This window comes from Podarcis vaucheri, assembly GCF_965113315.1.
Source record: "Podarcis vaucheri genome assembly, chromosome: 1".
Lineage (NCBI taxonomy): Eukaryota > Metazoa > Chordata > Lepidosauria > Squamata > Lacertidae > Podarcis > Podarcis vaucheri.
Window position 1 is genome coordinate 25,888,789 of NC_138759.1, and position 125,779 is coordinate 26,014,567.

General features: G+C 43.9%; 1 long non-coding RNA gene across 1 annotated transcript; it reads right to left on the reverse strand.

Annotated features, from left to right (window-relative positions):
• Nucleotides 1–69,883: 69,883 nt before the first annotated feature.
• LOC309539053 lies at nucleotides 69,884–117,366 on the reverse strand. Its single transcript, XR_014222620.1, has 2 exons — nucleotides 117,225–117,366; nucleotides 69,884–70,040 (listed from the first exon to the last, which is right to left on the reverse strand). It is a non-coding gene; the product is annotated as an uncharacterized lncRNA (long non-coding RNA).
• Nucleotides 117,367–125,779: the final 8,413 nt, after the last annotated feature.

Genomic DNA, 125,779 nt, shown 5'->3' on the forward strand with positions numbered 1-125,779 from the left:
ACAATGGTACCTCAGTTTAAGAACAGCCCTGTTTATGAACTATTCAGTATACAAACTCTGCTGCTGGGTGACCTTGGGCCAGTCACACTTCTTTGAAGTCTCTCAGCCCCACTCACCTCACAGAGTGTTTGTTGTGGGGGAGGAAGAGAAAGGAGAATGTTAGCCGCTTTGAGACTCCTGAAGGGGAGTGAAAGGCGGGATATCAAATCCAAATCCAAAACCGGAAGTAGTGTTCCGGTTAGCAAACTTTACCTTGGTCTACAAACGGAAGGCGAACAGTGGAAGGGCACGGGCGGCGGGAGGTCTCATTAGGGAAAGCGCACCTCGGTTTAAGAATGGCTTTGGTGTAAGAATGGACTTCCAGAACGGATTAAGTTCGTAAACTGAGGTATCACTGTATTATTATTTATTATCTGTGCACGCAATTAGGTAGAATGAGGTATTTGCCTCAGGTGGTGCATGCTGCTGTCTGTGTATGGGGGCAGTGGGTGCGTACCCTCCAACATTTCTCCAGTGAAAATAGGGAAATCCTATTCCATAATAAGAATTTAACTATTTATCCCCCACCTACTCTGGGCTGCTTCCAGCATATATAAAAACATAATAAAACCTTTAAAAACTTCCCTATATAGGACTGCCTTCATATGGCTCAGAGGGTCAGATAACTCAATACCCTCTAACATTTCTCTCATGAAAATGGGTACATCTTAAGGAGAAGTGAGAGGCTATGGGATCAAATGAGAAATCAGGACAACTTCTGTAAATCTGGGACTGTCCCTGGAAATTAGGGACACTTGGAGGGTCTGTGGGTGATAGCCCCCAGTCATTCCCTCAGAGCCCTCTGGCTTTTCCCTTCATTTGGAGGGCAGTCCTGTGTGTCCATGAGGCCTTCCTTGCACCCCATACTGGAGCTAGCCTGCTACTCTCAGGTGCAGTGAAAGACGTTGTTCTATCACCAGTGTTAAATGATTCAAATGTCAGTCTGATCAGCTTCTCTTGACACTGTGTGGCAACATCTTGTCTTTCGCCTCAGGCAGCAAAACATCGTGGGCTGGCCCTGGTATGGGGTGTGTGATGGGATTGCTGAATCTGTCAAATTTAGTCTCTTTAATTCTTCCAATCTTAAGATCAATTATCCGTATTTCCTGGGTTTTTTTGTTACATATATTTTTTAAAAGCCTCAGGAAAAATAGTCAGCCCTTTAGTGCAAACTCCTAATACACATTGTTGTATGCCATTTTTTTTAAAAATGGCATTTTTGCATGTCATTTTCACAAACATATGCACATTTATATGCACAATTGACCCAACATATGCATTTTTGTGCATAGTACTTTGCTGCAAACTGTATTTTCAAAATTCAGAGAAGTGTGAATTTCAAAGGATGGCTGTGTTCTGGTTCACATATTCTTTTTTTAAAAACGTGGTTTTGGTAAGTTTGCCTTTAAATGTGAACTGAATCAAATTTTTCTCCTCCATCTCTAGGAAGCAACATTGCCTTGAAACATTATGAATGCTTATGAAAAGCTCCAGTACTTCTGCTGCAATGCCGTTCTGCTGTGGTTCCACAGGGGTGCATTTAACCCATCCAGCTGGGAAGAGAATGTGGCAAGACTGCAGCTCCCATGAGCGGATGGGCTTACGTCGACTTAAGGGACATGCAGCTAGCGATTTAAGCTGGCTCCATCCCTTACTGGCCATCTTTATTAGGTAGAATTGCACCTTTTAAGCAGGATGGAATTAGTCAGTTGGGAGTAGGAATTGTTTTAAGGCATTCTTTGATGGGCTGAAGGGATGCGGGTGGTGCTGTGGGTTAAACCACAGAGCCTAGGACTTGCCGATTAGAAGGTCAGCGGTTTGAATCCCAGTGACGGGGTGAGCTCCTGTTGCTTGGTCCCTGCTCCTGCCAACCTAGCAGTTCGAAAGCACATCAAAATGTAGATAAATAGGAAGGTAAACGGTGTTTCCGTGCGCTGCTCTGGTTCACCAGAAGCGGCTTAGTCATGCTGGCCACATGATCAGGAAGCTCCCTTGGCCAATAAAGCGAGATAAGCGCTGCAACCCCAGAGTCGGTCACGACTGGACCTAATGGTCAGGGGTCCCTTTACCTTTACCTTGATTGGCTGAGAGTTCGCCAAATAATTGGCTTGCTGTTGTTGTTGTCACCAATGGCATGTGGCACGGACAGGGATGAGGGGATAGTTTAGCTGTTTTGGCAAGCACTCTAGGCTTCACCTCAGAGTAGGGATATTCACTCAACCTGTACTCCCGATTGCCAACAGGGTAGACAGAGCAGAAACAGGCTTTAGGCACTAGGAGGAACTCTGAACAGCAGAGGAGAGGATATGTCTCTTGGATGCCTCCTTCAGCTCTCATTCAGGATAAGTGGAGAAGGAAAGGCACCAGGCATCTGATCTGGTGCCTAAAGTCAAGATGCTGTCACTCAAGTGAAAGGCAGAATCTTCTAGCACTTTCATCAAGTTAGGAGGCCTAATATCCTTGATATCTATAAAGTTGTGGCCTTAAATCCCCATCCTGGATCATGTCACATGTTCACTCTGGTGTGAGGGAGCAACATTGTCTTCTCCTATGCGGTCAGTTATGGAACCAATCAGCTGCTGTGTGATCCATCAAGCCCCAGCCTCAGTGGGGACACAAACACCCATTCCCAACAGCAGATAATAGCACATTGCCAAGAATTCAAACAAATTAGAGGGCTGTAGAAAGGGAAGGGAGATAAAAGGAATTCATTTTTCATCATGGCCACTGGAGATTGTAAAACTGTCCCACCTGATAAAAAGGTTTGCAAAGTAGCAATTTTCAAGGCATGGTAATGTGTGATCATAAATGTGGGTGCAAATTCAAAAGACCATTTTGCTATTAAAACAAAACCAAACCCAGGGGAATAATCATCTCAATAAAGGCTGTGTGAGTCACCGCTGAGTGTCATTCTTCAAGCTAGTTGCTCCACTGTATCAGGCTCAGGACAGCTCTGCCATACCTTTATGAAATTAATTACAGCTAGATCAATTAACTTTGCAGACAACTGCCTTGACAAGCCCATATCGTGGGCTCCTGTTCTGAGATTGATGCATCCAGAAGAGGAACACAGAGTATGCCTGACCTAGAGAGTGAAAATGTCTCCTTGGAATGCCACTTCTTCCAGTTTCCTTAAGGAGGCTTCTGCAGAAGCAACCCAGTGAGTTTTGCTATCTGTCAAGGTTAATTTGTGCCAGCTTAAAAGCTCTCTCTCTCCCGGAACCCCACCACCAATATATGTATCATTCACAGATTACAAGTGTGCTCATATCAAAAGAGCAGACACTGACAATTGGAAATGACTATGTAAATTTACCCAGGATCCAATTAAAATACATATTTTGGAGGAAGCAATTAAAAAACAACAACCCACCACCCCTTAGTGATTGCTGAAGAAGCGATACCTACGAATCTGCACAATATGCTATAAAAAGCTCATTACACATCCAATCTGTCTTTGTGTCAGCGTTGAATTCTCCACCATAGGCATCGCATAAATTCACACTTATAAAATGCTGCAGAGCAATGGCATGATCTATCTCTTCTCTTCTCTTCTCTTCTCTTCTCTTCTCTTCTCTTCTCTTCTCTTCTCTTCTCTTCTCTTCCCTTCCCTTCCCTTCCCTTCCCTTCCCTTCCCTTTTTCTTTCTTTCTTTTATTTTCATCCTTCCATCTTACTTTCCTTTTCCTTCCTTCTTTCCTTCCTTCCTCCCTGTTTCCCACCTACACATCACTGCCCAATAACCATGAAATTGCCAGTGACGGAGAACTATTGTAGAAATAAGACATAGAGAAGCATTCCTGTCATTTTCTTACTGTACTATTTCCTTCAACTGCCTGTGTGCTTGAACTACTAGCCCCATTCATGAGAAGGGGTCCAGGGCAACTTCCCATGTGGCTCCAATGTGCATTCCTGGACATGATCAGGGTGGAGTTTGCAGAGGAGCAACTAGATAATGCTGAGGTCATGTGATAGCAACAAGCCCAATCTAGGACTTTTTGTTATTCTAGCCTGGAGGCATATCCCCTCTGCCCATAAACACTGGCATGAGTGTGCTGGGGAGTGGATGCAGTGCCGAGTGCATCTCTCCATCAATGATTTCTACTGCTCGATGGGGGTTAAGATTACCCCCCTCTCTAGTGAATCCAGTTGTGGCCTCAATCTATTATGTGGGCCCTTCCTTGTGGTGGAGATGCTTTGGATGTTTTAAGGAAGCTGCAGGAGATGAAGTATAAATGGCTTTGTTCTTCCAGCTCTGGTGTAAAATGGCCAATCTTTTCCCCAATGCTGGATGGAAACATCTTGCCTCTGTCCCCAACAGAGGGGAGACAAAAACCTTGCAGATGATTCACTGGGCCTATTTTTCCTCACTGCGTCCCTTGAATATCCAAAACGGCGCCAAGTCTCAGCATCTCATAAGACTGAGCCATTAAGTTAGCCAGTTGAAAATTCATCACATCTTGAATTTCAAAGAGCAAGTGCTCACACAAATAGCTTGAAAACAGGCAGCAGCCCAAGCATGTTATAGCAAAACATCAGCAATTTATGTTAGCAAATCACTCGAAGAAAAATAAAAGACAATCTGCCCAAGGTTGGGAAGAGACAAAAGCTACTGAATAAATGATAAGTCATGAATTATTTTCCAGACCATATTATCTACCTGCCGTGCAAAGACACAGAGACCTGCTTGATGGTGCACTTTGCCGCTTTTCTTAATTTGGGGGTTAATTTGAGGACTGCATTTACTGAAACAGCAGGCCGGATCTTCTTTGACCACCCAAATGCCACTTAAAAAAGCAGTCAGTTTCAGGATTTATCTTTTACAGTCTGATGACTGCACGGCATAATCCACTACCTGACTTTTATGCTGGTTTCTATATTGAGCATTTGCTTCACTGGGTTTTCACACTCCCTCGCACCCTTTTATGTCCATATTGCAAACGCCTCTGTTTTTTGCTTTAAATACGTCAAAACTCCCTTTATTGCTTCCTTCAATCATTCCTTCTCACAAACATCTTGTCCTTTGCAAATGATGGCTGATTTATGCCGCTCTTACCTTCCTGGTTGCCGCTCATTTTGCAGCTTGTTTTAATCACACCTTCCCTACTGTGCGTGAAGAAACACTTCGGCATTCAGATAAATTGTGTGTGTGTGTTTCAAAACAAGCTACATTTGCACTGCTCAGATTGCTGAAATATCCACAATTAAGAATCATCCTGCTTCTGGGGAAACAAGGATATTGGTGTGTGTGTGTGTGTGTGTGTGAGAGAGAGAGAGAGAGAGAGAGAGAGAGACAGAGAGAGAAAGAACAGACATGAAAAACTTCTGCTGGAAATTTTGTGGGTTTATTCTGCAACATGCTCTTGACACAACAAGACTGAATTAGTGGTGGGTTTATTCTGCTTCATGGGTAGTTCTGCAATGCTGCCATATTAATGCTGTATGGAAGTGCTATATAGCCCAATGAAAGAAGAACAAAGCTCAACCAGAACATTTGTGCTATGAAAAGTTACAGGATTTCAGTGGGATACGCACTGCTTAGAAATGAAGCAGCGTGACTGTCCTGAAACTTTTCCAGGTGCAGAGAGTATTGAAAGTGTGATCACATCTGATTGTCTCAATAGCATCATGAGCACAAATCATAGTGAAGCATTTGAATGGGCAACTGATTACCTTTCTGGAAACCATAGGTGCCAGCTCCTGGGGGGCTGAGGCAATTTGGCCTCCTGGGATGTGTGGTGTTCGGATCCGCTCCCCGGCTCTTTGTGATGTCATGGCGGGCCCCCTCAATCATCTGGAGAAGCTGCCGTCTTTGCTGGGAACCACTCCACAAAAAAGCAGAAATAATGGTTGACAACTCCCTCCCTGTGTGTTGAAAGAACGTGATGGGGGCCTAGGACAACGCATGCTACCCCTTGGCTGACGTGCCCAGTAAAGATGCCCCCAGCACACCACATGTTCAGTCGATGTGTGAAGAGTCTCTCTCTCTCTCCTCTCTGTCCTCTCTCTCTCTCTCTACACACACACACACACACAGAGAGAGAGAGAGAGAGAGAGACAGAGACAGAGACAGAGACAGAGACAGAGACAGAGAGGGAGATTCAGCTCCTTCAGAAGAGTGGAAAGGCAACCAAGAGCCTCATCACATGGAGGAGCTCAACACTTGTACATTGATGTGCACACAAAGTCCTGGCATGCACCAGTTGACTGTGGATGGTGGTTTGCAATGGCTGCCCTGCACATGGAGGTGAGACGGGGGTGGGAAAGACAGCATGTTGTGCAGCCTCATCTCAAACATACTTTCCTTCTGAACCCTGTTCAGGCATTGGTTGTTTGACTTCTCTGCCACATGCATGAGGTCAAATGGAGAAATGCTTCTGTGCCCCATGGTAATTATAACAAACAAACAAATAAACTACTACTACTAATATTAATATTAATAAAATTAGCATACTTCTCTTTCAATATGTAAACGTCATCCAAGACCGTAGTCCTACGCAAGTCTACTCAGAAAGAAAGCCTTTCAGGGCTTAATGCTACATACATGTATATAGAAATACCTCTTTATTCTTAATCTTTGCACATATTATTAAACAAACATGAAGAACAGGAACAAAAAGAACAGTGCATTGAGGGTCCAGTTTCCACCTAGAATCTGAATGTCACCTATTTATTATTGCAGCAATAATAAAAAATTTCTTTGTCACTTAGGTGGAATGTTTGTTTCCTGTGCACACCTTAACTTTTTTATTTACTTAATAGAAATACCTCCATGCTGATTTTCAAGCAAGATTGCCCCTCAAAGCAGTCAGATACAGATATAGCAGTAAAACATTTAAAATATCCAATCCCACCCTGCCACCTGAAATAAGAAACCAGCATAAGACAATGTTGCCTATTTAAAGCTACAGCCTGACAATCGGCTTTCTAAATGGTCATCTCCATATATGAAAGAAAAGCTTTCCATGTACAAGTTCACCTGTGAAGTGCAGCATAAAGGCTTATATTGCAGTCAGCAGCCAGGTATTGAAACCGAGTGGGGAGCCAAACAAAAAAGGATGGGGCTTCTGTCCCATTTCTAATGCTCCTGAATGTGTTTTCTAATATGCTTTGTCTTCATTCATAAAATAGATAAGGGGTGCATCTGAATACTTTGTGACAAATTCTAAGGGGTGAGGCATGAAGTCACAGCCAAATGAATAGATCTCCTTCATATATTTTTAAAGGAAGCATTTTAAAAGCAGAGGGTGAGCTGGGCTCTTTGGAATGGAGCCATAACACGCTTTTCTCCTGTTCCAATTTAGAGATTTGGATCCCCTCTGTCACATACTCATATGGAACAAAAGGAGGGGAGGGAAAGGAGTCTCCTGGCACCTTAAAAAACCACTTCACAACCAGAAAATAAAAATACAATGGAAATGGTTTGAAGATTGTATGTCCAAGTACTGCTCAAAAACCAACATGTTGATATTGTTTGGATTGATGTTTTGTAAAGCTGGTTAAAAAATTAAATAAATAGTAAGTTAAAAGAGTTATGAAATATAAATTTAGATAAAAATTGCAATGTGAAATGTTATAATATATAGGAGGGTGAGGAACGGGTGTTTTTAGTGTTTGTAACCTCAAGTGGTAGTGCAATATGAATTTTATTTTGTGTCTATGTGTTTGTTTGTAAACACAACACACACACACACACACACACACACACACACACAAACCCACTTCACTTGATGCAAAAAAGTGGCTTTCCAAGTGGCTAGCATGTATGATAAATGATGAGACAAATCTGAATTGGAAGCATGCTATGGCTTAAGAGAAAACTGCATGAAAATGTTATATAGATGGTATCTAACCACTTTACTAACCTGCAGTTTTGTAACAATATATAATTAAAGTAGATGAATAAAAGAATAAGTTAAGTTATTTTAGAATATGCAGGAAATGATAAAAACAAATTTATATATATTTTTTTAAAAAAAAATTATTGGGTTTTCACATTTTATATAGACAACAACAAAACACAAAAACAAACACAGAAAACAACAAACATGTATAATTTCCGAAAATCTTATTTTCTAACCCTGGTCCCTGACTTCCCCCCACCCCCTCCCTTGCATCCCTATTCCCAAATTTATGTCAGCAAATTGGCATTTCTCCTCTTATCCATCTTAATATTAGTCCTTTTATAGAAAAAGGCAAAAATATTTTTTTTCTAAGTTGGACCCCAGTTCCCTTCCATCGATTTCCCATTTTGTCTTGAATAATAATCTTATTAACTAAACCCCATGGTCTTGAGTGTTGTTAAAATTAGATCCTTCCCCCCCTCCCATCCCCGATTTGCGTCCCTTCCCGAAACATGTCCAAAATAACAGTTCTTAGCCTGGGTTCCTCACGTCCGAGGCTCTCAAGTCTCTTTCAGTCCCTCTCTGCCGGTCTTGTTGGTAATCCTTTATGTCGGTCATCGAATCTCGAAAGAATTCTTTCACAATCAGTCCATAGTCTCTTCCCATATTTGAAAACAGCTGCTGAAGAATTTCCACAAGGCATAAATCTTGAAGGTAATCAAAGTCAGAGTCTATGTGGAGGCCCCAATTATATTTCTTTATTTTAAATTCCTGGATTTCATAAACTCCCAGGGCCTCCACTTTCGTCTTCTGCATCTTTCGTAGATTTGTAATAGATTTAATCCAATAGTCTCCTTGCTTATATTCCGCAGGTGTCAGCTTCTGGTTAGTGTTTTCCAACTTCACTTTTTCTCTTTCTTGTTTTGTCTCTTCCTCTTCTTTAGTTATCATTTCGGGTTCAGCTGTGGATTCTTTCTCATTCAGGTCCTCATTACATTCAGCAGAACTGCTTGTTTCAGAAGTCAAGGTCATCAATTGTTTGCTCATAGCCGAAGTCTGCTCTTGTAAGATTCCCACCAAATAAAACATCCTTTCGATTTCCCCCAGTATCTTTCCATCCACAGCCATTGTAATTCCACAGAATTCCCCCTAGAGGGAATCTGGTTACTTAGTGTTCTTTTCTCCAACAATCCTCTATCTTATTGTTGTTTCTTTGTTTCCAACAATTTTAGTTCAATTGTAACTCCTTTTAATCCAGAGGAATCTTAAGTAGCAATTTTTCCACTATAAACTGTCTGTTTGACAGCTTTGACAGCTGTCAAACTCTGCACCTCTTACACAAGCTCCAAAACAGGACGCTCCCGGGCCCGGGAGGGAGGGTTGTTTACAGCAAAACAGAAAACTTCCAACACTCCACTCTCCTGCTCAAAATTACTTTTCCAAATCTTGGAAGTTACTGTCTTTTTAAACTCACCCTTTACAGGGTAGGCACTCCAGCTTAGTTCTTATATCGTTGCTCTAGATCGTCTGCAAGGGGGGGGTGCGGACTTCCTTTTAGCACACACCCCGATCGTCTCAAATTCAGAAGGAAAAATTCTTAAAGTCCAATTCCAGTTTACTCACGGGTTCTTCTTTTCAGTCAGAATTTCAAGGAAGGAAGTCAGCGCTCTCCAGGCATGGCTCACGGCTTCACTCAGCGGAGGTAGCGATCGACTCTCAGCGCCACGCCACCCCCTGTATCCTCTCCGTAGCCTTTAAAAAGTCTCTTCGTGAATCAGGGGGGGCGCTTTAGGCGCCCACCGAGTCTTCAGTCCGCAGGCTTCCGCGCCTGCGGTTTTTAAGGGTCCCCGTGTCGCCGGCACGGCAAAGACCCATCCTCCGCTGAGCCGATTCCCTCCGGAACTCGGAGGGAATCCGCCATTTTCAGATCGCGCCAACCCCGGAAGTCTCGATAAAAACAAATTTAAGGAACCGCAGCAAGAGGAGGAAGGAAGTCGAGTTTTGAAATGTTAAAATGACTGTAAAAATATTGAAATGTATATAACTGAAAATCATAAATAATATATTTTTAAAGGAAGTGTTGTTTCTCAGCCACATGCAAACAGACACACCTTAGTCTTCTGCCTCCCAAAAAGCAGTTTGATCCTTATTCTCCGATACTTCCAGAAATAGTTTGCTAATAGTTTGTTTTCCATAAGAAACATTGCATGTGGCCCAGATTAAGTTAGTTAGGTTTTGTTGCCATTGAACTCAGTGCCACTGAAATCAACGGGATAGCTTTTGTCCAATTGCTTTCACTGGGACCTTAGTTCAACTAATTTAGGCTGAAGTCCTCCACAGGCATCCACTATTTAATTCAGTTTAAATTCTTGAGATGCCGAGTATTGGTGGGGACTTTTACATGCCCAGCATGCACACTTTCACAGAGTTATGGCTCCTCTTAGACCACATAGCTTAATAGGAAGGAACAGACATCAGTGGGAGATGCTGCAGGCCTTGGTTCTAAAAAATCTTCTACCAATGGAATCCTACCCCACAGTGACTGTGACCATTTCTTATTTCAGCCATGAAAAACAGCAGGACGTGGATTGCTTCATTGTTACAAATGCGTTCGTCACAGATTTTGTTGCTTTTATGGGTGCTTCCTTGGCTTCTCTGCATAGTGTCCAATGAAAAACCACATCCCCCCAGTAGATGTGTTAGAAATCCTCCGACTTGCTGCATAATCACTGCTCAGTTGAGTTTGTTAGGGGTTGGTGTCATGACTGAAAGCCACCTTCTTGTGACAGCTCCTTTCTGAATCTAATTGCCTCCTTCTAGCCAGTTGAATATTTGAACGTCCCAGCTGCTGTGACAAATATTCTCAAGACATGCTGGCATTCCACAGACATTAGCAATGCATGATTATGTTAGAAGAGATTGACAGTCTCTTTTTTGCCTCTGTATAAAAAAGCTCCTGAAACATGCTTCTCCGGATGGAACCTTAATGGCAAAGTGGCTTGAAATAGCACCACCTTGCATGCATGCCGTATGTCTGGGAAATAAATCACTTTCCTCCCACCTATATGTTCATGTTTAAATGCACTGCAACATCACCACGAGGGAAAGTTTATCTTTTTTAAACGACATCCATCTTTGCTCCCTCTTGTCCTCTCTGCCACTGTGACCTTGGCCCCTCCTAGCTGGGAAGAGTTTCAGGTCTACATGCTTGTTATAATCTCCTCTGTATTTCTGACTGCCACCTTGATTTATCCTTTGCTAACCAATCAGGATGCATGACCAAATGCTGCTTTCCAGTCCAACCTTTGATGGAACGTTTGGCTGCATTGTAAATCATAGCTGGGGTTTAAGCAGAGAGGCTATAGAGAGAAGGAAGACAGACGATAAGAAGATTCAGAATTGGGTTTTGTGCCCACTGCATCCCCAAGTCATGAGATTTCAGGGCAGCCCTTCAACATTCCATCAGAGAGTGGGGTTTATTATGGCATTTTGGTGGAAATTTGATGATAAGCAGGTTGGGAAGGAACAGAACAGAAGCAGCAGTCTGTGCAGGATATGGTAGAATCAGAGCCAATTCACACATGACACTTTAATGAAGTACAACTTCATAACCAAATTCAAATAGCAAAAATGTGTGTATGTGTGTTGTTGTCAATTGTGAAAAGTGTCCATATGCATTTAAAGTCATGGGAGGAATCAACATTTGGGAGAGGATCAAACCAGTGGTAGACTTGTGTACTATGCAACCCTGGATGAGGCCAAAATTTGGTGGGCTCCCAGCCCCCATGCTACCTTCCCGAAGACAGGTAAGGAGACACCCAGCTTTGGGAAGGAGGTATGAGGGCTCTGGCGAGGTCCTAGAGCCCCCCACCTCCTTCCAAAAGCTGGGAATCTGCTCACTAGGCTTTGGAAAGGAGCAGGGAGGACTCTAGGACCCTGTCAGAGCCTCATACTTCCTTCCCAAAGCCCAGCACATTGCTTACTGGGTTTTGAGATGACGCGCCCTCATCTCAGCACCTAAATCCACCTCTGAACACCTCTGTTCAGCCCTAAATCCACCTCTGAACATATTTACAAGGAAAGTCCTATTTGATAAGACCAAAGGCCTATCTAGTCCAGAATCCTGTGTCCAAAAGTGATCAGCCAAATGTTTTGTCCCTTACCTAGGAAACCATCAGGTGTTAAACCCTCACAGAGTTGAATTGAATAAGCATAGATTTCTGTTCTAGAAGTGCCTCCTCAGACCTTGAACCTCTGGGCTGGGAATGAGTGGGAAGCCATCACAGAAAAGCAATACCTTGCTGCAGTTGAACTGTTTACTTTAGGTATCTCCTGTATCAATAACAGGGAGAGATTTATCTGGTTATGCAGAACCTATCTTCCACGAGAGGATCCTCCTTCAACACTGGTGACAGGACAGTGTCCTCCACAACACCCCAGGGCAGCACAAGAGTTTGTGGGATTGCGATGCAGACTAGGCTATGTGGCAGCAGCTCTCTGCCACTCTCAACTCCTGAGCACTTGCTGCCAAAGGCAGCTGCCTCACTCTGCCTAATGGTAGGGATGAGCCCCAGCAAGGATGAAGTTGTCAGTCGCTCCCTGCTTGAATGATTTGCTGAGCTGATGTTCCCCAAAGGCTCCCCCAGATTTGTGACACATCTTAATGGAAATTCAGCCCAATGGTGCACATGTTTCAAGTATTACTGCTCCTCATTAACAGAACAGCTTGTCGTTCCTTCCCATGCCCCCAGTAGACTTCCTTTGCATTTATACCCTGAAGCAATGTAGTAATAGGATGACAAATATGGGAATCAAAGTATCGCCTACCATTAAAATAATTATTTCTGCCCGCAAGCTTGGCATTTCTAGAAAGCGTTCCATCCACATATGTTTGGCTTGGCCCTGACAAATGGAGCTGTGCTCTCCATACTACAGAAAGAACTCTGCTGCCACCCCATCAGATTGCTGTCGAGACACAAATGCCTGCTTTTCACTCTCAATAACCCACTTCTTCATCACAAGCCAATGTTCATCCAAATTAAGGCACGGCAAGTCATTTCTGTGGGAGTGTGTGTGTGGGAATCTTCCAGCTTTTTGCTACCTGATTTATAGTTACAAGACAATATTGGGAACATTAAATTTTAATAACGCTACTGTCGTTTTAATCACAAGGCTCCTGCTGAGCTGCTCAGAAATTCCTTCATTTTTAAAAGGACATTTATGGCACTGTATAGGCAGGTGCGTAATTCCTCATTTTCAAGAAACGGTGGTTTATTTGCCTGGAGAGAAGTCAGAACTTTTTTTGTTGCGGACGTCTTGTATGCTACTTGCACTGAGCAGCGCAGCCAATGTGCAAATGTATAAAGCTGATGTCTGCTGTGGATCTGTCTAAGCTGGCATTGCCTACTCTGAGTGAAAGAAGCTCTCCAAACTCTTGATCAGAGAGGCATTTCACAGCCGTGCTGCTGCCAGAGACTCTTTTAGCTGGAGATGCCACGAACTGGGCCTGAGATGTCCAGCATTCAAAGGATGCATTTCAGCACCTGATGTCAATGGACAGCGACTGAGGCTCCATTACCATTGCAGGACTCACTGCTGTTGCCAGCCCTGGGTTACCGAGCTGCCGGGCGTAGCAGCCATTAAAGTTTCTCACAGTGCCACCAATGCATCATTGTTTGGGGGGCATCTTGGGAGATATAAATAGGGTCATAAGAATGTGAGAAGAGCTCTCCTGGATTAGGTCAGGTGCAGCAGGCAGGGGGAGGGAGAGCAGATGGAGAGGGCACAAGGAAGTGGGTGGGGTAGGGTGGTGGTGAAGTTGAAGTGGTTTGGACACACTGTTGGGAGTGCTAGATAAGCTTCGCCAGTGTACCTCACCTGCCCTGATTTTACTGCCAATGTGCTTCACCACCTCACTGTCCCATTACATGACAGCGATGTTGCTGCCTGGAGGCCAGGTCCATGGTGTAACTCCTCCCCACTTCCTGCATTTGGAGTGAGTTTGGAGTGTCTGTCCCAGAACCCCTGTAATATTAGCATTGGTGTGGCACCAGCTGATGGCACCTTTATGTGAAAAATGTACTTTTTGGGTTGCATGAAAACTTTTTTTTTTTTAAGATTAATAGCTCCAAAATACCAGACCTCAAGGAAATACCTTGCACACTGCTACCATCCTGGTAACTTCATACCCTCCAACATTTCTCCGATGAAAATAGGGGTGCCCTTTTCAACAGCAGCAGCAACAACAACAACATTTCTGCCTTGTCCATCTGCCTGGCGTGCCCCAGTCACTTTTATTATATAAAAACATACTAAAACATTAAACATTTAAAAACTTCCCTACACAGGACAGCCTTCACATGTCTTCTGAAGTTTGTAGAGTTACTTATCTCCTTGGCTTGAGGGTCACATAACTCCATAGCCTCCATTTCTCTGGTGAAAATAGGGATGTCTCAGGAAAGCGGGACATTCTGGGATCAATCAGAAACTGGGATGGTTTCTGTAAATTTGGGACTGTCCCTGGAACATAGAGACACATGGGGGTCTGTAACTTACTTTTTACATCAACAGTGCATTTCTCTACATATCAATGCAGAAGTCAGTCCCTTTGAGTCCAGGTAAATGTGAAGGACTTTAGCCTTTGTATCATACTCATTTTCCTCTGCTAAATGTTGGGAAATGTATGGTTCAATTATTTTGAGCAAATATCAGTGCTATGTGCACATTTGGAATTAAGACTTGTGAGCCTATAGCTCACTGGATCTTTTTAATGGGCTTTGCTCCTATTCTTATTGGAGAAAATAGACTTTTATTGATTTCCTCCAACTTGAATGGAAGTCTTTGCTGAGGATTTTCACTGTGATCTTCTAACAAAGGAAAGAGGTGAGGAGGTCTCACTACCTGATTCAGATTCATTGTCCAATTGCAAGTATTTAGGCTAACAGAGACAGGTTATTTTAAGTTGCAAAAAAGTAGAACTTAAAATTGCTGTTCCCACATTTGGAAGGAAGGTCAGCCTGCTTCAGAGCCTCTCTGCATCACTTTAAAGCCAATTCTAATATCCATTTATCACAATTATATTGCTAAGCATTCTGCTGAAGTCTGAATGAGTGCTGTGCTATTATATACAAAATATAAATGGAAATTATATTACAACAAAAATTCCACTGGGCATATCCAAATCCATATTTGTACCAAAAATACTCTTTGGTTCTAAAATCTTGAAATCTTTGGTTTCAAATCTCTGTTCAAGTCAAAAAGCTTACTGGCTGGCCTTGGACAAGAGATATTATTATTATTATTATTATTATTATTATTATTATTATTATTATTATTCCCCACTCTTCAGTTGCAATGAATACTCAAAGCAGATTTTAAAAGAAACAGAAATCCAATATAAAATATTAAACCAGGGATACAATAATTAAAAGTTGCATTTGTTAACAGCAGTAAAACAAATATTACATTAATTTACAAATCTGTAAGTATCATCACAAAAGAAGAGTGCAACTTGAAACATATACACTTTGCATTGTTAAAGTTTTGTTGATTTGTTATTTCTTGCACCTGCAGGTTTATTTCATCTCATGTTTTGCATCTCTTGCTGGGAGTGCATCTGAGGAATTCTGAGGGAAGCCAAAAGACAGATGACTAGAGAAACTTAAATGGAACTGTATTTCCGGAAGTGCACTCCCAGCAAGAGATGCAAAAGCCAGATAAAATGAAACTAAGCCAGCAGACTGACAAGGAGACTAAACCATTATGCATAAGCATAGCATTCCCAATGATTTTTTTAAAATAATACTTATTTTATCCTTGCATTGCTATTCTACTATTCAAAATCCTCTCCATTTCAGAAGTCTGAAATTTGGCATGTCTGATTCCTTTGAGGAGTAATGGGGTGCTGAAAGTTTTGTGCCAATAGGACTGGAAAACACTGAAGTTTCAGACAGTTGAAGACTGACTGGGCCTCTCACTAAAATCTCTGGGGGAAATTAATTGGTGCGAATTACAGAAATGAATCAACTGGTTCCCACTAAGTAACAAATGAATGCAGTTCTAGAAAATGAGTTACAGAAAGAACGAGATGCTTAACAGTAAAAATTAAAGGAGTGATTAAATGAAAAACATTTTCTTGCACAGTCTGAGGATGTGCACTGGTATCTCAGAAATCCAACTTAAAATAAGAGCAAAGTGTGAGAAAGCTACAGGGCCAAACTCCAAAGGGCTGTTGCGGCTTAAAGGTTCCGTATGCCTCAAAAGTGTCAAAAACAGACTTCGCTGCCCACTTGTCCTTTGTAATAACATCCCATGTTTCACAAGTTAAATGAAAATGCCCCCTCTATTTTGGCTTCAATTTAGCCTGTGGGAATGAAAATGCCTTCCCAATTTCAGGTGAAGCTTGAGAAGTGAGAAGCAGGATGTGATCCCCTCCCATGTGTTAAATGCGATTCCAGAGGAAGGTCACAAATCCTTGTCCTGTTTCTCACAAACACCTGTTAGATGAGTTTCCAAATTAATGGCTCAGGTTTCTGGGTTTTTTTGTTTTTGTTTTTTTGCAGTGGCTGACACCTCCCTCATATCTCACAAGCCAGAGGCTGGGCAGCTGACTTGAAGCTTTTGAAATCATCCATCTGTCATACTGGATATTGATCTTTGTATGCTGTAAGAAGGTTGCCAGCACAAAACATTATTTCAGTTATTGGCCCCAAGCTATACCAACCTGCCACTATTTGTTGTGTGTGTTATTGTAGAATTTTGAAGGTTGATGGACAAGTCATTCGATTATGATTAATTACTATTATGTATTTCCTTTCCACCGGAAAGCGAAACAAAAAATGATGGGGAACACTAATCAATGGCTTGAGAGTTCCAAAACCACACAAACATTATCTCACCCTCTCAGCATTATGCACCCTGGTGATGTATGCTGAAAGTCAGAAAGGGGGCAGAAGGTTTGAAAGACTTTAGGCCCCTAACATGTTGACAGTCGGCACATCAGACAGATGGCACGCCAGCCAACATTTTGCAAAACAGAAATAGGGATGCACTTTAAACTCATTCTCATGGCCAGGCCCACTGCCAAGGCCTCCCTTTCCCTCCTATGCCATTTCACATACCTAAAGGGCCTGTTGCACCATCTGCATTCATAGAACGTTGGAGTTGAAAGGGACTTTTGGTGGGCATCTAGTCCAACTTGCAGCTAAATGCAAGATCTGCAATTTGGATGTAGCTATAGCATTCTTGACCAATCACTATCCAGACTCTGCTTCAGTGCCTCCAGTGAAGGAGAGCCAAACCTGCATATTCCATGGTCAAACAGCTTTTACTGTTAACTTTTTCCTCTCCGAATGTTTAGCTCAGATCTGCTTCCTCATTGGTTCTAGACTGGACCTGCGGAGCAAGAGAATATGCCTACTCCATCTTCTATGTGATGACCCGTCAGATACCTGAAGGCCACAATCAGAATAATTTTAATAATAATAATTTTATTATTCATACCCCACCCATCTGGCTGGGTTTCCCTAGCCACTCTGGGCAGCTGGTCATGTGTTGCCCAAAGGGGCCGCCCAAGACATTTTGACACCTGAGGCGAACCACAAACTGGGGCCTCTCCCCTGCAGAGGAAGAAGGGGTGAGTGAAGTTGTACCTCAGGAACAAGGAAGGAATAAAGATCTGCAATGGGAACAAGTGTGGGAGGAGACCCAGCAGCACCTTCTATTTGCCAAGAGGCAGCATTGGGGTACTGCTGCTGAGGAGATGGCAGTTCTGGCCTCCAAGGAGTGTGCTGCAGCTGTCACTGCCGCGACAGAAGCAGCAGGCAATGCATTTCTTGGAGGCTGTTTCTGCTGCCCCTGTGGATCCTGCCACCTGAGGCAGTCACCTCACCTTTTGTGGTGTTCGTACAGAGCCCCCGGTCGTTTCACGGACTATTGACCTGTACACCACTGCTTTATTCTTCCGCTGCCACCAACCAGGTTTCTTCTGGTGAAATACTGAGTCTCAGTCAGGTTGTAAAGTCAACAACGAAGATTAAACAAACAAGTTTTAAATCTATTCAGAACAGTTTCTCAAATGCGCGCCCTTAACTAGATGTGGCACTATCTCACACTGTCACACTTTTCTCTCTCAGTTCTATCCCTGTCTCTCACTCTAGCTGTCACAACCGTTATGTTCGTCTCACTGGCTCTGTCTGACTCTGGCTCCTCTATCTCTCAATGGTAAAACCCCTGGGCTGAGCCTCAAAACCAGGTAGGTTCCGCCTCTAAGCTTTCTCATTGGTCAATCTACATTAACCATTTCCATCCCCCTGTACAAACAAAAGCAAACGCCACACCTTGCCTCATGCATGGGCTGGCCCTGCTCCCTCAGCCTACCTCTTTAATCTTTTTAAGCTAAACTCACCCAGTGCTTTCCACTATTCCCCACAGGAACCTCACCATCCTCATCAACCTATTCATGATATGTTGAAGAGGCTTGTTCTGTGTGAGGATGGTGCCTGCATGTTTGGAAACTCTGATTCTGCAGGATTCTAGAACATGTGAGGAGGCTCCTTTGGTACAGGAGGTTCCCTGCTGCAGAAGTTCAGTCTTCAAATTGTGGAGAGCTGCTTTGCATGCAAAAGGTCCCCTGTCCAGTCCCTGGCATCTTCAGGTAGGACTGGAACCCTGCCTGAAACCCTGCAGAGCTGCTGGCAGTCAGTGTAGACAACACTGAGCTAGATGGACCCATGAAATGACACAGTATAAGGCAGTTTCCTATGTTCCAATGGTTTACCAGAGGGAGCAGGACTAGCACTTTCAAGTCTAGAGCTAGAGTCTTCCTGTTTGACCACTCAGTTACCCAGGATGCAAGACGAACAAAAAAGGCTCCTTGGCCCACTGCTGAAGCTTCAGTATTTATTCACAAGAATCTAATTCAGACCATTCATTGGGTAAATACCAAAGACTTCGCTTGACTAATGGCAACATGATGAGCCTGATTTACTTAGACTCCTCGATTAATTCATCCAAATGTCTTCACAAATGGGCATCATCTAGCAATCAATTATCCACCGGCTTTTAATATAGATTGCTATGTCTATTTATTTTCCCCCTCCCTGTGTTGTTAGCATTTTAGGAGTTTAAGACGCTGCAATAATGAGTGGAAAATTATATCCATATTTACAGAGATGTAGATATAGTAGAACAAAAAAGGACTAAATTCATTGCTGGTTCAAATAAATGCCAAGGGCTGGCAGATATAATGAAAATATTCCATTTATTCAACCATTAAAACTTAATGATGTGTATAAGTAATAACGTTAATTCATACGTGTGTGTGTGTGTGTTTTAATGCTGACTAGGATTATCTACAACAGCTGGAGACAATGAACATTCCAAGTTACAAGGCAGAGAGAGACCTCTGAGGGAATGAGAGTTAGTCTCGGCTCATTCCAAGAGATTGTGTTGGAAGTTGGAAAGGCCTTGGTTTGAATCCTGCCTCTGCCACAAGCTCATTCAGTGACCTTAGACAAGCCACTCTCTCTCAGCCCCTGTGGCTCCCCTTACATTATGTCACTGAGTGTACCTGACAAATCACAGATATAATACAGTTAAATATCTGACACAGAAACACTCATCTTTTCAATATAGCTTCATCTATTGCCTATATATCTCACGACAGGGGAGATATATGTGTTCTTCCATCAGATACGGCAGAAACAATACGTTGTGGTTTGGCCTTCATGATGTTTGAACCACTCCCAATCCTCAGGCTTCTGGCCTTTATTTAGATGCAAATTTCACTGGATTGAATGAGAACATCGTGTAAGGAATGGATTCCTGGCGCTCTATAGAGTCTTAGGCATCCTAATAATTGCATTACCCATTCATATCCCAGCATGGAGAGGCTACCCAGCAGTTTTACTGTCCGATGCAGAGAAGTTGTAGCCTTTGCAATAAAGTGTGGAAAGTTTCTATCCCTCGGTGGACAGGGGGGTGCTGATGGGAAGAAGCATGCCATCTAATTTTCTCTCCCATCCGCTTCGCTCCTGAGAACAGCACATATTTCCCCTTCAGATTGATTTATCTGTAAAGCAAATAGAGCTTTATTATTCCAATTTTTACAAGTTTGAGTTCATGTCATTGTTTGAGCTGAAATCTTTACCATCTCTGCTCGTTTTGTTTACTCAGCATGAATATCGGGTACACACTGTAATTCAGTTTAGCCTTATCAGACGTGCGGTCCCCTGGTAACAATGGGGGAAATATCTTCATTATTAATAACATTATGAGGATGGCAGCTTGCCCACAGAAGCCGAGTTTGCATATTTGTGGAGTGTGTCGGGTGTTATTATTTGTCCTCTGCTAATTAGAATTTAGCTGACAAAGGGATGAAGTGAACTGGGGAGAAAATTTCATGGCATAGTTGCTGGAGTCCTGGGCCTGTAAGTCCTGGACTGTCAATATCACCAGGTCCAAGGATGATACTGGAAAGGAAAGAAGAAAGTAAATAACCCCTGCTTTTCCTAGATATTTTTTGTTTGTCTGTGCTCTATGCATTTGAATACCACTGAATTTATCATGACTAAATCAAGGAGAAGATTATGGCCAAGTTTGGATCCATAGAATCATAGAGTTGGAATAGACCACAAGGGCCATCGCGTCCAACCCTCTGCCAAGTTGGAAGCCATTTTGAATCAAGATGGCAGGCTGAACTCTTCTTTTCTTTTCTTTTTTAATTTTTTATTTGGTTTTTTAAAATACAGAAAGAAAAAGGAAAAATGCCCGTTACACCTGTACATTACAAAAACAAATAGACTTAGTACAAACCGACACAAAGACACAAATGACTTCCCGTCTACTCCTTAATTCAGGTATACAAACTTGCTGCTGATACAAACTATTATCATCATTTAACTGCATCTTAATTTATCTTAGGTCTCACATCATTCTTAAAGCTACTACTGAAGTTAATCAAATGCTGAACTTTTCAAAACTGCACAGATTTTGACCAAATTTTGTTTGATGGTTCCTGAGATCAAGAAGAAGTCTTTTTGTCTACATTTGGATACAATTGGATGTCATTTTGAATCAAGATGAAACTTTCAAAACTGCGCTAATTTCTTTCTTTCTGAGGTCCTTCTTTATGTGCCACCTCTAAGGGAGGTCCACAATGTCTCCATGAGAGTATAGGCTTTATCTTTAGTAGCACTCTGTTGGTAGAATGCTTTCCTCAGGCAAATGTATCCTGAGAAGCATATTTGATGGCATGGAGAGTTGAAAGACCCCTCTAAGAGCTACAGTTCTCTAAATTCCCTGAAAAAGAGCCATTGATTGTTAAACCACTCTGAGAAGTGAGGCTCTGTGAGGGGAATTGGGTCTCCTAACTACCGCCAGCACTCTTAACAGGCTACAGTTCCCAGGATTCCTGTGAGGGTAGCGATGACTGTTAAAGTGGTATAATAGTAACAGAAATGTGTGGTGTGGATGCAGCCTTTCTTAGGCTGAACAAAAGTGCTATTGGTTCGTACAGTCATACCTCGGGTTACAGATGCTTCAGGTTGCGTGTTTTTGGGTTATGGATGCGCCAAAACCCGGAAGTACCAGAATGGGCTACTTCTGGGTTTCGGCACTCATGCATGCGCAAAAACACTAAATCACGCTTTGCGCATGCACAGAAGCACTGAATCGCAACCCTCAAGTGCGCAGACGCGGCACTGCAGGTTGCGAACGTACCTCCCACACCGATTGTCGAAATCTCCACTGTGACTGAGCTGAAAAGCTCTTCCTCCGATCGAGTCCTCCGGATTCGCCTCGGACGATGATTAACGACCTGAGCCTTTGGTAAGGCTCCAGGCACGTTCCCCATTCAGCAGAGTATCCAAAACAGCAGAAGGATGAGAAATATGAGCTACATTGCTAAGAGTTTTACTTCTAACTACGCAGATAGAAAATACATCCTCTCTCTGTGAAAGAAAGCAACCGGAACACAAAGGAACATGAAACCAGTAATATCACACCTGTCTCCCATCTTCCGTGAGACTTCCAACAGTCTGGAATGTCTGGAATGCAAAACAGAATCTTGTAACTCCAAGCACTATGGCAACACACAGAAACCTAACATGGATCACGTTCGCAACCCGAGCGTCCACTGTATTAGCCTTCATTTTCAAATTGGAAGTTTGGCGCCATTAAACAACGTTGACCTGATGGTGCTATCAATAACTCAAGCTTTCACCTCAGCATGATCCTGCCTAACAAATCCACCTCTGCTTGGATGTGGGAGCCCCATCTGGAAGCGAGGATGCAGCCCAGTAGCTTTCAGCGATTTCGCTGGACTTCTCCACTAAAGAGCAGCTGAGAATGGCTGTGACGTAGCAAAGTAATCGCCAACTCCCAAAGTCACAGTATTAACATCTGTCTTTTTTTCTCTCCAGAAAAATTGAAATATAGTGAGAAGCATATTGCAGCTCCGTACAGCCAATATCATGTTGCTCGAATTGATGAAAGGCTCCCTTTCAGATAACAAGTATTAGTACAGGGGAGCATAAAGGGAGGAGGAGAAAGCCTGCTAAGGAAGCAGAGCAGCATGTCAGTAGAAATAATGCACAAGGACATTTCAAGCGCAATGCTCAGCAGCTTCACAACAAAACAACATTGTTTTGCATTACCCACTCTCAGCAAGGAACGAGAACATATGACAAGCTTTTATTTCCGACAAAACTTCTGTAGCTTTGAGATTCCCATGGACGTGAGCTCCCTGAGGGCTGCTTCACACTTCACACAACAGATAAGTTGTGCTATTTGCCCATTGTGTGACTCCTAATAAAAGCCCCCTAATGTCTGAATGTGGGGGTGGGGAAAAGAGATCTGTATGTGTAAATGCTTGGAGAGATGTGCTACTAAGCTCCACTCAATCCATTGTGCATTCATCGCCACATATTTCCCTTCAACAATCACAATGTTTAGGATATTAATGGACATGAGATAGTGAAAGAGTTCCACCTACTTTTAGCCACACTCAGTGCACAAATGCAGCCCTTGCGGGGCTGGCCAAGAATGAATGCAAGCCTTGGACCAATAAAGTTATCTACCAATAATATAGATATTAAGTGGCTACAGTGTATTGACCACCGGGAAGAGCAACAGTCCTCCAGCATCATCTTCTAGAAAGAGTCATCTAGATAGGGATGGAACCAGTGAAGCGCAGTGCCCTCAGTACCCACCTTGGACATGTTGAAAAAAGGATACCATGGTTGATGTTATCAAAGGCTGCTAAGAGGTCCAGAGAATTTACAGGGTTGTACTCATCCTGTACTTTTCACAGTCAAGCTCATCTGTTAAGAGGATTTCAGACTCAAACTCAATCTGGTTCAAAGCCAGATTGAAGTAGATCTTGATACTCCATGTCATCCAAGGGTGACTTGCCACCACTCGCTCAAGCACCTCGCCCAAGAATAATATATTCCTGATTAGCCAGTAGTTGGAATAATCCTCAGGATTCAGAGCAGCCCTTTCCATCCCCCAGGAGTGGCCTGTCATCCATGTCCATCAAGGTAGCTCTCACTAGGGGATTTATAAGCTCATTCCTAGAGACACGCAGAATATAAATAATAATAAGCCATAGTAAACCATTGAATCAGCACTATGTTGATTTTTGTGGTCGTTGTGAATGAAAATATGCATCATTATAGTGCAACAGAAAAGGGAGAGCAGATTGTCTTTCTCCCTCTTTTTCTTTCTGAACAAGGACAGAAGTGTATCAATGAGCAGCTGGTCTGCAGGGACACCCCCCCCCCAATTTAAAAAGGAGTGAGAATGAGCTGTGCACATGCTTGGGGACAGTCTTTTTTGTGTCTTTCCATGAAGCCCTTGGCAGGACTCATCCATTAGGCTACAATGGGTGTAGCTGAAACAATCCATTTTCCGACTCCAGAAAGGCTGGGAATATCAGGCGCTCTCATATGTCTCAGTGCTCATCCTCTGTGTTTTGAAGATAAAGTAGCTGACTGACATTTGCTTCGGGGGGGGGGGAGGAATAAGATGAAACACTTGGATTTCAGATTTACAATTTTGACACTCCTTTTATCCGCTTAGCACACACATCCTTTCCAATAAGGACATAATCAAGGTATTTTACTGTCAAGCCTCCCCAAGAAACAACCCACACCAGGACAAAGGAAGAGCAGAGTAGTATAAATTAATGCCACTTCTAACAGAGAAAAAACAACTCTGACGGCAATGATCGCCTTATTACTCAGCCGCTGTTCCCGAGACTGACATTAATAAAACAAGATGGATGACTTTTGCAATTACTTTTGGAAATATAATTAATAGCAGTGGTTAACTAATGACTAATTGGTTAATAATTGTAAAAAGAAAGCTGAGATTCTTCCTTAGCCTGCTAGATATTACACCGCAAGACTGTGGCTGGCTGGTGATGATATTAATAGATCAGAAAGACATGCAAAATACTTTCCTGATACAGCTATATTCGGCTTAGCAGCACGCACGCACATGCTTATTATACGGTGTTATTTGCTTTTTAGGTATATAGAATACTTCTATACTGCCATGCATTTATTCCATACCCTCCAACATTTCTCCACTGAAAACAGGGGTGTCCTATTCCATCATCATCATCATTTTATTATTTATATCCCATGCATCTGACTGGGTTGCCCCAGTCACTCCGGGTGGCTTCAGATATCTTCTCAAGGTTGCATAGTTACTTATCTCCTTGGCTTGGGGGTTACCAGAGGCGTCATGAGAGGGGGGCTAGGGAACACAATCGGGTGCCACAGCTGAGGTGCAGCAGCAGGCAGGTTGGTCTAGCGGGCAGGTGGATGGAGGCAGCAAGCGAGGAGCCTGTTGGAGGTGGGCTCTGTTCACTCTCCACATGGGCTTCACATGCACGCCCTGGTGCATGCCCCATCCTATCTGCCCAGTCCAGCAGCAGGGGCACAACACATGCCCTGCCCTGGGCACCGGCAACCCATGCTACGTTGCTGCATAACTCCATACCCTCCAACATTTCTCCAACAAAAATAGGGCATCCTAAGGAAAAGTGAGACATTCCAGGACAAAACACCAGCTCCCTCGGCCTGAAAGCAGAGATGAGTGCCACACCCCATAGTCAAATTTGACTGGACTTAACCATCCAGGGGCCCTTTACCTACCTACGCTATAAGCAGAGCTCTGCTCATGGGAACTTTGGTTCCAAGCCATAGAACAGTCAGTCCAGCTCTGAATCAGGTCTTCTACTTGCTGTTAACAAACGTAAGTGGAAATAATAAGGCCAGATTTTACAGTTGTGAGGTTTCCGCCCACCTTAATCTTCTTTACATTTCTTGGGAGCGCCACACCTTTGTGAAGCAAAAGGTAACAAACAGGAATATTTTCCCACCATGCTATGATATAAATACTTATCAACGTCTCTGGAGGAGACATGAGAAATGTAATAACCAATATTTTAAAAGTGAATTGCAAATTTTAGTGTACAGCAACATTGCATACATAAATATATATTGCAAATCTTCTGAGTGACTACATTGAAGTGATTCATTAAGGGGGGGAAAGATTCATCCTTGTCAGCTGAAGCTGAGCGGGATAAATTGCCTGGGAACAGCCTATTATGACTTTTCTTAGCACTTTTAAAATTACACTTGACATTTATTTCTAATAACTGATAAAGCAATTGGGTGGACAATATTCAGATCCACCATAATGTAGCAAACACCTTCACCTAATTATAATTTCCAGTTTTCTCATACCTTTAATTCAAGGATTTAATAACCTTTAATAAAGTGTTATAACACCTCATGTCAGGAGGTGGGAGTTTGCTTGCAACCCCGGACATAATAGAACATAGGAAATCTGGAAGACTTCAACTAATTTGCAGATTTTAAATGACACGTTAAGACAAATTGCATTAAAATTTACATAAGTAGGAAGTGCACCAGGATGTCACAAATTGAAGTTCTACAGCTCTACAGTCTTTGTACAGTTTAGAAGTGGCATGGCTATTTTGATGTGTTTTGAAAATGGTAATGGATTGAGATCTTGTTTTGCATATATTTTATTTCTACACTGGAAATGTGCTAAGTAATATTGAGGACATCAAAGAGGAGGTGGTCTGCTTCTCCCAAATACTCTTAGACCCTCTGGTACCCTCTAGATTGGTAATTCTTAGCAGTTACTGATAGCCACACATAGGTATAGATGGACCTGCCAGTTTCAGATCCTCTCACTTTCTCGTCTTTCCAGTCTTAAATTAGGTTACCCATATTTCTACAATATCATTTGTGATTATTATGATTTTTTTTAAAAAAATCATGAAACTATATCAGCCTTTTAGTGTAAATTTCTCCTAACACATGTTTTTGTATGTATCTTTGTATGATGTACACATTTTGGGAAGCAAATGATACATTTTAATGTTATTTACACACTTTCTCCATATATATTCATTTTTTGAACACATTATTTGGTTGGAGAACTACATCGGAAAATTCAGAGAACTCTTAATTTTGAAGGATAACTGTGTTGTTGGACTGAAGTTTATCATTAAAATGAAAAAAAAGGCGCCCCCATCCTTTGCTGCAAGGTACCTGGAAGTTCGCTTTCACAAGCTCCACAGACAAAAATGGAAATTGTAGAAGACCTCTTGCACAGCTTCCATTGATTTCACTGGGATTTACAAAGGAAAATACTTTGCTTGGGGCATGTCTCTTTTCACATTCCTGCACCTGGTTGTGTCTATGCCACAACTGGTCCATTTCCTAGCTTATATATTTGGGAAGCTATGAGGAAATGTAATATTTAGCTTTTCATAAGGCCCCTTCACTTATTTTGCTGTCACCCCCTACCCACAATCTGGGTTTGTTAGAAAAGAAGAAGTCAATCACCTTCCCAAGTGGTCACCTTGTACATTAATGACTGAAAGCAGATGAAACGTTTATTTTGTATTCCAACATGTTCCTTTGTCTGAACCACTTCGCTGTGCCATGTTCTGTCCTCCAGACAGGTTGATGGGGAGATAAAATGTTCATGTGGGTAAAAAAATCCAGAATACCTACAGTGCTGACATATGGAGAGTGTAGCTTAGCTCTCAAGCTCTGTATCATCTCTCTCTCAGGCCATATGAACCGCACGGCCTACATTTAATTAACATTTAAAAAATCTCCTTGAAGATGAAAAGCTCTCTGTAGGTGCTAAGCGCAACGATTATTATTACTACTCACCACAGGTGTGGGCCACCTGAGCAGCTAGAAGAAGGAGACTGTGACTGCAAAGGAGGCGATGACAAACCTGTTTCTGTGATGCATTTACCCAAGATGCATTTGAGTGTCTGTTAAATGTGCACCCCAGATTTCCCTTCTCGTTTTTGTCTTTTTAAGATAAATGCCGTCCTTTTTTCTGTGTGTACTCAAGGGTAAAATGTTTTTTTAAAAGGGTAAAGGACCCCTGGACGGTTAAGTCCAGTCAAAGGCGACTATGGGATTGCAGCGCTCATCTCGCTTTCAGGCCGAGGGAGCCAGTGTTTGTCCGCAGAGAGCTTTCCGGGTCATGTGGCCAGCCTGACTAAACTGCTTCTGGCGCAACGGAACACCGGGATGGAAGCCAGAGCACACAGAAAAGCTATTTACCTTCCCGCCACAGGGGTACCTATTTATCTACTTGCACTGGTGTGCTTTCAAACTGCTAGGTTGGCAGGAACTGGGACAGAGCAATGGGAGCTCACTCCATCACGGGATTCAAACCACCAAGCTTCTGAACAGCAAGCCCAAGAGGCTCAGTGGTTTAGACCACAGTGCCACTCATGTCCCTGCTCAAGGGTACTCTAGGGTACACAGTACAGGCACTGCGCCCCCCCCAAAAGCACTGGTTAAAAGTGTGGCACTTACTGTAACAACTGTGTGGTGAGTACTGGCACCTTTTCTTCTAGAAGAAAAGCACTGGATAAATGTATAAGCAGGCAGGCATCTGCTAACAGAATAGCTCGGGATAGCAGAACATCAGCGTTCTACCTCCACCATCAGAGACCATAGGTCTCTGGGTGTCATTTTCTGGGAACACAGGCAGGAAGAGTGCTGGTGTGTTTACTTCCTGTTTGTGTGCTTTCAATGAGTGTCTGGTTGGTCTCAGTGAGAACAGGATGCTGGATTAGATCGGCCATATTATCTTTGCTTTGAACGATGACACTTCTCTGCGTATTGGGAAAGAGAGATAGAGAGATTCATTTGTGTGTGTGAAGTTCAATTTTAAGAGGACCATGGATTTTGGTTGTGTGTTTTTTGTACTCTGTTTGGACAGGGTTTTTTTCCCCCTTTTAAAAAAAATTAAGCTGTTTCTAAGCCTTCTAGTATTACCCTTGGGGTTGTTGTTGTTGTTATTATTATTAGGTATAATCCCAAACAATGGCTTGGGGTAAGTGGGGCTTGGGGCAGCCAAAGTTGGTTGATGCATACTAGTGAAAATACAGTAGAAAACCAAGAAAAAGCAGAGTTACATGGCTATATCCTATATTTACTTACTTACTTACTTACTTACTTAAAAGACGAACATTTGCCTTTTGGGACAAGCGTTCTCACAAGGTGGCCTACAGAAACAGTCATATATAAAATTAATAATAGCAACCATTTAAAATCCACAATTCATATTCCTTCTGAGGTATGACGAGCTTGGCAAATTTGTATTCAAAGATAATTATGAGTTTGATGACATCACTAATCCAAGGGTGACTTACACATAACTGCCTATGACTGCAATCGTATTAAACTCAATGAACAGAGAGTAAGTCCCATTGAACTCAATGGTGCTTACTTGGAGCCGATATGTAGATGATTACACTACAAACCATTAGTCTCACCATTTGGTAGTTTAAGTAAGATTGCCTGAGGTGGCAGATTTTGAGGCAAGCACAACCGCTATTATTTTGTCTCCTGTTATATTATATTTTATTTGCAAGGCAGGGAAGAGAGGGTGGTTATCATTTCGATTTTGTGCCTCAGGCATCAAGTGTCTTAATTTGTCTTTACTTGTGTCACATGTCTATTGTTTAGCTATCTTTTCTTAGAGATACAGATCTAGATATAAGCTCTCTTCTATCTTTGTGTAGCATTTGGGTTTCTATGTGCATCTTTCTATCCTCCAGCCAACAAAAGGCATTATCAGAGTCCAGCCAGGCAAAATCTCGAGGAGGATGAGGTGCCCTGGTTTGGCGTGGGAGGCTCTGGAGCACCAAATAGAAATAATTCGAGGGCTGCATTTGCCCTGGCCCTAAAGTGTCCAAAGTCCTATATAAAATAACCAGTATGAGAAAACAATAAGGTTTGCTACTCTGCTACAGTTGCTCCTGGCCAAACCCTGGTAGTAATTCATGTGGCTAATATAAAGTGTGAACCAGACACACCCACCCCTGCTGCTGCCATACTGCTTCCAGCCATGTCTGAGATCACAGTGGCTTGAAGAACACAACTCTTCATTACAGGAGTTGATTCTGAGAGTCCATCGCTAATGAAACAGCTTCATCTTTGTGTTCCGAAGTTGTATATAAACAGCAGGGTTTATTAATATGCCATTACAAAAAATGCAATTATCGAATTACTGTAAATATATAGCCTGTTAAAAAGTGCTAGCCATTAATATTCATATATTCTACTAGTCCACCATTTAAAGCTTAGTGCATAAATCCAGTCCACAGTTATGTATATATGACTTTGGCAGTAGAGAGTGGAGTGAGCCTTAGCAACAGAAGGAGACCGATTGGAGCAAATAACTTGCCTGATACCCAGCTTCAGTGTGATGGATGCTTGAGGGACCATCCATCAACGTATTATGCAATGGCTGGGGGCTAAGGGAAATGGCTTTAACAGAGACATATGGCCATATTCAGTCAAGCAAGTGCATCTGGGTGTAACAATCATTACATCTGAAATACAGGGAAAGGGGGCTAGCTTTAAACATTGCTAAAAGAACAGGTTAGAAAATCTCTCTTAACAAAGAACTATTGGGGTGCACAAAAAGCCACCTAATTCATGTTAAAAGGGCCTGATTGCACTTCTTGATCTTTGTTTCCAATGAAATTTAAGAATATAGAGCCCTCTTTGTGCATTGTTAATGCTGTCCAGGGGCCAGTTAATAGGCTTCTAAATTGAATGGGTTTCATTGAAACATCTTCATACAGTTTAAAACATTTTTTTATTAGCGACTGCTTTGCACTGAAATAGCACTTCACTGGAAAGGTCCTCAAGATAATGCTCAGATGTTAAGTGCCTGCACCTCTCTAATAGTTGTCAGTTGTCTGCAGTGGTCTGGTTCTTTTGTTCTCTCTTTGGCATTTAACTGGAAGTGTGAGAAGCAGCAGATTGCTTGAAGTTGTCATCATGAAGGTTGTTGGGAAAACTTGGAGCAGCTGTTGATTGCCAAGTTTAGTCCTCTGTGTGATGCTGAACACAGAGGACAGGTGGGATTCTGAATGCCTTGGGCTTGTTCACAAGAGGGGATGGATATGCATCCATTGCCTGCCTGACTTCTTGCAGAACCCCTTGCAGAATTGTGAGCCTCTTATCCTCTTCCTTTGTTGTAGAACTTGGGTCTCTGCTGGTAAAGGGCCATGAGATACATTTCCCACACTGCTTTCCAAACATCTAGCCCTGCCCTTTGGATTCCTGAAATCCTGGTTCCATTGTCAAATGTATCAGAATCCAATAGGCCAGCATTCGCCTACCTGGTGTCCCAGAAATGCTTTGGTCTTCTGCTCTTACCTGCCTTTAGCCATCATGGACATGCTGACTGCAGCTGATGGAAGTTGTAGTCCTATTGAGTCATAGTTTCCTCAAAGAATTCTGGAAGCTGCAGCTTGGCTAAGGGTGCTAAGAGTTGTTAGGAGACCCCCTATTCTACTCCCGGAGCTACAATCCCCAGAGTTCCCTTTGAACAGGGATTGTTAAACCACTCTGTGATAGCGGGGGAGTGAGCCATGCCCATTTGGAGTGGTGTTATAGTGCCTTAAATGTATGCTGTGAATGTGCAGTTCAGTTCAGTTGTTCCAGCCAAAGGTCAAGACAAACTTGCAGCAATATCATTAATAAAATAAAATTCAAAACACACCCAAAATATGTCAACTTCCATGAAAGAGAAGAAGGAAGCTGGTCCTGGAGGAAGAACTGTGAGGGGAAAGACTCCATCAGGCAAGGCCTCGTTCTACCTTCTAGTCTCTGCTTCTCAATGTGTATTGTATTGTTTTATGTATTGTGGATTGCAGTTGTTTTATTGATTATAGTTTAGATATTATTTATTGTAACTGTTGAGTGGATTTCTGTTATGTTTTATTATCACATTTTTTTGTATTGCATCAGATTGTTATAAGATGTACATTTTTTGTTTCTTCAGCTTGTAAACCGCCTTGAGTATTGGTAAGATAGAAAGACGGTATACAAATTAAAAATGATGATGATGAAGATACCAGAGGCACCAGCAACCTTAAATCTAGCTTAATTTCAGATTAAACCTCTGAATCACCAAACCAATTTATAGCAATTTTATCTAAATCCCCTTTCCTGATTATTTAGTTATTTATGCATACATGCAGCTGGAGGGCTGCTCTCTTTTGTTATTGCCGCTCCAACAAAACAAAACCAGTCAGGTTCCTTCTATTGTAATAGAACTTCATCAACGCCCCTATGGTTTTCTGTGCTTTGACTTTCACTGCCTCCCTACGACACTTTCAAGAGAGGGTTTCACAAAAAAGTACACCCAGTTCTCTGAATAAGCAAGTTTCTTCTATCGCTTACTGAGCTAAACAATGGCGTGAATGTGACCTTCGTCCTGACTTCTGGCTTGCTCATCGAATTGTGGCTCCGTTTTTTTCCTTCATTTCTTCTGGTTTGTCAAGATTTATTCTTTGGTCCTTACTAAGGATGGGGGAAGAATTTGGTTCATTTCTTATTTGAAGGTGATCCTACCTTCAAAACCACAAGTGATCCAAAAGATCATTTGGAATTCACTCTCCTCCAGATTTTGCAGTGCATTTCTCTAGACAATTAATAAGCACAAAGATTTTTATATTGGGACAAGATGTGCATAAAAATGGGGGAAACTGCATAAAATGTGTATACTGGGAGAAATTCAAACTTTAATGCTGATTAATTTTTATGAGGGCTTTTAAAAATAATAATTACAAATTGATGTGGGCATCCATAGACCTGAAGTTAAGACTGAGAAACTGATCTTAAGACACATTCACTGATCCATAGTCCTGACTACTGAGTCTGGATCTACAGCTTCTCATTCTTAGTTTGCCTTAGGCAGGGCATCATTAGAAATTAAGCAACTATTTATTGAACTGGGAGAGCATAAAAAAAAGAAAAAGAAAACAAGGACCACAGGGCATCAATGGATAGGAGAGCAGAATGGTTGGCTAGGATGTGATATCAATCTTACAAAAGTCCCTCCCTCCACTTCCCATGTACCTCAGAGTTTCCTAACCCGAATCTCATAGGACTGCTTCAGAACTGATGGCTTACACCACAGAGTCTCAGAATGAGTTTAATGTGTTCCTTTACACAGACCTGCTCATGGAGATTTATAGTGTACATCTTAGAGGTTGCCGAATGGAGGGTTCTTAAGCACAGCTAGTGCAGAGGAGCTACAGTAAATGGATTTATAATAAAGAAAAGAACAAGATCATGTTTAATTAGGGACAACAGCAGTTTAAGTAGCATAAAGTCATTGGGGAGACACAGGACTCGAAACAGGAACTCGACCAAGTCAAATAGCATATACTCTCTCCAGGAAGCTCTACAGTTGAAATGCCACCAAACCAAAAGCAAAATCAGCTTTGTGATACATATGTATGCACACACATACACACACGCACGAAAACACACACACACACACACACACACACACACACACACACACACACACACTGTTTGTGATGGTACTCACATTTTTGTGTGCTGGCACCCACAGCACTTTAATCAAGATATAAGCACCTGGCAAGGACAATGCCTCCTTGAAACATATGTTTGTACAGTGTTCTATACTTACTAAATTTTGGGAGAAAGTGTGGGACTGTGTAACTACAGTATGACTGTGCAGAAAAAGTTAAAAGCAGAGAATATTCTATCGAACTATTGATCTACTGTATGGAAATTAACAACGGGACAACGAAAATGGACCCTGTGCACCCTAATGGTGGTCAAGAGCTTGATACTGAAGAACAGGAAAAATAAAGCTATGATACCCTTTCATCAATAGATTGATGATATGACATCACAATATGAACAGGTGCAGACTCTGTTTAGATAAATATGATAACAATTGGAATGAGTTTATACAGAATGTAGTAGGCTATTAACATTTACATAAGTATTAGGATAGTAACACTAAATCAATTTATATAAGAATGTATGGGAACATCTTATATTGCATTTTTGTATATATGTTTTTCTTTTTTATATATATCTTTGTTGTTCTTTTCACTCCCCCTCACTTCTCCTTTTTTTCTGTCACTTTATTTCATTTAACTGAAAATACTTCAAAGAAGAAGAAGAAGAAGAAGAAGAAGAAGAAGAAGAAGAAGATATAAGCACCTGGGACATATATTATGGGGGCCCAGGTGAGCCCTGCATAATCGATTGCACGACACAGTGCACACACACCATTTGAATGGGAATACCAATCAACTTTGTTTGAGCCTCCCCCCCTCAGATGTTTTATTGTGGGACCCAAAGCCCCCACAGCTCCTAGGAGTTGGCTCCTATGGCATATACCACTCAATGCCAAAATAGGCTTGCAACCAGTTTTAAAAATATCAGGGTGAGGAGTGGGTGGAGAAGAGGATGGGGCTCCTGTGCCTTTAAGAGCTGTACTGAAGAGGTGCAGAGACCTTGTTTTCTTTTCCACCTGACCACCCTCATCCCTGTGGTGGAAGCAGATTCTGCTTTGCTGCTTCAGTTAAATTCAGTGAGACTAGCTCATTGAAAAGTACAGTCATACCTCATGTTACGTTTGCTTCATGTTACTTTTTTCAGGTTGCGTCCCGTGGCGACCTGGAAGTACCGGAAAGGGTTACTTCCGAGTTTCACCGCTTGCGCATGTGCACAAGCGCCAAATCGCGCTGCGCACCTGCACAGATACGCCGCTTCAGGTTGTGGGCTTTTCATATTGCAAACGGGCCTCCGGAACGTTCGCAGCCAGAGGTACCACTGTATAAGGGATAGCAGATATACATAACTGTCAACTTATAGATTTGAAAATAAGGGACCAGCAGCCTTGAAAATAAGGGACCAGCAGTCTCACCTGTTCCAGGCACTCCAGTCTTCCTGTCCTCCTGCAGTCTGGTCAAACTCATGCTGGTAGCTTCGAGAACACTATCCAACCAATTTTGTAACCAGAGGTTCAACTGAATAGAATCTGAATCACATGCACCACAAGGCCTATGCAGCCTCAACTTAAGATGGCTGCCCGGCCTGGCTTTGCACTGCAAAGTTTGCAGCAGCACATGCAACAAAATGGCGTCCAGCATTCAAAAACCCTCTCAGCTTTCATTAACTAGCCACACACAAGGCATGCAAGCTCCACCCCCCAGTCGTTCTTAGACTTCTTATAGGGTGAGCAACACAGCCAAGCAACACAGTTGGAGCCTCCCTCCTCCCTGGCTGGCAGGGAGGGAGGGAGAGGAGCTGCTTCCTTTGAAATTTAAGGGACATCATTTAAGGGACATTTAAGGGACATCCATCAATAAGGGACAGCAGCGGGACATGGCGCTGGAATAAGGGACTGTCCCTTCAAATAAGGGACACTTGACAGCTATGGGCATATGAGGAGAAACTGTTAAAAAAACAAAACACAACCAACCACATTTTGTGGCCAATGTATGTGTGATGCTCATTCATGCATAATTTCTCTCTCTGATCTTTTCTTCTTTTTCTGAAATGTAGCTATGGAGAGGCTACAGTCTGCAGCAGAAGACTGGCACAGGGAGAACTGCTTCAAAAGCCCCTTTCTGCCTCCTCTCCCTTCTTCTTTTGGAGAAACGGTCCAATGAATGCACCATCACTGGAGGGCAAAGAATTAAGGAACCTCTTCCCCCCTCCTTCCCCCATCTTCTGAGTTTCTCTGACTGCGTTTTGTAAAAGACAAGTATGTTGGAATGGCGGGGGGCGGGAGAACCTACAGACGACTGAACATCATGTGTAGTTCGGCCCTTAGGAGGCAGATGATTGATGGGCAGGGTTGCAGCTGCTGACCCACAGGAGCTCACATGCCTTTAATAACTGATTGGCAGGGCACAACACCCTGCTTCAGGTCAGAAGTTAGCAATCCTACTGATGTGGGGATGTGCTTTGAATATAAAGGATGCCAAATGTTGTGGAGAAAGTGCACAGGAAAAATTGTTTACATCTTTTCACCAAAGTAATGAGTTTTTAGGGCTAGTGTTTAGAAATATGCACAAAAGTCTTTTGGAAACTCTCCACCCTGTTTGCAAGCAGAGAATGTGTATTTCATGGTGTTTCTCCAGGGGGAGAAGAAATTTTACTCAGTTTCTCAGTAGGACTGTTTCTTTCTTCTCTGCTTGCTGTTGTGGAAGCAGCAGCAAATGTATTGGCTGCCTGCCCACCATTTTGCACCCCCCCAATGTATTGGGTCTACTGTAATGCTGTTGCTTAGTGGGAGTGAAATGGCAGCTTCCACAAAAATACCTGCTTGGAGAATATATGGAGAAAATTCTGTGAATGGCTAAGGGTATGAAAAACAAAAACTTACTGGAAGTTTCCTCAGAAAAAAATGTCTTCTGAGCTCAGGTCAAGTTTATACACTCCCCAGACTGAAGCAGCAAAAGGTTGCTTTTTCTGGAATATATATTCTTGAATATATGCAAGAGTGCATGTTTGACCCTTTTGGAAAATTGCATCTGCACTGAAATCTGACTGAAACAGCAAACACCGTTTGTGACAATCTGAGCACACATGCATTGACAATCGGTTGCTCTATAGCAGATGCAATTTTCCAAAAGGGTCAAAGATGTACTCTTGCATATATTCAAGATGGCAACTGGGCTATGTGTGCTCAGATTTTCCCTCTCTGAGACCACAGTGGCCATTTTGCATGATTTTATGCTGAGATCTCCCCCCCCCCAAAAAAAATCTCTTTTTGAGGCCATTATCATGTGTGGTGCCCCCAAATGCACATTTTTGGGCATCATGAGAGCACGGCCCCGAAAAAGCGTGTCTTTGGGCTCTGTGATCTTGTGCAGGTGACGTGACTCGTGCAGGAGCACAGACGGCAAGACACGTGTCCTGGTTTTCGGACTCAACATGTTGGAGGTTATGGATGAAGTCATTCATTAGGAGATGCTGGGTGAGCTGTCACCAGTATATTGATGATACCCAGCTTTGTTTCTCTGTAGCATTTGGATCAATAGAGGTGTGGTGGTAGGCTGGATGGAGGCTAGCAAACTGAGTCTGAATCCTGGGAAGATGGGGTGTGTGTGTGCTGTGGGTGAGTGTTTTCTGAGTCCAAATAATTGGTCAATTGCCCACTTGCCCTGATGGAGCAAGTTCATAATTAGGAGGTGCCCCTGGATCTAGTATCTGTCATTGGAGGACCAGGTGACCTCCATGACTAGGAGTGGCTTCTACCAGCTTTGGCTGGCAAGAGAGCTATAGCCATTTCTAGACTGGGATCACCTGATCACTGTAATCAATATGCTGGTATCCTCGAAGTTGAACTAAGTGCTTTATGTGTAGTTGCCCCTCAGCTTGGCCTGGAAGCTGGAGCTAGTGCAAAACACAGTGGCTTGACTGCTTACTGTAGCAGAATATCCCCAGCATGTTATGCCACTGCTGAAAGAATTGAACTGGTTGCCAATGAGCTGCTGGACTGAGTCCAAAGTGCTGGTACCAGTGTACAAAGCCCTATGCAGGATACCTAAAAGATTATCTCACCCCTTATATACCCAGTTGATCACTGCTCTGCAGGAAAGTGCTTCCTGCAGATACCAACTCATTAGGAGGTCTGTTCCATATGATGTAGAAATTGGACTTTTAGTGTAGTGACATCTGCCTTTTGGACATCCCAACCATATCAGGCAGGCACCACCTCTATTTTTCTTTTTGGAAGCTGTTGAAGACCTTCTTCCAACAAGCCTTTTACACTGAGATTTTTACCCAACTTTAGCTTTGGAATAAAAATTGTATTTAAATATGTTTTTATTGCTTATATGCCCAGAATAACTAAGGAGATAGTACAAGAATACTTGGCTAGTTTAGATGTATTCAAGTCTCCAGGGCCAGATGAACTGCATCCAAGAGTATTAAAAGAACTGGCAGATGTGATCTCAGAACCACTGGCAGTCATCTTTGAGAATTCCTGGAGAACAGGTGAAGTCCCGGCAGACTGGAGGAGGGCAAATGTTGTCCCTATTTTCAAAAAGGGGAAAAGAGAGGACCCAAATAATTACCGCCCAGTCAGTCTGACATCAATACCAGGGAAGATTCTGGAACAGATCATTAAGCAAACAGTCTGTGAGCACCTAGAAAGGAATGCTGTGATCACCAATAGTCAGCATGGATTTCTGAAAAATAAGTCATGTCAGACTAACCTGATCTCGTTTTTTGACAGAATTACAAGCCTGGTAGATGAAGGGAACGCAGTGGATGTAGCCTACCTTGATTTCAGCAAGGCATTTGACAAGGTGCCCCATGATATTCTTGTAAAGAAGCTGGTAAAATGCGGTCTTGACTATGCTACCACTCAGTGGATTTGTAACTGGCTGACTGCCCGAACCCAAAGGGTGCTCATCAATGGTTCCTCTTCATCCTGGAGAAGAGTGACTAGTGGGGTGCCACAGGGTTCTGTCTTGGGCCCGGTCTTATTCAACATCTTTATCAACGACTTGGATGATGGACTCAAGGGCATCCTGATCAAATTTGCAGATGACACCAAACTGGGAGGGGTGGCTAACACCCCAGAGGACAGGATCACACTTCAAAACGACCTTGACAGATTAGAGAACTGGGCCAAAACAAACAAGATGAATTTTAACAGGGAGAAATGTAAAGTATTGCACTTGGGCAAAAAAAATGAGAGGCACAAATACAAGATGGGTGACACCTGGCTTGAGAGCAGTACATGTGAAAAGGATCTAGGAGTCTTGGTTGACCACAAACTTGACATGAGCCAACAGTGTGACGTGGCAGCTAAAAAAGCCAATGCAATTCTGGGATGCATCAATAGGAGTATAGCATCTAGATCAAGGGAAGTAATAGTGCCACTGTATTCTGCTCTTGTCAGACCTCACCTGGAGTACTGTGTCCAGTTCTGGGCACCACAGTTCAAGAAGGACACTGACAAACTGGAGCGTGTCCAGAGGAGGGCAACCAAAATGGTCAAAGGCCTGGAAACGATGCCTTATGAGGAACGGCTAAGGGAGCTGGGCATGTTTAGCCTGGAGAAGAAGAGGTTAAGGGGTGATATGATAGCCATGTTCACCACTAACGGGCTCCGAAGTGAAGAGAGGGAAGTGGCGCGGTGCTGTGAGTCAACTACTATTTCTGTGGAGCGAAGCCGCACAGCTTTGAACAATCGGACTTTAAATGAGGACTTGCGAGAAGAAAGGAATTGGACTTAAAAATTTACTTTAATTTGGTACTGGAACGGGAAGGTCTAAACAGGAAGTCAGCCTTCCGTTTCTTTGTAGATAGAATAAAGCAAAGACAACGTAAACTAGAGCTCAGAAAATCACTTCTAAAGGATTGGCCTTCATCATTCAAAATTGTTGAACCTCCCTTCGGCAGCAGGAGAAGAAGGGGGATCTTTTTTGGACTGTTTAAACCTGCAGAAGTGAGTATAAAGTAAAGTAACTTTCCACCGTCCTGTTCCTGGAGCGGGGTGTCAGGACTGACGTTTTGAAGCTCATTGACCAGAGACAAACGTTTTTGACAGACAGTTAAAGGAAGAGAAACATAGTGATTCCATTGTTTCCTTTCACACTTTAAAGGAACAAATATTGACAAAATATCTCAAAAGGATACTTTGTTGCAAGAACAAATAGAAGTTCTCCCCCTAGAGGGAGACTGTGAAACTGTAACTAATTCCAGGGAACTTGCAGCTGTCTCAGATTACAATCGTGGGAATGGATTTGTGACCTTGTAGGACAATGTATTCAGAGGCTCTGTTGTGTGCTCTCTGTAAAACAAGTGCCCTACTGGAACAGTTAAGTGAGAAGATGGATTTGATGACTAATGTGGGCAGAATTTTTGAACAGGCAGTGGGAAACTATGTGGAGCCCACCCAGGAATTAGATCAGGAGTGTGTCCTGACAGAGCAGATGAGAGAAGAGGATGTTGCTGAATCTTGGGCGCCAGAGATGGAGGGAGCTGCGGCCTTGCAGGAACAAGAGCTTTTGGATTTGACAAATGAACTTGGGAAAAACCAGATTTGGAAAGATAAACTTTGGATTGGTTTGGAAATGGGGGTTGGATAGACCCCCCTATGCAAGGATGTTTGGACTTTCTGAGTCTGGCAATGGGCCGTGAGATGTTTGGAGCTGTGGGGGCTCTCCATTTTGGAGGGATTCTGAAACATCTTCTTAAATACCACATGGAGTTGAGTCTGGACTATGGAAAAGGGGCTGATTTGTTGAAAAGGGTAAAAAACATCATCAAGCTGGAGTTCCCACGAGTGAAAGGAGAATATGAAGAAGAGCTGCGGAAGGGACATGGAAGAGATTTAAGGGCCTCGGATATAAGGTTGCCAGGTTAATGCGCTAGATCGATGGGATAAAAAGCACTGACAAAACCCGGGACCAGGAGGAAGGGATGATGGATGAAGATTGGATTGTTTTTATTTCTCATTTTATTATCAGGATTGTTTTATAAAATTGATGAATGTTAGAAAAATGTTGGAACGAAATTACTTTGCTCTAGTAAAAATGTTTAAAGAATTAGGCAAGAATATTATGGTTGTGAGAAGTCGGTAAAAATAAGATTTAAGTTTTAAGTTTTTAAGGTTCTCTATAAGATGAGATGAAAATAGATTAAGGTAACGTAATGACAGAATACTATGAAATATGGAAAGGATTTGCTGCATAATTATTTACCAGGATACAAAAAAAGGGAGGAGGAGGAGGTCAAAGAAAGAAGGTAATGAGAGTTGAGGATTTGAGAATGATGGATTTATTTTTGTTTGTGGTGTATTTTTGTTTTTTGAATTTGTATTGTTTGATGTGGTTTGTTTTTCTTTGTTTTTTCTATTTTCTTTTTCTGCTTTGTTTTTTCTTTGTAATTTCAAAAATTTCAATAAATAGCATATTAAAAAAAAGATAAGATAGCCATGTTCAAATATATAAAAGGATGTCACATAGAGGAGGGAGAAAGGTTGTTTTCTGCTGCTCCAGAGAAGCGGACACAGAGCAATGGATCCAAACTACAAGAAAGAAGATTCCACCTAAACATTAGGAAGAACTTCCTGACAGTAAGAGCTGTTCGACAGTGGAATTTGCTGCCAAGGAGTGTGGTGGAGTCTCCTACTTTGGAGGTCTTTAAGCAGAGGCTTGACAACCATATGTCAGGAATGCTCTGATGGTGTTTCCTGCTTGGCAGGGGGTTGGACTCGATGGCCCTTGTGGTCTCTTCCAACTCTATGATTCTATGATTCTATGTTTATTGTTAATCATGTAGGAAGCTTTTTTTTTTAAAAAAAGAGATAAAATAGGAAAAATAGCAGTGTATTTTAAGATAATTTGTTGTGGTAATTTTCTTTAACACATAACAGTAGGGATGTTATCAATCCAGATTACCGTTCTCTTTCTTCCTTTCTTAAAAGGATTTGTGCATTGGGCATAATACATATTGTCTAGAACAATAATAACTCGAGGTGTAGAAATAAATGGGCCACAATTCAACACAAGGCACAATCCAATTTAACCCTTTTGGGATCAAACTCACCACAGTGCTAAAAGCTGCAACTCTATGCACCATATTCAATTTCATTTGACTTACTCCTCACTAGACATGCATAGAATTGCACTGTAAGTGTGATTTACTCTGTTTTGTATTACGGCTCATGTGAGAGGCCATGATCCCTCGCTTTCCTCATTTAAAATTGGATGAGATGTACAGATTTATGGTGTGACCACATTTGGAGTGTACAGTCCTGGCCACCTCACCTCAAAAATGACTTTGTAATGGTTCAGGAAGGGGCAGCCAAAATGACCAAGGGGACTCTCCTATGAAGAAAGTTTGTGGCATTTTGGACTTTTTAGTTTAGAAAGAAGAAAAGGAAGAGGTGACACGATGCAAGTTTATGAAATTATGTATGGCATGGAGAAAGTGGGGAGAGAAAAGTTTTTCTCCGTCTCTCATAACACTAGAACCCGTTGACATCCAATGAAGCCAAATGCTGGAAGATTTAGGACAGATAAGATAAAGGACTTCTTCACCCAGTGCATAGTTAAATTATGGAATGTGCTCTCACAGGAAGCAATGATGGTCATCACCTTTGACGGCTTTAAAAGAGGACTGGACAAATTCATAGAGGAGAGGGCCACCAAGGGCTACTAATCATGATGGCTATGCTCTACCTCCACAGATGGAGGAAGCAATAATTTCAAATACAGTGGTACCTCGGGTTAAGTACTTAATTTGTTTTGGAGGTCTGTTCTTAACCTGAAACTGTTCTTAACCTGAAGCACCACTTTAGCTAATGGGGCCTCCTGCTGCCTCTGTGCCGCCGGAGCATGATTTCTGTTCTCCTGAAGCAAAGTTCTTAACCTGAAGCACTATTTCTGGGTTAGCGGAGTCTGTAATCTGAAGCGTATGTAACCTGAAGCGTATGTAACCCGAGGTACCACTGTACCAGCTGCTAGAAACCACAAGAGGGGAGAGTGCTCTTGTGATCATGTTCTGCTTGCTCGGTTCCCACAGGCATCTGATTGGCCGCTGCAAGAACAGGATGCCGGACTTGATGGGCCATTGGCCTGACCTAGCAGGCTGTTCTTATGTTCAGAGTACTGAAGAATGTGGTTCTGCTAAGGACTTCACTAGACTACCATAGTGATTAAGACAACAAGCTAAGCAGGTCAGTTCAGGTATCATGTCAGTCATTCTCATAGGATTATAGAGCTGAAATTGACCTCAAATGTCACCTAGGCCAACCCCATGCTAATATAGGAAATCCGTTACTACCGCATCTCTGCATTCTTATCCCGCCTTCTGCCAAAAAGCCCAAGGCAGTGTACAAAGTCTGGGGGTTCTGTTAGACCTAGGAATAGGTTCCCTGCCCATGCTGTAAAGTACAATTTTTTTCATCATCAAACCTTTTATTGGCATCACATACAAACATCCATAGCAAATCAATACAGGATTCCCGCCTTTCCAGTGACATAAAACATTTGTCAAATGAAAGAGGCAAAGCAGTCTAACATTACATCTCTAGGTCTCCAGGGAGATCAGATGTCTGCAATGTGTTTCGACGACAAAAAACCAGATAAAGATATTTAGCCACTAACTTGGTGAGCGTAAAGTACAATTATAATGATTATAGGACTTAATAGACTTCTCTATCCCAGGTTTCCTAAACTGAGTAGGACTCTCTCTCTCTCTTTGGTTGGCATCTGTCTATCCCCGGAGACAGTGCAGGAGTGCACCTTTGGGGGTGAAGTCAAACTGTTGGAAGGTTACAGCACCTGCTGCAGCTGTAGAGACCAACACTGGAGAGACATATTTTGTTGCAGCTAGGACAAATGAAGGTGTCCGGCTGTACTGCTGCACTGAAGAAGAAGAAGAGTTTGGATTTGATATCCTGCCTTATCACTACCCAAAGGAGTCTCAAAGCGGCTAACACTCTCCTTTCCCTTCCTCCCCCACAACAAACACTCTGTGAGGTGAGTGGGGCTGAGAGACTTCAGAGAAGTGTGACTGGCCCAAGGTCACCCAGCAGCTGCATGTAGAGGAATGGAGACGCGAACCCGGTTCACCAGATTACGAGTCTACCGCTCTTAACCGCTCTTAACCACTACACGACACTGGCTTTCACTGAACACACTGGCTCTCACTGAACACACTCTCACCACACTGGCTCTCACTGAACACACTGCTGCTGAACAATCATCACACATGGGACAACTGCGCATGCATGCATACGTGCGTGCACACACACACACACACACATGAAGGGAGGTGCATCTGATTCCCCCTCCCCTTTTGTGCTAGTATGCTTAAAAAGTAACATCAGAAGATGGCAGTAGAGATTGCTGTATAATATTTGTCTTACAGGAAACAAATGCCTCATCTAAAAGAACACAGGGCAAGAAGTCTCTCGTAAGAACATACTGATTCTTAATAATAATAATAATAATAATAATAAATTTTATTTATATCCCGCCCTCCCCAGCCGAAGCCGGGCTCAGGGCGGCTAACAACAATAAAACAGTACAAAGGTACAACATAAACAACATTCTAAAATCATTCATTATAAAAATTAATTAATTCAAGCCATTAATTAATTCAAGATGAACTCACTTCATTTTAAAAACAACAACATGGAAGTGATGTAAAAGTTCTGAAAGTGGCACAGTGTATCTGAAGAAGTGTGAATGCACACGAAAGCTCATACCAAGAACTAACTTAGTTGGTCTTTAAGGTGCTACTGGAAGGAATTTTTTTATTTAGCCATATGATTGTATGAATTCCCTCCCTATTATCCTCTAACATAACACAATTGTTAAATGCCCCACACCCCACAAATATATGCATTTTATGTATATTTTAACCCTGACACATGTATTTTGTACCCATCACATGGCTGGAGAATTGCAGTGCAAAATTCAGAGAAGCATGAATTTTGAAGGATGGTTGTGTTTTGGCTCATGGACTGTTTCAGAGACAGCAAATTAAGTAGGTTTGCCTTTGAATGCAAATAGAATCAAATTTCTCCCACATCCTTTATCTATGGAAAAACATGATTCCATGGAATTGTATGTAGATAACCAGGGGTATTGTTAAAGGGGAGCCCAGGGAACCCAAGCCCCAAGTCTTTTGTTCTGGGCCCTGCACCATTTTTTCATCTCATCCCCTTCTGTTTTAAAACAACAACAACAGCAACAGCAACAGCAACAATTTTGCTTTCAGGGCATGCTGCAAAGCACTAACCATAGGAGATTTCACAGCATTAGCATATCTGTGCCATGCGTTTCTGCCTCAAGTCTTAAGTGGGCGTGTCAGAGAATAGAGAAAAACCTTCTCTGATCCCTATGCCTGATATTCCCCATAGTCATCACCCCACTCAGACTAGCATCTCCTAGCTTCTGATAACGCTTTCACCCTTCCTTCCTTGTCTTCTGACTAGCAATAAAGTGATACTTGCAGTTTTCATTCTTTACAATAAAATTTTGTGGATTCAACCTAAGATTCACAACAAAGGTTGTGTTTTTGTTTTACCTAAGGCCAGGATCTTAGACTACTTATGGGAGAAATATAATTTGCATGAATAAGACTCCAGCAGGGTAGCAAACACAACTCTTGACTATGGACCATGCTGGCTGGGGCAAGGGGAGGAGAAGGAACTTAAATTGGTTTGCGTTTAAACCCACCTATTTTGCACTTTCAGAAACAATATGTGAACCAAAACATATCCATCCTTCAAAAGTCACACTTCTCTTAATTTTGTAGCGCAGTTCCCCTTGCAAGTAATGTACCATATTAAGGATTAAAAAGTGCCTATAGATGCACTTATGAGTGAAAATAACATGCAAAACGCATTAAATCACAGAAAATTCAATTGCAAAAGTGAGTATTTTAGACAAAATTCCACAGGTAGAATAAAATCACATGGAAATGCTGGTGAATTTACTTGAGGACTTTTTTAAAAAATGCTAATTGATATGGAAATGTGCAAAATTGAAGTTTGGAAAAATTAGAAGCCAAAGCTAATAGCTTCTCTCTTATATAGCTTATATTGATGGGAATTGGAATCCAACAATATTTGGATGACACCCTGTCAGTTTCAAGACTGCCGATCTGCATTCCCTTCCAGAATGGCCCAGAAATGGGAAGAGAAAACACACAAGAGCAATATAACTATTTGTTCACTTCTAATTTCTACGTTCTTTCTGTCCCCCGTGACCTTCCAGAGGTACTGATGCCTCCTTCCTGTGCTTCTGAGCACTCATTCTCAGATGGATGGTGTGAGGTTAAAGGAGACGTTGAGCATGGGAGTAAAAACTTTCATAGCCAAATATTGTTTCTTCTGGCTAATATTGCTTTCTACTAGCATTTCACCCCGGGGAGAAACTTGTAGCCCAGTAAATTCCTAATCATGCCGGCATAGGTCAGGACGTTCACCACTATTGCATGAACCAGAGAGCAGGAGTTCGCTCAGAGATGTAGCCTCTGGTCTATAAAACATGCCAGTGTTTCTTTTCAACCGAGAGTGGGAATGTTATTTCTACTGAAACCTACCTTAACCCTTGTAGTAGTCTGGCATCTTGTATCTTGAAAATGGTTCAGTATAAGAGTTTATTTGTGAAGGGGTTTTGTTTTTGCTTAAAAGTAAGTTACAACTAACACAGAATGGTAGTGGGAATTAAGGATGGGGAAAGAATTGAACTCAGTTTGGATGTAAAGATGAACTTAGCTAACTTGCACTGTCTGAAATGATATGTGAACTAAAATGCAGCCATCCTTGGAAAGTCACAAATTTTCATGTTTTGTAATGTCGTTTTCCAGTCAAGTAATGTATGCAAAACTGCATGAATTCAGGTAAAGCGTGCATTTAAATGCATATATTCATGACACTAACATACAAAATGCATTATATAAGAGAATAGTGCTTTGAAAACAATTTTAATTTTAGACTGTCGATATCCATACGTGTACATTTTAAATGTCGAACTTTGTATTAAATCAGCTTTGTAGTTCTCTTGCACAAACTACTTTCAAGTTGTGCAACACATATTGAGAGACAACTTTACTTGAGCTAATTTGAGGTAAGCCTTGAAAATATATATTTAAAATCCTTAAATCCCCATTGCCAGCTGCCTTTGAATGTCTGGAGAGGTTGCCATATACAAGATAGAGGACTTGTTAATTTGTAGCTGTTTGTGGAGCAGATTTGTTCTCTGGTGTCTTTAAAAGCAGATTTGAGAAATTCATGGAGGTTAAGTCTATTGGCGACTACTAGTGTACCTCTGAATATCAGTTGTTGGCCATCACATGTGGGGAGTGTGCTGTTGCACTCAGGTTGTGCTTTGAGGCTTCCCATAGGCCTCTGGTTGGCCAGTTTGAGAAAAGGATGCTGGGTTCAGTAGCCCTTCCATCAATAGTTACAACCTTGTTGTAATTAGTGGGAGCTGGTGCATTAGGGCAAATGGGGCACTGCCCCACAAAACTCAGTCTGTCCCCAGCCAGCCCACAACTTCTTGCCTGCTTACAACTGGTCCAGCATCCAGACCCTCTTCCTCCTCTTCCTTAGGCTCAGTGTTGCCTCTGTAGAATGCAGTAGAAAGGAGGATGAGGACAAACCCAAAAGTTTTGCTCCATCTGTCATTGGTTCTGGCTTCATCTGCCATTGGCTCCAGATCCACCTACTGTTGGTCTCTTTGCCTTCTTCCCTACCAGCCCCAAAGAGCACCAGCCTCCATTGGTTGCAACTGAGGGACATATATTGATTAAGACATTTGGTTGTGCATATGTATGCACCCAGTTCATTCAAGACTGTAGGCATTTGGGCTGTAGGCAGAAGCCATACTATGAGTTTTAGCAGGTTTATTTATCATGCTCAGTAAATTAAAACTTAGATCTGATTGGGTTTTAAAGCCTCAGATGCAAGGGGGTGGCAAAAATAGCACACTTCAGCTGCAAATGTCTTCAGTCAGTGAGGTTGAATCCCAGAGGGTCCATCAATACACTGTACCACTTCTCTCTGGTTTTTAATGATCAGTGTCAACTCTGATAAAGATGCACTTGCTATTTCTGAAAGATAATTCTCTCCCTCCTCCTCTATCTCTTTTTTAACTCAGCAACTTTAGCCTGTCACCAGTACAGCAGCGACATCTATACCCCAAGGAGCAATTTGTCTTTCGTCTTCAATGCCTTTCAGATACATTTTGCTCATTTTTAAAATAAAATAAAAACTTACATGGATCTGCTGTGAAAGCCTTTCCAATGATGGTGAGCCGCAAATCACCTGAGATCTATAATGAGATGGTGTACAGGTTACTTTCCCTGTGTGATTCCTTGTGGTGAGGTTCTTCCTGCCTGGTGTACCATGCAGATATGCCGTGCAACTTGGCTCTATTACATTGGGAATGTTCCCAACCCTTCCATCCACCGCCAGTGACTTTCATTAGTTAGCGATTTGTGACATCTTCAGATATCTGAAGGGCTATCACATGGGGGATGAAGCAAGTTTGTTTCAAATCACAAGGAAGGAAATTCTAACTGAATATTCGGAAGCACTTTCTGATGGTAAGAGTTCTTTGACGGTGGGATGGACTACCTCAGAAGATGGTGGACTCTCCTTCATTGGAGGTTTTTAAACAGAGGTTGGACAGCTATCTCATTAGGAATTCTTTAGCTGTGATTCCAGCATTGTTGGGGGTTGGACTAGAAAATCCTGGACGTCCCTTCCAACTCCACATTTCTATGATTCTATGACATTTGTATGCTTAACATTGTAATGTTCTCTGGCTAGCTCACAATATGCTCCTCTTTTGTTTTGCTTACAGTATTCTGGTTTTTTGTTTTGCCTCAGGCTTGACCAAACACAACTCCTCTAAAGGCCAGGTGTGACCCAGGTGCCTCTAAGCTGCCAAACTCTTTCCAACATCATAGTTTAGGAAACAGGCCTCAAGACTCAGCTTGTGTCTGTATGTGCCTGTATTATGTCCATAAAAAAGTTACAGGTAATTCAAGTAATGTAGAAAACCTATGGATTATTTACTCCTCCCCTCCTTTGTAAACAAAATTAAGTTAAAGTTCAATGAGATGCCATCCATTGTCCATGTTGTTGGTGATATCCCTGTTATGCAATGGGCGGGTCTTCCTGGAAAGACACAAACCATGTTACCAAGGCAAATTCCATCTTCACCCTGAATCCTTCAAGGGAAGCATAGTGTTACAGCTCACAACCATTGACCCCAATAAATGCACCTCAAGATCTACAGGTTTACTTACCAGTCCTCTATTTGAAATATTGTCTAGTAGTTGATGTCCCATTTCAAGATGAAAAACCATGAAGGGAAAAACGGGGGCCAGGAAGTTCCCCATCAACGTTTGGCACCTGGATGAGAAATGCAAGTCATGTGACCACAGTCTTCCCTTTGATGGTGAGATATATTATATTTCTATTTAAATTATAGCAATTATTTCTACAATTGCATCAATGCAGATAAATATGCATATACAAATCATAGAATCATAGAATCATAGAGTTGGAAGAGACCACAAGGGCCATCGAGTCCAACCCCCTGCCAAGCAGGAAACACCATCAGAGCACTCCTGACATATGGTTGTCAAGCCTCTGTGCAAGTCTCTGTCTGTCACCATTTTTGGGGTAATGCATTTCCTCTTTCTTCATGGCACACAAGCAGCTACCCTACCCTTTCTTGCTCCCCACCCCCAGCCCTGTCCTTGACACTTGTCCAGCATTTTAAAATGAAGTGAAAATGGATGCTTTGGCGTTCAGGTGGTGGCACCTCAGCCTCTGTACCCTCCTAACCACATCACTTTGTAGCCCTGAAGATGGTGCAGCATGACAGAAGTGCAGCAGTTTCCTTTGAGACCTCCAGAGAATTGGTGCGGTCCTCAGGCCGTATGTTATCCCTGTTCTAGAGGTTTTCTGTAACTCACTACAATGGAAGCAGAAACTTGGAGCAACCAAGAGGCAAGAAGGGAAAAGCTCATCTTTCTAGGGTGCAATCCTGGACAGCGTGTATGGAGGTCCTGGGCTGCCTAGATGACAGCCTTGCTGCTGTGGTCCAAAGGAAAGCAGAGCAATACATTGGGCAGCTTGGCTGCAGGAATTGCTGGAAGGAGGCATACAAGACTCTACCCAACTGCCTTAGGGACTTCACATAAGATTTGTGTAGGGTTTACCCCTTAGCCTTTTCTTCTTACGAAGATCCCTACAAGGCAGGGGGTATGGATTGTTCCTCAGGATTTGCTGCTGGAGCTTTTCTTACAAATCTGTATAGCCGCATGACATCCAAATATTTTGCCTTTCTGATTCTGGATTCCTGGTTTTTGACTTCCAGTTTACCGTGCTACTTCTGAGAGAGAATGAGAGAAAGGAAGGCCACAACCTATTCAACACAGGCCCTTTGTGTTTTCCAACTGCACTGAGAAGATAGAACACTTGACATTTGTCTGCCAAGTGGGGAAGAAAAAATACATGACAGAGATTTTGCTTTAAGTGACTTCTACCTCAACTTTATAATGTTTTAATTTCCAAACTGTATCAAAGTATCCATGAAAGGCATTAAACTGTTAGTGTGGGAGTCCAGACGCAAAGCAGACACAGCACGGACAGGGGGAACTTGAGCTTCTTTGCATCACTTTGCTGTCAACCTGGAGGTCCATTGTAAAAATCAAAACACAAACCCACAGCATGATTTGCAAGAGCGGAGAGGTGTTAGCTGAGGATGCCAGTCAAATCCCAATGACCTTACATAATTATTTTTGGCTACCATCAACATCCCCTGTGTTGTTGTAGCTGGATAACTTATTCATTGCTTTCTGTCCCAAATTACCACATAAACGGCTTTCTCCCACCCAGGAGACATTTCAGGCAGAAGGAAAAAATGATTTCTGCATGTGTGTCTGGATGGTGGTGGAGACATGGCTCTGGAGATGTAAGCTTTGTTTTAGTGAGCATCCCCAGGCTAAACAAAAGAGGCTGACATTTCCAGGAATTCAGATAGAACCAGAGTGAGAAGAAGTGTGTAAAGGGAACCCTTCTGGATCAGAGCAAAGACCCACCTAGCCCAGCGTTGTGTCCCCACAATTCAGAGGAAGGTAACTTATACTGAGTCAGACCATTGGTCCATCCAGCTCAGTGTCTACTTTGATTGGCTGTGGTTATCCGGCATTTCAGCAGGGAGTCCCTAATAATAATAATAATAATAATAATAATAATAATAATAATAATGATAATTTATTATTTATACCCCGCCCATCTGGCTGGGCTTCCCCAGCCACTCTGGGCGGCTTCCAAACAAATATTAAAAGCTTCCCTAAACAGGGCTGCCTTCAGATGTCTTCTAAAAGTCTGGTAGTTGTTGTTCTCTTTGACATCTGGTGAGAGGGCGTTCCACAGGGAAGGCACCACTACCGAGAAGGCCCTCTGCCTGGTTCCCTGTAACTTGACTTCTCGCAGTGAGGGAACTGCCAGAAGGCCCTCGGTGCTGGACCTCAGTGTCCGGGTAGAACGATGGGGGTGGAGACGCTCCTTCAGATATACTGGACCGAGGCCGTTTAGGGCTTTAAAGGTCAGCACCAACACTTTGAATTGTGCTCGGAAACATACTCATGATCAGATGTGGGCTCCGTTCTGAGGTGCAGGCTCGACAGCTGCCTGGTAATGCCCAACTCAGCCTCTAGCCTTGCCTCTAAAATAAAAAAGGAGACTACAACTCAGTACAAATATTTACAGGAATATGTACAGGAGCAGGAATGAGATTAATCTGGGGAAGTATCAAACAGCTCTGGACAGAAAGTGCCTTGAAAAAATAGACCAGCATGAATTCAGAAAACATACTTTGCTGAAGGCCATGATGCAAAATCTTCTACATAGGAAGTATGGAGGATTAGGCCGAACAGAAATTGTCAAGACTCTGCGTTTCGTGTTCCTCATGCTGTCACCAGAAAGAACCTGACCAGCGTATTAGCTATGCATTATGCATTTAGGGGAGCCAGCATTTATGGGCTAATCACTCTGCTGTTTGTTCTCTTGCTTTTACACCAGCTAGGAAATAGTTCTGCACTTCAGAGTGTTTGCTGAGAATACCTGAGTGGAATAAGCTGATGAGGCAGAGGTGCTTCACGCCGTTCCTCCTGTTCATGTGAATGCCGCCGTGATTGATTTTTAAAAAAGAAAATGGCTTCTCTTGAGGAGTAGATTACCATTTGCTTGAATTCCTTGATGCACTCTTCTCTGTGTGTGATGAACATGAAGGTCTCCTCCTGAGTAGAAGCAAGATACGGTCTGCAATATTTTTAAAAGAGAAAGCTCCACTGAATAAAAATGCTCTGTGACCTATATGAGCTGGATTGGGTCAGGCAGATTATACGCAGGCTGACATTTAGAGAAAAGTGAGGTGATTTACTGACAGTTGCTATGATATGCATAGGAAATCCAGAAACAATACAGGGGTGAGCTAAGTTTTCAGAGCCTGCGCCTCCGCCACAATACCCACAGCAAAGATTTCATCTAGGAAATGTTTAAGTTTCCTGAAGCCCTCTACATGTTTTATCTAGTTGGACTGGATTATTTATAAATCAAATGTCACTGCTTCATGGATCGGAAACGTGTCTTCTTCACTGGGGGATTTGCTGCCTGTGTTTTTTAAACTGTGGGATTTCAAATTAACATGAAATTTGCTGGCAGAAATTTAAATGGCCTTAAATGTCCACCTTTTGCTCTATCTTCAGGAGCACTAAACAAATTGCATCTCCTCATACAGTAGCTGTTTTGGGGACTTATAAACCTTCCCTCTCACAGTTGCTTTGGATCATGACTCCTTTATCTAGAACTTCTTGGTCAGCTGTACAGTGGTACCTCAGGTTACAGACGCTTCAGGTTACAGACTCCTCTAACCCAGAAATAGTACCTCAGGTTAAGCACTTTGCTTCAGGATGAGAACAGAAATCGCGTGGCGGCGGCAGTGGGAGGCCCCCATTAGCTAAAGTGGTATCTCAGGTTAAGAACACTTTCAGGTTAAGAATGGACCTCCAGAACGAATTAAGTTATTAACCCGAGGTACTACTGTATTGTGCTGAAATGTTGCTTGATCAGTAAAAATTTCTGTTGATGGGAGAAAGGTGTGTGTGTCTCTCTCTCTCTGGTGGAGCCCAAAACTACTGTTTTTCCTAGGATTTTGGAGTCTAGAGGAGAGGGAGAAGGTGAAATGGGGAGGAGTAAGGTGACGTTTTTGCCAACCTTCTAGAAATGAGGTAAGATCTCAACAGCACTTAAACTTTAAAATGCGCTTAATGATGTGGAGGAAACACGTATTGTTCTGTATGCTCAGGTAGGTCAAAATCTGCTCCATAGGATTACCTGCTGAGAAGCCTCAACTTGGGTCATCCAATTGTGCTGCCTATCTTTATCAATACCTGTTTTATTGCAACACTGCACTGATACAGGTCAGAAAGTAGAAAGGTAAAAGGTGAAGCGGGAGTGGTGATTTCCCAGTCTGCCTCACTGGTTTTGCCACCTTTCTGTCCAGTATCCCGAACCAAAAAATGGGCTGCCAGGGGCCTGCCATGTTGCAAACTCCTGTTCACAGATTGCACCATACCAGACTTTAAAAAAGAAAATGTTAGAATCCAGAAAGAAACGAAGGCACATGTTCTGTTCCATATTCCAATAATCCCGAAGGGGATGTGGGTGCCTCCGCCCCCGCATAAAGTCAATTAGACTCTGGATCTATAATAATATTTACAATAACAATAACAACAACAAACTGTTGTAATTACTAGATTTGGTGCACAAGAGGAGCTAAATGAGCTAAACACATTGGGAAGATTTAAAGACGTCAGTTAGCAACCTTTTGAGCCAATTAAGAATTCATTCAGTAGACATTCTCTGTATGAGGAAAGTCAGCTAATTAGCAGAGTAATTGGCACACACTATGGAAGCCGCTGCCCTGTCTTTGCAGAGAGCTCCATGGGTATTTTAATGAGCGCAAGTGACCATGACCTCAGTGTTGTGGCTCATTGAAAGACAGAACTCCACATGTTTCATAGATGGCCTCTTGCATTCTAATAGATCCGTTCTTGGAGGTTACTCATACTTTAGATTTTACCCTCTAGCTTATATGCTACACACTGTGTTTATCTCTGTGTTGTTATAGGTTTACCTCTAAAGGTTGTTCAGGAAAGCAAAATTCCCCATGTTTCAAGCTTTGTGTTGAAGTGTTCCCTTTCAATAAGCAGATTTCCCCCCTCATCAACTCAGTCTATTATAGGGACTGCACACCTCTCTTATGCTGAGGCTCACTGAAGCATGTGAAGTTATTTCCAGAAAATTAATGACTCAGTATTTTTAAAAACGACTCCGTTTTTTAAAAGACTCAGTTTAACGCCACACACAGTTACCTAGAAGCAGTGCTTTTTTTTTTTTTAAGAGCTTCTGGTACATGTATGTTGGTGAAAGCTCTATGGGTGCCAGCACAAAATGGCTGCCATGGGCAGCAAAAGAAAAGATATGCTGGTACTTCAGTGCGTGCTGTCACACATGTGTACACACGCGCACACACACACACACACACACACACCTTGTCCAGGTGCAAGTCCCACTGAACAAAATTAGACACTTCTGTGTATACATGTATATAAAAGCACAATAAGGCATTAATAAGGGGTGAGGAAACATTAGTCAAAATTGATCCAGGACAACTTAATCAAAAAGCTAAGATTGATCCAAAATAGGATTTCAGTTGAAGAAAGGAACAGATAACAAATATGGAAAATATTGGTTGGAATTCAGTGTAGTACTAAGTTGGGGTATGCAAGCAGGGAATGAAGTCCACTTGTGCAATGAGGCTTTCCCTCCTCTCCTCCCCTGAGCCCCCCAAACCTGTTCTGTGGGTTCCTCAACCGCCTAGAATAGATTTAGATTTAGAGGTGTGTGGAGATGGAGGAGGGAAAGTCCAGATTCTGGACTAGGGCATCTCCTCCTCCTGCTGGGACCAGCTTACTCCCCCCCCCGGTCTCTCAGTAGCAGAAGAGGTTCTGAAGAAGGAGCAGCAAAGTCAGGCACAGTGAAAAAGTATCAGATTGCTTGGGAAGGACCTGGGGGAGGAGGAAACTTTGGGAACTGTGGGAAGGCAGGGACCTTCAATGCCCTCAGCTGCCTCATGGGGGCAAGGTCTACTGGGACAAGTTGCTGTGCTCAATAGACCTGATCTCCTGAGTCAGCCTTGTTTCCCTGAATGAAGAATTAGCTTCACTGGTGCCATGTGATTTCTTCCTGACACCCACTTCTGACATGTGCTCACAATGGCATTCCCTTGCATCCACGGGGTGCCCTCTCCTACTTACCGCTGCTGAAGTTCAGCTTGAAAGAAGCTTTCCATTGTAGCCAGTAGTGTGCACTTGGTTGAGGGATGTCTGTAGTGTCCATGACACTTAAACTAGGAAATGTTCCCACAGGCCCGAAAGGTTGGTAAGCTCTGTTACAGGACACAGGACAGGGTGAAACAAAGATCAGCCAAGGGTTGCAACCTGCAGCTTATGAAGGAAGAATGAAGCAAAGGTCAGATGCAGACTTGGAAATTATTTGCAATTTAACCTGTAGCATCCCTAAGTCACCATGACATCAGGACACAGGTAAGTTCTACTGACATTATGGAGGGGAATGGCTGACATTCCCTGTGGCAACCACTTGTTTTGTGGTAAGTCCAGTTTCCCTCTTATTCTGCCCCTGGGCCTCTCATCAGAGTTAGAAAACTTTCATTTGTGTTTAACCTAAAGCCAGTTTCCGTTTGCTTAAATTGGAGCCTCTGTTCTGAGCCAAAAAAATGTTCTGGAAAGAACTTTTGACAGAAACTTAGTTTAAAATCTTCTTGTATGGCAACACACAACATTCCCAGCTTGGCACCATTGTTAAATTTGCAGTTTGAAATAGACATTTGGCTCTTTTGTTTGGTAATTGTCTGAGAAGAATTCCTGGGCAAAAGCTACAAAGCGGGAAGGATGGCATCTCCATTGGAGCAGCATAATTTGATTGATTTGACCTTTCCTGTGGTGTGTATTTTACACAAATGTTAGATGAAACTGGCCATGGGAAGGAAAAAATGGAATTTGAAGGGATGTGAGGCTAATAGGACTTTGGACAATGATGCTATCCTTTGTTCCGACCTACCGGAAAGCAGGAAAGGTGATGTTTGAAAGAGAACCCTTTTATTTCTGAACAATTCATTCCTACATCTTAATGGTAAATGGCATGTTGGTTTAGGGAGCTGGCCTGCCCTCAGTCTGTAGAGATTGCTGCTCAGCTGGGGTGGCTCATTCTGAAACACAAATGAGAGCCCTCAAAGTGTGCTAAACAGCATGCACTCTCTGAGCTGCTCCCTATCACTGGTTTCCCTGTTGCAACATTATGACCTGCAAGATTCTCTGGCTTTAATGGCATGCCGCTAACTCCCAGGTTCAAAGGCCAGGAAGCTTAGACACAAGTTGAGGATAATGGCTAAAAAACATTTTCAGATCTGCTTGTGTCACAAAGCTCAAGTACAAAGGCCAGAATTTTCTTTGTAGGGACAAAACTCTTAACATTGTTCTAATAGGGGTGAAATAAAATGCACTGAAAGTTGAGCACAGAATGCACTGCTTTTAAGCATGTGTGTTTAATGAGTATATACCTTACATAAAGTGGGGCTAAACCCTCCCATTGCCTGGGTGGAGAAACGCATTGCAAAATTTGGAGAAGTGCAAATTTCAAAGTCTGCGTTTCTCTTTGAACAGTGTTCAGGAAATGTGAATTATGTAGGTAGATTTGCTTTTAAATGTGAACTGGATGCAATTTCTTCCCCCATTCATGGTAGTAAGTGAAATGAATGGGGCTTACTCTCAAGAAAATGTGTACAGGAGGATGTGTCTAAGGCTGCAGTTAAAGGTAAAGGTAAAGGTACCCCTGCCCGAACGGGCCAGTCTTGACAGACTCTGGGGTTTGTGCGCCCATCTCACTCAAGAGGCCAGGGGCCAGCGCTGTCCGGAGACACTTCCGGGTCACGTGGCCAGCGTGACAAAGCTGCATCTGGCGAGCCAGCGCAGCACACGGAACGCCGTTTACCTTCCCGCTGGTAAGCGGTACCTATTTATCTACTTGCACCCGGGGGTGCTTTCGAACTGCTAGGTTGGCAGGCGCTGGGACCGAGCAGCGGGAGCGCACCCCGCCGCGGGGATTCGACCTGCCGACCTTTCGATCGGCAAGCCCTAGGCGCTGAGGCTTTAACCCACAGCGCCACCCGCGTCCCTTAAGGCTGCAGTTACTTGGGAGTTAAATGTCATTGAAGTGAATGAGTCTAGCATCTGAGTAAACACGCCTAGGGTTCACCTCTATGTTACTTGTCAGGGTGCTGCAACTCTCTTGAGAAATAACAGACCTCCCTCCTCCCTGCCCACTGAACCCATTCATTTTCACCGCAAAGCTGCTCTCCACTTCCCCAACCTCATTGCATTATACTTGGAATATGATCAACACTCAAACTTAATAGTCTGAAAAGCTTTCTATGCTTTGCACTGACCTTTTACATCTGTGAAGGACACATGATAAGCCCTTTAACCTACTGCCAAGCCGAGAATCATTCTATTTCTGTGCTAGTTCCACTCTAATTAAAAGTGGATTTATATGTAAACCACAAGCCTAGGCTCCTTTTTATGAATTCTGAAAATGCTGGCTTCATTATTTATGTCATGCAGCAAAACTAGACCATGACAGATGAGTTTCTGAGCATTTGCTGATCATTCATCTACAAAACATAATAGTTTGATTCTCTCACTTAGGGCTATTTACAGAACCAGAAGTTGATGAATTGGGAGTACCAGTACTCTGCCAAATATCTCTATAGCCTCCCTTCAAACCCAGCATCTCAGAGAAATCTTCAATACTATGGGGTAAATTGGAGATCACTATTCCCACTATTTTTTTGTTGTTGAAAGAAATATAGTACAGTGGTGCCTCACAAGACGAAAAGAATCCGTTCCGTGAGTCTCTTCGTCTTGCGGTTTTTTCCGTCTTGCGAAGCGGCTTAGCGGATTAGCGCTATTAGCGGCTTAGCGGATCAGCTGTTAAGCGGCTTAGCGGATCAGCTGATAAGCGGCTTAGTGGATCAGCTGATAAGCGGCTTAGCGGATCAGCTGTTAAGTGGCTTAGCGGCTTAGCGGATCAGCTGATAAGCGGCTTAGTGGCTTGGGAAAAAGGGGGGGGAGGAAAAAACCCCCGCAGGAACTCGCAAGACATTTTCGTCTTGCGAAGCAAGCCCATAGGAAATTTGGTTTGCGAAGCACCTCCAAAACGGAAAACCCTTTCGTCTAGCGGGTTTTCCGTCTTGCGAGGCATTCGTCTTGCGGGGCACCACTGTAATTCTTTAGCCCCAAGATCAGAACGTTTACAATATGACAGCACATGCCTTGACATAAATCCAGTGAAAGCTAGATACAGATTCATAGAACTGTAGAGTTGGAAGGGATCATCTAGTCAACCCCGCAGCAATGCGGGAATCTGAACTAAAGCATCCATGACAGATGGCCACCCAACCTCTGTTTAAAAGCCTCCCATGAAGGAGACTCCACCGCCTTCCAAGGAAGTCTTCTCCACTGTCAAACAGCTATTACCACCAGAAAGTTCTCCCTGTTGTTTAGTTGGAATCTTGAAGTCATCTTGAAGTCAGGTCCAACCTTCCAGAGCAGGAGAAAACAAGCTTGTTTCATCTTCCATATGGCAGAGTTCAATCCTTGACAGTGGTTTACAGAAATATGTAGCAATATGGACATTTCCAGCTCTGGGGTTATATATGTGAGGAGCTATTCAAACATGGCTGCTGTGATAGCTCAGTTGGTTAGAGCATGGTGCTGAGAATGCCAGGCTTGCATGTTTGATCCCCATATGGGACAACTGCATCTTCCTGCATTGCAGGGGGTTCGACAAGATGATCCTCAGAGTCTCTTCCAACTCTAGAATTCTTTGTAACACATTACCTGATGCTACAGTCATAAAGCAAACATATATGGGAACACAAGTGGGGACAGTGCTGTTGTGTTCATTGCCTGATTCTGGGCTTTGCATAGACATTTGGTTGGCCACTGTGAGACCAGGATGCTGGACTAAGATGGAGCTGACTTACGTTTTTCTGGGTACCCCATTTTTGAGCACCCCTAATCTGAATGCAGGAAAGCAGATGGCACTGTGGTCTAAACCACAGAGCCTAGGGCTTGCCTATCAGAAGGTCGGTGGTTCGGATCCCTGTGACGGGGTGAACTCCCATTGTTTGGTCCCAGCTCCTGCCAACCTAGCAGTTCGAAAGCATGTCAGAGTGCAAGTAGATAAATAGGTACCACTCCAGCGGGAAGGTAAACGGCATTTTCCTGCACTGCTCTGGTTCGCCAGAAGTGGCTTAGCCATGCTGGCCACATGACCCGGAAGCTGTCTGTGGACAAATGCCGGCTCCATCGACCTATAGAGTGAGATGAGCGCGCAACCCCAGAGTCATCCGCGGCTAGACCTAACGGTCAGGGGTACCTTTACCTTTACCTAATCTGAATGCACACAACCAGCATACAGGTCATTGTGATTGCCATAGGTGAAAACCAACAATACATTTTTCACAATTGCAGAAGTGATGCTAGCTGTAAATTTGTACAGCTCAGATTGCACACTGCTGTTCCTTCCATGCATCTGCAAGCACACAGCCAGCTGGCTGTAGGAGAAGTTCACTGTGTGAACCAGCCCTAAGAGAAAATGTGTGCCTTTTCTAATGCTTGACAGTCAACAGATAAATCCCAAGGATGACAATCGGTTTTTGTTGTTGCTAATTTGTGCAGGGTAAACAGACGCTTGGCTGATGTAAACTGATGTTACCAACATAAAAAAGCTAATACACCCCTCCTAATGATCTCACCCATGTTTATAGAGTCTGGACAGCACTTGGCTGTTTTCATTTCAGAGTGTGGTTCTTGGGGATAAGCACCAAGCTTCAGTGCTTAAGAGCTGCGATCTCTAATAATATAAAATAAATAAGCAGCTTTGAGATAAACCTTTCATTCCTGCCAGCCACCTTAAGCCTAGGTTTCCACAGTATTGTTATCACTGCAACTGGGAAGGTTTAATATTGAAAAGAAAGTTCTTTATTGTGTGTCACTCACTAAGCATCAGTACGCCAACCCATGAAAGGATTTTATTTTACTTTGCATCCTTCTAGACATGAACAAAAAGAGGCAGTTTGTTTTCCGAATCAACTGCCATCCTGAGAATTAACTAAGTGGAGTCATTCACACCAGATGGACTCCGAGAACATGGACAACAAGAGGGAAATAACATTGGCCTCTTATGGAAGAAGATAAAGTTATATAAGCTTAGACATTTTACAAAATGTAGTTTAGACACCTGTGAGTCCCTGGATTAAAGCTGTGATCCAAAACACCGTGGAATACAGAAATGCATTATACTGAGGCTGCATTCACATGGCAGTTTATTCCATTTCCCTGACATTTTGGTAATTGTTAATTTCTGCACTATATTTGGGCTTCCACATGATGTATAAACCCATTCAAAAGAAACAAAAACAAATGGAACATAGTGCATGCTTAGAATACTATCACTTACCTACTTTTTCATTTCTTTGTCTTCAGCCTCCCCCATTGTCCAGGTTTGGATCTGTGGCCACAGTATCATCCACTGGGCCCATCTGCGGGCTAAAGAATGTGGCTTGGGCTTCAATTTGGGTCTTCCATCAAGGGTTCGAGTTTCCTGGTTTTCAAGGCGCGGCATGCACTGGGAAGAGCTTATGCCATTGCTGAAGGCAAAAGCTGCTTCGTTTGGTTTCCCATACATTCTAATCATGCAGTTGGGGGAGAATGATTTGACTTTCAGAAAGAGCTTGGACTTGCTTTGGAACATAAAAAAGGATTTTGATGAGCTGGCTGCTCTATTCCCCGGGACAACGTTGTTTTGGTCCAACCTTCTGAAGAGAAGGGTTTGGTGAGGCTTTATGGGTATTCCGGTAAAGGAATCCGGCGGTCGTGGATCCTGTCTGAAGCCCTTGCTGGTGGCTAGGGCTATGGCATGACCCCCGGTGACATCAGGGGGAGCTTTCAGTTGTATTTGCATCAACAGGCTCCTCCCACTCGTGGTTAACCCTTGTTAGACTCACCCATCCCTGAGGGGGTGGAGTCACACTCTGTTGTTTTATCCAATGCCTAAGCCAATACCTCTCACATGCTGTAATCAATAAAGTTGTGGCCTTTTTTAGCCCATTAACCTAGTATACTGTGTCCATGTGTCTTTCTTATCCCCAAGCTGGTGGTGGGTCCTTGAATCACAAACCAGAAAATACACAATAAAAACAAAAACAAAGGCAACCCAATAATCCCACAACATATTTTAAAAGGGTATCCTCTGTCAAGCAGTCAAAGGCCTGTTTAAAGAGGAACAGTTTTGCCTGGCGCCTAAAGATGTATAATGAAGGCACCAGCTGAGCATTCCACAAATGCGGAGCCACTGCAAAAAAGGTCCATTCTTGTGTTGCCTCCCTCTGGACCTCTCACGGAGGAGGCACATGAAGAAGGGCCTCAGATGATCTCAAGATGACTTTAGACATTAATATGTCTAAATCCCTTTTTAAAGTCATCTAAGGTGGTTGCCATCATCACAATTTGTGTTAGTGAGTTCCATAATTTATATACTATGAACCACTTCCTTTTGTCTGTTCTGAATAAGTGGTCACACATTAGCCCAGTCTTATGGGTCCACATTTGAGCAGGTTGGGTTGAACTTCTTGTGGTTTTTAGTCTTTTGTCATTCTGTGAGCAAGAAAGAAAACGGTTGCCAAAATGCACCCCCCCCCCACCAACCTGATGAGAATGCAAAGCAAGACAAGCAAAAGGGGGGTGTCAGTCCATCAAATTTTGCTTGGTATAGCCATATGTCATAACAAAGTTGCAAATAAACATAATATTAAGACAAGAGTGCTTGTGGCAGCTCCTGACAAAGAGGAACAAATGATGTGAAAATCCAATTTAAACATCAACAGATTGATCGAAATAGCAGTCAACAAGATTGGTTTCAACAAAAAGACTGTATTCTTGCACAGCTAATTTCCATATTGGCTTTTTGAAAAACAGAATGTATGAATCATTGTTTACTGTGTGTTTATTGTTGCTTTAGTGTTTTTATTATATACCATTTTGGACAGTTGGGTTTTGTAAATTATAAAAAAGAACACCAATGTAATGAATGACTAAATAAACCCATAGAATAGAATTCAAATGGGTTTTTCCTAAGAGTAGAGTCATTGAAATTAATGAACATGAGTAAGTTAAATCCATTAATTTAAGTAGCTCTACTCTTAAGGCCTGATTCATACCATAAGTTTAAAGCACTATGATGCCTTTTTAAACAGTCATAGCTCCCCTCAAAGACTTGTGGGAATTGTAGTTTGTGAATGGTGCGAAGGTTCCCACTCATTCCCTCCAAGAGCTATGTCCTCAAAGTTGTTAAACAACCAATCTCTCTTCACATGGAACTGTAGGAATCGTAGCTCTATGAGAGAAATGGGGACCTCCTAGCAACCCTCTGGTGCTGGAGGAGACTCTTGAGAGTCCCATGGACTGCAAGAAGATCAAACCTCTCCATTCTGAAGGAAATCAGCCCTGAGTGCTCACTGGAAGGACAGATTGTGAAACTAAGGCTCCCATACTTTGGCTACCTCATGAGAAGAGAAGACTCCCTGGAAAAGACCCTGATGTTGGGAAAGATGGAGGGCACAAGGAGAAGGGGACGACAGAGGACGAGATGGTTGGATAGTGTTCCCGAAGCTACCAGCATGAGTTTGACCAAACTGCGGGAGGCAGTGGAAGACAGAAGTGCCTGGCATGATCTGGTCCATGGGGTCACGAAGAGTCGGACACGACTAAACGACTAAACAACAACAACAAGCAACCCTCTGCACGCTTAACAATCTACAGCTTCCAGAATTCTTTGGGGGAAGCCATAACAGCTTAAAGTGGCATTTTTGTGTGAATGTGGCCTGAGTATAACTAAGTTGAATACGACAATAATTTTCAAAAGATGAGACGTGTTTTGCCCAAAGTGAAAGCTGCCGCCTTATATGTGACCTGCTTATTCTCATTTGTGAGCTGATAATCAAGAGGGAATGTGCTGCTGATGTCAAGACAGCTGACTTGTGTCCCGTAAATTAAAATGCATTGACAATTCAATTCTTAGGAATGGACTGAGCTAGCGGCCTTATCTTTCTTCCAGGACAGTGAGGGCAGGAGAGGAAAGGACACACTCAAGGTAAATGGCATCAAATTGATGACCTGCAAACTGCTTCCTTCCTGTTTCATTAGTCACTTGCTGTGATTCATCTGCAGAGCTCTATAATTAAGCTGATACTCAACCAGAAGAAAAGAGTTGGGGTTTTCAAGAAGCTTTCACACTGGATAAAACACATCAAGAAGTGCAAATAAAACAAGGCCGACTGCATCTGTGTGGTACGCCTGCTTTATTTACAGTTGCACCGAAGGAGCCATCTCATGTCACAGACAAATGGAGATTATAGAGAGACCCCTCAAAAATGCACCAGAAATTGAGACTGGATTGTGTGAAGGTTCCCTGCCATTTTTCACAAAATGCTTTCCGACTCCCTCAAGCCATAATCAGTTATTTCATTTCAGTGGCTTAGCTCCTGCAAAGTAATGCTTCAAATTAAGGCTCCTAATTATGCATTTAGGTGGAAGATTGGGATTTAAGCTCCCAAAGTTCGTGAATAATATAATTAACCAGGATTAACTGAAGTCTGAGCATATAAAAGTGGCCTCCCAGATTTAGGCAGCTAGGAAGTCATGCTAAGAAAATCCCAAGGTTCTCCTTCTGTGGAAAGACCCGGAGCAATACACATGGACTTGCTGTAACCATGTTGAATGATATCAGCACACAATGTCTACTTAAAAAGGTAAAGGGACCCCTGACCATTAGGTCCAGTCGTGGTCTCCTCTGGGGTTGTGGCGCTCATCTCGCTTTATTGGCTGAGGGAGCTGGCGTACAGCTTCCAGGTCATGTGGCCAGCATGACTAAGCCGCTTCTGGCGAACCACAGCAGCGCACGGAAACGCCGTTTACCTTCCCAATGGAGCGGTGCCTATTTATCTACCTGCACTTTGATGTGCTTTCAAACTTCTATGTCTACTTACCTGGTAGCAATTTCGGTTTACCAAATTAATATGTACCAGTGCATTGTCAGCTGTTGTTTCCACAGTGCTTAACATGTACTAGGCATTTTACGATAAATTAAATACACAGCACCCCCCCCCCCCCACAATGACAGAGCATCTGAATGTACCTGCAGTACAAATATGAGACAATCGCATGTAAATGTTAACTTTACACTTTGTATCTCCTCCCTTTGAGATAGTTTGAAGTTGGGGCCAGGGTGTGCATCTACTGAGCATCTGATTCACATAGCTCACACTACAGTGGTGCTAGGTTTTTTTACTGCATGAACATTGTCAAAGGAGGCAATAACCCACATGCCAGCAGACACTCTCTTAGTGTGGACTCTTCCTGCTGTTACAAGAACAACCTCTGGGGTTCTACCTCTTGCTCCTTTCTGAAATGAGGCAATAATACACGATACATCCCATCTTTGCCCTGGATTATCCCCGTCCTTGTCCAATGGGGGGGGGCAAAGGATCTCTGCAGAGGCAATGCATGGGAAATGTCCCGGGTTCAATCCCTGCAGTCTCCAGCAGGAAAAGACTTCTGCCTAAGACCACCTATCAGGCAGTAGTATTTTCCACGCCAAAACAAGCTTCTAGGATTATTTACAAGTTTAAAAACCAATTACACAAGCATTAAAATATGAACATCCATAATTAAAACACGCAATTAAGACGCACAATGAAACAATCCCGTTAAAACATTATACAAACATCCATAATTAAAATATGTGATAAAACAATCCCATTCAAACAACACAGTAATTAAACAGGAGACTCAGGCCAAGAGTTCAAGAGAATGCCTGTAGAAACAGGTGCACTTGCAAACCAGCAGAATGCCAATACAGATGGGACCCCTTGTATTTCTGATGGGAGCTTATTCTGTAACACAGGGGCCAGCAGTGAAAAGGCCTGGTTCTGTGTCACCAGAAGCTGATAATCATTGGGATGTGGCAAGACAAATGAACTGAATTCTGTAGACAGTACATGGTCAACCATTTGTCATGGCTGGATCTCATGCAAGAAAATAATAATGTAAGAAGTGCTGGCCTTTCAAATATCAAGGAAGCGCCCAGCACTAGTGTATACTGCCCGGGGTGATGTTAATGGGTCATTCAACCATTGCTCTGCTTTTTTTGATGCCTTCTATCCTACACAGTCATGCTTGGTGGGTTGTGCTAGAGTTTTCTATTGGTTGTCTATTGGAGTTACATGAGTCACCTCATATTTCTATAACTATTAGGTTGGCTGCTGGGTGTTAACTGGATTGTGGTGGTGATGTTATCTTAGCATTTGTCATGGTGTCACATCTGCTTCTGTAGCAGGACCACAATAACAGCCTGCCCCATTCTGGGAAATTTTTTTGGAGAGATAAGCTGCTTTCATTTTCCAATTTTACCTAATGCAATGCTGTTTTTCTATATATGCATTTGTAGATTCATGCATATTGTCCTTTTTGGCATTTTGGGTGGAAAAACAGACTGTACAGGCTCCCCCCCTTTTCCTTTAATAAACCTCAAAAAGTTTTCTGTAGGAAATTATAGCCATGTGAAGAGATACATACCTGCCTGGCTCTAGCCTTAAAGGCAGTGAAAATTGTTGTGTTACAGGGAGGGCCAAAGCCTTCTCTTGATTATATTATTTGCCTTTCAAGCCTTTTCCAATTTTGTACATGCCAAAAGTAACTTAATTCTTTGCAAACAATCAATAGAATCGATTCGTTTAATGGTCTCCATGAAAAATGGCGTCAGCTAGATGATAAGTGATCTTTGTCTAGGAGGCAGGGGGCGACCCGTGACCTGTAACGCTGAACACGCTGAAATGCCAGCCAGAAGAACTATAAGTGGAGAGATCTATTAGGAGTATATGAGCTAGCATTTCAGCAAGGAAACTGCAGCAAGGGAAGAAAACTTACCCGATCTGGAACCACACTGTGGAAAAGAAAGTTTTCAATGCTATCGACAATGGAAATGTTTACTATACCTAGTGAATTATACCAGTTAGTGGCAGGGCTCTTGAACCCATCAGAGCATTGCACCTCCCTCCCTAAGCCAGGCAGAAGATTCCTGGGCTTTGAGAAGAAGGTGCCAGGGAAACTTTTAGGGGACTAGCCTAGTCCCCCTAGTCCAGTTACCACTGGGGGCCACAGGTAAATTTACTGTATTGCTTGTGGACTTCACGTAGACATCTGATTGGCCACTATTTGTACAGAATGCTGGATTAGATTGTTCTTCAAACTGATCCTTGTTCTTAAACTACTTGCAAACTTGCAGGAAGGGGCTCGATAAATAGTCTAGCAGCCCCTTTGGACTTGGATTGTCCCTTCATGTGAGTAACACCTGAACAGGACTTAGGAAGGTGCCCTACCTAATAGAGATACGCTCCTTCTGAAGATTCTGGCTCACAGCTTGTGATTGCTTTTCAAAACAGCATTGCACTCAGATGCATAGGTAGTACATTTTCACATGTTTAGGCTGGTTTTTAAGTAAAAAGGGAAATGGACTAGCTACTATGATTCCCGCGGCATGCAGAATATGGCTTTACGGTGCTATCTGGAGCAGTCCATTTAGAACCTCAGCTTTACAAACTCATGGCATGTATTTATTCTGAAGGCCCATTTTCTGTTACAAATTAGTGACCTTTGAAGACCTAAATCAGGGATGGCTAAGATTTTCTTGTCCCAAGCATAGCATTCATTGCTGTCCAACCTTTCAAGGGCCACATGCCAATGATGAGTGTGACAAAAGTGGGTGTAGCTGCTTCCCACCTCACACACCACATCTGCAATATATATTCACATACATGATCGTAAACTGATCAGTTTGCCTTCCCAACAGGGCAGTGGACTGAATGGAGAAGTTTAAGCATCTCTGTCCACCCTGAAACACTTTTTCTTTTTTCCACCACTACTGAAATTGGTTTGGTCAGGGTGGGGAGAAAATTTGATGGGGGGGGGGGGCTGATTCAGGCCCCAGACCAGGGAGGGGTTTGCCACCCTGTCCCTAAATTGCCTGGGATCAAGCACCATCCACTTCCATATATGGAAAATAATACCTTCAGAGACTACACTGTCTAAAATATATAGGTGAGAATATAAACGATAAGCAGTTGCTTAGTTTTTGAAATTACGCTTAGATTGCTTTTATGACGTCATCGTTTCATTAATGTTCTAGTTTTAAATGGCATTTGTATCAGTTACATTTTTGGAAGCTGCTTTGTTTATGGAAACCAGTGAGTGTTATTGTGGAAATAAATAGATAAATTGACAGGTTGGTTCCTGTGCACACCCTCTCACTACAGCAGAGGAACGAGACCTCAGATACAATGCAGAAGGTTTCGAAAGCTTGTATGCACAGCTAATTTGCAGGGCCCCTAAGAGATGCGGTGATTAAAGGCTTCATCATTTATATACTACATGTCTAGTAACACCCAAATTGCAGTTATCAACACAGAAATAATGCCAATCCTTTTCAGACTTGGATATAATGATGAAATATGCTGCCATTCCAATATGGATCATGGAGCTACCCAGAGCCCCATAATAGTAAAGCAATGCCAAAACTGCACACCAGATCTGCTTGATGGGTTGCTTCCATTACGAAACTGTGTTTTCTAGAGCTATTTTGTTTCACGTTAACATTACTTTCTGGGCAGAATATTTTTTTGGTAAGGTCAAAAGTCGATGGAAACTTGAGATGGGGAACCTGTGCCCTTCTAGATATTGTTGGACTCCAACTCCCATCAGCCCCTTCCAGCATGGTCAATGGTCAGGGATGATAGGAATTGTAGTCCAGCAACAACATCTAGCTGGCCACATATTCTTGATCCCTGATTTATAATATCTCGCGCACCTGACTAGCTTTGCTGTCAGAAGTTGGATGTAACTTTCTTTTTCTGCTGCTGCTTTTCATTTTTTTGATAAAATAAAAGTGAAGATGGGAATGCCAGAAGCCTGAAAATGCATGAGATGTCACGCTGGAGGCCAGACTCATCAATCTGTGCAATGATTGCAACCATGCAATAAAGCAGTGTCCCTACCCACAAGTCAAACTCATCCTTAATATCGGTCTGAGGGTGTTGCTGTTTGTCTATCTATCAAAAACTTTATACTGTAGTATGTTTCTTTGAGATGACACCAGAAGCCTCAAGTGCTCTCTCTCTCTCTGTCCCCCTCCACCCCTGCCAAACTCTCAGTATATTTTGTACAAATCGTTTTGGGGAATCTCTGGAGGTGATTTGATCCTGCAAGGCTTCAGGTTCAATTGGCAGGCTAGCAGATAAGAGTGGCCGCACTCTAGATTAGCACCCATCATTTGAATCCTTATCTTGCAGCTTGACTCATCATCACTTTTTCTAAAGGTTTTAAAGTGGCATCCGTTGCATCAAGTCCCAGTCCCAAATCAATCAGTGTCAACTGTCAACCCTCATCTTATATTCAGCAAATGTGAAGAATCTTTCGATTGTTGACATCCTGTTTGTAATTTTTGACACACATTCAATTCAGAACCTGTTCTACTTTGAATTCTGCCAGCAACATGGCAAAAAAATAAATAAATCAGAGGTAGGTGATTTATAAATGATGGATAGATTAAAGAAACTTCTTTTTTTCTTTTTCTTTTTGCAATAAAATACAGTATGGAGTTATTCTGCAAATTCTCTTGCTCGCTTATCTTCATCATGATAAATTATTTCATACCTAATTACAAACAGACAGACTGAATCATTATGTTCATAGAGAGTTGCTTGACATGGTGGATATACTGCCTTGTTTTATAAACCTTTTAACATTCGGCCCATAAATATGCCACAGCTAAGGAGTACTGTGTCTTTAAGTATATTAAACGCAGTCTTGTGTAACCAAACATAATAGGATTTTTAAATGAATTATAATTGAAGTACTTAACAAACAACTTTTTAAACTTTCAACATGTGTAAAAGCCCTTTGAAACTGACCAATTCAAATTAAATTTAGACATATAAACTTCCTATTATTTGGCAACATGGTCACAAAATTATGTTATCAGATGCTGTCAAATGTGCAGGGAGAGGAATGGTGATGGCTTAATTGTTTTTTATTTATTTAATCACCTTTATAGTGGATTTCAAAGTGGAGAGAGGGGGGAACCATATTCTGCCTACAGAAAGGTCACAGTGACATTGCTCCAACATCTTTAGAGCTTAATATTAAATATACCTTGATTGCACACAGCAAAGCTTGGGTCCAGGAAAAAATTATAACCAGGATCCTGGGGTTTCTTATTCTCAAACAGCAACCCCTCATGGCAGACCACCCTGAACCTATTGTATACGGCTTGGATATTTTTTAGCTATTAAGTGTTTAACAAATGCTTTAAAACAAACAAACCATCTGACTTGGAAATAGCATTTTCCTTCATCCTTTCAAGAGTGTGCGCACACACAAACATAAGTTCTTCAGAATTCTGAATTTTCATCTAAAAGAAAATGTGAAATAAAAGGGAAAGATGAACTTCTCAGGCATTCAACCATTGTTTTTGGCTGCTCATACAGCCAATGCTGTAATCCTGGTAACCCAATTGATTCTCCTTTTGTTTGTTTGTTTGCAGGCGAGGGTAGGGGACTACTCATATGCAGTAATACAACTGCAGAAACAAACAGAGCAACTGCAGAATATTTGCAGCAGGAACTTAAAGTGTGTGTCCCTCTTGGGGAATCGTTCTGTGAAGGACCACAGCATATTAATCCAATTGTTCTCTTTGCATCATCCTGGCCTATTTAAAGTCTGAGAACATGGCAGCCAGGGAATGAATATATTCTGCCCAGTTACAATTTGGTTCTGCTCTTTATGAGCTTCTCAGTGGGTTTCTGGAATATGTACGAACTGATTAAAATGATGCATCACTGGACATGCAATTCGGGTTGGGTTGCCATGAGAAAATCCAGGCCTGCTTTCGTATTTACAATGTTGATGTGATGCTAAATTCCTGAGTTCTGGGCAAGGCGTAAAGAAAACCAAGCTGGCTAGTACTTGGTGCCTATTGGCCATTTGCCTGGTTCTTTCCATTGCAGACAATGAAGAAAGACCACACACTAGACTGAAGGCTTTGGGTTTGATCTGTCTGACCCAATGCAGGCTTGGCCTAAACAAGTTAACCTTTGTCCATTGGTATATTTTCCTGTAACTGACTTAAGCCCTGTTTTGGTGTTAGGTTCGCAGGGAAATAGGGATGACCATACTAAACTCTGCCCCTACTTCTCTCCAAATTAAATGGAAAGCAAAGGTTTGAAGCAGGTAACCTCTATAACATATGGGACCTGGTCGCTGTAAAGTAATTGCAGCTGCAGTTACAGACCCTCCAAGTGTCCCTATTTTTCAGGGACAGTCCCAGATTTACAAAAGCCATCCCAGTTTCTGATTTGATATTGGAATGTCCCACTTTTCCTCAGAATGTCACTATTTTCATTGGAGAAATGTTGGAGGATAAAGAGATATCCGACCCCCAAGCCACCTGAAGGCAGCCCTGTATAGGGAAGTTTTTTTAATGTTTATTTTTAATGTGTTTATATATATTGAAAGCTGAACAGAGTGGCTAGGGCAATCTAGTCAAATGGACGGGGTATAAATATAATAATAATAATAATAATAATAATAATAATAATGGTTTAGGATGTCTGTATTCTCATCAGAGAAATGTTGGATGGTCTACAGCATGGGAAGGCAAACTAAGGTCCAGGGGACAGATCCAGCCCAATCGCTTTCTAAATCCGGTCCGCGGACGGTGTGGGAATCAGCGTGTTTTTACATGAGTAGAATGTGTCCTTTTATTTTAAATGCATCTCTAGGTTATTTGTGGGGCCTGGCTGGTGTTTTTACATAAGTAGAATGTGTGCTTTTATTTAAAATGCATCTCGGGTTTATTTGTGGGGGCATAGGAATTCATTCATTATTATTTTTTAAATATAGTCCGCCGCCCCCACAAGGTCTGAGGGACAGCGGACCAGCCCCCTGCTGAAAAAGTTTGCTGACCCCTGGTCTACAGTTAACATCAAAAGTTGGCACTAGTGACAGTAGAGCTATATAAGACATGCCAAACAAAGTAAACCAAAGATGACTCATTAACATCAGGCCGTGTGTCTGCTCTTTCTTATATACTACACCCACAATAGGACATTGCAACCTCCTTTACTCATCAGAGTTCCCTGCATAGTTCCAGAACACTGATTATGAAGGGTTTTAAAGCACATGAGAGCCTCCTCCTTCAGACCTTTGCCCTCTACTCACACTGCTCATCAATAGGTTCTTACATGTGAGCAGAATACCTGCCTAAGCCTTTGATTATTTCTTTCCTTGTGTCAAGCTAGTATTTATTTATTCTTTAAAAATGTATTCCCCACTTTTCACATGTGTCTAAAAATGGTTTACAAAGGAAAACAAAACAAAACAAAAAAGCATGCCTTCTCCAAAGTTTAAAACATCAGAAAATAAGAACATGAAGACAACATTCCTGGTGCAGAGGCCTCCTGAACTGAAAGTGCATTGACCTGAGGTCAGAAACTTTAAGGAGATTGTGTACTATTGCATACTGTTTCATACTTAGATTCTGCCAAGGAAAAGGTGCTTTTCAGTATTCTCCAGTGAAACTCAGCCTCATGAATTTCTCTGTCCATTTTTGGTGCATAGAAATGAAGACTCTGTAGACTGCTAATATTAGTCAGTGTGTTACTTTGGTCAAATCACTTGGGGTTCCTTGCAACTCTACAATTCTATGTTTCTACATCCAGTTCAGACCTAAAGGCCTGACAGGAATTTCTGGAACTAGAATGAGAATCCTACATTTCTGTTTGTTAGAACTGTAGCTGTGAAAACCATCTCGACAGTGATGTATCATCAAGCCATTGGGCCGTAGACAGGAGATTTCTTTTTCGTGCTACAAGGTCTTCTTGGTTTTGATGTGTTGGCTCTCTCTTGGTTCCCTCCTCTACAGGCTCACTTCTGACAGCTAGCTATGGCTCAGCCAATGACATGGCCAAACAACAGTTTAGCTAATTGTGTGTTGCCATCATACAATCCACTTCCCTCTCTGGTTTGTGGTAACCATAGTTTACCATGACACCTGACTCTGGGCAAACTCTTGTTTGTGCAAGCCATTGTTTGCATCCAAAGCAGAACTGGAAAATGCTTTTTTATCCAAAAACCAGGCCTGAGAGTGGATTCTAAAAGCCTTTGGAATGAAATGAGAAGAGGGAGAAGTCTGAATGCCACCTTGAGTTCCTTGGATAAAAAAAAAAGGTGGGATATAAATAAATTCAATAAATAAGTTTCATGTGGACTTGGGCTCTTAAGTTGCCAACCTGTGCTGCAACAGTTTGCTTGTAGAACTGTGCCATAGGAATGATTCGGTAGCGAGGGCATTATCTTCGGTTAAAAACAGCAAGCTGGGAATGACACGGGTGACTTATACTGATCTTATCGTTCTAATTCAATAGTGCCAACTTAAGGAACTAGTTGCTTTGCTAACCATCGACCTGGAAGTGATTAACAGATTGGCCACACTAATTGAGAGTAATGAGGCATGTGCCCTCAGATTCCTTGCTCCGCTGAAGGCATGTGGTGCTCTGCTGGCCTCCCTCCCAAGGGCGCCCCTTCGCCTCCTGTCTCCTCTAAGCATTATTCCTCTTCAGCAGAGGTTCCCAAACTTATTTGGCCTACTGCCCCCTTTTTGGGGAAAAACACAAACTCAGCACCCCCCTGGAAATCTACCTTCTTTAAGAGAACAAAAAGAAAGACGCTGCAGCTCGCCTGCCATTGGCCAAATAGGCAGGCAAGCTGCCATCCACTTCCCGGGCCTGCGTGAAGCCAAAAAGGGTTCACCCAAGTCTAGGAAAACTCGTTGCCTCCTGCACGACTGCCAGATCCAGGAGAGGCATTGTTGCCATCCCACAACAGCGCCTGACCTGGCGGTAAGTGTCATTGCACAACAGATGAAATGTGTACAAACTCCCCCCCCCCATTCTCTTCTTTTCTTAATGCTTCCACAGCCCCTTTACTTTTATTCAACGCCCCCAAAAGCACCCAAGGCTACTACAGCCCTCCTGGATCATTTCAAGGCCCCCAGGGGGCAGTGGCATAGCGTGGGGGGTGCCAGGGGTGCCGGCCGCACTGGGTGCAACATCTGGGGGGGGGAGCGAGTCCAGAGGGAAGGGACAAGTTCCTTCCTCCGCCGGGCTCCCCGCCGCCACCGCCAGCCTTGTGCCCTAGCACGCGCATGCCCCCCGCCGCAGCTGCGGCTGCACTCCACTCACTGCTCGCAGGAGGAGCAGCTGCTGCAGCAGCGCCGCCACCGCCACCGACGCCTGGCCGGGCATGGGCAGCCTCCGCACCTCGACGCTGCTGCCATCCCCTTGGCCCAGCCACAGGCGGCGGCTGCTTCTGCCGACTGGGAGGGAGGAGAGCTCCGAGGGGCCTCGCCGTGCCCTGCGCTCCCCAAAACCCTCCGAGAGGAAGCCGGCGGGTGGGCGTCTCCCGGCAGAAGGGGGCGCCGCTGGCTCTGGCTCTCAGCGCAAGTCTCAGCCGCGGGGGAGGGGAGGACAGAGCACGGCTGGAAGCCCCCAGACCCGGCGGGGAGGAGGAGAGGCGCTTGCCAAGCCCGGATCTGGAGCTCCACCTACAGCCCATGGAGAGGAGGGGGCGGGGAGGCGCCCGAGGGGAGGGGGCTTCGGCTGCCTCGGCCCGCGGGGGCTCCGCAAATAATAAATTTAATAAATTCCTGCTGAGCCTTTGGGGGAGGGTCCTTGGCTCCTTCGCTCGCCCCCAGCCCCAGTGGCGTAGCATGGGGGGGTGCAGGGGGGCCGGGCGCAACATCTGAGGGGGGCGCGCTCGCACTCGAGTGCTAAAATCCACGGGTTAGGGGGCGCAAATTACTTGCCTTGACCCGGGTGCTGACAACCCACGCTACGCCACTGGGCCTACGCTCTCACTGGAAGGTCTTTGGAACACCGTGAGCTGCCTTATACTGAGTCAAACCATCATTGGTCCAATAACTCTGTATCATCTACACTTACTGACAGCAGCTCTCCAGGGTTTCAGACAGCCCTACTTGGAGATGCCAGGAACTGAGCCTTCTGCAGGCAAGACAGATGCCCAGCCACTCAGGCCTGGCCCATCTTGAAAGGCTTTGGCAGGTGTGATTGCCCCATATGAAGGCTGCACAATTTGTGTCCCGCCAATTCAAATGCAACCCATGACTAAACTAGGGAGGGGCCAGTCCATTTTCACTCCCTGTTGGTTTCACATGTTGTCATTCATCCATTCATTCCATTTCATTTCCCCATCATTCTGTACGAAAGATCACCTTTTTGCAGTATGCAATTTATTATAGAATGCAGCTTTCATTATCATGGCAGCTTCATGTTGGAAATAGCTGGGCCGGTTGAATTTCTGCCTGTTCATGGCACATGATCCTCTGTCAGAAAAGAGAGAGACAGCTGGCAACCCCTGCTTTTAAACTCAGAAAGAGGCAGGGAAGGGAAGGACAATGGGTAGGGAGCCAGCCTTCTGGGTTGACCACTTCTTGTCTACTTCTTCCCCCAGAGCCTCAGCTGTTTCCGCCCATTTCCAGATTTACTGGTGTGCAGATCAGGCCGGCAATGTGTCTCCTGGTGTAATCCAAAGCTCTGCCTGGTCACACAATGATTTCAGTCACAAAGAGTTAATGGAGGAGAAAATCGGAATGTATTGATTGCTTCTCAGCCTCAGGAAAGAAACATTTCACTATGTTATTTTCTTCTTTCTTTAATGGATTAGATATAAAACCAGAACCTGGTAGGCTACCAGGCAAATGTTTACAGCTTTGGAATCTTTATCTCAGGTTCTCAAAAATCCGTGAGTTTTGCTGAGAAGTCCCATGGTGTGTGGGTGGGAGGGAGAAATCTTTTGCAGCCCCTGCTTTCTCACACCAGCCTCACAACTAGGGAGCGAATAATCTGCAAATGTGGGCATCTCTCAGTTTCTCATTTCCCCCCAGTCTAAATCCAGTTCGCCACATTTCCATAGCAATTTGCACCCCCCCTATAAAAATCCCTTGACAATTTATCCAAGTCCAGCATCTTCATTGCACAGCTTTTGCTTTATGCAGAAGGCGCACCTTTTCACCTCGACCTTTGTTGTTGTTGTTGGCATCTGTTTGTCTTGCGAGACAATGGAAGACTGCGCCATCATGGGTAGAGTCAAACCATTGGAGAGTTACAATGCCTGCTGTTGCTGCTGAGACTGATACGGGAGAGACATGTTTTGTTGCAGATGGGGCAGACAAAGGCATTTCATTTTGCTGCTATGGGCGCACCATGAGGCATTTAAAATATTTGTTTTGCGGTACTTGCCTCTTTTGCTGAATCTATACTTTTCTGTTCTTTTTGGAATGGTTTTACTGGTTTTACATTTGTAATGGTTTTTCCTGTTTGGTATAATGGGGAATTCTATTATTGTAACCTGTCCTGGAACCTAATGACAAGGAGCTAATAAAATATCTAATAAGTTGAATTGGGAAAACAAAAGTAAAACACAACTGCATTTGAACTGGACATAAAATAATAATAATAATAATAATAATAATAATAATAATAATAATAATAATAATTTTTAAAAATCACAGAAGCAGCAGCCACGCAAGAGTGATGAAATTCAACAGAAACTGTAAAGGGCAAAGTGTCCTCTGGTGTCCCTGGGTGTCTGTTGCTGCTGTTATGAATTATCATTTATCAATTTCACCCCATGGAACTTCTCAGAGCGATTTCATACTACAAAACAAACATATAATTCAATTTCATATCTAAAAAGTGTTAAAAAATTGCATATATATACAAAAATTTCAAATCTAATACAGATATTAGATGTCAGGCTAGGGGCACTCTGGGAAATTCAAAGGGATGTCTAGGTCCAATTGCTTGGAACTGACACTGGCCAGAGGCAGTAATGTTTCTGAATATGGTTTCTGCAAACCACGGGAGGAGATAGTCCTCTGGTTCTTGGGTGCTGCTTGAGGGTTTCCCGTAAGCTCCTGGTTGGTCACTGTGAGAACTGGCACTTCCTGATTCAGCAGGCTCTTCTTATGTTCCCAGGGGGGAAAGCCCGCCCAACCGTGGGCTCTGACAGCTGTTCAGGGATGCCAAGTGCCATAGAAGGGGTGGACAAAGTGGCCAAGGGATACCTGCCTCATCTACAAACTGGCGGGCTGAGAAGATTAATTTATCTTACTTTGAGGTTTTGTTGCTGTTGTTTCTGCTTCCAAGAACTTTGCTTTGAAGCTGCTTGGAACAGCTGCAGGAGTCGCTGACATTATCGATGCCTCAAAGGCATTTACAGTATGTGCCAAGGCTACTATTTGAAAATCAAGAGTTCAGCAACTTTGGGGGGTGCTTTCAAAGGAGTAAAGAAAGGGGGGGGACAACAGAAACAAATAAACAAAGAAGGTGCAGTGGATTTTTATCCACAATGGTCAAGTGGGTTACTCATGAAGCATCATCAGGGCTCCAAGTTTGCAAAGCATATCATGATTAGTCCCTCTTGGACATGGTTCTTGGAGGATGGACTGAGGACATCATTTATATGTGAAGTATAAAGAACAAAAGTCTTGTGGGAATGAGGACTTCAATTAGAAAGAGAGGGAAACAGTGATCATTCCTCCTCTGGTCACTGTTATGGATGCACTACCTGACTGTCTGTCTCCAGACACTGTGGTCTTCTGCAGAGGATTCCCAGACAGTGGGGTTGATGTTGCCAGCCTGCATGTAATGCAGAGTTGGTCTGCCAGTGGGCCTGATACCAGAAGCCAGCTCCCCATAGGGCACGTCCTTGGGGATCCTGCCATCTTCCATTGTGTGGACATTGCCAAGCCAGCACAGATGTCACTGTGATCAAAGTGTGAACATGCTGGGAATGTATGCTTGGGAGAGCACATCTTTGTCTGAGAATCTATCCTATCATGTGATGCCCCAAATCTGTTGAGGTGTGTAATTTAAAGGCATGGTGTTGATCTATTCATTTGAAGCAGAGGTGGGGGACCTGTGGCCCTCCAGATCTTTCTAGAGTAAACTCCCATCATTCTTCGCCATTTGCCATGCTGGCTGGGGCTTCTGGGAGCTAGAGTCTAATGGCACATTGAGAGTCATAGGCTACTTATCTGCATATAGAGATCCGCAATCATGGAAATTATTGACCTGGGAAGCCAGACCTCCTGAATGTAAGGTTTTGCAAATAATTATGTAAGGCAGTTCATAACTCTTTTCTGTTATTCCCCCACTCCTGTATTATGTGACCTAAGTAGCTTATGTTGAATAGTTTAGTGCTGAGATCTAATTTTGTACATTGTTGTCAGGGAACTGACATCAGAGGGAAAGGAGGTGGTAGGGCTCCCAGAGACTGGGAGAGACTCAACAGCCAAAGCAGGGACCAGCAGGGGGAGCACGGGGTCTCTGGAGGGGAATCTCAGTAATACTGAGAGAGACGCAGCAACGCAGGCAGGAAGCAGGGGAGAGAAAGGGGTGAGAGACACTTCCAGCGAAAATAGTGGGGAGGTGTCAGAAGCAACTGCAGGGAGACCCATGCTTCGTCGGAAGCTGTCACGTCGTGAGTCCAGGAGACGTGTTTCCGTTAAGGAACTTCTTTGTTGGAGGCGTTTCCGCAAACAGCCACTGTCGGACTCCACCAGTGACTAGAGCAGACATGTCTGATGAGCTCTGTCACACACAGAGGCTTGTGGAGCCGCACAAACTCTGAAGGGGCACACTTTTAAGCACAAGCAGCTAATCAACCCCCTGACAGCAGTCCGACAGTCTTTGTACGCTGCCTGTGCAGGAGAAAGCATCATGAGCGACCCAGCAGGAGCCGGAGCCGGAGGAGCTGATCCAAGCTTGGAGGAAAGATACCGAGCATTGGAAGTCCAACTTGCGCTGCAGACGGCGAGGCTGGAGGAGAGGAGGGCGCAGGATGCTGACAAGAAGGGGAGAACCACTCAGTTCCCCAGAAAGGTACCAGGATTGGTGCAGAAGTTTGGGGGGGACCCCAAGGACTATCATGCCTTTAGGACAGAGATGCAATATGCCCTGAATGTGCAGTTTGATGAGTTCCCTGATGAGGAATCGCGAGTTGCTTTCGTAATTGGGCATCTTGAGAAGGGCGCGCGTGATTGGGTTCGGCCCCTGATGGCAACGCACAACGATATCCTAAAGGACACTATGAAATTCTTTCGTGCAATGGATATCATGTTTTCCAGCGATATTGAGGAAGGGTTGGTGCGCAGACAGCTGATGGCTTGCAAGCAGGGAAGCAGATCTGTCCGTGAGTACTGGACTGAATTTACCATGCTGATTCACAGATTGGGGTGGGATTTATCGGCAGCACCCATTCAGATGCTGTTTGAAGAAGGTCTTTCTTCAGCTGTGAAAGACGAGCTGTCCAGGAGCCCCAGGGCTGTGTCGATGGATCAGCTGACCAAGTCTGCGCTGACCATTGGAGCGCGCCAGGAGGCAAGAGCCTTGGAGAGGCGGGAAGGGAGAGGGGAACGTTGGAAGGAGTTACGCATTCCAGACATTCCTGAGCCAGCTTTCCCGCCGGCAGAGCCGATGGAAATCGGAACAGCCCGCGCGCGCGCAGTTTCAAAGCCCAGTGAGGGGGCGAAGAAGGAGGGAAAGGGAGCCCGGAAATGCTATCTCTGCCAACAGCCAGGCCACTTTGCCAGAGTCTGCCCCCAGAGGAAGGAATGGCAAGGGATGGTGGGCGCAGTGGAGGGAGGAGAGCAGGGAGAAACGGAGCAAGTAAAAGCCAACGCCTGGTTGCCGTCAGGGCACTGCAACCAGGCTCAAGAGCAGTGAAAGTGCCCGTACCAGAAGCTCCTCGACCTGCCCTAGTGATTGAAGTGTCGCTAGAGCTGCAAAATGGACACCCCCTACAAATAAAGGCGCTGTTGGATTCCGGCAGCTCTTGCAATTTTATGAGCAAGGAGTTTGCTGCTGAACATCAGATACAGACTATCCCTTTGAGCAACCCCCTGCAGGTGACCACAATCGATGGCAGGGAGCTGTTGGGAGGAGGAGTCAGCTTGCAGACCGTCCCAATGATAATGAGGGTGGCAAGGCACACAGAACTGATAGCGTTTAATGTGGCCACCTTGGGAGGCGCTCCCATTATTTTGGGAATGAGCTGGCTAGCCCTACATGATCCGCTGGTGGGCTGGCATCAAAGAGTGGTTTCCTTCGGTTCAGCACATTGCTTAGAACACTGCAGGGGGGAAAGGGGTTCAGCAGGGGCCCAAGCCACCCTGGCAGGGACTGAAGTAATGGAGAAAGGGAAGGTGCCACCACAGTATGCTGATTTCAACGATGTGTTCAGCGAGAAGGAAGCTGATCAACTACCCCCGCATAGGCCCTTTGATTGCCAGATTAATCTACTCCCTGGAGCCCAGCTTCCTGTAGGCAAGCTGTATGCCATGTCAGACAGGGAGATGCAGGAGTTGAGAGCGTTCATTGACAAGAACCTGAAGAGAGGCTTCATCCGGGAGTCTAAGGCAGCGGGGGGTAGCCCAGTGTTTTTTGTGGATAAAAAAAACACGGACAAGCCGAGGCTGGTATGTGACTTTAGACAGTTAAATGCAGTGACTGAGCCTGCGGCTTTTCCCATGCCCAGGATTGATGATATTTTGACCAGGGTGCGAAAAGGAAAGATTTTTACAAAGCTGGACCTGAGGGGGGCGTACAACCTGATACGTATAAGGAAAGGGGATGAATGGAAGACCACCATGTTCACCCCTTTGGGGGCATTTGAATATCTCGTGATGCCTTTTGGATTACAAACAGGCTCCGCGTGTTTTCAAAGTTTTATGAACCACGTGCTGGGGCCTTTGCTCTACAAGAATTGCGTGGCCTTCCTAGATGACGTGTTGGTGTATTCGGAGAACGAGGAGCAACATGTGAGAGACGTCAGGGAAGTGTTGAGCAGGCTGCAAGCCAACAGACTGTGGGTGAAACTGGAGAAGTGTCAGTTTCATACCAAGGAGGTGGAATTCCTGGGGTACCGCTTGTCCGATAAGGGGTTGGCTATGGACCCCAGCAAGGTTCAAGCGGTGCTGGAATGGAAAACACCCAAGACCAAGAAGGATGTGCAGAGGTTCCTAGGGTTTGGAAACTTTTATCGTAAGTTCATCCGGAACTTCGCCCACCTGACGGCGCCCATCACGGACTGTCTCAGCGGCAAAAAGAAGTTTGTTTGGACGGGGGAGGCGGAGAGAGCGTTTGATGAACTGAAAAAGGCCTTCGCCTCTGACGAACAACTTCTACATGTGGATTTACAAAAAAAGCTGAGGGTCGAAACAGACGCGTCGGACAGAGCCATAGGGGCGGTGCTTCTTCTGCAGCCGGGGAAGGAGGGGTCAGAGTGGCGACCGTGTGCCTTCTTTTCGCGAAAGCTGAACAAATCTGAGAGGAACTACACGGTGTACGACCGGGAACTTCTTGCCATTTATGAGGCCTTCCGGAGATGGAGGCATCTACTAATTGGTGCACAACAGAAGGTGCAAGTGTGCACGGACCATAAGAATCTAGAGTATTGGAGAACTGCGCGAGTGCTCAACCAACGGCAGTTGAGATGGGCCCAGGAGTTCTCCAAATTTAACTTTGAGATTTGTTACGTACCAGGCCCGGAGAACGTTAGGGCTGACGCTCTCTCACGCAAACCTGAATATTTGGAGGGAGAGGGTGCACCCGAGGAGACCCATGTCATTCCCGAGGACCGCTGGGTGTGTGGGGCGGCATTGGTGGGGCAAAGGGAGCTGGTAGAGGGAACGGTGCAGGATGAATACGCCCAGGACAAACTCAGGAGTCTCAGGAGGGAGGGAGACAAACCCGGGGGTTTTGAGGAGAGAAATGGGGCATTGTACTACAAGGGAGCGTTATACATACCTGAAGGGGAATTGAGGGAAAGGGTACTCAAGCAACTGCACGATAACCCCACAGCCGGGCATTTTGGGCAACACAAAACCATGTGGCTGGTCACCAGGGAATTCTGGTGGCCCAAGGTCAGGGAGGATGTGCGGGAATATGTGAGAGGGTGTGACAGATGCCAACGAGCCAAAGGGGAGAGGCGGGCACCGGCAGGTTTATTAGAACCACTACCCACGCCGGAGAGGCCATGGGAGGCAGTGGCAATAGATTTCATGACTGATCTGCCCAGGTCCAAAGGGAAAACAGCCATCATGGTGGTGGTAGACCTGTTAACCAAGATGGCCCACTTTATAGCCTGCTCACATGCGGTCACAGCAGAAGAAACCGCCAAATTGTTTGTGGAAAATGTGTTTAGGTTGCATGGCGCCCCCTTGAGGGTGGTTTCGGACCGAGGGAAACAATTTACTTCCAGGTTCTGGAGGAGGCTCATGAGCTTATTGCATGTAGAGGTCAATTTCTCTACTGCCCGTCATCCCGAAACCAATGGGCAGGCGGAAAGAGCCAATGGTGTCCTCCAGCAATATTTGAGGTGTTATGTTAATGACAGAGAGAATGATTGGGTGGAGAAGCTGGCGTTGGCAGAATTTGCCTACAACAATGCAGAGAACGTGTCCACGGGGATGAGCCCCTTTTTGGCCAATCACGGGTGTCATCCCCGAGCCTTCCCAGGGGGGGAGGGGGAGAACTGGAGCGTTCCAGCCGCAGAACAGTTCGTTGAAGAAATGGAAGCTATCCACCGCCAACTTCAACTTAATTTAAATCGGGCGAAGGAGGAATATAAGAGGCAGGCAGACAAAACCAGGTGGGAAGGGGAACCGGAGTCGGAAAACACCTGGGTCAGGGCAGAGGATGTAGATGACGAGGTTCTGATTGAAGCCTTTCATCAGAGATTCCCTCGTAAACCCCAGCCAGTGGCGAGGTTCCGGAGGGAATACTTCGCCACCACCGACGAAGAAGAAGAGTTGGAGGGGTTCGCTGATTCCGAGGTGGAGGAGGATTCAGCGAGTCGGAACGAAGACCGATGGAGGGAAATGTTCGAGACGTCTGAAGATGAAGAGGATTCGTTTCGGGGTTTCAGCTCCTCACCGCCCAGAGGAGAGGGAGGGGGCGGGGGGGAAGGGGGCCCTGGAGGGGAGGTGGATGTCAGGGAACTGACATCAGAGGGAAAGGAGGTGGTAGGGCTCCCAGAGACTGGGAGAGACTCAACAGCCAAAGCAGGGACCAGCAGGGGGAGCACGGGGTCTCTGGAGGGGAATCTCAGTAATACTGAGAGAGACGCAGCAACGCAGGCAGGAAGCAGGGGAGAGAAAGGGGTGAGAGACACTTCCAGCGAAAATAGTGGGGAGGTGTCAGAAGCAACTGCAGGGAGACCCATGCTTCGTCGGAAGCTGTCACGTCGTGAGTCCAGGAGACGTGTTTCCGTTAAGGAACTTCTTTGTTGGAGGCGTTTCCGCAAACAGCCACTGTCGGACTCCACCAGTGACTAGAGCAGACATGTCTGATGAGCTCTGTCACACACAGAGGCTTGTGGAGCCGCACAAACTCTGAAGGGGCACACTTTTAAGCACAAGCAGCTAATCAACCCCCTGACAATTGTGTAGGCCTCAGGCAAAATAATATTTGATACAAGAGAGAAATACTTCACAACCACTCAAGATTACAAACAAATAATACTAGCCATGTAAAAATATGCCTCGAGCAATTCTGTTTAATAATAATAATAAATTGGTTGACTTTCTAAATTAAACTCACCTGCCATCTCCTGATCAGCCATCTGTGACAACTGTATGTGAACGAAGTGTCCAGGCCCTGGAGGAAGGTGGTCGTCTTCCAATCCCACTGACAATGAAATAGCTATTGACATTTTGTCCCTGTCTGGCAATAAAATCTAAACCAAGGAAGCAGGTTACAATCTTGTTTGCAAACTAGCCCTTGTGAAAAGAGCTATCAGTTCTGTAAAACCAAAGTCTCATATGAGCAACTGTCAGTCAAACACAAAACACAGCAGATCAGCTGAGTGTAAATCACCGAGAGATCAATGACAAGTACAGTCTCCATTGATCACTCCTGGGAGTCGATGTCATTCATGTGGAAGAGACTAGTAAAACTTCCTCCTTCGCAGGCAGGGAACCAATTTCTCGGTGTTTAGCTATCTGCCAGGAGAGGTGGCTATTTTGCTAGAGGTTTTATTTTGTCGGTGGAACTTTCCCTTGACTGTTTGATTGGAGATTGTAAAGGTTTAAGTTGACTTTAAAACTTTGGTATTTTCTGCAGGGTAGGCATTCCTAATAACACGGCAAAGCATCCCCCTTTCTCCCTTTTGGGAGGTAAACACAGCATGCTTTCTAGGCAACACATGGAACATCGTGGAACACATCCACAAACAACACACCTTTGATTATCACTGGGGGTACAAAGTAAGGTTACTGATGTTTTAATATTCCTCAAGCTTTTCCTGTTGCATATTCTCCAAATGAAAGAAGGCTACACCTGCTTCTCAACTTCTGTGGTCCTACTCAGGCATTCATTTTCAAATGAAGGGGCCAGAAGGGGTGTGTGTGGATGCTAGCACCACCCTTTCTGTGCTGTTGCTGTCCTTAGGAATGTAAAGCTGTGCTTTTACCTAACAATGTGCTACTAGCCACGATTGCTGTGTTCTGCCTCCATTGTCTTTGAATGCTGCTTGTTTGGAATCACAGGTGTGTAGAAGAAGAGAAGAAGAGATTGGATTTGATATCCCGCCTTTCACTCCCTTTAAGGAGTCTCAAAGCGGCTAACATTCTCCTTTCCCTTCCTCCCCCACAACAAACACCCTGTGAGGTGAGTGGGGCTGAGAGACTTCAAATAAGTATGACTGGCCCAAGGTCAAGCTGCATGTGGAGGAGTGGAGACGCGAACCCGGTTCCCCAGATTACAAGACTACCGCTCTTAACCACTACACCACACAGAGTGCTATTGTGGACAGGTCCTGCTTTTGGTCTCCCCATAGGCATTTGGTTGGCCATTGCGAGAAAAGGACGCTGGACTGGATGGACCATGGGCTTGATGTAGCAATAATAATAATAATATTTTATTTTATTTTATTTATACCCCACCCATCTGGCTGGGTTTCCCCAGCCACTCGGGCCGCTTCCAACTGAATATTAAAAAGCAATACAGCATCAGACATTAAAAACTTCCCTAAACAGTTGTCTTTTAAAAGTAAAATAGTTGTTTATTGCCTTGACATCTGCTGGGAGGGCGTTCCACAGGGCAGGCGCTACTACCAAGAAGGCCCTCTGCGTGGTTCCCTTTAACCTCACTTCTCGCAGTGAGGGAACCACCAGAAGGCCCTCGGAGGAGGACCTCAGTGTTCAGGCTGGATGATGGGGGTGGAGACGCTCCTTCAGGTATACAGGACCGAGGCCGTCTTATTGTGTTCTTATGCCCATTTGAACTAAAATATTACAATTCAGTCATCACTCCCCCCAAAGAAAAGCAAACCCAGGCAAGCAGCTTCTCATTCCTCAGGGGACTGGGAAGCCCTAAGCAAGGACTTGGGAGACCCAGGTCCAAATCGCCATTTGGCCATGAAGCTCACTGGCCACCCTAGGTCACTTCTCCTCCATCACTCTCTCCTATCCTAACCTTCCACAGCAGCTGTGATGATTGTTGTGACAATAAAATCTTGGAGAACCATGCACACCTCCTTGAGGTTTTGGAGGAAAAGTGGAATATAAATGCAACCACAAATAACTACTGTACATATTTTTCTATATCACATGTGCTCAAGCATGCATGCTCAGCATGAGATTGTATTGATCTGAGGTGCATTATTTGTTGCCAGGGCTGTGCAAGGCACCCCTGATTCAGTTCAGGGTCTGATTTGGGCATCCTGATTGGGCCCCAATCCAACTCAGACTGATTATGAACTAGGGGGCCACTAGGGGCGCATTGGAAGATGGCCGACAGTACCATCTCTCCGACGCACACGGGGTAATTAAGAGGCTGTTATGGGAGGAGGCAGCCTCCCTTGTTGCCCTAAGGAAATGGGGAACACTGCCCTTGCCTGCTGTGCCCATAAATTACTCCCTAATTTGAAAGAAGGGGGTGAGGGCCCTAGGCAGAATGCCCCTGTGTGGACCTCGGCTCTCCTGGACGCTGTCTCTGATCGCGCACTAGCTGCAGCAATTTGGAATAATTAATTACAAAAGAAGCAAATGCACATATTTCAAGTGAAGAAGGGGAGTGAAGTCTGCTAATTTAAGTGACCTCTGCGAAAGAAGACGACGGGTTGGAGAAACAGGAATATTTTACGATGAAGATACACCAAAGGCTGGGTATGTTGACAACGGGACTGAATGGGGGAGGGGGACCTTTTTTACTTTCCTTCTATGTGATTTACAAGAACCCCTCCTCATTAGAATCGTCGGTTGAACTGACCCAAGCAGGATGATTAAGGTCTGTGTGGAGATAAACTTTAACCAAAAGTATGCTTTATGGAGATCAAGAAGCAATAAGAGCTTTTGGAATGGCGCAGCAATTAATTCGGAGTCGCCATCTTGCCAAAGGATTTACAGCCGAGAGAAGGAACGGACTTGTTTTCAGACTGCATTCCTGGTGAATCTCCTCAGAGGTTTTGAGAAAGGAGGCAGATTGGTGAAGATTAATGACGCTAAGACTGTTTTGATGTATGGAAGTGATGTTACATGGAAAATGTCTGGATATGGCTACTGGATAAAAAAAAAAATATCCACGCAGGATTACAAACTGTCTAACCAGCTTGTGGAGACTATCAGAGGTCACAAAGAGAAAGGAAAAATATATGAAAATAACAACAAGAGATGTGGAAAAACAAGAAGAAAGGACTGGATAGTACTGTGAACATCATAAGGTTAGATTTTTGGACATTAAAACAGCAGTAAGAAGCAAGAAGTTGATTGGATCCCCTTCGGAACTTGAAATATGGGTACCCCCAACAAAAATTTAAAATTCGGCTGTGTAATTTGGGATTTATGTAATTTGGTTTGATTTGATGTGATTGGTCGGTTAATAAAAAATTATTCAGACTGATTATGAACTAAATCAACCCAGGCCTGATCCAGATCCCAGACTGAAAAGGGCCGTTGCACAATCCTAAGTGATTTAATATGTACTTGACAGTGAGGAGAGGGAAGAAAGAGACACAGAGGCAGGGATGCTTGCATTGTCTCCTCCCCTCTCCTCACTGCCTGACAAACCCCCTTTTGATAGCCACAGACTAGCTTGGGGAAATCTAGGGCTGTTGTGACCAAGTCTGAACAAATCCTGTATCAGCCCAAATCAGCCTGATTTGGTTCAGAATCTGAGATTTGTCTGTACTGGATACACATCCCTACTTGTTACATGAGCAAATGAGCAGGGTTTGTACTCAATGGTTTATTCAGGACCTGCTCACTCAGCAGAATGAGCAGAAGCCCCCTCAAACTCCATAGGGCTGGTTTACCACATCTAAAGGGTGACGGCAGTGGAACAGAGGAAGCTAAGGCTATGAAGTCCAAAGTCTAAAATTATCTACCCCTGCCGCTGTTTACACTTATTAAATCTTCCGGCCGGAACATAGCAGAAGAAGCAGTAAATAAACATTCTAAGCTGGAGAGGATTTTGACATTCTTTTCAGTGCACGGAGACCATATACACCAGATAAATATAAGTTGAATGCCTTTTAATGGGATTACCCTCCCAGTGCCGCTACTGAGATTCTGACACATCCATTCCAGAAGCAGAGGTCTGATGGAGTCCCAGCTTTCTATTAGAAAAAGGGTTTATGCAGATATTCTCACGCATTCTTCGGCACCCCTTATCTCTCCGTGGCTGCTTCACGCAAGACAACTTACAGAAACACAACTCGGCTTTCATTTTCCACTTCATCCCTTAATCCTGCTGAATTCTATTGTGCTTATCACTTCATCAGAAAACCTGAGAGGCTGATTGGGCTGGCAAAATTGTATTTACGATCTTCTCAAGGAAGCATCTCTCCATATATGAATAATAAATCAGCAGGCAAACCTTGTCAGTTTTTGCGAAAATGAGAAATTTGTGAGCCATTTAATGTGATCTTAATAGACCGGGCTTTGCTTTTTGTGAAGTGCACTCACTGTGACTCTTCCCAAAAGGCTAGACCTGAATCTCTACCCCCCCTTTTTTTGCTTTGGTTCATCAAAATGTATTGTGGCTCTCCAGGAGCAGAAATACTGGAGCATACCAGTAGCACCTTAAAGACCAACTAAGTTAGTTCTTGGTATGAGCTTTCGTGTGCATGCACACTTCACGAAAGCTCATACCAAGAACTAACTTAGTTGGTCTTTAAGGTGCTACTGGAAGGAATTTTTTTATTTTGACTATGGCAGACCAACACGGCTACCTATCTGTAACTGGAGCATACCAGTTTTTGCTGCGCTGTGCCAGGGTCAGCAACATTTCTCCTTGCCTTGTGGCTGCCTTCACTCAACCTGCAGGTGGTGGCTTGCTCTATGCTCAGCTTTGCCCCTTCCAGGGGTGGGTTAGCTTCACCTCAGTTATTCTTGCTCCAATAACCTCACAATTGGATTACTGCATTTCACTCTCCATGGCGCTGCCTCTGAAGATGGTCTGGAAGCTGCAGCTGATGCACAATGTGTCATGGTTAAACGAGGCAGCTAGATGGGATTGTATCATAATGGCCCTCAAAGCACTGTATTGTTTTCCTGTAAGCTGCCACGTAGGGAAAGCTTCACCTGCCCATTTCAGCTCCTCTAAGTCTTTCATCTCTCCCATCTTTATTTCAGTTCTCCACACTTCTCCATCACTTTGTGAATCTGTTATGAAGTCTTCGTGAAAATCTGCCAGCATCTTAGTGTGAATTCCTCCTAATACAAACATTTTTTTATTTGCAATTCTGCCTAATATACACATGAGGCCCATCAAGGCCCACATCCTGTTCTCACAGTGGCCAACCAGAATTCTGTGAGAAGCTCGCAAACAGGAGCCGAGTTCTACAGCACTCTCCCCACAACTGATTCCTAGAAAATGGCTTTGTGAGGCAGTGTGGTGTAATGGTTAGAGTGGGGGAGCAGGGTTCGAATCCCTACATAGCAGTGAAACTCATTGGGTGATCTTGGGCCAGTCACCATCTCTTAGCCTAACCCTACCTCACAGGGTTGTTGTGAGGATGGAATGGGGAGTAGGAGAACCATTTACACCACCTTGAGATCTTTGGGCGATAATCATGGTATATAAATGTAATAAATAAATAAATAAATAAAAATACTCCAACAGCAGAGGTAGAGCAATAGCCATCACGGCTAGCAGCCATTTCTGTGATCTTCGTTTAGAGCCATCTGAGTTGGTGCCCATCAGTGCATCTTGTGGAGCAAATCCCAAAGTTGCTGTGTGAATAAGGACCTCCTCCTCCCAGCTAAAATAGGCCAAGTGTTGTAACCTTCTCTCACAGGATAGTTGCTCCATCCCCTTGATTGTTTTCAGTTGCTGTTTTCTGAATATTTTGCATCTGGCTGTTTTATTTTCAACCCCTTTCCTAATGATCCTTAACCTATTCCAGTTTTTCCACAGCTGCTGCACACTGGACTGACATTTTCCTGACTCCAAATTGTCAGCCAGTCCTAATCTACAGAGGTTGATGCTGGGGGAGTATTATTTAGTAGGATTGCCATATGTCCAGAATTTTCCAGACATAGCCGGGATTTGGTCATTGTAAACAGTGTCTGGGTGGAAAATGCTGAAATGTCTGGGAAAATCCGGACATATGGCAACCTATGTTGGATGTGTAGCTTTTGGCGAATTTCCTTTAAAAAGCTCAACAGCTTTGCCAAGAACAGCTCAACAACTTTTGTGTCTGGATTTTCACTTCTTGAAATATGGCAACCCTGTATGGACCCTTCAATGTGGAGTTTTAGCATCATGCAGAAAAGACCTCCTGATAATGTATATCTGCAGGATGCCTTCTCCTGGAGAGCAAAGCCATCAACTAGAGATTGATGATGATGATGATGATGATGATGATGATAATAATAATAATTTATTTATACCCCACCCATCTGGCCGGGCCTCCCCAGCCACTCTGGGCTGCTTCCAACAAAATATTAAAATACAGTAATGCATCAACATTAAAAGCTTCCCTAAACAGGGCTGCCTTCTGATGTCTTCTAAAAGTCTGGTAGTTGTTGTTCTCTTTGACATCTGATGGGAGGGCGTTCCACAGGGCAGGCGCCACTACCGAGAAGGCCCTATGCCTGGTTCCCTGTAACTTGACTTCTCTCAGCGAGGGAACCGCCAGAAGGCCCACGGCGCTGGACATCAGTGGCTGGGCAGAACGATGGGGGTGGAGACGCTCCTTCAGATATACTGGACCGAGGCAGTATATAAGGGAGGAGACAATCCTTTAGGTATCATGGTCCCAAGCTGCATAGGACTTTGTACACCAGTACTAACTCCTTGAGCTCAGCCTGGAAGGCAATTTGCAGCCAGTGCATTTCTTTCAAAAGTGATGTAATATGCTAGAGTCATTCTACTCCAGTGATAATAATAATGCTCCAAGGAAGAGGATGTTCTGTAGCATCGGTGCAAAACCAGCTCTGATTCACATTTTTGTTTTCAGCTATGTGGGAGCTGCTTGCTCAGGACTTATTCATACCCCTTCCCTGTAAAACGAAGATGACAGAATCACAGCAAATAACAAAGTTCCTTCCCACGCAACGCCACCTGACAAAACCAAGACTTGTTCCAATACAAGAATGCCGAGGCATGATTGATTTATGTTTAAACATGGATATAGGATGTGAACAGCTAGCAGGTAATCTTTATCCTTTGTCTCTCTGTGTGTCAAAATATCATCAGTTTCTCCTAAAACTGCAAAAGGAAAGTGCTCTATCTGGCACTGTTGATTGTACAGTGGTGCCCCGCAAGACGAATGCCTCGCAAAACGAAAAACTCGCTAGACGAAAGGGTTTTTCGGTTTTTGCGTTGCTTCGCTAGACGAATTTCCCTATGGGCTTGCTTCGCAAGACAAAAACGTCTTGTGAGTTTGTTCGCTTTTTTCTTAAAGCTGCTTGAAGAGGTGCAGTTACGACGGACCGTGCTTCGCAAGACGAAAAACATCGCAAGACGAAAAGACTCGCGGAACGAATTAATTTCGTCTTGCGAGGCACCACTGTATCAGCAGTCTCTGCGGCTATACAGGCATACGTTGAAGATACTTCAGTTCCAGACCACCACAATAAAGCGAATATTACGCTTTTTTACTTTTTGGTTTCCTTGTGCATATAAGGGTTATGTTTACACTATATGGTAGTTTATTAAGCCAGGCCTCCATGGCTACAGGGTCAGGAAGGGGAAAAGCTGGCTGCCGCCTTAGCCAGCTCTGCTAGTTGCATTCAGGCACTGTATGTAGTGAATGTTCATTCTAGAACACTGAAAAGAACAAACTCTTAGAATCCATGCTGACCTCTGTGTGCACGAAAAGAAAATCAGCTAGGCATGGCAGTTGTTATTACCCTTGAATTGTTTTGTCGATAGATGAAAGAGGCTACTGGGAAACATTAAATGAATAGGAAAATTAGTTAAAGGCCTCATCCACATTTACTTTCACTCTAGATATAGATTAGGGCTTTCCAGCTCTGTGTCTGAGCACTTTCTCTCCCTCCCCCTGCCACTTTCCTTATGAAACCTGCTCTTAACTGCTGAATCGGAGCAAATAGCAGTCAGCGGAAAACCCAAATTATCACTGGTGCTGATTCAGTGGTAAAGTTTGGGTCTTCTTGGAAGGGCAGGGGGAAGTGCTTGGAAATGGACTGGGAAAACTTGAGCCCTGAACGTGTGGGGCAAAAGGTAAGAATGAATATACCCAAAGTCTTAATAAAAAACAACACTGAAAAATGATTTTATGTAACCACATGATATGGTGAGGGTTGATCTGAAGATCTAAATTATTTTGATTGGTTCAGGATGATGACATTAGGTTGCAATGGCTAAAATTGCTGTGATCCTTTGATTGGCGAACAGAAATCATGTGTGTAATCTGGAAGTGTTGAAGAAACATTGCTTTGGGTGTGGTATTTCACAGCCTCCTTAATTCTGAGGCTGTCCCATTTGTATTTCAATAAAGGCCTGTCTTTTCACTTGGTGCCTGCATCCTTGGCTTTTGGGTTTCGGTTAGGGGTACCAACAGTCTAGGATCCCCTTTTAAATTTCTCCACCCTCCTCCCACCAGGGGTTCTCCCTTACCCAAGTTTCCCTCAAAACTGCCAGCACTCCTGTATCAGCTCTGCGTTAAGACGCATACTGAAATTAAATCTAAAGTCCGCTCTTAACAAAAGAAGACATTTCATATGTTTTAGCTCTCCCTGATCCACTGGGAACAGGCATCATTGTGTTGGCACTTAAAGCTGCAAGGAAAGGCCACTGCCTTTTAAATGCTTTTTTGAATGTTACCTTCTGATTTTGATTGACTTTTACTACATAATCAATCTCCTCTTTCCGATAAAGATTTTTTTCTTTAAAAAAACAAAGCAAAAAAACCTTCACTGCCCAATTCATTTCCAGAAAAATGGGCATAACACTTGCAATTTGCATTGTGATTACTTGTGGGGGGGGGGAATCTAATTCATTTTTTTACCATAACTCATTTGTCAGACATAATTAAAATGACCTCAGGTAGGAGGTTAAAGCAGCTCAGTCAATTCGAATAGAATGAAATCAAAAGTTTTCAGGAGAGAAAGTAATGAATTTGAGTTCATGGGCAACATTATTGTTGTCTCCCCATAAATAAGAGAGGACAGAATGGTGCTCAATACTTCTGACGTGAAATGATGATGTTGGTGGTGGTGATGATTATGATATTGATGGCTCGGGGCAAACAATGAACCATTCTTGGCTCTAAACCTGGGTGTAATCCCATTAGAATTTTACCAGGGGTGAATCTGATTCAGTGACTGCTGTTCTAGGAAGAGGAGTGAGAAATCAGGGCACACTTTGATGCTGTTTTTACTGAACAGTGCAACCTATTTGTCTTAGAAACATCACAAACTGGTTCTTTTTAAAAACCTCCTTATATATAAAGTGATGGGCAAACAACATCTAATCTGCAGGCGTGAGGGAAGACATCACAAACCAAGTTTCTGCCTGTGGCTTCCCACCCACATTGCGTCTTTATATATTCAAAAGGGTGCTTGGCAAATTTCAATACAGATGGGGATTGTCAGATGGGGATGGAGCTGCTATGCTAGCACCCAGGCAGGTAGGTCCCTGATGCATACTGGGGGAGGCAGCGGGGAAATTGGTGCAGTGAAATCAGCATCTGATTTTGTTCCACAAGAAACTCCTTCTGAGGGGCGGTAATGCGATGATACTAGGAAAGCATCACAGAACAACCAACCATCAAAGGAATAATGTGTGGATGGTCCAGCATAAATTTGTCATCAATGCACTATTATTGCATCAGTGACACGTTGTTGTTTATACGGTCATACCTCATGTTACGTCCGCTTCATGTTACGTTCTTTCAGGTTACGTCCTGAGGCGACCCAGAAGTACCTTAAAGGGTTACTTCCGGGTTTCGCCGCCTGCGCATGTGCAGACGTCAAAATGATGTCATGCGCATGTGCAGAAGTGGTGAATCGCAACCCGCGCATGCGCAGATGCGCCACTGCAGGTTGCACTCTTTTCATGTTGCGGACGGGCCTCCAGAATGGATCCCGTTCGCAACCAGAGGTACCACTGTACTTGCAAAAAAGCACACTGGTCTGGAGTGGCTCTTAGTGATAGATCAGGGTTTGGCAACCTAAGGCCCATGGGCTACAAGCAGCCCATGGAGGTCGTTTAACTGGCCCATGGACCCCCGCTGTCTTCTTGGGTACCCCCGCCACCCACTCGGTTGGCTCCCATGCGCCACACTAAACAGGCGCGGAACAGATCGGGGACTGCCTTCCACGATGCTGGCCGGCTTTCCATTAGCTGCAGGAAGCTCCTGCAGCCAATGGGCAGCTGCACACGCCTCCTCTGCGCCAGAAGGCATGCCGGAAAAGCATTTGCACATGCGTGCTTGTGTGTGCACACACTCTGGCCCACCGTGGCGTCTGCGGGGCCGTGAACCGGCCCAAGCCACAAAAACTTTGCCGACCCCTGTGATAGACAATAATTTGTTTCACTATTTTATAGGAAGAGCCCTGATGGCTCAGACCAAGGACCCAGCATGTTGTTCTGAAAGTGGTCAACCAGATTTCTCTGGGAAGTCAACAGGCACAACAGGAGCATGACAGCATTCCTATGCTCATGTTTCCCACCAGCTGGTATTCAGAGGCATATGGCTTTTGATACTGGAGCTAATATAGCCATCAGTGGTTAGAAAGACGAAGGCCAGAGTTGGGAGTTGAGTTATTTGAGAAGGGAGAAGCAAAAGCTGTAGGCTGGTTAGCCAGAAGGAGAGAGCCATGCCTAATTTCTGCTTCAATCCAAGGCTGTGGCTATGGGGGAAGCAAGACCCCCATGGGGTGTTAATGCTGTGAACCCATTCATCATAGGCTGAGGTTGTATATATTTGCAAATAAACCATATATCAATAATATACCACTGTCTCTGCTATACCTTATTCTGAAGACAAACCCTGGAACTCCTGGAACCTTGCACTGCTTGGCGATTGGGATGGCATACAACAATATGTTTGGAAACCAACAGGGGATCCTTAGTAAGAGAGCTAATAAAACAGCTATTAAACCTTGTTCCCATGCTGCAACGAGAAATCATTTGTCTTAATTTCCAAGTTCATCATAGAATCATAGAGTTGGAATAGACCACAAGGGCCATCGAGTCCAACCCCCTGCCAAGCAGGAAACACCACCAGAGCACTCCTGACATATGGTTGTCAAGCCTCTGCTTAAAGACCTCCAAAGTAGGAGACTCCACCACACTCCTTGGCAGCAAATTCCACTGTCAAACAGCTCTTACTGTCAGGAAGTTCTTCCTAATGTTTAGGTGGAATCTTCTTTCTTGTAGTTTGGATCCATTGCTCCGTGTCCGCTTCTCTGGAGCAGCAGAAAACAACCTTTCTCCCTCCTCTATATGACATCCTTTTATATATTTGAACATGGCTATCATACCACCCCTTAACCTCCTCTTCTCCAGGCTAAACATGCCCAGCTCCCTTAGCCGTTCCTCATAAGGCATCGTTTCCAGGCCTTTGACCATTTTGGTTGCCCTCCTCTGGACACGTTCTAGTTTGTCAGTGTCCTTCTTGAACTGTGGTGCCCAGAACTGGACACAGTACTCAGGTGAGGTCTGACCAGAGCAGAATACAGTGGCACTATTACTTCCCTTGATCTAGATCAGGGGTGTCAAACTCAAATTCATCGGGGGCCGCATCAGCAGTTTGGTCACCCTCAAAGGGCCGGATGACACCCCCTTTATACACAAGGAGGAAGATGGTAGCTAAAATATAACTCATTCTCTTTGAAGGTGTGCAGGCATAGATGGAAGGGGGAATTAGTTCTCCGCAAAGGTCGAGGACCCCAACATACACTCATGTAAGAAAACTTTTAGGTGCAGCTGCCCCCCATTGAGAGGAACAAGCGACCTCTCACTATGTACAGCCCCCCTCGATTTCCCACTCCTGCTTAAACATCAGCCCACAGCCCCACATAAAGGCAAACCACTCTTTAACATTCAAGTGTGTGTGATTAAAAGAAGCAATTTGCTATCATTCCCCTCCACACACACACTTTGTAAATATGGGGAACAGATAAATGACGTCTAAGGGTTAGGTTTCATCCTTTATTCCCCAAGGAGGAGGGACGTAAATATTTAAAATAGGGAGGCGCCTTTTCTCTCTGCGTGTTTTTTTTCTTTTCCCTTTTTTTCTTTTCCCTTTTTGTGTGTGTGTTGCTGCTGCTGCGACACAGCTACTACTTACCCCTCAGGGAATCGGTTGATTAAATGCACATTTCTATGCCACTGAATTCATAAAATCTGTACGGTGGCGGTACCAAAGAACGTAAAAGGAAGGAAAGAGTCTCTCTCTCTCCTCTCCTCCCCACCCCCACTTCCTCACCTGGGCACGCAGCTGGGCGAGCTCCGGCAGTGGCGTAGCGTGGGTTCTCAGCACCCGGGGCAAGGCAAATAATTTGCGCCCCCTAACCCATGGATTTGCGCCCCCTAACCCCCCAGATGTTGCGCCAGGTGCGGCCGACCCCCCCTGCACCCCCACGCTACGCCACTGCTCCCATCCTCTCATAGCTGGAGGTGCCGGCGACTCAACCTGGGGGCCTTTTGCAAGGAAAGCAGCGCTCTCCCATGCAGCCACGAACTGTAGTAGACCGGCTCTTTTGAGAAGCAAGGCGGCCTCGGCTGAGGGACGTGGCTGGTCTCTGCAGGGGAAGGAAAGGAAGAGATCGCGGGGTCTTTTTCTTCCAGGCATCCGTCCAAGAAGGAGCGTCTGCCTCTGGTTTAAACCTCGCTCACCAGAAGAGCTGCAGATCCAGCTGGGGCCGCGTGCGCTTTCCTGAGCGGGAAAGCAAATGCGGGGGGAAGTCTCCTGAGAGGCGCCCTCCCTGCTCTCAGAATGGCGGGATGATGAGAGGCGCCCTCTAAGAGACAAGAGACCCGGGAAATCCACCTCCCACTGAACTGAGCTGGGGTGGGGTGGGGGACTTAATTGGAAAGAGGATCGCAGCTTCCTCGAAGGGAGCCTTTGACCTTGAAGCTTGCTGCTGGCAGGGTGGCTCTTTGCGGTCGCGCCAATTTGGGGCGCAAATACCCGGCGGCTTTGCCCCCCAACCCCCGCAAAGATGCGGCTTGGGGCGCGCGCGTTTCCGCCTGACTCTCTCCCTCGCCCCCTCCCCGGAGCGTTGCCGTGAGAAAGGGAGAGTCTCCCGCTCGGCTGCCGCTGTTTCTCTCCACGTGTCCGCCGCCAGAGGCAGCAGCGTCGGCGGCGGGCGGCCGTGCCTGTGCGAGCAAGTCTGGCGGCGGAATGGTGGCGAGGTGCTGCGGCTGCCGCCGGGCCCTGGCGATGGTGCCTCCCGGCGCGCTCTGCCTGGGCGCGGCACTCAGCGGGCTCTTCTTCTTCGGCTTCTTGGCCGCGGCCCTGGTGCTACAGCCTGCGCCCGAGGCTCTTCGGAGACTCCGGAGGCGGCGTACGCGCCCCCTCAGATGTTGCGCCTGGTGCGGTTGGCCCCCCTTGCACCCCCACGCTACGCCACTGAGCTCCGGTCCACCTCCCAGGTGGCGTGAAGGTTCATCTGGACCGGGCACCCCCCTGCCATCGCGCCTGACCCAGGAGCCCCCGAGCCGCCTCCCCCCGGGGCCAGAGAGCCTCCTCTGGGGCCGAGAGCGGCCGGCTGAGACAACGAAGGCGCCGCTGCCGGAGGAGCAGGAGGAGGCGCCAGCTGCTGCTGCTGTAGCACCGGCGGCGGAGGCTGCCCTGAAAGGCTCTGTGCAGCCGGGGACGCCGAAGAAGCTGAGGCGCTGGATGCTGGCTGGTGCAGCGAAGGCGTGAGCGAGCCCCGCTGGCCACCGAGCGCCCCTCTCTCCACCATAGCTGAGGAGGACGACGACAACGACGAGAGTCTCCCTCAATCCCCGCTAGTGCCTCAGCCGCCGCCTTCTTTCCCCTTCAGCCGCGCGAGAATAAAAGGTGAAGGCTGGCCGGCGCCGGCGGCTACACGGGCCACACGACGATGTCTGGCGGGCCGGATTTGGCCCGCGGGCCTTGTGTCTGACACCCGTGATCTAGATGCTATACTCCTATTGATGCAGCCCAGAATTGCATTGGCTTTTTTAGCTGCCGCATCACACTGTTGGCTCATGTCAAGTTTGTGGTCAACCAAGACTCCTAGATCCTTTTCACATGTACTGCTCTCAAGCCATGAAGACACCATTTTCAAATATTGATTCTGATCTCCTGGAATGTGGAAGTCTTTCCCCCTCTTTGAATGCATATGCATGGAATATTTTTTTCTTTTTTAGAGAGGTGGGAGGCATAAATTCATAAGTGTGTCAAGTTAGCACTGAAGGCAATGTGCAAATAAAGAGGGATCATTAAAAAATAGGCACCCAAAAGAAGGTCCTCTCCTCTCCTCCCTGTGTTTCTCCAAAGTGATTTGGTCTGAACCTGCCTGCATCCCGGCAGCCTTCCCCCAAGCTCACAGTGGACATTCCATCTCTAGCCTTTTTATATTCCTCCCTTGTTGTACTTGCATTCTGCTTTGTCATCATTTTCGGTGCCATTCATTAGCATGAGCATCCTCTCAACTGGCACATTAGTGCCTGGAAAAAGAAATGTCATCCTGAATGCAGATAACTCTCTGGAATGAAGAGGGGGGGGAGAAAAGGTGGGAAAGAAAAATTGAACCATCATTCCCAAGGACTATCGTTCCCCTTCCCTCTGCTAGTCCAGTCAATCTTGCAGTTTAATTTCACCGCTTATTAGATTGTCAGTACTTTGGTGCATTATGTATATATTCCCTTTGCCAGCAATTAAAAACAACAACACACCACCCAGGTTTTTCAGTTTCTGGGAGTGAATTCGATACAGAAGCAGCACTTGATGGAATCATCTTTTAGGAGCTTTTTGCAGGGTTTGTGCTTGGGAATGCAAGATTCACACCCCACCTTGATTCTTGACATACACTGAGGGACTTTTGAGCATCTGCCCTGGGAGCACTGTAACTGGGCAAATATTGAGGCATCTCTGCACTGTGCAGTGATCCGCTTTTCTGATGCTGAAATCTTTCTTTATTTGGTTGGGTTAATTTAGGCCGCGGTCCTAAATCCACTTACCAAGGAAATGATGATGGTGATGTTCAGTGGGGCTTACTCTCAGGGGGCTGCACAAAGGACTGCACAAAGGATTGCACCCCAAATCTCCTCACAGTTTAGCAAGTGGAAGGGAAATAAATTCCTCCAAAATGAGTCTTAAAAGTAGTGGGGTGGGGTGGGGGGAATAATGCAGCCAAGAAAAGACTGTCACACTTTAAAGACATGGAAACAAGCCTATGAAGTAAATTGTGCTTGAACGCTTGTGTAAAATGGGTCTCTTGAAAGTTCTATTAAGTGTTTAAGCTTCTTTCTGTACTGGCGATGATAACTCATTGTCAGAATGCATTTTTCCAGCATACACAGATTCTGAATTATAATATCAGGCGTATCCTCAGCCCAAAGTTTCCATTTGCATTTTCCCAGCGTGGGATGGACAGCTGGATAACGTTTTCAGCAGCCGCAAGTGCCACAAATTGAGGAAACACTGCCACCTTGAAAATGTAAAAATGAATATTGTTCCCAGTCTCCCCCCCCATTACAACACTCAACAATGCCTCAATAAAAAAGTAGTAGAAACAGTAAAGAAGAGCAAAGATGCCATTTTAAATCAAGCTGGCATCTGAGCTAACTAGCCACACTGGATCAGAACAAAGGTCCATCTAGATTTGCATACTTTCCCCCAACAGTGACCAGCTGTGAGCTTTTGGGAAGTTCAAAGTCAAGGTATGGAGGCAACAGGACTCTCTTGCTGTTTGCCTCTCCCAAACAGCAGATATTTTGATGGATCCAGCCTCTTGATCTGAGAGTGTTATTTTAGCTACTCGCTTTTTGATAGGGATGGATGAATCAGTCAATTCTGTTTCTCTCATTTCCTGATTTTTGCAGTCTTAAATTCAATTTGCCACATTTCCACATCAGACTGTGTTGTTGTTTTTAATAAAAAAAATCCTCATGAAAATTCACCCACATTTTAGTGTGCATTTCTCTTAATATACACATTTTTGTATGCAGATTTCCATATTATGTACATTTTTTCTGCAAACAAATTCTCCTAACATAGTTCCTTTTTTTGGGAGGCAACTGGGCCAATTCCATTGAAGCTCTTCAGTATTCATATCTGGCTTGTGAGTCTTGGTTAGAGTGTAGGCTTTACCTGTTGCAGTCACACACAGAGAGAGATGCTTGTAGGTGATAAAGCAACAAAGTTGTTTATTATAGGAAAAACTTGACTATGATAGAAAATACTTCTAACTTTAGTCAAGCTAAATGGTGTAGAGAAGAACAAAGTAGCTATGCTTGCTCCTTTGTTCTTTCAGGGGCTAGCTCAAAAGTTAGCTGTCACCTGGAAGTCTGAGAGAGAAGTGTGAGGAGGAGAAGGAAGTTGTAAACAAGATGTAACCTAAGATATATCAGTCTAAAACAACAAAGTGATAGTCAGCATAGATATAAAGGCACAGGGATAGTCTGGGAATTTGTAGTTTTGGTGTACTATCCCTTTAAGATCAATGCACTGCTGGTCAGTACAGGTGAAAAGTAGTTAATCAGCCAGTGCTTTGGTCTGGCATTCCGTCTCTTGCTGTGTGTGTATATACTTGCTTGTCTTTGGATTATTGAATATACCTAAATGCCTAATGTGAGAGTTGAGCATCATTGAGTTTGATTCACAGAACCTCTGAGAACCAGATGTTATACAAATTCCCCTAATACAATACATTTTCTTGGTACCTTACATCTACTGGTACACTGTGTTCACAAGTATATGCATTTTAATGCACAGTCCCCCCTAATATGTGCATATCTGTACACAGACTGTTGTAGTAGGAGAATTGCATCATACAGTTTGGAGAATAGTAGAGTTTCAATAATAGCTGCATTCTGGTTTGCTCATTGTTTTGGAGAGCTCAGATTAGGTCGGTCTGCATTGGAATATGAACCAAACTGTATTTCTTCCCCATCCATACTGTTGATAGACTTATCTTTCAAGCATGTCTCCAGTCCCCTTTTACAGCCGTCTGAGTTTGTGGCCATCAGCATTGTCCTTCACAGCCAACTCTATGCTGCTTATGGGATGTATGAAGAAGAACTTCCCTTTGTCTGTTTAGCTACATTGCCTTTCAGCTTGTATGAATTGATCACTATTTACATTTCCCAGACTCAGAGCCCATCTTGCCAAGGCCTATGACAATGTTTTACTCTTCAGTGGCCTTAACATTCAGCTTTCGTGTCTTGGAAGACATCCAGAAACAGAGTCTGACATTTGTTTGCCAAGTTCTAAACACAGCATCAAATCCATTAATGACTCTTCTGCCATTTTCCTCTATGACTTCAGCCTGTAATGTCAAAGAAAGCACCAGTCAGAGCTCCTTTGCTTCTGGTGAATGTAATACTTTACAGCTCATTTGAAGAAGCATCTCTGCAAAGCTTTATAGCAGAGAGGCTGACTGCTGAATCCTCAGATGGCATCTGGCAGATTGTGATACAAAGCAAATAAGGCTGGAGATGGTGATACCCCAGAGTGTTTATGCAAAGGAGCTCAGCTTAAGCAATAGCAACTTTTAAGTGCTGTTGACTCCATGCTGGAGGGTCCTGGCTTTTAAGTTGAATTTCTGAAAGTGGGTTTGGAAAGTAGATACTGATGCTTTCAGTCAATGTTTTTTCTTACCACCACTTAGTATCAGATGTTAGTATCAAAAGTTTATGTATTAGGGTCTCCAGCAGTGACAGGAGTGGTCTGCAGTCAAAGAATGATGGGTGTAATTAAAGACAGCTTCAGTAAGGAAGGAAGGGCTTTGAGTTTCACCATTTAAAATGGGCAAACTATATTTAACCATATTTAAATGGGCAAACTATATTCATTGAATACTCTGTCTCCCAAAGGAGCCCAGGGCAGTAAACATCAAAATGTTAAAACAGCATAATTTAAAATAATAAAAAGTATTTTAGATATTTTAAAACCATCTAAAAACTTTTTTTTTAAAAAAAAAATATCACTTAAAACCATACCCTCAGAATTTAATGGTTGCATGGCAAGGAATTCTCTCATATATATATTCTCCTGCACAACATTTCCATCAGCTATTACCTGATACTTTGTATCAGATGCACCAGGGCTGCCCACAAGATCAAGGGGTCCTGACACACATTGGGTGTGTGCGACATCAGAGGCCAAGTACTCTGGAGGAGCTGGCCACTGGGCCTGTGATGCACAACTTGCATTGCACATTTGACGTCTCGCACATGCAACACGTGCAGGGGTGTCTCAAGATTGAGGGGCCTTGGCCCCCTTATGTCAGGCAGCCGGGGAACCAACCCCCACAGCAGGTTGCCAAGAATGGACAAGACAAGGGAAAGTCCTTGCCATCTGCTTTTATTCAATGTTCACAGAGAGAGGCTTGGGAATGTGGCCTCTCAGAATAATGGCGTTGCTCCGAGTGAATCTCCACCCCTCCCACTTCCTCATGAGTCATCATTACGGGTGCTGGGAAGTGCCCTCTGCCTTTGAGCTCTTTGCTCTCCTACTTTCAAAGCCCGTCGTGTTCTGGGAGAAGGAGAGACTGGAATGCTCTCTCAAGACACTGAGTCTGCCAGCTGTCACTCCTCCTCTTCTTCTTCTTCTCCTCCTCCTCCTCCTCCTCCTCCTCCTCCTCCTCCTCCTCCTCCTCTCCCATTATTTCCCAGCATTTCCCCTCATTTGCCTCTGGGCTGTGACCTCCCTCAAACCCCTGTTGTAATTCTGAACTGTCTCCTTCTTCTCTGGAAGGGTCAGGATGGAGAGGCGGTCTCCACCATTCCGCCTCTGCCCAGTCCCTGACACCTTAAAACACATATTGAGATGGCCGAGGTGGCCGAGAGCAAGTTTTGCCCCGCTTTTTTTTTTGCTGGCTGCTTTCAAACTCCAACCCAATTCCCCTTTCTTCACACAGGGTTCCCAGTGTGTGTATCCAAGTCTGAACATATGCAGATAAGCACGGGTGGTGTGAAAACGGATGGGGTGGGAAATAGTTCAATAACCCCTTACATGGAAGCTACGTATTTTGGTAACAAATATGCTGCAGAGGTAGGATTTGAATTTGTTCTCACAGTGGCCGAACTTGATGACTGCGGGAAACCAGCAAGCAAGATTCGAACACAAGAGCACTCTCCCCTCCTGTGGTTTCCAGCAACGGATATTCAGAAGCATTTCGGCCTCCAACAGAATATATCAGTCCATGTCAGGAAAAAGCAGCAATGCAAGAGCTAGCTGCAGCTGCTTGGAATGCAAAACAGGATGTTGATGTTTGGGACTGTACTATTGGAACAAAGGGGCAGTGTATTCACTGTACTGAGCACCGGATGTTAGCTCAGAGTGTCATCTGACCTGTACTGGAAGTACAGGGGTGGAGTTTGACTCTCTACTGTTGGAGACTGGAGAGTGCAGACACGTTTCTCTGTACTGCTGCAATGACAGAAATAAAGACATGTAAATAGATTTCTGTCTGTCTCTTTCCCCCTCCCTGAGGGAAGCAGGGAGGAGGGGAAGAGGTGTGTCCCTCTCACGCTGAGTGGGATCGCCGATCGGTGACCTTGCCTGTATCCTGCCGGGAGATGCAGACGGGGAGGTCAACAAGGATCTCTGGCCGAATGCCTGGAGTGTGGCCAGTTACCTCTGACTGCGGCCTGAGAATCCGACAGTCCATAGGTCCTGAAGATAAGAAATGAAGGTGGAGGGGGGAAATTGGAAAAGAGGGAGAACAAGCATGGCTTTGTTGGCGGCTGCTTATGTTAAACTTAGAAATGACTAATAACTAACTGTCATAGCAGAAATTAAGGAACTCATGCGTTATTGCACAACAATATGCTGCTTTGCATAAGAAAACATTTTAGTGTGGGTGTATACGAAAAATGGATTGATGAGAGATACAACCCCTTTTAGGGGGAGAAAAAGAAATATGTCACTGTTTTATATATATAGAAACAGCATGTGAGCCATCTTTCTATGCTTCAGCACGCAAGGGCTAATTCCACTGCATTTTGGGAAGGCTGTAGAACTGGAATCTGTTGGGTCTACATGCCGTGCTCTCCTTAGAGTGATAACATGTTACATAAAAACATGAACCCCCTTGGGAGATGCTTGGGCTGGGTGGGTTTGGAAATAGCAGATGTGGAAGGATTTGGTGCTTCCATGCTTCCTTCTCTGCGTCTAATAGCAGCTCTAAGGGGATGATTTTGGATTGGGACTGTGGTGTGAAATGGTTAATCCCTCCCTCTTGCAGCTCCAGTCCAGACTAGGTGACCCTGAAGCAGTGGTGTAGCATGTGGAGGCCCACAAGGGCGGTTGCCCCGTGCACAAATTTGTTAGGGGCACAAAATTTCAACTCCCATTACTGTCTCAATACAGCTGTGCGCTTGCTTCACTGGGCTCCATTGAAAATGGCTTCTCCATGTGAAACAGGAAATGACCTCTCCAGGCAACGGAAGGACTTTTCTTATTTCTGCGTCTGCGATCTTCTGGGTGATGAGGATGCTGTTAGGCAGTTGAATGCACATGCGTACTCCATCTGTTTCCCTCACTCCCACCCCATCCCCCTATGTGCAGCCCTGGGCACTGGCAACTCATGCTACGCCACTGCCCTGAAGTTGCTTTCAGAAGCAACAGCACCAAAAAGATAATGGAATTGAAGACGAATGCACACATTTCCATTGACACGTCTCATTTTATTCCAAGATTATCAGGAAGACAATCTCTGTGCCTAATGCTAAATCCCACAACTGTGCAGAAGATACAAATGCCCTGGTTTTTAATTGCTACATAGCATGCAAACAATACATGTGTTTTACTACATTCCTATCTCTAGCTCTTAAAAGAACAAATCAAAAGAATGACGCTTTGTCGTGTGTGCCTCTACCCACAAATTGTAATAAAAGAAAAGACCAGCCCATCCTGTTTTCATTTTGAGTAAGAATGAGTTGCTTAAAGAATAAATTCCTTAAAGCTCACGAACAAATGGATGATGAGTGCTTTTGCAACCAATTGGATTAAATGCAGATTTGGTTGGCTTGTGGGAAATTTAAATCAAGTTACTTTCATCTCTTAAAATCCACCCAATCTCTAATTAGAAAGTGAATATAGTATTTCATATAATAGCTTTTGTGTGCAGAAGTGGCTGCTTCACTGTCACTTTCGTAGAATTGCTTTGTTTCCAAATTGGTTCATCTGGCTCCATATTATCTCCACTAGAGATGGGAGGACCAGAGTAATTGCACTAGAGTTCCCATCATCTCCATCCATTGACCCTGTTGACTGGGGATAGTGAGATTTGGAATCCATTGGTATCTGGAGGGCTACAGATTCCCATCCCTGATCTATACTGGCAGCAGTTCTCAAGGGCTTCAGGTAAGGATTTATTCCAGCTCTGCTTGGAGATGCCGGTGGTTGCAACTGGGACTTGCTGCAAGTAAAGCAGACACTCTACCATTTTGCTATAGCCCTTCCATTAAGTGAGTGTTACATTTGCAGTCCTCCTAAAAGCTAGCACTAGAATCATAGAATCATAGAATCATAGAGTTGGAATAGACCACAAGGGCCATCGAGTCCAACCCCCTGCCAAGCAGGAAACATCATCAGAGCACTCCTGACATATGGTTGTCAAGCCTCTGCTTAAAGACCCCCAAAGAAGGAGACTCCACCACACTCCTTGACAGCAAATTCCACTGTCGAACAGCTCTTACTGTCAGGAAGTTCTTCCTAATGTTTAGGTGGAATCTTCTTTCTTGTAGTTTGGATCCATTGCTCCGTGTCCGCTTCTCTGGAGCAGCAGAAAACAACCTTTCTCCCTCCTCTATATGACATCCTTTTATATATTTGAACAAGGCTATCATATCACCCCTTAACCTCCTCTTCTCCAGGCTAAACATGCCCAGCTCCCTTAGCCATTCCTCATAAGGCATCGTTTCCAGGCCTTTGACCATTTTGGTTGCCCTCCTCTGGACACGTTCCAGTTTGTCAGTGTCCTTCTTGAAATGTGGTGCCCAGACCTGGACACAGTACTCCAGGTGAGGTCTGACCAGAGCAGAATACAGTGGCACTATTACTTCCCTTGATCTAGATGCTATACTCCTATTGATGCAACCCAGAATTGCATTGGCTTTTGTAGCTGCCGCGTCACACTGTTGGCTCATGTCAAGTTTGTGGTCAACCAAGACTCCTAGATCCTTTTCACATGTACTGCTCTCAAGCCAGGTGTCACCCATCTTGTATTTGTGCCTCTCATTTTTTTTTGTCCAAGTGCAATACTTTACATTTCTCCCTGTTAAAGTTCATCTTGTTTGTTTTGGCCCAGTTTTCTAATCTGTCAAGGTCGTTTTGAAGTGTGATCCTGTCCTCTGGGGTGTTAGCCACCCCTCCCAGTTTGGTGTCATCTGCAAATTTGATCAGGATGCCCTTGAGTCCATCATCCAAGTCGTTGATAAAGATGTTGAATAAGACCAGGCCCAAGACAGAACCCTGTGGCACCCCACTAGTCACTCTTCTCCAGGATGAAGAGGAACCATTGATGATCACCCTTTGGGTTCGGTCAGTCAGCCAATTACAAATCCACTGAGTGGTAGCATAGTCAAGACCACATTTTACCAGCTTCTTTACTAGGGGAAGGGTAGACAGGCAAACATGCTCTGGGGGATCTACCTCTCTTTTAAATCAGAACCAGTGAAGCCAGTGAAGGTCCCGTGTGAGTATCTGGAGGCAGTTGGAGGATAGATGGTGGCTAACAGATTGAGGTTGAATCCTGACAAGACAGAAGTTTTGGGGGGGAAAGAGGGCGGGCAGGTGTGGAGCACTCCCTGGTTCTGAATGGGGTAACTGTGCCCCTGACGGATCAGGTGCACAGCCTGGGAGTCATTTTGGACTCACAGCTGTCCATGGAGGTGCAGGTCAACTGTCTACTAGTTCCATCTGGTACACAGGCTGAGACCCTACCTGTCTGCAGACTGCTTTGCCAGAGTGGTGCATGCCTGGTCATCTCCCAGTTAGACTACTGCAATGCACTCTACGTGGGGCTACCTTTGAAGGTGACTCAGAAACTACAATTAATCCAGAATGCAGCAGCTGGACTGGTGACTGGGAGTGGCCGCAAAGACCATATAACACTGGTCCTGAAAGACCTACATTGGCTCCCAGTACGTTTCTCAGCACAATTTAAAATGTTGGTGCTGACCTTTAAAGCCCTAAATGGCCTCGGCCCAGTATACCTGAAAGAATGTCTTCACCCCTATTGTTCAGCCCAGACACTGAGGTCCACCTCCGAGGGCCTTCTGGCAGTTCCCTAATTGTAAGGTTATGGGGAACCAGGCAGAGGGCCTTCTCAGTAGTGGTGCCTGTCCTGTGGAATGCTTTCCCATCAGATGTCAAGGAAATATACAACTATCTGACTTTTAGAAGATACCTGAAGGCAGCCCTGTTTAGGGAAGTTTTTAATGTTTGATCTTTTATCGTGTTTTTAATGTTCTGTTGGGAGCTGCCCAGAGTGGCTGGGGAGGCCCAGCTATATGGGCGGGGTATAAAACAACAGCAGCAGCAGCAGCAACTTCTTCTTCTTCTTCTTCTTCTTCTTCTTCTTCTTCTTCTTCTTCTTCTTCTTCTTCTTCTTCCCTCACACACACCAGAATTGCCCCACAGTTTCACAGACAATGAATTTTGGCATAAATGTGAAAGCTTCTCACTTATATGAAACTTCTGCAGAAATTTTTAGGGGAATTAAAAGAATTTGGGTCTGAGGAGTAATACTTGTCAGGGGAGTCAGATCATGAGGTTACATATCTCTGTGTCAAAATGCTATATATATATATATATATATATATATATATATATATATATATATATATATATATTTGCTTTCGTAGATTTTCACGGGTACAGGAATGCAGGTTTTGGTGTCTTCGGGTGTCTTCCCGTGTAAGAGTCGGGGTGTCTGTGCGACGTTTCGACGAGGTCTCACTCGTCATCTTCAGGCTGGTGCTTTCGGCTTCTTGTTACTGGAACAGAGCAGAGTCTGGTGTATGAGTTCCTATAAATACTGTTGAGGGGTGTGGTGTATAGCCTCCAACGTTCTGGGCAGAGAGGAAGTTCCTAGATTAGTGTGCCTTTTCTTCTTTTGTTCCTTAATTACTTGAGGGATATCTTGGGTGATTTCATGAGTGATATTCTGAATATCACTGGGTGGGTCATTAAGTGTAGATTAGTTGCTAAAGCTTTCGTGTCTTGACCTCTTGAGCTTGTGAAGAGTTTTTCTGAGAAGATGGCTGTGCTGCATTTAGTTGTGCTCTGGCTTGGCTTCGTGTATAGGGGCGAGCTATGGTTTTGTGCCTTGTGCCAGCCAGATCTGTGTAGGGATTGCAGGGGGGTGCAGCATCCGGAGGTGCCACTATAGTTTGGTTACTGGATGGAGTCTGTAATATGTCTGTGGAGAGGGTCTGGGTTTGGGTCTGGTGTGGTTGATTGGTGACGGCGTTCTGTGTGCCTCTGGTTCTGGTGTCGGTTTTTGTGGGGAGGGCTAATTTCCAGATGTCTGGCAGGCGGGACGTGTCGTCACGCTTGTTCATGTTGTGAGGGTGTTTCTCTATCTCGATGGCTTCCATGATTATTCTCTTGTGGTGATGTTCCATGTTAAAGAGCAATTTGGAATCTGCAAAATTAATTTCGTGTCCTGTTTCTTTCATGTGTTGGAAAAGAGAGGAAGTTTTTTCTTCTTTTTTGACGGCATTCTTGTGTTCTGCGATACGTGCATTTATTCGTCTGTTTGTTTGTCCAATGTACGTGGCTGGGCAGACTTTGCAGGGTATTTCATAGACCCCTTGGTTTTCCAGCTGGATTTTGTCTTTTGGGTTTCTGAGGATATTGGCTATTTTTTGGTTGGTGCAGAAGGCTGTTTTGATATTGTGTTTATGGAGGATTTTGCTGATTTTGTCTGTAGTGCCCTTGATATAAGGAAGGAGGGCCATGCCATTGTTTTCTTCTGTGTCTTGGTTTTTGGGGGGTGTTTCTTTTTGGATTAGCTTCGTAACCCTGTTTTTCTGGTATCCATTGGCGATTAACACATTTGAGAGATTCTGTAACTCAGTTGTCAAGTGGTCTTTGTCAGCCAGGCGTTTGGTTCTGGAGATGAGAGTCTTGGCTACGGAGTTTATTTGTGCAGGGTGGTGGTGTGATTGTGCATGTAAGTAGCGGTTGGTGTGTGTTTTTTTCCGGTAGATAGTGTGTCCTAGGGAGCCATCAGGTTTTTTGTAGATTAGGACGTCAAGAAAGGGGAGTTGGTTGTTGTCTTCTATTTCCATAGTGAATTGTATTTTGGGGTGTAGGCTGTTGAGATGTGTGAGGAAGCTATCTAGTTTTTCTTTCCCGTGTGGCCAAATTACAAAGGTGTCGTCAACATATCTGAGCCAAAGTTTGGGTTTGTGTTCTGACTTGTCTAAAGCATTGGTTTCAAAGTGTTCCATGTACAAATTTGCGATGACCGGTGAGAGGGGTGATCCCATAGGTGCTCCTTCTATCTGTTTGTATCTTTGTCCATTGTGGATGAAGTACGTGTTGGTTAGGCAGTGGTTGGTCAGGTCCAGGATGTATTTGGGGGGGTTGTATTTGTTTTGAATGGCTGTCAAGGCTTCATTAATGGGCACTTGAGTGAAGAGAGATACAACATCGAAGCTCACAAGTAGGTCATCGGGATGTAGGTATTGTTTCTTTATTGTTTCTATGAACTGGAAGGAGTTAGTAACGTGTGAAGCGATGGATTCTGCATAGGGCTGAAGTTGCTTAGCGAGAAATTTAGCGAGATTTTGTAGAGGTGAGCCTATGGAGCTGACTATTGGTCTGAGTGGTGTTCCTTCTTTGTCACTGAGTGGTGTTCCTTCTTCTTCACTCAGACCAATAGTCAGCTCCATAGGCTCACCTCTACAAAATCTCGCTAAATTTCTCGCTAAGCAACTTCAGCCCTATGCAGAATCCATCGCTTCACACGTTACTAACTCCTTCCAGTTCATAGAAACAATAAAGAAACAATACCTACATCCCGATGACCTACTTGTGAGCTTCGATGTTGTATCTCTCTTCACTCAAGTGCCCATTAATGAAGCCTTGACAGCCATTCAAAACAAATACAACCCCCCCAAATACATCCTGGACCTGACCAACCACTGCCTAACCAACACGTACTTCATCCACAATGGACAAAGATACAAACAGATAGAAGGAGCACCTATGGGATCACCCCTCTCACCGGTCATCGCAAATTTGTACATGGAACACTTTGAAACCAATGCTTTAGACAAGTCAGAACACAAACCCAAACTTTGGCTCAGATATGTTGACGACACCTTTGTAATTTGGCCACACGGGAAAGAAAAACTAGATAGCTTCCTCACACATCTCAACAGCCTACACCCCAAAATACAATTCACTATGGAAATAGAAGACAACAACCAACTCCCCTTTCTTGACGTCCTAATCTACAAAAAACCTGATGGCTCCCTAGGACACACTATCTACCGGAAAAAAACACACACCAACCGCTACTTACATGCACAATCACACCACCACCCTGCACAAATAAACTCCGTAGCCAAGACTCTCATCTCCAGAACCAAACGCCTGGCTGACAAAGACCACTTGACAACTGAGTTACAGAATCTCTCAAATGTGTTAATCGCCAATGGATACCAGAAAAACAGGGTTACGAAGCTAATCCAAAAAGAAACACCCCCCAAAAACCAAGACACAGAAGAAAACAATGGCATGGCCCTCCTTCCTTATATCAAGGGCACTACAGACAAAATCAGCAAAATCCTCCATAAACACAATATCAAAACAGCCTTCTGCACCAACCAAAAAATAGCCAATATCCTCAGAAACCCAAAAGACAAAATCCAGCTGGAAAACCAAGGGGTCTATGAAATACCCTGCAAAGTCTGCCCAGCCACGTACATTGGACAAACAAACAGACGAATAAATGCACGTATCGCAGAACACAAGAATGCCGTCAAAAAAGAAGAAAAAACTTCCTCTCTTTTCCAACACATGAAAGAAACAGGACACGAAATTAATTTTGCAGATTCCAAATTGCTCTTTAACATGGAACATCACCACAAGAGAATAATCATGGAAGCCATCGAGATAGAGAAACACCCTCACAACATGAACAAGCGTGACGACACGTCCCGCCTGCCAGACATCTGGAAATTAGCCCTCCCCACAAAAACCGACACCAGAACCAGAGGCACACAGAACGCCGTCACCAATCAACCACACCAGACCCAAACCCAGACCCTCTCCACAGACATATTACAGACTCCATCCAGTAACCAAACTATAGTGGCACCTCCGGATGCTGCACCCCCCTGCAATCCCTACACAGATCTGGCTGGCACAAGGCACAAAACCATAGCTCGCCCCTATACACGAAGCCAAGCCAGAGCACAACTAAATGCAGCACAGCCATCTTCTCAGAAAAACTCTTCACAAGCTCAAGAGGTCAAGACACGAAAGCTTTAGCAACTAATCTACACTTAATGACCCACCCAGTGATATTCAGAATATCACTCATGAAATCACCCAAGATATCCCTCAAGTAATTAAGGAACAAAAGAAGAAAAGGCACACTAATCTAGGAACTTCCTCTCTGCCCAGAACGTTGGAGGCTATACACCACACCCCTCAACAGTATTTATAGGAACTCATACACCAGACTCTGCTCTGTTCCAGTAACAAGAAGCCGAAAGCACCAGCCTGAAGATGACGAGTGAGACCTCGTCGAAACGTCGCACAGACACCCCGACTCTTACACGGGAAGACACCCGAAGACACCAAAACCTGCATATATATATATATATATATATATATATATATATATATATATATATATATATATAATACTGCTTCAGGCAAAATTCAACCCCTCCCTTTAAAGCATCCGCTACCTGCATTATGTTAGAGCTTGATGAACTGCTGTTAGTGTTTATGTAACCATATGTCTTGTTCATCGTTTTAAATTAATGCTGCTTCGTGCTGAAATTTTGTAATGCATTGCTCTCTTTGGCACAGGGAAAAGAAAAGACCTGGAGCAGAAATTTAATTTGTGTCAAATATAAAATGGATTTGCTAACTTCTGCTGCTTTAAACTCCTGAGACCCTGAATCAGATGCTCTGATCAGCTTCAAGAAATGGTAGAAAAGAACTTTTCTGCCATAAAAAAAATGTCTTGATGTGTGGGGAAGAAAGCTTTCCTATACACAGCGCCATCCTCCTTGGGAGCCAGCAAGCAGCAGCTCGTGTGACTTATTAAAGCCGTTCATTAAAACGCCGTTTCTGCTGCAGTTTCGAGCCTGTGCAATGTTCCTGAGGAGGCACAAATTTTGGATTCATGAGCCAGAGCCAGGACAAGTTGAAAAGGCAAAGGTGGGGCTTTCAGGATGAGCTGAATATTCTTTGGTTTTGGTCTTTGATATTAAAAGCTGACCTTACAGTGAGGTGGGGTGTTACATCAAAACAGCAAACTAACTATGGGCTTCTTCAGGCCTTGGAAAGAGTGATTGAGGGTTTGGGATGTGTGCAGTGCCTCCCCCCATGTTAGCCTGCATGCCAGCTTTGCTCATCCAGTCCTGGCTTTTGTGTGTTGAGCGCAAAGATTTGGAGAATTATAACACTGCTTAACTGTTTAGAATCCTCTCCGCAAATTGGAATCCCTTTGCAATTGGTGTTCCTGACTGAAGGGAAGATTCAAACCACATTGATTGATTGATTTCATTTCTATCCCACCGTTCCCTTCAAGGACCCATCCATAGTTCTCTTCCCCACTCTGTTTATTATCCCCACAGCTCGGTGAAGGAGGTTAGGCTGAGATGCTGTGACTGGCCCCTGATCACCCAATAAGCTTCATGGTCAAATGGAGGACTGAGGTCTCCAAGGTCACTACAACACACTGACCTTCATACAGAGTGTGGTTACAATCTTCTGTGCAGTCAGGAGAGAACCACGGGAGAAAGGGCCACATTGCATGCCCTCAGCACCACCCAATCTGAGCCCTCGTGTGCTCTTTTTAAGTGTCTGGAGAGGGCTCAAGTGTCATGTCTATCCCCTTCAGTTGTTCTGATAGTGACAGTTTCCCAGCCTTGGAGCTAAGGATCCTGGACAATGATATTCGGCTGGCAGCTACCATCCAGAGCTGTGAGGCTACAGCACAAGCTGAAGGATGATTGCAAAAGGACTCTTGACATTCGTGCTCAGGCAGTGGATCAGCTGGCAGCTGAGGAATACCCATTGGCCCTAAACAGTGAAGAGCAGACTCCTCCTCCATAAGCAAGTTAAAGAACAGTTGTATTGATGTGTGTTTTCACCAGCAAGGCTCACCCTTGAGGTGCTCCTGGACATGTCTGTGATATATTTATGGTGTCTGCCATTCCAGGGCAGAAGAGATCTGCTGCTCCTTCAATAATGAATTATATATATGTGCGAGTATAGGAAGCTACAATCATAGACCCTCTAACATAGAAAAAGCCTTTGAGCTATGTGGGGTTTACCTCTGAATATATGCATATAGAATCCTATGTAGAAGAGGATCCAGTGCCATACAACATGCATTATATTCCCATCAAGGCAGCAAATAGGGAAGGAGAGAGGGTGCAGTAGACAAGGAAGCCTTTCTTAGCAGGAAGAGCCCATGAACAGAAAGAGAACTGGGCACAAAACCTGCGTTGGCAGCAAGGGATGGATAGACAAGTAGCAAGAAGAGCGGCAAAAGCATGTGAGCAAAAGGAAGGGGGGCACTTCCTGGATGCGGAATGAAGTGGGAGCAATCTCTGTTTTGAGCATGATCTTTCTCCAGCTTTGTCATTGTGCCTTCTCCCTCTACCTTTCAGGTTCTGGAGCTGCACTACCTTCCATTTCAGGATACTGTCCTTGGCAAGTATGGCAAATTTGCTTCCCCCCTCCCACTCCCAGTCCATGAGGCCGCTGTGGTGCCCTTCAGCTCTAGGGTATGGACTGAGCTACGGGGGCAAGGTGCTGCCTCATCACATTTGCCCTTCTGGGCATTTGCCCAGTTTCTCTCTTATAAATTTGTTTTTGTGTAGCCTCCAGATTGGGCCGATCCACTCTGTGGGACTTTCCACAGGCATCTGGTTGGCCACTGTGGCAGCAGGCTGCTAGACTAGATGGAGCACTGGTTTGATCAGCAGACTCTTCTTACTCTATTTACTCAAATGTAATGCACACATTTTATGGCCAAATTGCATTACGAAAATCAGGGTGTGCATTAGATTTGATGGCACCAGCAAATACTTTTTTTGGTTTCAAAGTCTTTGAAAATTGAAGTGTGCATTAGATTCAACGGCGGATTAGATTCACGTAAATATGGTGTGCTCTTAACAAGTTCTGGCCTCAGATTTACATAAGTATTAGATTTTTCTCACTTGGGTTGGTCCTACGCCAGTGTCATCTGCCATGCCAATACCTCCAGCAATGTGGCAACAGCTGTGATGTCTTGGCATGTATGTCCTTCAAACTGGTCCTACAGAATTGCCAGCAACAGCCAGAAAGGAGCTCTTTAGATGTGCTTGTGAGCTTCTATAGTTGCTTTTCCTAATCAGTAAATGCTGTGGGATGAAGAATGCTCACCTTTTGCATATCTCTGAGCTGTAAAATCTAATTCATTACTGTTTATAAATCTTCAGATGGATGACGCTATAGAAAGAAGGATATTAATTGCTTCCATTAATAAAACAAGAATTAAATGTAGGCGTACATTTTTAATTACATTGTTTCCTGTTGCCTGAACTCACTCATCTTAAACTTCTTAAAGCGCCTGTTTCTTTCAATGGGAGCACGTCGTTCATTGCTCGCTTCTTCATTTTTCATGCACCGCTCTTTATTTTCATCTTGAAACCTAAGTTTTCTTTCATTTTGATGGTGCTGAAAACAGCCATATTGCTGTGTGCATAAATTAAAGTAGATGAACATTAATGATGTCAGACCACAGCTGTTCTTAACTTAAATAATTATCGCTCCCTCATTATGATCAAGATTCTAAATAGCCAAACTATTCAATCAGGAGTTCACAATACTTCCTCTGGTTCTATCTATTATCATTGAAATTAGTTGTTATCTGATAAAATACCTGGATAAATCACATTTTGAAAAAAATGTGGTGGAGCCGAATGATTTATGAGACGCAGCCATGTTTGAAAGCACGTGGGGAGCTCTGTAACTTTGCAAACTTGTTACATTTTAAAGCCCCTCAGATTAATGCTACATTAATTACTGATGCTCTGAATTCAACCACATATGCTGCTATTAACGTTACCCATTATCACAAAATAAACACCTCTTTATAAAAACAAATGATGCTTCATCTTAATATTCCTGATTGTTATCTTCCTCCTTCGCAGCTGTTGCTGGTTCTGTCTTGGTGCTTTTTTGTTATAAAGAGGCCCTTGTTGTAATCAACAGTTGGGTTGCTCGCATTTTGCACGCAAAATGCTCAAAGTGCCATGAAAATGAGTAGGTGAATAATCTAAACAATTTGCTTAATTTCCAATAAAGTGGGCCTTTTTACATGGAGTTGGCATCATCAAATGATTTGCTTTCAAAGAATGACTCCTTCTCCCTCTCCTTCCTTTTCACCCTGAGCGTTACATTCCCTTTTGGGAAATCTTATATGGGCCACATGCCAATAGTGTGGTGGGCAGGTCCAGTAGCAAAAATGGGAGGTGCAACAGATATATTGTTATTTTTTAAAATCTTTGTACACTAGGCAAGTTTCTACATACACTCGCACACCCCTCTCATTCTCCATCCAGGCAAACAAGAGAATTGAAGGACACATTCTAACCAGCCCAAACCACTGGGTGATGAAGCATGGCCAGTGAGGGGTGTGGAGAATAGAATAACAGAATCCTAGAGTTGGAGGGGACCACAGGGGTCATCTAGTCCAACCCCTGCAATGCAGGAATCTTTTTGCCCTAGGTGGGGCTTGAACCCACAACCTGAGATTAAGAGTCCCCTGCTCTATTGACTGGCCTGGGGGAAATAACAGGGGTCAGGTGAAGAAGCCTGGAGAGCTGGTTTTAGCCCTCAGACCTAAGGTTCCTGACTCCTGATATATCTAAATGCATATATATCCGCAACCCCATAGTCGCCTTTGACTTACCGGTAACTGTCCAGGGATCCTTTACCTTTACCTTTACCTTTTACCTTACCTATCCCCTATCCCTACACTTAGAAAATTACCCCCCCCACACTCAATTCTGAATATATGGTAGGGTTAGTACCTTGTTGAGAATTGGGAAACAGTCCTTCTAATTTGCATCTGAATGAGAATATTGTATACAGACTTTGAGGGAACAATAAAACATGCATGCTTGATTCTCACACGGGGTCACTAGCCATTGGTTTAGATAAACTGCCATGCCAACTGGCAATCATTTTCAAGAGTCTGCTCCAAATACTTTGTGGAGTGAATGATCACCTAGAATCAGAAAATGGCCTGCACTATTATTAAAGGCATGGGCTGTTCTTTCAGGATATAATGGCTGAGATGAAAACATCTGTTTGGTTATTACTGGTTCCAACAGATTTCCTCCTTACTACGAGAAAAGAATTTTTAGCCATTGTTAGCTTTGGTGGCTGGTATTACCTATATGGCAAAGAGTAGATGAATGTTGCTGGGATATAGATGCCAACTCAGAAACAAAGTTTATTGAATTCAATGAGGCTTACTCTCAGGCAAGTGGGGTTAGACTGCAGCCAAAATTGCTAACGAACAAATTCTTATTATCATTAACATTTGTTAGTTGCTTCATATATAAAGTCTCAAAGTGACTTAACAAGGTAAAATACAAACATATACAAACAATTGAAGCAACCATTGATGTCAGCCTATCCATGCCCTTAAACTGCTAATCTTAAATTATTCCATTAGTTGGGTAGGAGAGCTGAAAATAATGTCAATATATTTCGCATCTGGCAACCTTTGGTTTTAGATAGTACATGGCTAGATGAGTCGAAAAAGCCAGGGCAACAAATTTTCACATTCTTCTAGTGGCTATGGTGCCTCATTTGCTAAAATTGGAGATAAGCTTTTATTCTCAAACAGCAAGCAGAGTATTATCTCCAATCTTAGTGCTGTGGGTTCACAGCACTAAGAACAGAAATAAGCCTTTGCCTGCTCTCATGGTCCGAAGTTGGAATCACCTAGCATCATATGAAGACAGGTGATTGAGAGATGGGTTACTCTGACCATCCAAGTGGTCCATGGAGGATGTGCCACTTCTGGAACCAGATCCAGTTCCTCACCCCTGCCATTGAATATACAAACAATACAAAGCAAGGAACAGCTTGCTGAATATTTATTAAGGAAATACCTATTGTTGAGCTATCAGCCTTTGCTCTAGATCTAAATACTGTCTAGAGCTATAGAATATTCATCTTTGACAAGCAGCAGAAACCCAATTACTTGAGACATTTAAAATAAGTCTCAAGAAATAATTATTATAATATCCACCGAGTATCTCATGGAAACTGGGCTAACTGAACTAATCTATGTATCTCCTCCATCCTTTAATGCATGAAAATTTCTGATCCAATACCTCCTTTACACCAACTAATTTAATCAGGAATTGTTGTTATTACATGCTACTGCAAATATCAAATACAGTCTTTTATTTTGAGCCTAATAAGTCACTTCTGTTACATTATTAAATGCAAATTGGTTGCTAGGAGAGTTCATAGTAGGAGTGGATGGAAAAACCCAGTTGTTATATAATTAACTCCATAATTATAGACCAGCAAATGTATAGGTAAAGTTGCTATTGCTCTACATGCTGAAGTCTAATGATTAACCATAGCAAATTAATCAGGTATTAATTAGCTAAGATAATATGTTACTGTAATCCAACTATATTAATTGACATCTGATTTCAGCCTGTTAGATGTCAATTAAATCAGCCCGCATTGCTGGCACAACAAGAATCAATTAATACACAAGTGGGCTCTGAATTAATGTGCTAGTGGCAGATGGTATCTCTCTACATCACCTGTGCAGTTCTCACCTTTAAAAATAGTAATTTTCAAAGTGATCCCTCTCTGGCATATTATGATCTGGGTAATATTTAGTGCATAGAAATAAACTTGCCTTCCTCAGCTGTGGGTGGGTCTGCTGAACTGGATGAAATTCTGTTCTGCATTGGGTCCATGCCACTTTCTATTGCTTTAAACGGGTAATATCCAATGGTGACAGAAGCCAAGCAGAAGCATTTCTGCTTGCACAAAGTGGGAGGGGGTACCCAAGTTTTGTCAGTCTACCTTACCTACTGCAGTTCTCTGCAACCAAATCCCATATTAATCCACAGAAGCAAATTCTGTTGGTGGGGAGAAATAGTGAAGACCAGGGCCCAGACCAGTGTGAGCTGAAAAGCTTCTTCATGCTTACTGCTGCCATGGGATACAACAGTATGAAATGTTTGGGTGTAAACCTTGTATCAATGGAGGATCTTGCCTAGGGGCTGAATGTGGCTCTCCAGGTCTTCCCATGTGGCCCTTAGAACTCTCTCCAGGTCACAGCCCTACCGGACTCTGCTTTTGCACTCCTAGTGGGTATAAAAGGCTACAGGATGTCAGGGAAAGCTTACAGAACATACACTGGTCAGAAATGAAGTCGTGTGACTGCCCTGAAACTTTTGCAAGTGCAAACAGTATTAGAAAATGGGATTGCCTATGACCACCCTGATAGCATCATGAATGCATAGCAAAAAAGGATGTCTGGAGGGGCTCAATGGAAATGGCGGGGCAATTCCAACCATGAACTTTGAATATGCAGCAATGCCTAGGACCGGGCCCTTATCCCCCCGAAGTCAAAGGGACAAAGCCAGCATCCGTGATAGTGCAACATCTGAACCAGTTTGTGTCCCGTAACTAGAAGAACACAAAGTCTGTTTTTTTAATGAAACAACAAGAGAAATGAAGGATTGCACCTTTCTGACTGAACCTGCATTTTGCACATTATAAGAGAAACGAAGGTTTCATAAAATGTAATGAACTCAGCATTGATTTTTTTTGTTTAAATGAAAGATTGTAACTTGTCATCTGAATGAATTTTTTTTAACATTGGCTTTCTATTTTCATAGCTCTTCTAAATCTCCATTAATGTCATCGGCAGCACTTTCAGAGTTCCTAAATGAAGTCAAGCATACCCAATCCACCTTACAACTGACCTTTCAATTTTTTGCCATGGAAACAAGAATACTCGCTTGATAAACTGGTACTAAACTTCAAAGAACAGAGGAACGTCTGCAGTTTTAGATTGCTATGATGAAATGAAAGCGTTCAAGCTCTTAATTTCTTTTTCCTCTCAATATGGGAAAAAAATATGGTCCATGTCAAATGCAAAAATTATCAGCATCTTGCTTTGGAAGAGGCCATTTTTATTTATCCTTTAGAACATGGGTAGGCAGACTAAGGCCCGGGGGCCGGATCTGGCCCAATCGCCTTCTAAATCCGGCCTGTGGACGGTCCAGAAATCAGCATGTTTTTTTAATGAGTAGAATGTGTCCTTTTATTTAAAATGCATCTCTGGGTTATTTGTGGGGCCTGCCTGGTGTTTTTACATGAGTAGAATGTGTGTTTTTATTTAAAATGCATCTCTATGTTATTTGTGGGGGGAATAGGAATTCATTCGTTGTTGTTTTTTCAAAATATAGTCTGGCCCCCCAAATGTTTCCTGATCCCTGCTTTAGAAGAATGAGAATTACTTCAGTGTAACAAGCCAAGCCCCCAGAGCTGATTTTGTGGAGAGGATTGCAGTGGAGGTTTTTTGCATGACTGGAGCTGCAACATTGGATACAGCCCATCATCTCAAGTTGACCCAGCCTACAGGATTCAACAAGGAGTCAAATGGTTTTCAAAAATAAAAACTGGGAGACAGTTTTTACATGAGTAGTTCAGTGGGCGACTTCTTTTTGTTTGTGGCATATTTGAAAGACAGGATTTAACCAACAGCATCTCCCATTCAAGGATTGTAGATATCAGGGTGGGAAGGAATCTTCAGAAGATTATGGAGAACTTTGTAAAACTGACAGCATAAAACTTCATGGACTATTGGTTGGACTGAGTATGAAGTTGTTGTTTTTTTAAATCAAGTCTACTCTAGCAAAATCCAAAGCAAATTGTATTTTCTTCATATATACATAAAAATGCAAGGCTGTTGTCATGTTGCCGTTGTTATGGCCACCAGTAGGTATGTGCATGAAGCAGATGGTTTAAGAGATGGTAGGAGGTAGTTCACACAGTGGTTTTGCAAACCACTCTGTGAAGTGCCTCCCCCTCCTTTAAAAAGTATTGGGGTAAGCTGTGAAGAGAGGTGCTTCAGTTGGTGGGATAGATGAGAGGGTGGGTGGTTGAGGTGTGAAAGGAAGGGATACTGGTCTGGTGTGAGAGAAGGGAATCTGGCAAAGGGGTAGGCAAGGTTGGTGATTCAAGTGAGCAGGGGACTTGTTATTAATATGTATTATATTTATATCTCACCTTTCCCTCATGGCATAGATTCAATCCCCAGATGGAATCCCATCCAGGCATTGCCCCAAGACCTTACTTCTGTTCAACAATTTGTAGAGTGTCAACCATTTGCAAAATCAGCTTGCAGTCATAATAATAGATTCCTAGGTTCTATATTTCTATTTATGGCTCACCAACGCTTCATAAATATGAAATAGCATTTTCAGCATAATTCAGCATATGCCAGCTTTCTATCATCAAGAGAGTTTGGCAATGAAGCAATTACTCCTAACACTATTCATTATCAAACTGCTTTTATATAGCAAATAATGGGAATGTCATTTATTTGACATTATAGTTCAGGGGCGGGTGGGGAGGAGTATTCTCCAGTTCCATGTCAGTGTATCTAACCCTCCAATTTACTTCCTGCAAGCACTTCTTATTCCAGATAATCCATGGCACTTCATATGCTTGGATTCCACATGTTTTATCTGTGTTTATTGAATTAATTGATTTTCATTTATTGTAATACTGTTTTATAATGGCCACACAAGGTACTTTATACAAACTAATTGAGCAGGTTGTATTTCAGTTTAATCACATTAAAACTAAAAAGTAGAATAGATAAAAATTCAGATAGATCACAAAGCCTACATTATGTTATCCAGGGAAATGAAATCATGCCTACATCTCTTTTAACAGGTTGGACACTGTTGTATGCAAGGTTGGAGTTGGTTGGGTGAGATTACGGTGTCAAAACAGGGATGGAGCAACAGTTGTCCTCTATTTGTTGTTGAGCTACAACTTCTGTAATCCTGGAGCGTTGGCCATGCTGGCTGGACATGATGGGAGTTGGAGTCCAACAATATCTGGAGGGCCAGAGCTTTTCCATCCCAGTGTTAGAACAATGAATATTGAACTGTGGTTTCTCTGATGCAGTGGACTATATACAGTTTCAAGGAAGTCTCCTAAGACTTGGCTACCCAGGGTTCCCAGCAATGGCTCAAAGATGACCATGGCAGGTGAGGCCATAGCCTCTTCCCACAACACTGAAATATTCCATCTCTAGATTTTAGGCTACAATCCTAACTTTTCCCCATGTTCCACATACTGGTAGGGCTTTATGGAGAATTCAACCTCCATCCCAGCATTAGTGGGGGTTTGTATTACTCCAACATAATCCAACTGTGCTAAAGATAAATTAAAACGTACAACACCATCTGTGAATGAAATATTCCTGATAAGTCATGCATGGATGTTTGCTTGTTAATAAAATATCTGTTCTACGTTGAATCTAGAACTTCCTTTTGAAGACGACAAATGGTACTAAGAGTGAAAAACATGACTGTGGGAAGGTACAGTGGAATATTTGCGGGCTCTGCATCCTTTATCTCTCAGACATGATGCAGCTGAGGAATGGAAGAGGGAGAAGTTTAAAACAGCATACTCTCTCCTTTCAGTGTTTCTCCCTTTTTGCTGTACTCAAACAACAGCAGAAGCTTGAGCCTTGTGGGGGTAGGGAGAGCAGTTCGTTTTAATGAGGAAAAATAACAGAGATGGGCACAATGTTTAACATGTTGTAAACTGCTTTGAGATTCCCTCCCCTTTAAAAATATAAAGTAGTATAGAATTGAAATGAATAGTAGTAATGATAATAATAATAAATCAAATATATGTAGCATTAGTATATTCAGATAACATAGAAAGCTGGCAACCAGCTAGTTACTTGTTTGACTTCCCACTTGCAAAACATTTTATTTCCAGGTTATTATAAGTGTTTAAATCAAGCCTTCTCTCCCTCTGGCAAGGCAAACTTCATTGTGGCTCAGTGTCAGTTGAAGAGAAAGGTACAGAGGTGCTTTACATAACAGTGGCTGTCAGATTTACTGAGGGGGATTTCCTAAGAACATTAAACCTGCCAGTTCTTCATGACATCTCCTTTGGGTATCCAAATGAAAAGATTTTATTGCATCTGAAAAGAAGATTCCAAGTCTCTTTTGCTGGGATGACTTTATGGCCCTCAGAAGAGAGTTTGCTGAGTCAGCTTCTCTTCAGTGCCTTTTGTGGTATCCACTTGTTTCAACAACCATTCATTCTTCATGATGAAGACATGAGATAGTGACTGGAACAGAAGGAAATGGCCTGATGGCTTCACCAAATATTCCAAAAATCAGAATTATGCTTTAGCTGGCTTATGCTCAACTCTATATTTAACAACAATAGTTATGATTTATCGAGCACCTAAAACTAAATGAGGCTGCTTGGATCCTGCTCACAGATTTACAACGGAAAACTTAGGAAAACAGGCTGAGGAAATGTGGAGGCTGTCCATCAGCATGAGACCATAGCCAGCCTGTTATGTTATAGTTTATTTATACATTGTTATTTGGCCCAAAGGCACACACCCTCCAGCAATGAAAACCATATACAGTGGTACCTCAGGTTAAGAAATTAATTCATTCTGGAGGTCTGTTCTTAACCTGAAACTGTTCTTAACCTGAGGTACCACTTTAGCTAATGGGGCCTCCTGCTGCCGCCACGTGATTTCTGTTCTCATCCTGAAGCAAAGTTCTTAACCCGAGGTACTATTTCTGAGTTAGTGGAGTCTGTAACCTGAAGCATCTGTAACCCGAGGTACCACTGTACATACAAAATAAAGGTACTATAAATCAATCAAAAGAAAAACCAGCAAATACCACCAATCACAAGCTATGAAGACTACATTCTATTTCGACTTTGATGGCTACATTCTACCTCCAGTGGAAGTATGCTGGGGGGCAGAGTTGAGGGAGTGTGCTGCTGTGCTCAGGTGTTCTAGTGGGCTTTTTATAGGCATCTGGTTGGCTACTGGGAGATGTGTCTTTGGCCTGATCCAGAAAGGCTCTTCTTTTGCTCTTATGTTCACATTAGTAAGCTGCATTCAGGGTCTCATCACAGATGCAGTTCCCGAGCACTCCACCCTTTAGAACTCAACCCAAAGAACTCAGGATAATGTAGATACTCTAGCAAATATATTGGACTGATATTCTGGCATTTCCCCACGATCTTCCATGTAATATTTTGCAAGTATCGCTTAAGCCTGGAGAAGTCTTCAGGCTGAAACAGGCAGGCTCTGATTTGTAACTAGGAACTGGGAAAGACCAACTATTTCCCCCCCAAAGAACAAGGTTACAAAACGCATGATTTTTGACAGCAGCCGATCTATTGTGTTGTCAGTGCTCTTGGATATATACTATAAGTTCCCCATAAGATCCGTTAATATGTTCTTAAAATATTTTCTTGCTCTTTAATGTCTGCTTGCCAAATATATGCTACACAAAAGAGAGAAAAATAGGTTGTGACCCCAAGGTCCGGTCAGTGTCAGGCATGCCAACTCCTAAGGGTTGAGGCTGTTCCCCCCCACCCCCAAGTATTTTTGGAGGGGGCCAAGCCTCCTCAATATTCAGGGGGCATTTGGCTCTGCCCCGTGGCATCACACGCACAAAATCAGGGCATTGTGCAGCGCCGCACGCATGATGCTGTGACGTTGCAAGGCATCCTGCACAGGCCCCCTCAGTCCTCTTAAGAAGATGGCGCCTCTGGTCAGAGTAAAACAATATTGTGCAAGATGGTCCAATAGACTGAGACAATATAAGGCAGGTTCATATGGTTGTTAGACTCACTTCCAGCACATGCTTTGTACACCAGGCAGTGGTTCATCCAGAGTCTTCCAGTTGCTGTTAGATTCCAACTCCTCACCAGCTCCAAAAGCAAGAGTCAGATCAAGACATCTGGAGGGCCACAGGTTAGCCACCCACTGCCTACATTAAGAAATAATGCCACTGTATTTCTCCTTAAATGGCATGCCACCTTTGTTTGAAGGAATACACCTATTCCAAATGGACCTGATGACTGTGGTCACATTCACACCACTTCAAACAGTCATGGCTTCCTCCAAAGAATTGTGGCAGCTGCATTTTGTTAAGAGTGCTGAGAGTTGTTGTTGTTTAGTCGTTTAGTCGTGTCCGACTCTTTGTGACCCCCTGGACCAGAGCACACCAGGCACTTCTGTCTTCCACTGCCTCCTGCAGTTTGGTCAAACTCATGCTGGTAGCTTCAAAAACAGTGTCCAGCCATCTCGTCCTCCGTCGTCCCCTTCTCCTTGTGCCCTCCATCTTTCCCAACATCAGGGTCTTTTCCAGGGAGTCTTCTCTTCTCATGAGGTGGCTAAAGTACTGGAGCCACAATTCCCAAAGTTCTCTTTGGAAAGCAACTCTGAGAACTGTAGTTCTGGGAGAGCAATAGGGTCTCCTAACATCTCTCAGCACCCTTGACAAACTATACTTCCCAGAACTATTTGGAGGAAGCTGTGACAGTTTAAAATGGTGTCGTAGTGCTTTAAATGTATGGTGTGAATGTGACCTATATCAAATCATTTGAAGAATAGTCTGCTTTGGTGTCCTTAGCTCAAGTTATGCTCTAAGCTTCCATTTACCTTTTATCTCCTCATGCATAACCAGAAAAAAAAAATACAGCAATCCATAAAATTTTTCTTTCTCTCTGCTTAGGACAACAGTATTTATATTCCCTTTTTTTTCCTTTGACCATTTACTATAAACTGACGGAGCAGATAAAAAGATCTAATTTCAGGGATGAAACAAATGCATGTGAATCCCCCCCGCCCTGTTTTGTTTCTAACTAAACATCAGGAAATGCTTATTAGTTAATAAGAATGTATTTTCAACTGTTTTATGATCTCCTACACATTTGTTCCCTGCTACATATTTATTTGCTTGACATGTTTCCTAAATCAGAGACCCTTCTCATGGCACATTTTAATGGTCTCAAATAATTTTCAGAGGAAAATTAATTAAAGACCACATTTTCCGGTTGCTATCCATCAAGCGCAGGAGTCGACAGCTTATTTAGCAATGATAGCTGCATCAGAAATATTTCATGAGCCTGAGGTCTGCTACTAATTTACATATTTGCACACATGTAATTAATGCAATTTGCATAATATTTGGATGTAGCAATAATAATAATAATCTTCATTATCTCAAAGCCTTTAATATTGAAAAACAGAGCGCAGAGGTGGGGAATGTCAGGCCTGGGGCTGAATTTGGGCCTCCAGACCTCTCTGTGTGGCCCTCTCCCCACAAGCTACACCCATTACTGGTCTTCCTTTGCACCCCACAAGTGTTTGTGCTTGGCTGGAGTGTGTCCCTAAACTCTGACAATACCTCTTGATTGGAGGATAGAGAGGGATGTGTGAGTGTGTGTAGAAAGCAAAATGCATATTCATTGCTGCACCCACTTTTGCCTCTAACCCCATCCATCACTGGTATGTGGTCCTTGGGAAGTTGCCCAAAAGAGTTTGCAGCTCTCAGGCTCAAAAAGGTCCCCCAACCATTGTCTGGTGCATGGGACTTCTTAAAATGCCCAAATGTTGTCACTCACTAGGCATGATAGGACGTGGGTGGCGCTGTGGTCTAAACCACTGAGCCTCTTGGGCTTGCCAGTCAGAAGGTCAGCAGTTTGAATCCTCACGACAGGGTGAGCTCCCGTTGCTTGGTCCCAGCTCCTGCCAACCAGCAGTTTGAAAGCACACCAGTGCAAGTAGATAAATAGGTACCGCTGCAACAGGAAGGTAAATGGCGTTTTTGTGCGCTCTGGTTTCTGTCACAGTGTTCCATTGTGCCAGAAGTGGTTTAGTCATGCTGGCCACATGACCTGAAAATCTGTCTGTGGACAAACGCTGGCTCCCTCGGCCTGAAGTGAGATGAGCACCACAACCCCCTTGTTGCCTTTGACTGGACTTAACCATCCAGGGGTCCTTTACGTTTTTACTAGGCAAGATGTTGCCATTGCTCTGTGCCTTTCCCCCCTCTTCCTGGGAATGACTGGTACAACACAGTGCATGAGATGATGTCACAATGGTGTGTGTTTTTCCTACCCCAATGGCCAATCATGTTAGGGAAATGCACAGTGTAATGGAGTCCCTTGATACATTTGTGTTGGACAAGATACAGAGTTGGATCTAGACCAAGTGGAGTTGCACCCAGTTCTTGCTGAAATCAGAGGGACTTAAGACTGTCGCAAAGATTTCAGTGGGAATTGATTTTATTTGCATCCAACTCATTGGCAGAACTAGTGAACAAGGAGACATAAGGACATAAGAATAGCCTGCAGGATCAAGCCAATGGCCCATCTAGATATGGAACAACAGTGTCGTGTCCCTCATTGTTTGTGGTGTACAATATGTGATTATCAGGTCATTTCCTTCTAGTCTGGCAGTGACCCCTGAGAGTTGTTAGGAGACCCCATCACTGTGAGAAGATTTTGAGCATCCTTACTAACTAGAGCAGGCACAGGCAAACTCGGCCCTCCAGATGTTTTGGGACTACAACTCCCATCATCCCCAGCTAACAGGACCAGTGGTCAGGGATGATGGGAGTTGTAGTCCAAAAACATCTGGAGGGCCGAGTTTGCCTATGCCTGAGCTAGAGCGTCCTGGATTCTTTGGGGAAAGCCATAGCTGTTAATGTGGCACAGGAGTGCTTTAAAAATGTATAGTGTAGTTGTGACTAAAGAGGGACTTCCTTTTAAAAACAGAATCAGGGGGCAGGTTTATGCCACAAGCCATGGCTAGTTAGCTACAGGTCATGGCTACCTGGCATCTGCCTCCCTAGTGTAGGATAACTCCACAACAGTCATGTTGGTCAGAAATATAAACGTTTCCTTGCTCATCAGCTGCAAGATGCACTCAATCACTGCTATTGCTTTACCAAAATGCCAAGGAAATAATCCAGAAGCAACTGACTCTAGCATCAGGCTCTGGCATCTAGTGGGGAGAAGCCAAAGAGGGGGAGGGAGGGAGGGGAAGCCAAATAAAGCAAAAATCAGAAACCTCACAAGAAATCTTTCTGTTAACCAAGGTAGGAATATAACCCTCCAGGTGCTGCTGTTGCATTTTAAGGGTGTCTCAGCTTTAATTAAATATGAAGTAGCATTTTACTCCTGCCAGCAAAAATATGCAATGTACTGTACAATAAATCTTAACGTAATGTTAATGCTGCCCAGGTACCTTGCTGACTTCAGAGCTGCCTAATGATATATGATGGCTTGCCACACAGTAACTCCATTGACTCCACTGAGTACAACAGAGTTACTGCCTTGCAAATCACGAAACCAAGCAATAGATCTTGAGGTTGCTTGGACGTTTGTTCTGCTTGCTATGGTACAATGCATTTAAAGTGGAAATCTTGTAGTATGCAATCACTCTACAGATACAGGCCCCCAGGACATGCATGCATGCATGCAAACAACATGCAAACAACAATAACAACAACTTCACTGCAATATTTTGCTAGCATTGTCAAAACTCATACGTTTCCATTGGAATTCTTAAGATAGTTTGCCTGACAAAGATTTGCCAAATCCGCCATTTCAGATTATTTTGTTTTCTGTGAAATCTGATGAGAAACTAGGAACCTGCAGAATCTCCCCAACCCTTTCGATAGTG